This window comes from Tribolium castaneum, chromosome 8 (genome assembly GCF_031307605.1).
Source record: "Tribolium castaneum strain GA2 chromosome 8, icTriCast1.1, whole genome shotgun sequence".
NCBI lineage: Eukaryota > Metazoa > Arthropoda > Insecta > Coleoptera > Tenebrionidae > Tribolium > Tribolium castaneum.
The window spans coordinates 8,229,421-8,354,624 of NC_087401.1; the positions used below are offsets into that span (position 1 = coordinate 8,229,421).

Sequence of the window (125,204 nt, forward strand, 5' to 3'; positions counted from 1 at the left end):
AAAATATTGTTTACGATAAAATTTCTGCATTATGTTTATGTCTTACTATTGAAAATTTAATGTTTTATCTGCTTGTATTTTTTCGTTTGGTACGTGTTAACCGTTATACAAATACAACTGGTTTTCAAATTAATTGCTCTGAAAACTTGGACGGTAATAGATCCGCGTTCTCTGGCGGCATTAAAGGCCCTGTTAGGTCAAAGTACATGTTCATCTCAAAAAAAGTCCAATTTTTTCTAAGAATTTTAGCGAAAACCGCACATTTTTACAATTACAAATAAGCTAGTAATTGAATAGAAACGTAAAGGTGATGACGTCACTCCTGCCGAGCGACGGACTGCATTGTGGCAGTGTATAAACGCTTATTATGACCGAGGTTTGTGGTCGTTTTTAACCGAAGAAAATCCTAGTAATCCACGGGACAATGTGTAATAAATTAATCAATTAATCAATTATTTAAATATAGTTAATCATTGTATTAGTTATTTACTTGTTATCGTATAAAAAATAAATATCTTCGACAAGCCATCTCAAAACATAGTTTTGTTGTAAAGCACTGTAACTTGAAAATTTGAACTGGCATTTTTAGTTTTTGAACTATTAGAAAAAAACGGAAATTTGTAATTTCCGTTTTTATTTTTTCAAGCGAAAACTAAATGCAACGTTTCGATACTTTGAGCAAATATCACAAAATACTATATTTGCTAGTTTCTAATTTATTATTTGTCTGATATAAAATAAATCTTAATGACGACTAAAATTTGCCGAATAACAAACATGGATTCTTATTTCAGTTAGATTAAATTGTCATTGTGAATTAATAAGTAACCATTAGACCGCGAGATCATTTTGCTATCAATTGCCTAAAAAAATTAAATCAAATCAATTATTATTTTTAAAATTTCATTGCTATAAATTATAATCCAATTGTATTTCAGATTTCAAATCAAGACGTCGACGTTTCGACACTTTAAGAACTCAAAAAAAATTTTGGTTTGTTTGCAAATTTAATTTATTACTTGCAAATGCAAATAAGTTTAAAAGTCGGTTTAATTGCAATCAAAATTTAATTCGATGTTAACTTAATATTTATTAACGCATTTTAAATGGCAACTTAAACACTTAAATGGCAACCGGTTTATAGAAAGCTAAATTAAAGTAAATTGCGTTGTTAAAAATTAACAAGCGAATGGATTAACCAAGTTGTTTCAATCTGATCACGTGCATTTAATTGTAAATTAAATTAATGACGCTTCTATAAACCGGTCCTTAAGGTCGAATAAGTCTAATTCGGAATTAAGTTTTAATTAACGTTCTATTATAACAAACAAACAGCAATAATTATTTCGTTGTATTATGTAGAATACTCTTTCCACTTAATAAATTATTTAAGTTCTTAAATTGTTACTGTATTTTGTATCTTTTAATTGAATTACCACAAATTTTTTGTAAATAAAAAATTATACAGACTGATCCAGAAATACTGAGTTTGTTGGCAATACATTTGAAAGTATTTGTGCTCGTAATTTGCCACATTGCAACCAAATTCGCATTTTCTTGACAATTATTTGACGTACAACCCAACAAGAATGTTAAATTGTTGTTAACTAAAAGCGTACTCTATTGGTATCCTTAAAAATTTAAGCCCAGTGTTGCCAACAGATTCAGTATTTCTGGATCAGTCTGTACTTGCCTTAGGGCCACTTTTTTGCTTTGAGATTTTCGTACGCAATCGTATCTTAATTTATTATTACATACCAAGTTTTTTTATTTTTAGAAATAATCAATTATTATTTTTCAACAAAACCTTTTACTTCAAGAACCTTCAATTTTGTTCATTAATTCGCAAAGATAATTTGAAGTAAATTAAAAAGAATTTGTTATTCGGCACATTGCCTCAGCCAATAATAAATTAAAATTGCAAACAAATCAGCAAATTTATTTTATTCTTCGACATTGTCAAAATTTTCAATTTTTCTTACTTTACAAAATTTTAGATTATTTTTCACAAATTTAAAGCAATTTTAGGCCTTGTTGAATCTGATTGGAGGAATAAAATGTTGTATTCAACTCGTTTTTGTGTAAATCGGTTCATTTATTTCACCTAGTTATCACTCGATGTTCAAAAATCCACTCGTGAATTAAAACGTCCGATTTACACTCATATTCGTAGAATAAATAACTATTATAACCGTTTATCAAAGAGTTAAACGATTATGTCGTGGCAAACTTGAAATTCTTTAATTTCATATTTGTCCGAACCACCCAGTTCCAATAAGAAACATTTCAAAAGACGTTAAATGAAATGTATGACTCAAACCTAGTTTATGGATGTCAATAGACACGTCATTTTCTTTTTGAGCGACTGTACCATTTTGGAGCGAACGGAGTGAATCAACTTGGCCCACCCTCCCCTACCTCACCAACCATTTTTCCTAATTTATTCACGAAACACGAAATAAAAACGCTTCACGTTTAAACAATTAAAATAGTGAAGTAATTTAGTTTCTACATTGTTGATTAATTGTTTTATTCAATAATAAAAGGTTTAGTGTGACCTCAAACCGGGTCTTCCCCAACCGTTAGATGCCGCTGTTGTCGCAGAAATGGCCGTTCTGACGTCACGAATCGGGGACTGGAATCGTTACCGCAAGGGCACCGGCGATTCTCGCACCGCACCCAAGTAGGAAAGCGAGAGGAAAATTCGCGTATTAAAAACATTGTAGGTGTGAAATAGGTGCGCGAAAGTGTCGTTAATCGTATGTACGGTAAATAAAATAATCTCACATGTTCATAATTAGTGGACGAGTGAATTTGTATGGGTGTAAGCGGATGTATTCGTGATTTTGTGAGAAGCACCATAGGATAGTATAGTCGATAGTGGATTGGGACAGACAAAGCCGATTGGAAAAGTAAGTCGCCCCCGAGCTACAGCCCCCTTCAAACGGTCCCAGTGTGCCTCGAAACGCAACACAAATGAACATCGAGCAGGTGCAGCGACTGTCATGGCGGCTGTCAATTTATTTTTATTCTCCTGGCGAAAAAAAACGAAAAAGGGGGCACTCTCGCAAGCGTGGCGAGCGTCAAGACACACGCGCCGCCCCCACAGCCCCCAGACGCCCCCGACTCGGCCCGCGACCTAGACTAATGTTTATAAATTTGTTTAAGGGCGTAGGTGTGTCCAAAAAACAAAATTCTAATTTTAAACAATGGCGGGAAATTCGATTTTACAACACACATCTGCAAATAAGTGTGACGTTGACGCGATTTTAATTTATTTATGACGCGGTGCGCGACCGCAAATGATAAAATCGGGACCCCCTTTCCGGTGATGAGCTTCCGGCACCTGACAAAATTTCCCGCGCTTTATAACGAATTGTTTCAGGTTATGGGTTTAAAGAAACCAATTTCGTGGTTGTGTTGGCACCACTGTTCTTTTTTCCCCCGGTTAGTTTTTGGAAATAATGCATAATTGTTGTTTTCAGGCGTTCGTTGTGCCATAGAGAGTGTTGGGCAGTATGAACGAATTGGATTCCTTGAGACAAGAAGCTGAGACACTCAAAAATGCCATCAGAGTGAGTATTAGGCGGGCAATTATTTTACAACTACGAAATTTCTAGCTACCATAAAATTCTAAGTCAACGAGTGCGGTTTAAATTTATTGGATGTTATTCTTATTATGGGGAATCTAATACACAGGGCAAAAAATCTCAGGTTAATAAGAACAAATTTTTGCCTGGTATAACCCACTCAGTAGTATACATTAGTATAGCCACCCAATAGATTTAAACCACAGTTGGGTTGGCTGTGAAAAATCATGGTAGCTAGATTATGCAGAGTGATCCAGGATGAGCGTTTCTGTTGGCAACTCTACTGAGACAATGTTTTTGGATCAGTTGGTGGAAAAAGTGCAGCCTTTGTCCGTGTTGGTTGCATTTTGCGTGCGAGCCACGCAACTGGTCACGCAGGAGGCATTCACGCACGTGCGGTGTCTGTCAGACGGCGGCTCAATTGCCATGTTGTATTGATCCGTTACCCCGCCCTCTCTACGTTACCCTTCGGATGCGGTGTTGCCGTATTGAGTTAAATGAGGAAGGAGTCGCGACGTTTTGCCAACCGGAAAAAATCAAATTTCACCAAATGCGATGTGATTGATTTTATGATCGTTTACTTGTTGCATGGATAGGCGAAGTAAATGGGGAATTTTGATTGGAGTTTGTTTGTTGATACAGTGACTAAAAATAGAGATACTCTCACTTTTTTACTTCGAATTTGGACTTATCTCGATTGGAATCGTTTGTTGTTTTAAATAAGATAAGATATGCTCGTGGAGATTATGTTCTTTAATCTGACAAAATTATTGGTACAATTTAATGGGTCTCATTACGAAGTCAGTACCAAAATTGGCTGTGTTGCCATTCGGAATGCAAGGATGTTTTTGTTGTGTCGCATAAACATTTACGTTTAATAATTAATTATTTGAAGACTACAGGAAAAAGACAAGGAATGTCACATCCTGAGAAAAACAAGTTTTTTAGTTCAACTTTTATACAATGTATGATCGATCTCTTCTTGATCTGAAGAAAAGTAAAGAAAAACATCAGAAACAAGAAACGTAATGATTTTAATAATGTTCTACATTTTTCCTTAAATGGACACGTTTTTAGTTCAAATTTTACTTGCTTGTCAAAAAAGTTTATAGAAAACTGAAACATCTGTTTGTAATCGTAATTAACATCAGGAAGTGGAACGTTTGCCATTGAAGCAAAAAACTGAATTTTGTCTTCATTTTTTTCTATTTTTAATATATCGGGTGTACCAAAAGAGCAGCCAGATAGAGCTATACAGAACGCTATTTTCGATAAAAAAAATTCACAAAACCTTTGATTTGGCTGAAATCAAAAACAGAAAATGGCAACGCCGTAGTACAAGTACACTTATTTTTATACGGTTATTAGCTGTTTCAAAACTATACAAACGCCAATGTCGCATTTTACTTGTTTTTTTAATTGTCAATGAGTAGATCTCTCATTGAAAGTATAAATTACATTACCTTACATTTCATTATTTTATTACATTATTTTTTTGAATTATTTATAACAGCAGATGTTGGGTGAAAATGCGACGTTGGCGTTTTTATAATTTTCAAACAGCTAATAGAAAAGTACTAACCAAAAGTATTACCATATTGACATTACTAAATGTTGCTGCACATTTAAACTGGTGTTTTTAACTCATAAATTAAGTAAACATGAAAATAAAGCATTAAAAATAAAGTTAGCAGATCTGCTTTACCTACAATTCCACATTAAAGTATGTATTTTTTACAACTTTTACGAGCTGCTGCATCTTATATTTTAAGAAGAAATGATTATTTTTTGAACGGTCAATAAGGAGACTAGTATCCACTCTCAAGAGCTTATCCGTGTCTTTTGACACACCCTATACATACAAGGTGTCTATTTTTCTATCATGAGGATCTCAGTTATTATAAGAGATACAAGGTCGGTGAAATTAGGGCAAAGTTGCGCATTTTTATGCTGAATAATTATCTGCAAGAAGATTTGAAGTGTCATTTTTTTGAATTATTGAGAAAATTAAAAAAATGTAGCTTTCGTTTTTATTTTTTTAAGCAAAAACTAGAAGAATTAGACGTTTTTAAGTTGGACATTCTTCAGGGACTATCTAAATCTCTCATCGCCTTTTCCAATGCGTTCTTGATCAGAGTTACGACACTCAACTTTGGTTTTTCTTATGGACGCCATATTTGAAACTTGTATTTTTGAAAAGTCTTTTTGATCCTGATTACAATGATATATCACATTATATGATCGAATCTTACATGCACATTAAAATTAAGAAAAAAGCGTTTTTCTAAGGGGTGCTTTGGAAAACGTAAAAAAAATTATTTAACAAACTAACCACATTAAAAAACCTCATGGAAGACAGAAAGAAATACTTAGTATACATACATATTACAGTGAACATTGGTCTTTCTAAGGGACTGTAAGTAATGCATTGACATGGACTTTTTAAAATTGACCATAGAATTAATAATGTTATGTCATGCTCAGCGAAATAAAATCCTCATATTTTTAAGTAACCTCTCGTCATTTATTCTTTTTTGTAATTTATTTGTTCATTATCTACTTAAGTGATTTTAGATAATGTTGAGTGATTTAGGTTCTTATTTCAAGAATTCTTGCCTAAAAAAAAGATAAAAACGCCAATTTAGCTCTGTTACGTTACTTTAATCAATTTCAGGCAATTTCTTTGTGAATAAAAACAAATACATAATAGAAATGCAAAAAAAAACAGTTTAGACTGCCAACAATGTTGAAATGTTATTTTGTATTAAAATAAGCAAAGATTTTTTAATCACATAACTTTATAATTTCTGATACGCAACAGTTAAATAAAAGGAACTATCCATGGCATTGAGGAATAGTAACCAAGTAAGAATATTGTGTTCTGTTCACATTCTTGATTCGTATTCGACCGGAAAATAAGATTAAAATGATATGGCAACACTGTAAATTGCAAAATTTTACAAAACTACGGAGAACTATAACTTAGGAGACGGAACGAGATAGGATTTTTTTGAACCCAAATAAATAGTACGGCAGAGTAAAAATGAGGGCGCTTCGAGCGATATACCGTCTCGGCGCCAAATTGTTTTAATTTCATTTAAATCTAGCCAGTTCACTAATTACTTGGAAAAAAATGCAGAAATGAAAATTTTCATAATAAAAAAAATTGTGTTTCGTCCTGTATTTTTCAAAACGCTGCGAATACGGTTAAAGATACAAGAAAAATGTTACGAAGAAATTTGTAGAGAATTAAATTATCTTTAAAAAAGTTCGGGTGACCTTATCTTTACCTCCAACGGTTTAGGCCCTAAAGACGCTCAAAGGCGCTGAAGCGACGGATTCATTTCATTTTACCGGCAGTCAAGTAACATAAAGTAAATTTATACTTAAACTGTAGAAGATTGACATATGGTGTGGCGGACTTTTTTATAGGAAATTTAATTCTTTATAACTTTGTTTCTTACAGTTTTTTTTGTATCTTCAACCGTATTCCCAGCGTTTTGATAAATATGCGACGTTGCGCAAAGAATTATCGCTTAAAATAATTAATTTGCGTTCTACCTTATATTTAAGCAAACGCTGTGAATACGGTTGAAGATACAAAAAAAGTGTAAAGAACAAAGTTGTAGAGAATTAAGTTTTCTACAAAAAAGTTCGCGACACCATATTTCTATCTTCAACTGTTTAAATATAAATTTACTTGACCACCGATAGAATGAAGCAAATTCGTCGCTTGACCGTCTTTGAACGACTTTGTGGCCTAAATGGTTGAAGATGGGGATATGGCCTGGCGGACTTTTTTGTAGAAAATTTAATTCTCTACAACTTTCTTCCTTAAATTTTTCCTGCATCTGTACCAGTACTGTACCAGTATCGCAGCGTCTTGAAAAATATAGGGCAAAGTGCAAATTGGTAAAAAATTAAATATAGTTTACGTTAAAATTTGTGCATTATATTTATGTCTTACCATTGAGAATTTAATGCTTGAAATTTTTTGTTTGTTTTGTGACAAATGCAACCATTTTTTTCAAATTAATTGCTCTGAAAACTTGATGATAATGGAACAATTGCGCTCTCTAGCGGCATTAAGAGAACTATCGAGGACAGGAACGTGTTTTTTGTTCGCCGCTTCGTATCCTAACCTTTAGATATCCATACTCAAAAAATAAATACATTGTTTGGCTGTGGCAGTTAAAAGCGACCTTTCGCGTATTTTGATTGGAAAATAATGTTGTTTTTTTCGTTCTAGGATGCCCGTAAAGCGGCTTGCGACACATCCTTGGTCCAGGCAACTGCCAGCCTTGAACCCATTGGAAGGGTGCAAATGCGAACTAGACGCACCCTTCGGGGGCACTTGGCAAAAATCTACGCCATGCATTGGGGTTCCGACAGTCGTAACTTGGTATCGGCCTCTCAGGACGGTAAACTCATCGTCTGGGATTCCCACACCACCAACAAGGTACTTTACCCACCCTTACAACACTGCGTCAAGTCGCTTTGTTTCCATTTAGCAATTCCAGATAATGAAGAGTCGACCTTGTACATGTTAACATAATTAATTACATGTGGCAAAAAAAGTGGAAATTTGTTGTTATTTCAAAGAATGGAAAATGTTAATATCGAGTACAAAGTCTCATCGAAATCACGAAATGATAATCTAATCCATCGAAAAGTTTCATTTCTCACTTTTATACATTTTTTATTACTGATTAGTACATACAGCTGTTTATTGATCTGTAAATTAACACTGGCGTCAGTGAATAAATCTGTTGTTCATGTCCGTTATTATACCAATTTACTACCAGTTTTGACCTAAATTGAAATTAATGTTGCTAACACAAGTGGGATATTTACTCGATTTAAACCAGCTTAGAAATATCGTTCAAATCTTTCGACAAGCCATGATTTTGAAACTTTAAGTTTGCAACACTGAAACACATTTTTCCATTGCCGCCAATACATTTTTAAAACTACAGGCTATTACCCAATTAACAATTGTGTAAAATAACGTTTCAATGAATAAGTATTAAAATTCTAGGTTGCAAGTAAAATAGAAAAATCTTTTTATGTTTTAGTACAGTCGAACAAAATGAAAATGACGCCTCAATAAACCAGCCACTGCTGTGGATGCCTTGTAACTAATTCGAATTAAGTTGACACTTATTTTGCAGTGACAAACGTCCAGTTATTTAAATGAAAATGTTGACTTTTTCAATGAAAAATTCACAAATCAATAGTTAAAGAAAATTATACATTAAAAAACAAATCATTATTAACTTAATATTTTTTCTTAATTTTTTTTTTTTCAAAATATGTTATAATTTTTGTAGGAAGTAGGCTTCTCTATTTTAAAGTTAATTTTATATTTATTTGCGAGAAGAAGGTTTAATTCCACGTGTGCGTTCATCACGAGTGGTTTAGTTGTTTGAGCAGAAAGCGATATTAAAATTTCTTTCGGAATTAAGTTAATTTGAATTAAGTTGCCATTTATTTTGCATTGACAAAAGTCAAGTTAATCGAAAATTGAAAGCTGTTCCTAAGTTTTCTATTAGTCTTGTAATTGTCAACAACGAACTAAAATTATTTATTTAATCTAACCAAAAAAAAATTATTTAAAACTTTGTAGTTTTGCAAAAAAATATTTTTTGATAATTTATTGTAATACTTTCAAATTAAATGAAAATGTTTAGTTTTTTTGAATAGTAAACATTTTAACAAACACTATTTCTTCAGCAAAATATGCATTAATAAGATGAAATTGACAAAACTGAAATTATTAATGTGATAAACTGTTTTCGAAAAGTTAATTAAGTATTATAGTTTTTGTACGAAATAGGCTTTCTTTATTTTAAATTTGATTTTATGTAAAACAAATAATATTTTAAATGATTTATAAAAATTAATAACGTACCTATTTTTCAGAACTAGAACTGGGTCCAGAACTAATTGTTATTAAATAGTTCCGACTTATTTACACTTATGTAGGAACAACTAATTTTTTTTTAGGTTTGACATCGAAACAAATTTTATTTGAATCAGTTTGTCAAACTATTATGTGGAAATTATAATTTTCAAACATGAATAAATATTTCCATTTTCATTAAAAAAATTATATTATCATTTAACTTGAGAATTGTCAATGCAAAATAAAATAGTTTAATTCTGATTTTTTTGCTTTCTGTAAACTGGCTACTAAAGGAATTTCTCTTGAAACTACATCTAGTTTGATAATTTACGACCACGTAGGAACTAAGTTTTTGAAGCGTCATTTTCACATTGTTCGACTGTACACATTATTAAGTATTTTCTATTTTTGGGTCTTCATTTATTGATTTATTAAAATTTGAATTTGAAAGGCAACTAAATTTTTTATTTATTAAATAGCTTATTGCGTTTATTTAAGTTCTCAGGTGTCAGTTTTTCACACTGTTGTAAATTATACTCGGCGCCAATCAATATTTACAGATAATCAACATTTATAAAAGTCTATTCTGTTGAATAGAGTTGGTTTCATCTCTATATTTTACTTAGGAGCCTAAAATTGTTTAATATACTCAATGTCATAAAAATTGCAACACTAAGAATGAATTTGAATTTTTTGCCAAAACTTGGCACAATTGGTCGACTATTAGCGAGTAATAAATGATTAAAATTTGAACGATTTTAAGACTGAAGAAGGTCCAGGACAGCGCGAAAGAGAAAGCATACCTTAAAAAACACAAATGAAGTCCACAATGGCCGTCTTCAGAGTATGGCAATAATTTAATGACAAGACAAATGTTTGCCCAATAGGTGGGTTTAAAGGTCGTTTTTTATCACGTCAGACTCTTTACCATCGAAATTGGTCATTTGGACTGTTTACTGTTGGATTTACTTGGTATGGGAGGTATGGGCAAAAACGCATCTTTAAGTCAGACCCATGAAACCTTTATTTCGAAACACAACGCGTTTCGACCACAATGTGGTCAATGTATACAGTGTATATCTCACCTGAGGATGACCATTTTGTGGTTGAAACACGTTGTCTGTCTAAATAAAAGTTTTGGTGTGTCAGGTTTAAGCTGTGTTTTTGCTCATTACTCCCATACCTAGGAAATCCAATAAAAAGCAGTCCAAATGACCTAATTCGATGGTAAACAGTCAGAAGCGAAGTACGACGACCTTCGAACTCAACCATTGGTCAGAAATTTTACTTTTACTTGAATTATTGCCATAATCCGAAGATGACCGTTTTGGACTTCATTTGTTTTTTTTAAGTCTGCTTTCTTTTCTGCTTTGTCTTGAACCTTTTTAATCAATGACTGATAACATCGCATAATGGTACTTGAATTACTCTTCAAACAAATAGCGATTTCTGTAAATAAAAAAATCTATTCGTTTCCCAAAAATTGTGCTTCTTTAAAGTTTGTTTAGTTGTTGGTAATTTCTTTTTTGTCGTACTCTAGGCATATTTTCATTTTCAAAACACTTAAAACTAAACGAATTAAAAAAATCACTTCAAAAATTAACAGAAAAGCAAAAAATTCGAAGAACGACACTTGATTAAAAACGTTCAAATCATTTAATATCTGGTAAAAGACTAACATTTGTGCCAAGTTTCATTAAAAAATTCCTATTTCTTCTTGGTGTTGCAATTTTTATGACACTGAGTATAATACACGGTGGGGCAAAAGTAATGTCATAGTTTGATTGTGTCATAATTTTTACAAATGGCATCAAATTTCCTTGTTAAAAGTTAGAGAACGCCAATTTACATTGTGACATTACTTTTGCCCCACCCTATACGTGGATTACGTATGTATGCAAAATTACAGCATGTTCGGATAATAACAAAGTGACTGAATGAACTTGGTTACATTGATGGTATGATTAAAAAAAGTATTTGTTTTTACTTCAAGTAAATACTCCACGTTATAGTTTTTACTTCAAGTAAATACTACCTAACGTAGCATTTACTTCACACTATACTTGAAGTAAGTAGTAAAAGTAAATACTTCAGACTTTGCTTTATGTACTTTGGTGTATAGAGGACAATACTATGGAAACTTCCAATTAGTTGTAGTATTTGCTTTATCGTGAAGAATTTAGTGAAGTTTTTGCGAAATTGCTCAAGGAGTAATTTCGATTTCGTGATTTTGTCAAAAAACTGTCAAAAATAGCAATTTTTACCAATTATAATATAAGTAATAGACAAATACGTAAAATATTATGATTAAAATAAAGCAGAATTCTTATAGCTTTAATGCAGAGAACGGTGGTAAATCGATCAGGACCACTATAATCTATAGAAAATGAAATAAAATCAGAAAATGTAATAAAAATGAAAATATTAAAAGAAAATCACGTTTATCCTGTGTTTCAAGAAAAGTGATTTTCTTCTAAACCAGTGCGTAAAACTGAATCCGCAAAAAGGATAGCGCACACCCAGAGACCCAGAGCAATAAGGCTTAAATATTGTACCTACTAATATTAAAATAATAATAAAAAATTAATATTCTTTAACAAAGGATCAATCCTTTGCATTTGCCTCCCAACATTATTTTTACTCTCACTTATGGTCAAAATGATAACTATTAACTATTGTTAGAAAACTTTATTAAAATTAGTTAAATAAAATCAAAAAACTCAAATCAAGATTCATTCACTATGGTAATTAACATGTGTGAACTCTTTCACTGCCTAATTCTCTCAGCTCTGGGGGCTGTTTCAGTCTCTCGTCCTCCTTTGATACTTCATGACCTGGGGAGTCTCTCCCTGGGTCTTTTTGCACTAGACACTTCCCATAAACTTAAGTACTATATGACTAGGGCGAACGAATCCTCACAAGGCTACAAACACCATTCCTAACACTATTTTCACTTTACGAAAAATTAAAAATAAATGTCAGTCAATTGACATTAAGAAAGCCGTAGCATTTACTACGCACCGAAGTTTTTACTTTATGTAAAAGTTTATACTACAGTAAATGCTTCTACTATATTTTCACATGGATAACAACCAGCTGTAGAGTTGTTAGGTTGGTACGCCCGTACCTACAGTTTTTTTAGTGTACCGATTGGCAGTACTAATTCGCTTTCAAAATTTGACACCAGGTACAAGCGCAGTAAAGAACTGAAATAAATTGGTTATTTTTTATTAAAACAAAGTATTAGTCTTAATACCCTGATTTTGAACCATTTTCACAACTTCACAAATTTGATTTAAGTGAATAATTAGCAGACTTTAAAAACTTTTAGAGCTTCTAACCTATTTTTGTGCACTGTCAATTCTGAGAAATTTCTCACTAGAAATTTCGGAAGTAAAGTTTCCTTTGGAGGCGCCACTGAGCTAGGTCGAAAACAGTAACCATAAAAGGCGGGAAAATGTTTATTCGGATATTTTGAGCGTTGTACGAATTTTGTGGCTTCACAATTATTACATAGCCAATGCGGAATGACTATTGTATCTTTGGTGGAAGAAACGAATGTTGACAAACTAGAGATGACGAGGAAAACACGAATAACGATGACTTTTTGGTTCACTTTCTTTATTGGAAAATTATTACAAAGACATTGAAAAGCCTACCTTTTGGCATAATTTACGTTGAAGTGTATTAGCAGTTGTTAATCTTAATTGTAGTTTTGTTGATTTATCGAAGTATTTCATGATTTTATCAGTGGAAAAATTCTAACCTAAAATTCACAAACTTCACTAATTTATTGGTTTCTTGAGCCCAACTTTGTGTTCGCTGTGCTCCATTACTTATAGTTTTTAATTAGATAACTGTTTGATAACATTTTGTAATGAAAATTTAAATCTTTTTCACTTTTTATCCACTTTCAAATTCCAACAATAAACACTTTATACCACGAAAAACCGCAGAACCAAAGTCAAAGCTAGTATTTACCACCACGTACTTTTAAAGTGATTCTCTCTAATGTAAGCAATTAACACTATACACGCAAAATTGTTAAACAATTTATTAGATGTCAAATAAATGTGGAATTACGAAAATTTCGTTACTGTTTTCGACATAGTTCAAAAGTCATCACCAGAGGGCGTCTAGTTAATTTTATTTCCGATTACTAGAAACATTTGCGCTCATTTAGAGACCGACTTACACAGGCAAAATATAAAGAATTTACATTAGGAAGTGGTTTTTATGAATGTGAACCGATAATACTTCAAGTAAAAGCAAATGCTTTTTTTAATCATACCACTCATTGCTTGCCAAATTCAAACAGTGTCGCCAACTTGAAATAAATGTAATATTTGATGATGTTGTTGTTGGTGTAGGTTCACGCGATCCCGTTGCGATCCTCATGGGTGATGACATGCGCGTACGCTCCATCAGGGAGTTACGTAGCATGCGGAGGCCTGGACAACATTTGCTCGATCTACAGCCTAAAAACTCGCGAAGGCAACGTACGAGTGAGCAGAGAACTGCCCGGTCACACCGGGTATTTGTCGTGCTGTCGCTTCCTTGATGATAACCAGATAGTGACCAGTTCGGGCGACATGAGTTGCGCCCTCTGGGACATAGAGACCGGCCAGCAGGTCACCTCATTTCTTGGCCACACCGGCGACGTGATGTCGCTGTCGTTGTCGCCAGACATGCGCACGTTCGTTTCGGGAGCGTGCGATGCATCGGCGAAGTTATGGGATATACGAGAAGGATTATGCAAGCAAACGTTCCCAGGACACGAGTCGGACATTAATGCCGTCACGTTCTTTCCTAATGGTTTTGCGTTTGCGACGGGTAGTGATGACGCCACTTGTAGGCTCTTCGATATCAGGGCCGATCAGGAACTAGCCATGTATAGTCATGATAACATTATATGCGGAATCACCAGTGTCGCATTCAGTAAATCTGGAAGGTTACTGCTTGCAGGATACGACGATTTCAATTGTAATGTCTGGGATTCGATGAAAACAGAACGAGCAGGTAACTACACTAACTACTTTTTTTCCTTCCTAATTTTATGCCTAACAACTTTCCAATGAAGAAATCAGAAAAGTTACCAACTATACTTTTCTAAATGGCCGTGGTTAGCCGTCCGCACATTTGTGTGAACTTATATTATTCTGGCTATTCGTCGTATATTCGGTTCAAGCACTCAAGATTTGTAAGTCCAGAAATAAGGAAGTTTCCATTTTTTTGAAATTAATACCATTAATAGTCTTCATAATTGTAAAACTAATAGTACTTTTCATTTTTTTATATTCGCAAAAATAAAAAAGTTATGAGACCTCAAAATTTAAAATTTGACAGATCGCGCGCTTTACTGGTCTCGCTAGGTGTGACGTCACGCGGCACAATAGTCTCAGCTGCCTACTGACGCGTGTGGAAAATTCGATTCTTTGAGGGGCCGTATCTGGTTAAAATTAACATGTTTCCAAAATTACTTCGCTGTTCCTCAATTTTTTCCATTTAGCTGTTGCACTCATATTTTATGAATGTTTAATAAACTAAATAAAATAAATAAAATTTAGAAATCACACGTTATAAAACCGTTTGATATCAAAAAATGAGAACATTACAACTTTAAACAACAAGAAAATCGTTATTTCGTATCTTTGAAAACTCTAGGTTTATAATTATAAACCACATCTACTTATTCACCGACCATATCTTCAAAAGCTTTGACAAATAAAGAAATTGTATTTCTGTTTATGCAAGAGTCGATACCTTTAATAAGAAGTCGTTTGTAGAACACTCATTTTTTTACATATTTTTTGTACAAATCATTTTGCAAGCATCGCTTGTTCTAGAAATCATAAAAATTTCCATTAGTTAATGTTTTTAATTTTTTTTAATTAAATAATATTTTATTAATATACATATTTCTCATTAATTAATATTTATTATTTATAAGAAATTGTAGAAAAAAATATGAAAAAATTTGAAGGCATACAAAAAGAAATAAAGCCAAATAAATCGCAAACACTAATCTTTGTGTGATTATTAAAATGGATTATTATTAGTTATTAGTGATATATTACAGTATCTACTTAAACAAATTACTTCAATCATCACAAATAACACTTTCTTTCAATATTTATTTGTTTTAAGTCAATAAAATTATCCAGAGATCTTAATACAATGCCGAAAGGAGTAGTAGTGTGTAAATCCCCGCTACCTTGTAAACAGTTTATGCCGCGTGACGTCATCAGGCTTAATGCGGGACTGGTGTCAAACATGCAGACAAAAAAGTTTCTATTTTTGTTATTTTTAAATCTATCGAATTATTTTTTTTTGCATTCAATTTCTTGATTTGAGTACTGTTATGTTGGAAATAAATAATAACATTTTTAAAAATTGAAAACTTCCTCATTGTCTACCATATCATAGGCCTACAAATTTATTTATTATTTAAACTAGTGTTTAATTGTTTTAAGATGAGTTTTAAAAGTGGAGATGAGTTCCTGTTATATGACGAACTCACATAACGTATTGAAATTTTTGAAAAATAAATACAATTAATTTGTATAAAGAGACTGTAAAAATTTCCCAGAAGACGAGATTACCTCAAAAATTGAAGAGAGCAAGGGAGAGATTGGTTTACTACCAAGTTTAATACGAATAATTATTTTTTACAATTTTTACGTTTATATGTAAGTATTATATTACTCCCACATCAGATCTCGCGCTAAAATCTCAAAAGCTAAAATTCTTTTATAACTTTCTAACTCTGCATTTGGGAGAAAGTTACCATTTAAAAGTAGCCAATCATTTGCGGAAGATTGCAAAAACACAACCCGTTACCATACCAAAAGAGAGTGACAATAATTAGAAAGTTAATTGACCTAACCTTTCGAAAATATTTTGTCAGACAATTTTCAGGAGATCCGTAAAACTTAATCGAAATTGATACTGACGACACTATACTTACAGCAAAAATTTATGGTATATGTTAAGTAGAAAATTACCAGTGTAATATTGATTTAATTAGTAAGTATATGGACTATATGAAGAGACAGATATTTTGTTGGTTGTTTATCCACAATATGTAATTTCCATAAATATTCGGACTGCTAACCACGGTCTTTCTAAATCAGCCATTCAGTTTTAAGAGACGGGACACTTTTTCAGTTTTTACAAACAGTTTCAGTATAAGTGAATTTTTATTTAAGGAACTTAGTTCCAATCAAATTGTTTGCAACCTACAATTAGAGCCACATGTTTAAAGTTTGAAATAAGTGCAGGAAAAAGACGGACGGGACACAAAAAAGACCACATTTTTATCGTTAAAATTCTGTTAATTTAAGAGACACTAATTTCAACAACTATTTTTAAAGTAAAAGATGTAACCTGTTGAAACTTTTGAAACCACAAAACGGAAGAATAAGGTAATGTGTAACGACTTCCGACTAATTTACTTTTTGTCGACACATGACGGACGGGACAAAAAAATCTTGTGTGTGTAAGTAGCTCTAAAAACTTTTTTCAGACAGGTTTTAATTATTAAAAATTTTAACAATGTCAGAATTAGACAGTGGAAATTAAAAATCCTTGGTTTTGTTTAACAACGTAAGAAATAAGAACAACATTTTATGTTTGCGATAACGGACTGGACATCAAAAGTTTTACAGACTGTTCCGGCTAGATCCCACATTAAAAGTATTAAAAGTTTGTACTCAGCCATAATTCGTTGAGTTCTGCTCAATGAAAATATTTTCATGATAGCGGTACTTCCGTTTATACCTAAGTTTAACGGCTTTCGAGATACTAATGATTGTTTAAAAATTTTTGGATTTGCACCTTTCACTTAAAAAATCGATAACTCTCTTAGTTTTAGATATTTCGAAATCATATTTGGAGAACTAAAAGAGAAAGCCTGTCTGTTTTCCAGTCTGTTCAAAATTGGAAAAGAAGTTAATAAACCCAAAAATTTTAAGGTTAAGTTTGGGCAATTTAATGTTTCCATAACTTATTTTTTTCAAGTGGTATATCTCAATTTTTATTTTACTAGATTGAGGAGAATATTTTTCTGCATCGATCTGTATTTTCCTATACCTGTCTCTGACAATTTTCAAGTTATGTTGGTTTGTTTGTAGAAAATTTTTTACCAACCACAGCTATTTTTGCATAGTTCGCCATTAAAACATTTTTGATTAAACAAACGACAAATAAAAAAAGAATTATATCTCTACCATTTAGCGAAATAAAACTTGCAGCATTTTATTTGAAGAAATTGAGTTATGGGTGTTTAAAAGTTGTGAAAACTTAACTTTAAACATTTGGGGTTTGTTATTCGTTTTTAGAAATTTGAAAACTCCAAAGGAAAGATCTTGGCTCTCTCTTTCAATTGAGCTAAAATATATTTCCAAATTTTTAAAAATTGTAGAGTTATGGATTTTAGAACTGGATGGTGCAAATCCAAAAAAAAATTATAATTATAAATATTTCGTAAACGGTTAAATTTAGGTAAGGGAATGCTTAAAATAAGGAAGTTGATGGCGACATCCGGTATAACCGGAAATGTCACCATCTTGATTATATTTTCATTGAGCAGGATCTAAGAGATTGTGGTTGTATACAAATTTTCAGATGACTATCATTAATAATAATAGTTTATTAACCAACAGACAAAAGTCCAAATGTGGTTATATAATGAAAACAGATACTATAAAATAATTGAATTATTAGAACTACTAATACTTAAAGAATACAAAAAAAAATAACAGTTGTCAACTTATGTTAACGCCTAAAAGACATATATGAAACTTTTATAATTCAATGTATTAGTTCAGTTTAAGGGATTATCCTCTCTCAAAAACCCTTTTGTCGCAAAATACATTAAATATAAACCGAATCGTGTATTTTGAAAGAAACTTAACATTACTAAAATTATTCTGAAATTCCGAGGTCAAGTTGCATTTTCCTGGAATGGCTGATATATTCTAAAAACGGTAAAATTACTAAAATATACCCATCAGAGGGCTTGATGCTACTTTCAGCGACTTGCTACGAGCTAAATCGCTTGAAATTTTCACGTTCTGTAGCGAATTTTCTTGAAATAGTTAGTTCCTGGCTCAAGGACGAATTAAATTCAGGAAAACTGACATAAGTTAAGTCAGTAGCACCAATAAATAAAAAACAAATGTAAAAATTTTGTAATTTTTGATATGTTTATATTTCCTCATTTTTTTTTCGGTTGTTTTCACGAAATCCTCCTAAATAAGTTAATTTCCTGCTCGAATTTTGTTGTATAACGTAATTCGGTCAACTTATATCGTTGATTTTGCTTGTTTCGACAAAATCTATCAAAGTACGAAGTGAGTTTCTAACTCAAACCAATCTAAATCGCTCGAAATAATCTGAAACAGGGCTTTATTAAATTCTATTAGAAATTAATTGTTATAAGTTATAATGTTTGTTGAGATTGTACTTTATAAAACATTACAAAAATCAATCAACATATTAAATAGAATTGTTTAAGAATTCGTATAAATAATAACTACTAAAAACTTGTTTTTATTATTTCAAATATTGTATTATTTAAACCCTGTCAACGATTACTCCAACAAAAGAGTAAAACATTCTCAAATCCAATAAGATTTGCACCTGTATACTTGTTTTAGATTAATCTAAGATTGATTAAGTTAAGGTAGTAAAAAATTCTACACGAAAGAACTCAAATAATTTGTGTGTGAATAAAATTAAACTCACATAGAATAAAGTAGTCCAGTCTTAAATAATGTTATGTGCATTAATTTTTCAAAAACTTTTAAATTAAGTTTCAAAAAATGTAAAAATATAAAATTGGTGTTCATCTCCGCCTATTTGATTTTTTACCAGGTAACAACATTGGTTATTTCTTTCGTTTAAATTTATGTTTGAACAATTTAAAAGTTGGCAGAATTAGCAGTTTTTTGTATAAAAACCTTTAGTTATAAAAAATACCTAGCAATTAATTTGTAGTTGTATGTAACATGAAAAGTATCAAATTTTTATGTTTTTCTTATTTATTATTTACTACTAATTTTCTCGTACTAAAAGTGAAATCGTGTCAACGATCATTCACATATAACGTAATTAAAGCACATAACAAATACGTATACATCAAAATTTTTAATTCTGGAAATTCACTGTTCACGTTCAGAAATAAAATTAAAAATTTGCTTATTAAAATTATTAATTTTGTTCAACTAAATTAGGTGAGTGGAGACTTCGCCTCTTCATCTCTTCATTATTGCTTAATTTTTATTCAAGGAATTTTTAATTTTTACTAATTTCTTGTTTAATATTCTCCACAAAAAACGTCTTTTAAAATTATTTCTACAAATAAGAACCATAAATAAAGGGGGATTTTTCGTTATATTTTGTTGTAATGTGGCTGTGAAAACATGAAAAAACATGAAGTTATTTATAAAAAAAATTACCACGAGTGGTTTTTGATGCATTTTGTAAAAAAAAATTCCTTATTATAAAAGATACACATTTGAAACAAAAACATTCAACAAGCACTTTTTTACAGAAAATTTAATAATGTTATCAGCAATTTTTTTTAACCTTTCGTTTAGATGTAATAACATAAAGTTGTATTTTTTTAAATAGGAATCATAGTTGGCTATGACATTTTCGAAAAGTTTATTTTTTCTGAACTGAAAGCAATATAAATACAGTTTGATATTTTTATATACTTTTGATAAAAAATATATTGAAAATATTTGAAAGTAGTTGGCCATGGAAAAATTATTTCATATAAAGGGTGTGAATAATCTAGAAATTTTGTGAACGGTTATTAAAATAAAAAAAAATAAATTAAAAAAATAAGCTATGTGAAAGTTATTTTCAATTCAATTCAAATATACGATCGTCGCAGATTTTAATTACATAAAAATGCAAAAAATTGAAAATGATTGTCACTACCATTTGATGACATTTTTTATGGTTTAGTGAAGTGCACTGATAATGTTGATAATGTTATGTATTGTTTTACCGCAGGTGGGATTTGATTTTAGTGTTTGGAATGACATTTTTTTGTAAAATAAAATTTTATTAACAGGCAATCATACAATTAATAAGATACACAAATAGACATATAGTAGCGGTCAGCTCGGTTTGCGTGTGCGTCATCAATTTCATTTTTTCATTACCAACACAAAGCTGTAAAAAAATTATCAAAAACAATGCAATTTTAAACAACTAAGGGGTATCTAAGGGTGGTATCCTTGAACATTAATTTACATATGCACTTCGACAACACCATCAAGTGTCACGAATTTGTCAAACTGACATTGACAGTAAATTATAGACGTCATCGCATGGTTGTCGAAAGTGTTATCGGTGTTAATCGCAAGTATTTTCTGTTCGTTTATTGTGTTTTGTGATTTGCGTTTCGTTAGGTTTTTGATTCTGCGTTTATTAGTTCTTGTTTTGTGAATCTGTATTTTTTATAACAACTCATAATTTAAACACTTCGTAACCTCAAAAAATATTTGATAGTTTGTCACCGCTATGCCCCTGCTATGTAAACGTAGTGACAGAAATGTCAGATGACGCACACGCAAACGGAGCTGAGCGCTACCATATTAAATCAGAAAAAAAAACTTTTTGAAAATGTCATAGCCAACCAATGATTCCTATTTAAAAAAACACAACTTTATGTTATCCAACCCTGTACACAAACTCAAATTGATAATTTAATGTAAATTTTTGGTAACTATCTGAAATCATATTTACGTAATTAATAGTCTTCAGCTTTCATTCCAACACAACTAATAGTGTACAATTGGTTAAAATGTAATTTGTTTACATTCTTACTGACAGTTTTAAAAATTACATAATTGTGGTCGGCTTTATTGAGTGATTTATAGACTTGATTTCGATACTGTTATAATTTTTATCAAACAATAGCGAATGATGGTAGTGTAAACAAACACGTTTCAATTTCACGTCACAACTTTTGCATACTTTTCCAGACCGGATTTCTAACTACTAAATGCACTAATTATGCATTAAGTATTCATACAGAATAAATATCGGACTCGTGACCTCAATTTAGAAAAGAGTTCCCTTGATGGATCATTAGTTGCGTAAAAATCTAGAGTGTAATTTAATTGATTGATTGGTATAGTTATTGACAACGTATATTTATTACAGGTATCCTAGCGGGCCACGACAATCGAGTAAGCTGTCTAGGCGTAACAGAGAACGGAATGGCGGTAGGAACCGGATCTTGGGACAGTTTCCTACGCATTTGGAACTAGACAGCGTTGCCAAAAATTAAATGTAATTATTCGTATCTCACCTGCATCACAGCATTGATTTGTTTTTCAAAAATAACTTCCATGTTTCAACAAGCATTTAAACCGTGTCGAAGTTCCAAGCATTTTAATTATTTTTTGTATTATAGGATTTTATCTGTTCTTGTTCTCTCCGCTTATGTAGTCACCTTGATTTTTATAAGAGTATGTAGCTTGTGATTTGTTTGTTTGTAAGGTATCTGTATTTATTATTACACGTATTTTAAAGAAGAAAAAAATTATAAATAAAGCAGTATTTTTAGTTTTTTCTTTTTTGTTTTTCTCTTTCGTTTTTTTTTTTTTCAAATGTGATGTGGGTGAGATTGAACCGAGTCGAGGAGTGTATTAGTTCCAAAACCTTTGGTTAGAATCAAGTGCAAAACGCAAGACCAATGTTAGGAAATAAAAGTTTTTGCATTTTTACATGAGCGAATTTGGGTTGAGTGCGAGTGGTGGTTCCCAAAACAAACAGAATTTTTTACACGAAATTATTGCCTATTTGTCCATATAAAAATGCAATAATTTTGATTTTACTTCTCATGGCATATGCTACTAGTCGGTTTACCAAAAAAAGCAGAAACCATGTGCCATAACCTGAAACTTTCCGATGATCATAGCCGTCGACATCAATCAGCGTCACAAAGTACCAAATTGATTTTCCGCTGTGACGTCATAACCAAATGCGTTTGTGTAAGAACTGGCAGGTTGTAAAAATCAAACAGTTTTGAGATACTGCCTCAATATTTTAACCTGTTAAAAACAGTGTTCCATTAATTAATTTCACACTTCATAAATAAAGAGGGAAAAACACAAAAAAATCTCATCACGTGATCAAATCACTCAATTGTTTCGGTTACGAATCACCGTTTCGTTTTGTACATATTGAGTTCCTTATTGTATTTGCATTTTTAGGATACAGTCATGTCTTTAAATAAAATAGGTGAAAAAAAAAGAAAAAATTTACGATAATATAATACTAAAACTAGCTTCTGCTTGTCATTGATTGAATGTGAAATAAACAGTGATGTATGTTTACCAACTCTTGACACAAAGAAACTGTTTTATAAGCCAAAAATTTCACTTATTTGACTTTGATTTCATCGCACTGCAGTCGGCGTGGCGCATTCAGACTTCGCGGCGGATGCGCCACGCCGCCTTTTTTTAAATTAAATTATTTATAACGTGTGAGTGCGTGAGTGGCCGGCGCGAGTCGAGGGCGCCTCTCGCGCCTGTGCTCGAACTTTGCGCAATCGCAACCAATTTACAATTAACAAACAAGGGATCCAACAGCTCGTCCGTTGTTCGAAAGGGCTCATGGATTGGTTGTCGTTGTGGAAACCGCTCTGATTGGCCCGACGTTTCGGTTTTTTTATATGTGTATCAGTGTTTGAGCGAAACGTCGCGCGAATCGCTTCGACGCATGCGCGACTCTTTTTTACATAATAATAATATATCATATAGTGCGACCCCTTCCTGGCGCGAAAAGCCGACTCGGCCGGCGCGTGCGACTGTTTTTATATTTATAAGTCATGTCACAATATAAATATTAAAAGAGAAATTCAATTTTATTGTCTCGCTATTATTTCAAATTATGGGCACAAAACTGGGCATTGTAGCAAAAACGCTGGGTTTAGATTTTTCGAGCTACACTTCTTATCCCTCGTCCCGTTTTTACAATGTTTTCGAGTTTGGAAGCGACGCGGACACGTGGTCCGGCACAAATTCTAATGCCGCATTTTTCGGTTCGGTTTTGTTTCGCATAAGCGTAGTCACGGAGAATTTTATACATTCTTGTGGTGGCATGCATTTTTTTTTCAAACTGTAGGTTAGATTGTACTTTTTTATTGTTAATGATTTAAATTAAAAGCGTATGGTGTATGACTACTATAGCAACCTATATGTTATTGTAACGTAATAAATAAATAAACAAACAGTTGGCATACTTTCACTCCCACCCCACGCGCAGCGGACCGCAGACTAAACGACACCAACTACAGGTGGTCCAGCTCAGTTCCAACTGGACTTTTCATTTTTATACAGGGTGTCTCAACTAATACTTTCGAGCCTGATATCTCAGATATTTGTCAACGGATTTTTATGAAAATTATAATGCAGATATTTAAGAAGATAAAGATTAAAATCCAATAAATGCAACAAGTCAAGTCTTAAAAATGTAATTTTTACATGCCTTTTTAAAATGTTAAGCCTTTTTAGACTTACATTAAAAAATTGATCGTCAGTGAAAAATGCTGTTAGAAAAAACTCGTTCGTGGAAGAACGCGAGAAAAATGAGAAACAAACTGATAAACGTGGGTACAGATGCAAAAGCGTAGATCTCTATGAGACAAGTGAGCACTACCATTGAATTTTGGTCAATCCTACTCAGAAACGTAACTGTTACGCAAGGGACATTTCACAAGTATGTCTCATCCATAAACAATATTTTTGACTTATTTTGGTACTGAATGCTTTAATTCTTTCAAAAAGGACTAAAAGACTGAACAACAACTAAAAAATTCTAGACACTTGAACATTCAGGACTTTGGAAATGTTTCATACACTGCTGATTGGATTCTCTTCAAAAGCTTGAATTACAGCCCCAACTATTGCTTCGTTTCCAGTGACGTGTTTTGTCCTCAGTCGATTTAGTTCAGAGACGCTTCCTGTGTGATTCTTTGAACTTTAAATTTCATAAATAACATTTCACAAAAAGTCCAACGACACTTTCCATAGGCGAATATTGATTCCTTTTTCAACAACACAGAAATTTCAGCCACTGTTGTTGGTTTTTAAAGTAATTTCACCAAATTAAAACAATTTTACTTTTCTGACAGCGCTCACACTTTTCACTGTTTTTTTCAGTGGTACACAAAATGCCGCATAAAAATGCTTCATCAAATTACTATCAAAATTTAATTTTTTCTTGAATCAGTCGAGCGATTTGGTTAATTTTTTGTGCGGCTATTTATTTTTCGGGGTGTACTGATCCAACAGTAATTTGGCTTTAATTTAAATAAAAGAAATGTGTTTTAAAATTTCATTTTTTAACTTGAGTTTAATTTTTTGTCCCTAATTGAAAGACCACCTCCTAAAATATGTGCATTCTAAATTTCATAACAATCCGTTGACAAATAACTGAGATATTAAGCTCGAAAGTCTTAGCTGAGACAGCCTGTACTTTAAGACGCATTTTACCAAAATGTTTTTGATATTTTAGCGTTCCCAAAAGTATGACGTCATAGTTGTTTTAAGTGGCATGAGTCGTAATAAAATTTATTGCATTGACTTCTTGCAACAAATTGAAAGTCAAGAAAAAAAATTTTCTATAAGAGACGTTCAAAATACCATTCAAATCATTGTTTTATTAGAGAAATTAGAGAAAAATTACGAAGCACTATTTACTTAGGTATAGTCAGTCCATCCGGACTTAAAATCAATTGTCAGTTGGCAACTCAAAGCTGGACTTAGTCGTCCAGCCTTCATTTCTATAGCAATGTGGCAGGGTTCCAACATAATTTCAAAATTTTTAACACTGACAATTGATTTTAATTCCAGATGGACTTTAGAGGTTGTGCCATATCTGGTGGCGAACTGACATTACATAAAAGACTTTTGAAATGAACCCACTTGGTTAAAATACATGGGCGTACATTTTTTCTCTAATGTTTATTTAGTTGTCATTTCAATATTAATAAAATTTGAGGACGAAGCTACATAAAAATATTACTATTATTATTAATAATTTGTTTATTACTTTTCGTCCTTCGTATCTTACAATTTTCTGAAAACTAACAGTGGGTTTGAAAGACATTTTATTACGACGCCTATGAGCAATTTTTTTTCAATAGTAAATACAGGCTGATTTTTTAGGGCCTACACCAGAAATTTTTTAATTTCTAATATAGCTAGAGCTTTAAGATTTTGTATACAATCTATCTATAAATCGATCATTCTGAGTTCATCTAAATTATTTTCAAAATGTCTGAGTTTCCGAGTAATTGGCGCGAACCTTAAAATATTAAATAATAACCACCTATTTTTATTGTATTTTTGAATTTGCCTTCTTAAACTGAGTAAAATATACCCTAGTTGTTAGTACTGATCTGTCATAGTTTTTGACGTATGTCAATTTTTTATACAAATTTTCATTTGTAGGGGTTCATTTAAAATATCACAGCTTGTGAGCACTTTACAATAAGTGAATAATTCTTTTTTCATTTGATAGCCAAAAGTTTGAAGGGTCTTCTCAAATTTTTAGGATTGTCAACTGTCAAATTGCAAGGCTACTATGATTTTTTCAATGATGGTGAAAAAATGATTATACAACTGTTCTTTTAAATAAAATAATCCTGTTTTTTTAATGTCAATCAAAAGAACATCAATTTTTATGCAGACTTTTATTAACATCTTCTATATCTATGTCTTACAGTTTATGAAATAATTGAAAAAAACTGAATTTTAGCACATTATTTTCATGTTTAATCAAGTAAACTTTCGAAAAATACAACAAAATTGTGCTATTAATTAAAAGAAATGTTCGATTTGTTTATAATTTTCATTCAAGAAGTTCAAAATTCGATGGCAGACTGACTGAGATACTTTACTTAATGCATAATAAAGTTATAATAAACTATAATTAAATATTATTGTTTTAGTGCTTACTCGATACTGAATCCCAGCTAAAAACTAATATTGAAGTTTGACAATTGTTGACCATTTTGCAAGGTCTACTTGATTACCTATGTAAATTACAAAGTAAAATCTGTTTTTTTGTGATTTTTTTGAAAAATTGTAAGAGGTAGGTATAGGATAAAAGTTATCATAAATATCGATGTTCTTTCGATTGCCGTTAAGAAAATAGGGTCGTTCCATTTGAAAAATGTATTGAAATCCATTTTGAAAAAATCACAGTAGCCATGACAATTTTGAAAATTCTAGAAGACTCTTCAAACCTTCGGTTATGGAATGCAAAAAAAAATATTTACTTATCGCATAGCGTTCAAGCGCTGTGATATCTTAGATAAACCTTTGCAAATGAAAATTTTAACAAAAAAATTAACATAATCTGAAACCATGACAGATAAGTACCAACAACTTGGGTAAATTTTACTCAGCTTGAGTAGATGAATTCAAATATGCAATAAAAATGTGGTTACTATTTAAAATTTCAAACTTGGCGCCAATTTTTTGTAGTTCCGGAAGCTCAGCCATTTGAAAACAAATTTAGTTGAACTCAGAATGCTCGATTTGGATCATATACAAAATTTTAAAGCTCTTGCTATATTAGAGGTTGAAAAGTTTCTAATGCAGGTCCTAAAAGAATCACCTGTGTATGTTTTTAATGCCAAAAGTCATTTTTGACAATGTCAGTTCGCCACTAGATTTGGATCAAGCTTCTATTTATTTTATGTAGTGTATTAAGGAATGGTTTAGCAAAAATTTAAAGGTAGGTAGAGAATGGCAAGACAAATCGATTAAGCAAAATGTTATATGTAAATAAAAAATGCATAGATTTCCCAAAAAATCGTCCTGAAATTAAAGTGCCAAATTTTGAGAAACGCTGAACTAGAATTATAAAAATTACTGTAAATTTTAATATTATTGACAGAACTGCAGAGGTAATTTAACTTCTTGGCCTACTGTGTTATTCTTCTATTTCAATTTGTGTTTTGTTATCAAATTTTACGAAACAAATATAATTTTTTTTGCGAAAACGAATAATATTTATTTCTAAAAAATTACATCTCGTTTACAACTTGCATTTCTAGAGTTTGTGTAACCTTGCGTTTCACAATGGGATTGACTTCATTTTCGTCACTTTCATTGACCACTTCTTCACACTCTTCGAATTCATCATTTTCTTCTTCTTCTTCTTCTGCTTCAACTTGCTTCATCAAATTCCCCTTCTTACCACTTGTTTTAGCTAAAAACTCCCCAATACTGTCACAGAACTCCGCCATATCTTTCCTCAAACTAGCTATCGACTGTGCCAACAATCCACACTCGTTCATCGTATCTTCAACAAAATTTGGATTAGATGGAGCTTTGGAATTATCTTCACTCTTGTCTTGTATCTCTTCTTCATCTTTCTTCATTTCTTGAATGAGTTCGTACAACTCGTCTTCTTCATCCACTTCGATTCTTCTTCTACGAATCGGGAGCAAAATTTTTGTGTTTTCTTCTTTGATCTTCAAATTCCAGTCGAGTATCTCCCTGTACTCTTGCCCAGGATTGGCTCTATCCAACTCCTCGACGTAAGGCGGTACAGGAATATCTTCCTTAGTGAGAAATCTCTCAACAGTTTTAAGTTTTGCGTGGCTTCCGTTTCGGTCCAAAAGATGCTCAAAGTCGGTGCTGCTTGAGATGTCTAGCGCTTCATAATAACGTAATTCTTCTTCAGAATCTTCATTTACTTCTTCTGGTTTCGCCTCTTGATTCGTTTCTTTAGCCACTTCGACTAGGTTTCTTCTTGTCTCATTCTTGTCATTGTCCATCTCGGTTGCCATTTTACGAAGAGTTTCAATTAATTTACGCCCCAAATTATTTACTTCTTCGGTTGTCGTTTCCTCGTTCTTCCCAATATCACCGATATTTTCGGGTGCTTCTTCATTTTTTACCAAGTTTTCTTCGTTCGATTCAGTTGTCATGTCTTCGCCAAAACTGACATTGTCACTCATTTTTTCAGAGCAGTCTTCTGTTTCATGTTTTTCCACACTTTCTGACCTTTCTTCAAACTCATTGTTAGTTTCGGACGCTGTTCCATAAGTTTCTTCATCGTTCTTTGCATTTCCTGCTTCCTCCAATTCTTCTTCTCTGGTATCACTTCCATTTTCATCTTTTTCCTCAACAATTTTTGGATTACCATCATCTTTCTCCCTTTCTTCTTGAATAGTATCAAGCCCTTCACTCTTATTATCGTCTTCCTGAGCTTCACTTTCTTCAAACTCTTCAGCGCGCATCATATTCTTCAAACACTCTCCCATATCTTCCCTTCCGACTTCTTCCGTCAGTCTTTCTTGCAGTTTCTCCACGTCCAAGTCATGATTTTCCACTTTCGCCTTATCTTCTTCTTCTATTTCTTCAACTAGCTTCCTTTTCTTCGCAACTTTTGCATCAAAATCAAAGATTCGTTCTCGGTATTCGGAATAATCATCTTCCGTTTCTCTTTCCTCCATAAAATTATTGCCTTGTTCTTCTTCACTATCGCTACTTTCTTCATCACCTTTATCTTCACTCTCGGAGTCTGCAACAGACGTACCCATGCCACTATCCCCATGTGAATTTTGCGCCATTTCGGCTCTTCTTCGATCCCTCATTGCTATCAAGGCTAAAAAAATAAAAAATATATTGAAAAGATGCAATAAAAAGTAAAAAATAATGTTTTTCAATCAAAGGAGAATATTTTTGCTTAAAAATTAGGATTTTAAAATTTACAAAAGCTTTGGGAACAGTGTTTAATTTAAGAAAGTAATTCTGTAATGCCGTTGTTATGACTTACGAAAATATTCTCCTATGATACAAAAATATATTTTTTTCTTAGTGCATCTTTTAAATAAAAGCTTTTTTCTAAAAAACATTTTTTTAATTTTTTTATTTATTGATTTTTAGTCTTTGCTTATTCTAAACGTCTATCTCTCTGAGATTTAGTTTCGCCGTATTATTCTAACACCATTATTTTGCTGATTTGTGCAAATTTGTTTAATGGTATGTGATAAAAAACAGCGTTTAGCATTGAAAGCACATCCTAATCTCTGTTCTGTGTCTATCTCTATCATCCAAGATAAATAAATTAAAAAATTAGCAACATTTGTTTGTAACGAAACGTAATAAAAATGCTTAGGTATTAATATATTTCCCAATGACCAACATACCGTTAATGTTGGTATAAGTTACGGTATGTACACATCGAAAACCCCTTTGTAAACATAACCTAAAACTTCAAAACCCCATTTAGGGTGTATTTAACCACATAGGACTGCATTGTCACGCAGATTACGTAAGTATGCAAAATTTCAATTCATTGGGCCAACGGGAACCCTTTCAAATTTGGCTCCGAAAATATGAAACAGACAGACAGACAACAAAGCAGGTTAAAAATAAAAGTAATTTCCAAAATTTTACACTAGAGTTACCATCGACACTTTCAGTTATTTTGCGATGTTCTCTTTCGATCCAACGCTGTCTTTCCGCATTTTCCTCAGTCACACCGCCACGGCCCCAAGCTTCGGCGCATGCGCGGTCTCGGGGAAACACCGGTCGGTCGTCCAAATATTGCAGATTTTTCTATTAAATCAAAGTGTTTGAACGTTCCAACGAAAATTAGACTTACACAAGCCAAAATCATGGTTTTGCGGTACGCTGGTATTTTCCTAACTGCGGGGTTTCCCATCAAATTTAAAACGCGCAGTTCGGGCATTTTGCCCATTATTTCAACAATCAGAGGGTCATCGAGATGGTTGTTCGACAAGTCGAGGACTGACAATTCGAGGAGCTGGACCAAATGTTCAATATCCCCGATTGTTTCCAAATAATTGTGCGACAAATTCAAGCTATGTAGTGTTTTGATCGTGTCCAAATTCTCGATTTTCTTCACCTGGTTGTGCGACAAGTTTAAATTGTCGAGGATGGCGCAGTGCTCCAAGTTTTCGATTTTTTGGATCAGGTTGTAGTGGAGGAACAAGCTGCGCAGTTCTTTTTGGTTCTCCAAACCACTGATTCTGCGAATTCCGTTGTTCTCCAACCAGAGGCATTTCAGGCCGGTGTACTCCTCCAAATTCTCAATGTACGAGAAGCCCTTAAAGTGCAAATAAAGGACTTCGTTCAAATGCGGGGTGCGGTACAGTTTCAGCTCCTTGCAGTGGTTGAGGAGGTACTCCTTCGTCATCCTGAAACATCGAATACCGACCTGGACTCAAATTTGCGACTTACTTGGGGCTTTTGAACACGTCTTTCAGCCCATATTCGCATTCTTCCTGATTTTGGCTCACCATCGACATTTTTGCAAATTATTGATCAAACAATTTGGTTTTCGCGCCTGGTAACACCAATCAAAATGGCGGATTTCGACCAATCGCGGCGTCCTGTCATTTTCAAAAATTAAGGGCGAATTTAAACTGTCACAAGTGTGTTGATAGCCCCGTTTTGTGTTGCTTGCGACAGGTGGGGCCCCCTTAAGTGTCACAATGCCGTGCGAAATGATAACCCTGCAGCTGGGCCAGTGTGGCAACCAAAGTAAGTGCAGTGTCAGTCGATTGTGTTTGTTTTTTGAGGTTAGGTTTCAGTCGGATTTGAATTCTGGAAGCGCCTCTGTGCCGAGCACGGGATCAGCCCCGAAGGCATCCTCGAGGACTTCGCCACCGAGGGCATCGACCGCAAAGACGTGTTCTTCTACCAGGCGGACGATGAGCATTATATCCCCCGGGCGGTACTCCTTGACTTGGAGCCGAGAGTGATTAACACGATCCTCAATTCGCCCTATTCCAAGCTATACAACCAGGAGAACGTGTTTTTGTCCAAAAATGGGGGCGGTGCGGGCAACAACTGGGCCTCGGGTTTTTCACAAGGGGAGAAATTAAACGAAGAAATTTTCGATATAATTGACCGGGAGGCCGATGGGAGCGACAGTTTGGAGGGGTTTGTCTTGTGCCATTCGATCGCTGGGGGGACCGGCTCGGGGATGGGGTCCAACATTTTGGAGAAGCTGTCCGATCGATTCCCAAAAAAGCTAGTTCAGACGTATAGTGTTTTCCCAAATTTGGACGAAATCAGGTAAAGTCGGTTTCATTTTTTATTTGATTGGTCTACGGAGGGCTATAACTTAGGAGACGAAACGAGGTACAAAATCGCACCCAAAAAGATAGTACGGCAGAGCACAAATGAGGGCGCTTTGATTTAAATTAATTTAATTTAAATCCAACCGAATCACTACATTCCATTTCACTTCATAGTAAAATTTTGCAACAGCGCATTCGAATGAGGAAGTTTCCATTTTATTGAAATTAATAATAGTTTTCATCATGGCCTCCTTGATGTATGGAGACAACTTCGTTGTTCAGGCCTGGCGCATCGTTAAGTTCGGCTGATTCTCCACTGGCGCTGCATTTAGCGGACTGACGTTTATTTGACAAATACCATTTTTGAGGTTAAAGACTAATAAATTTGAAAGATGTAAGTGTGCATTCGTGAAATACGTTGAAAATGTGAGGATAATTCTAAAGTTATGCCCTGAACGAACGTTTGGATAGTGTAACTTTTGCAGGAAATCATTTTACGATCATTAGGATTTTTTATTTTCAGCTTCAGAAGATATACAAATTATTTCAAGGTGAATTGATTGTTCATCGTTTATAAGTATTTTAAGCATAACCTACGGCACTAGTACGCAGACACAGATGCAGAGAAAACGATGTTTCAAAGAACCTTCCATTTATTATGCATACTCTATGGTTTTACCAATGGTTAAGATTGAATGCGTTACAAATCTGTGATTTTTAAGACATGGCTTAAGTTTTCTGAAAGGTATTTGCAACCTTTTAATCAGCAGATATTTACAATACATTGTTTAGGCAAATGAAACTATTTTGCACACACGTATTTTCAAAACCTGCTATTGTTAATTTAGTTTTAGTAAAATGTGCAAAGAAAGTCGTTTTTTTCAAATGAAATGGTTTAAAAAAGCTCGATCCAGCGTTCTTCTGCTGCGTTACTCTCTGCTGGAGTGTCTCTGAACCGTCCGTTCCAAAGTCCCTGTCTGGACCTCTGCTCACTCTCAAGCACCGCTCGTGGATCACCAAACTCCCGAAAAAAATCTACTACTTTATAAATTTTTTTGAGTTTTTGTATTTAGAAATTATCAATTACATTGTGGGCTCTTTTTCACCTTCTCTTCTGCTGATTGTACTTGTTAAATTCAATTTTTTTTTCGGATTTAACCTTACAAATGCTATTTGTCAGATAAACGTCAGTGCGCTAAATAGGGCGCCATCTACGGTTTCGAAAAAACCGTTGAAGCTTATCGATGCGCCAGGCCTGAACAACGAAGTTGTCTCCATACATCAAGGAGGCCATGGTTTTCATAATTAACACTAATGGTACTTTTCATTTTTCATTTTCCATTTATCTATTGCACTCTTTGATCCTTTATGAATGTTTAATGAATTATTAGCCTTAATTAAAATAAATAAAATGTAGAAATCCCACGCTATAAAACCTTTTAATATAGAAGAAAACGAGAACATTATTACTTAAAAAAAAAAAACAAGAAAATCGTAATTGCATATCTTTGTAAACACTATTAACATTAACAAATAAATAAATTGTATTTCTGTTTATACAAGTGTCGATAGTTTTATAGGAAGTCGTTTGTAGAACACTTTTTTTTTACATATTTTTCGCACAAATCATTTTGCAAGCATCGCCTGTATTAGTATGACACTAAAAATCATAAAAATTTCTATTACTTAATATTTTTACTTTTTTAAAATAAAATTACATTTTATTAATAAAAATATTTCTTAATAATTAATATTGATTCCTTATAAGAAATTGTAGTAAAATTCTGAAAAAATTCGAAGGCAAATAAGAGGGAAATAAAGTATCTAATAGCAAACGCTGATTTTTTGTGTGATTATTAAAATGGATTATTATCCGTTATTACTTATTAGTGACTTATAAAGTATCTACTTAAACAAATTACTTCAATCATCACAAACAACACTTTCTTTCAATATTTATTGCATAAAATTATCCAGAGATCTCAACACAATGCTGAAAGGAGCAGTAGTGTGTAAATTACTGTAAATCACCCTTACCGTGTAAACAGTTTACAACAGTAGATGCCGTGTGACGTCATCAGGCTCAAAGCGGGACCGCTATCAAACCAGCAGACAAAAAAAACATATTTTTGTTATTTTTAAAGCTATCGAATTATTTTTTTTGCATTAATTTCTTGATTTGAGTATTAAATAACTTGTTGAATAATTGGAAACTCCCTCATTATTTGGAGTGAAAAAATGAGACTTTCTGTATGAGAAAAAAATTTCGATGTTAAACTAAATCTCAACAACAAATTTTGAGTCAAGAAAATCCACCAGAAACTCCCAATTTGTGCTCCATTTCACAACAAAAAATTCAAATGCACTATTGCAAAATTCTACTATGTAATGAAATGGGACATAATTACTTGGAAAAAATGCAAAAATGTTGAGCTTTGACTGAGAAAAACTGACGACTAAAATTTTCATGAGAAAAGAATTATTTAAAATTTGGACTTCGTCCCGTATTTTTCAAAACACTGCGATTACGATTAAAGATAGAAGAAAAATGTTAAAAATAATAATAATAATAACTCGTCTTTATTTGAACTGGAAAAATAACCCCTTAACAACTAAGAAGTGAATAAATACACAGAAAAATAAATAGATAAATGAATAAATAAACATATGAAATTTCCAAAAATATTCTACCGCCTACTACGATTTTCTAAAAATGACAAATTACAAATGGCAAAACTCGATTTTTTCAAATGCATTTCTTTATACAGGCTGTTCCGTCGAAACCCCACATTAGAAGTATTGGGAGTTCTAATAATGATGGTCATCTGAAAATTTGTGTACAACCATAATCTTTTAGGTCCCACTTAATGAAAATATTTTCAAGATGGCAGCACTTCCGGTTATGCCGGAAGTCGCTATCAACTTCCTTATTTTAAATGGAAAGCTATATTTTTTAATGCGTTTTTGAATTACTAAAGTTATTTTAACGTAGTTTTCATAAGCTTTCCCTATACCTAACTTCAGCCGTTTACGAAATGTTTAGGGTTTTTATTTTTATTTTTTTGAATTCGCACTCTTCAGTTCAAAAATTGATAACTCTGCCATTTTAAGAAATTTTAAAATATTTTTCAGCTTATTTGAAAGAAATGAAACCTAGATTTTTCTTTTTCAAATTTCCAAATTTTTAAAGTTAAGTTTGCAGAACTTTAAGCACCCATAACTCATTTTTTTCGTTTGAAATACCAAAAGTTTTATTTTACTAAATAGTCGAGAATTTAATTCTGCAGCGATCTGTATTAACATTCCATATACTTATGTTTAATAGTTTTCAAGTTACAATAACTTTTTTTTTGGATTGGGAAATTTATTACCCATACGACTTTTCTCATAGGTTGTCATGGAAGCGAGAGAAAAAATGTGAGAAATTAAAGTTTTTTAAACCAACATTTAATGAATTTATTTTGAATAGAGTTTATCGTTTAAATTTAATCAGAAATATTTTTATGACAATTTTTATGAAATTTTCTGAAATGACAAAAACCGATATAACTTGAAAATTATCACACATAGGTATAGGGAAAATTAATACAGATCGATGTAGAACAAAATTCCCCTCTATCTAGTAAGAAAAAATGGGTCATCTCATTAAAAAAAATAAGTTATGGGTACTTGAAATTCTACAAACTTAACCTTAAAATTTTTGGGTTTATGAACTTCATTTTCAGTTTTGAACACACTGAAGAACAAGATATAGGCCTTCTTTTTTAATTCTCCAAATATGATTTCGAAATTTCTAAAATTAAGCGAGTTACCGTTTTTTTAAGTGACAGGTGTAAATCCAAATAATTTCAAAAAATCCTAAATTTCTCAAAAACGGTTAAACTTAGTTATAGGGAAAGCCGATAAAAACTCCCTTAAAATAACTCACCTAATCCAAAAACGCAGTGAAAAACATAGCTTTCCATTTAAAATAAGAAAGTTAATAGTGACTTCTGGTATAACCAGAAGTGCCATCTTGAAAATATTTTCATTGAGCAGAACTCAACGAATTATGACTGAGTACCAACTTTCAGATAAATACAGGGTGTCTCAGCTAAGACTTTCGAGCCTGATATCTCAGATATTTCTCAACGGATTTGTATGAAATTTAAAATGCAGATATTTTAGAAGGAAAAGATTAAAATCCAATTCATGCAACAACTCAAGTTTAAAAAATGTAATTTTTACATGCCTTTTTAAAATGTTAAGCCTTCTAAGACTTATATTAAAAAAATTATCGTCAGTGAAAAATGCTGTCAGAGAAAACTCGTTCGTGGAAGACGTCTGTTTCGCGAGAAAAATGAGAAACAAACTGTTAAACGTGTGTACAGATGCAAAAGCGTAGATCTCTATGAGACAAATGAGCACTACCATTGAATTTTGGTCAATCCTACTCGCAGAAACGTAACTGTTACGGAAGGGACATTTCACAATTATCTCTAACCCATACAAAGTTAAAAAACAATATTTTTGACTTACTTTTGGGACTGGATGCTTTAATTCTTTCAAAAAGGACTAAAAGACTGAACAACAACTGAAAAATCTAGACACTTGAACATTCAGGACTTTGGAAATATTTCGTACACTGTTGATTGGATTCTCTTCAAAAGCTTGAAATACAGCCCCAACTATTGCTTCGTTTCCAGTGACTTATTTTGTCCTCACTCGATTTGGTTCAGGTACGTTTTCTGTGTCTTCAAATTATTGACGATTCTTTGAACTTTAAATTTCATAAATAACATTTCACAAAAAGTCCAACGACACTTTCCATAGGCGATAATTGATTCCTTTTTCAACAACACAGAAATTTCAGCCACTGTTGTTGGTTTTTAAAGTAATTTCACCAAATTAAAACAATTTTACTTTTCTGACAGCGCACACACTTTTCACAGTTTTCTTCAGTGGTACACAAAAAGCCGCATAGAAATGCTTCATTATTGTTTCAAAAGATGACTGCCCAAATTGCTATCAAAATTTGGATTAAGTTTTTAACAACAAAATTTAATTCTTTTCTTGGATCAGCCAGCCGATTTGGTTAATTTTTTGTGTGGCCATTTATTTTTCGGGGTTTAGTGATCCAACGGTAATTTGGCTTAATTTTAAATAAAAGAAATGTGTTTTAAAATTTCATTTTTTAACTTAAGGTCATTTTTTGCCCCTAATTGAAAGACCACCTCCTAAAATATGTGCATTTTAAATTTCATAACAATCGGTTGACAAATAACTGACAACCCGAAAGTCTTAGCTGAGACAGCCTGTATATTTATTAGAACTGTCAATACTTCTATTGTGGGGTTTAGACGGAACACTTTCTACACTGAAAAAAAATTATGTGTCTACGTTAGAAAGTTTGAATTTGATTGTTTGTGATTTTAGTTGAGATGGACTGGAGTCGGTTTTTTCCCCTGTCCCTTTCAGATACAACCATTGCTTTAAAAATTTAGACGATAATGGAACAACTGCGCTCTCTGGCGAAATTAATGGAGCAATCGAAGACGGGAAAGTTTTTTTTGTACGTCGTTTCGTATCCTAACCTTTAGATATCCGTGGTTTGGCTCAAAAATATGTTTTTTTGAAGTAGTGACGTGGTCGTACAACCCTACAACTCACTCCTGACCCTGAAACGCCTGACCGAATCAGCCGATTCTGTTGTTGTTCTGGATAACACAGCCCTTAATCGCATTGCTGCTGACCGTCTCCGTATCCAAAACCCCACGTTCACCCAAATCAACAGTCTCGTCAGCACCATCATGTCAGTCTCGACCACAACGTTGCGCTACCCCTCGTACATGAACAATGATTTCATGGGGTTGCTAGCCCCCTTAATACCAACCCCTCGCCTACATTATCTCATGACAGGGTACACACCCCTGTCAACAGACACTGACGAGGTTAACGTTCGCAAAACTACAGTTTTGGACGTTATGAGACGTCTCCTTCAACCCAAAAATATGATGGTTTCGACGTCGCAAGACCGCAATTCGCAGCATTGTTTCATCTCGATTTTGAATATTATTCAAGGGGAGGTGGACCCGACACAAGTTCATAAGTCTTTACAGAGGATAAGGGAGCGCAAATTGGCTCAGTTTATACCATGGGGGCCTGCAAGTATTCAAGTGGCGCTGTCGAAGAAGTCGCCCTATATTCAGACAGCGCACAGGGTGTCGGGACTCATGCTGGCCAACCACACCAACATCAGTTCGGTAAGAACTTATTTTGTAACTTTATCGTTATTTTATCGAGATCGTTATTTAACGATAATCGCTATGTGAGAATATCGATCAGATAACGATTTTTGAGAAAAGGTGATTTTGTAACTGTGATCGATATTTTTCCATAACGATCTAAAAAATAACGACACAGTCAAAAATTTTTAAAATGGGTAGAACATTTTTAAATAATTTCTCTAGTAATTTATTTTTTACAAAAATGACAAACTCGCCAATGTAGCGTCAAAATGCTCAATTCGTTAAAGAAACGCGACGGAAAAACCACGAGAGCACAGTTTGGTATTTATCTTCTTTTATTATTGGACCAACATGATTACCTCGCACAAACAAATGCGACCCAAATAATTATGTCAAAAGTTAAATATTTCTGGTGGTCCTACCCGAACAAATTTCACAGATTGGAAATGTTTGGTGCAAAAGAAAGGTTGAGTAGCACATTTAATATAATATGAATCAAACAAGAGGTGGCGAAGCTGGGACTGGGATACTCAGTCTAGGCTTATTAAGCTATACAGGCTGCTCAAAAACTGGCGCACCAACTCACTGGTACGTTATTGAGAAGCAAGTGCAGATTACAGGAAAAATGTTGAAAAAATTTCTAGTCATATTTTAAAAAATCTGAAGCTACAAACTTATTGTGTTAACTTTCTTAGTTTTCATTATTTTTTAATGTTTTTATGCTTCACGAAACTAGGTAATCGTTCCCTAACAAAACGATGAATAATTATTTTTAAATTTTCTATCAGACTTTAGCAATTTCTTTAATTTAAAAAATTAAAATTCATCAAAAAAATCACAATATGTAGATGTAGATAAAGGAACTCTAGAACTCATTAGTCTCATTGCTTACGTCACAGTGCAAATTTTTCGGAAATAAAATTAACTGGACGCCCTCTGGTGATGACTTTTGAACTATGTCGAAAACAGTAACGAAATTTTCGTAATTCCACATTTAATTGACATCTAATAAATTGTTTTAACAATTTTGCGTGTGTTGGAGAGAATCACTTTAAAAGTACGTGGTGGTAAATACTAGCTCTGACTTTGGTTCTGCGGTTTTTCATGGTATAAAGTGTTTGTTGTTGGGATTTGAAAGTAGATAAAAAGTGAAAAAGATTTAAATTTTCATTACAAAGTGTTATCAAACAGTTGTCTAATTAAATACTATAAGTAATGGATCACAGCGAACACAAAGTTGGGCTCAAAAAACCACTAAATTAGTGAAGTTTGTGAATTTTAGGTTAGAATTTTATACTGAAAAAATCATGAAATGCTGCGGTAAATCTACAAAACTACAATAAAGATTAACAACTGCTGATACATTTAAACGTAAATTATGCCAAAAGGTAGGCTTTTCAATGTCTTTGTAATAATTTTCCAATAAAGAAAGTGAACCAAACAGTCATTCGTTATTCGTGTTTTCCTCGTCATCTCTCATTTGTCAACATAAGTTTCTTGCATCAAAGATGCAATAATCATTCCGCATAGGCAATGTAATAATTGTGAAGCCCCAAAATTCGTACAACGCTCAAAATATCCGAATAAACATTTTCCCGCTATTTATGGTTACTGTTTTCGACCTAGCTCAGTGGCGCCCCCAACGGTAACTTTACTTCCGAATTGCGATCATGACTGTTAGACAACGTTGCCACATATCATTTATCTAAAATCCGTTATTTATCAATAACTTTAATACAAAGAATTTTTTTACTATTTTTATCTTTATATGTCACCAGTTCTCTACCACACACTATTGAGTTGGTGCATCAGTTTTTGAGCACGCTGTATACGTCGAAAAAGTTGTCAATCCAAAATTTTAAATTTGTAAATAAAACAAATAAAACACAAATTAAATTAATCTGAAAAAGAAGCAAAAATATTGAACATAAAACATGCCTCTTTTATTTCCTGATTATATTATATCTCATCAGCATCACTGATACACTCATATGCAAACTCAGCAAACTAATATTCTGTATAAAATTTATATCAGGTGTTTATCATTAAAAAAAATCGCCCTGACATTTTTACGGATGTCGTGGAATAATTTTTATCATTGTATTGTTGGTTGCCTACTAAACCAACTCACCAGAACTCATAACGTAAGATTGATAAATAATGTTCAAAGGCGATGTGTTATGTGTGTTGAACAACAAGAAAGACATTTTCGACAGTTAATTTTTTAAATAAATATTTTTATGAAAATCTGTTATCTTTTTAATTGTCAAAAAGTAAGGTTGAGAACGAATTATTAATTAAATTAAATGAACACTTGTTAAATGACCGTCCATCAGCGCCCTCTTCAAAACAGGTTTGAGGCCTGAAACTCAACAACGCGACAGGCCGTACAAAAGACGTAAAAGCACAGATTAAGGCACCTCATCTGTGGTAAAAGTCTGTTATCAATCAAGGAGGCCCTGAGTTATATTCAATCAAACAAAAAAACAATGGCGACTATTTAATGGTAACTATGTTTTTGTACCAAATGTGATAATGTGAAAATGAAAATGCATGGAGTTGACGTTATTCTCTTCTGTGTGGAAAAATGAATGGAATGTGTTACAAAATTAAAAATGGTCTTTTATAAGGTCTCATCTTTATCGATGCTATGAAAAAGATGAAATTGGTTTTGATTTGTAATTAATTTCTAATTTTGTCACAGAAAAGGAGTTTACGATTAACAAACAAATATTGTAATAAACGCGTTTGTGAATAGGCGATTAATAAACGAAATTGATTAAAGCACGAACGAGCGACAGCGAGTGAGTGCCTTTAATAGTTTAATTAACAAACTAGTTTATTAAATAACTATTAATGGCATTTTTGATGAAATTTTGAGCGCGGAATTTAAATATAAAATTGTCTTGTAAAAAACCCAATTTCCAGTCAAATTTTTTATTTATTTTTTTTCAGTTGTTTGAGCGGGCTTTGGCCCAGTACGACAAGCTGCGGAAACGCGAAGCGTTTCTGGACCAATTCCGGAAGGAAGAAATGTTCAAAGACAATCTGAATGAGTTGGATTCTAGTCGCGAGGTGGTCCAGGATTTGGTCGACGAGTACATAGCGGCCACTAAGGAGGATTACTGCACTTGGGGCCAAACATAAGCCATAATAAAGCTCTCTTCTTTTGTAAATGAATGTTGTAATTAAGTTTAAGTTATAATTAGATTTTTGCAAACAAGAGTTGTTTGTTTAAAGATAAGCTAACATGACTCATTCAAAATTGTCAGTGTCACATCAACATGGGTTCCACAGTCAGTATTATTTTACGAATTCGGAATCTGAGCAATAGTGACATTAGCTCGTTGTGTGTTTACGATTTTGACAGTTTCGATTTCGGAACGCTTTTAAGACCTGATAAGGTTTTTAATGGAAAGTCTGTTCCGGTCAAAGGTTGTCTCGAACGCACTATTGAACTGTCAACAATTTCCTCCAAATGCCCTTTCACCACTCGGATTCAATACCAAAACGGTCTGGAAGACGTCTTCAGGTTGAATTACAAACACATTTTTGATGATTCGGACCCCAATTTCAACTATTTAAACAAATCACACGATATCACGTGTAATAAAACGGGCCCCCGTGTCGTAGAACTAATAATTCGAAACACGGAAGAACAAATCGAGGACCAAAAGGCCGAAAAGCTCATTTCAGACGGTTGCAAGTTAATGAAATGTGGGAAATACACAGAGGCGTCCGTTAAGTTCCTTGAAGCGTCCCAGAAAGCCAATCAGGAGACGACAATTCTATCGCTACGTAAAAGCACCGAGAAGTTGAAAACAGTGAAGGCAAACAATGATGACGATAAGCGCGCTAAAACCCTGAATAATGAAGGTTTGCAACTTTTGAAAACGTCACACTTTGACCAGGCTTTGCGCAAGTTCGGGGAAGCACTCAAACTGGTCAAAACCCCAGAAACGGCCACTTTAATTGAAGACAATTTCCGCATCGCCAGAGAGGCGAAAGTCAATCAAGACGCCAAGAAGCTCAACCAGGAGGGTTTACAATTACAAGAACAGAACCAAAACGAGACAGCTGTGCTCAAGTTTGATGAAGCATTAAGACTTGCCCTCGACGTAACTCTCCTCAATTCAATCAAATCAAACAAGGCTGAGGCACTCAAACTCGAAGGCGAAAAAACGCTACAAGAAGCCTGGCGTTTGGACAATTCCCCCGAAGCTGTTTACAAATTCGCCAAAGCTAAATATTTGCTCCAAGAAAGCGAAATTTTGAAACCTTCAAATTCCGATAAATTGGAAATAATCGAGTACAAGACTCTTGGTGACCGGTTTTTCAATACGGCCCTTCAGCTGGAGCACGAGGGGGCGCGTCTTGTTGATAAGAGTCTCAAAACGGGGGAGCTGTATTGTAAAAGCGCCAAAGACAAGTACGACTCCGCCTGGAAACACTACAAAAAAGCGAAAGACGCGTATTTGGAGGGCCGCCAAAAAGGTGACGAGAACTTCGACCGGTGGCTCGAACTCACCGAAATTGCACTTTCCGGGATTGGAGAAATCTTAAACGAGTTGGAAAAAACCGAACTTGAAATGGCCCTAACCTAACCTCACTTTTTGATAATTACAATAAACAAATAAAGTTTGAGCCTTTTTATTTATTTGTGCGTCAAGGACACGTTGACAGGGCCCCAAAATTATTATAGGGCTCCACAAAAGACCACATAACCTCAAATGTCAAATTTTATTTTTGCAAAAAGGGGGCCAACACGGATTAATGGTCCGTTACTGTCGATTGTGTACACCTCGAGGTTTAAACAAGCCCCTGGTTCCCACATGTGTGCACAAACCTAACCTCACTTTCGAACATGGATGGCCTTCCTGTTGATTTCTCTCCGAGTGTCGAGCAGTCCTCGAGGGCCAGTTTTACGGGGAAAGTCCTCGTGGGGCTCACTGGCAAGACAATCACCACGTCTCAACCCCTTAATAATTTTTTTTTCAGGAGGGGTTGCATTGGGGCTCAGTGTCGTCTGTGCCTCATTCGTGAGTCCCGCATTTCGCAAATTTTGCTTGCCTTATATTCCCGCCACCAAAACCCAAATCGCGAATGTTTTCGCGGGACTAAAAGGGCGCCAAGGGAGTTTGCTAGATGTGGGCTCAGGGGACGGGAGAATTGTCTTAGGTTGGTTTACTTGTCTCAACTTCGCTTTAATTCAAGTTTTTAGAAGCCGCGAAGAGTGGGTTTGTTGCTCATGGGGTTGAATTAAATTTTTGGCTGGTTTTGTACTCTAGGCTAGATTCTTTGAGAAAAAGTTTAAATAAAAAAACGAAATTTTATCGGAGGGATTTGTGGAAGTTTCATGTTGGGGATTACGACAATATTGTGATTTTTGGGGTCGAACAAATGGTAAAATTCACTTAGGGGTGAATCCCATTGATTTGAAAAATTGTAGATGGCAGCTTTGGAAAATAAATTTGAAATGGAGTGCAAAAACGGGTGCATTGTGATTGCTTGTAGGTTTCCTTTGCCTAACAAAAAGCCTTTTCGGACTTTTGGCCACGGGGTGGACACAGTCTGGGCCTATGAGATGATTAAAACATAAAATAGTTTTTATTTTGGTCATAAAGAGTCCAATTTTAACTTCATGTTACTGAAAACTGTTTAATGTTCAATAAACTGTTGCTTGCAATTGTTATATTATTTATTGACCCCTTATTTCTGATAAAATTCCCATTTAATTTAGTTTCTCATTTCCTCAAAACTTATAAAAACCTCAAAAATATATTTTTCCTCTTATTGTAAACGTGGTACTTTGCATAAAAATGGCCATATTTAGGTTCTACGTTTTGGTCTTGGCTATAATTGGCGTCGCTGTTTCGGTAAAAAAGGTTTTTGTAATTATATGTATTTTAGTTTAATAATTTTTCCTAGATTCAGGGCACTAAAGACAACTCCCAATCGCAAGTAATCAAACCTGCAGTAAACATAATCGCACCTTTGCTGAAGGCAGTCGCTCCTTCATTGGCGCTATTAAAAGATAAATCGAAAACAATTAAACCAAGTAATCCTCCGACAACTAGTCCACTTAAACCTGCAACTCAACCAGCAGCGAACCCAAGTAATCCAATTAAACCTCCAACGAACCCAACTCAACCTGCAACGGACCCAGCTAAGCCTCCAAGAAAGCCGATTCATCCTCTAAGGAAGCCAATTAAAGCTCCTTCAAAGAAAGATAGTTTAAAGGTAACAATTCTAATAATGTATTTTTACTTTTCTAAAAGTATTTATAGTGTATGGGGGATCAGTGGCACTACGCAAACTGGAAATGCCTAGAGAGGGCAGGATGCTACAACCCTGACACCCAATATCTGGATATATTGTGCATGTTTCCTCAAAATTGATTCAAAGTAAAATAAAATTTCAAACGTGTTTTTTTTCAATTCTTTTTCAAATAACCATAAATTCAGTGGCATGTACGTGATTTCAGACTCAAGTTTAAACAATAAGGGAAAAACTCCATTAAAATTTAATGTGTTATTAAAAGTTAATTTCGTGAATGAGAGCATCGGATTGGTGCAAACAGATCACATGATCAATTAATCAGGCATTTCACTGTGGATTAAGGTAATGGCGCTAACTAAAACAAAGTTTAAAAACCCGACACACCAAACGTTTATTTTAAACACAACGCGTTTCAACCCCAAAGTGGTCATCCTCAGGTGAGAATATAAAGTAAACTTTATCTTGCCCATCATTTGGTGGATATGGTTTTTGTTTATCTGCTGTCAAAACTGCACAGCCACCTCCAACTTTTTTTTCAAATACCGGGTGCTCAAAAATCGGCGCACCAACTCAATGGAGTGTGGTGCCTACACATAAAGGTAAAAATAGTAAAAAAATTCTTTGTATTGAAGTTATTGATAAATAACGAATTTTAAATAAATGATATGTGGCAACGTTGCCTAACAGTTGTGATCGCAATAGAATTTGATCAACAAAAAAATAAATTATTTTTGAAACGGTTTCCTAGGAAATAATTCCCAGTGTTGGCACATCTACAAACTGTGATTTTTTTGATGAATTTAATTTTTTTTAAATTAAATAAACTGCTAAGATCTGATAGTAAATTTAAAAATAATTGTTTATCGTATTTTTGGGGAACGATTACTTAGTGCGAAACATAAAAACATTAAAAAATAATAAAAATTGAGGAAGTTAACAAAATAAGTTTGTAGTTCCAGATTTTTTAAAATATAACATTAGGAATTTTTTCAAGATTTTTCCCGTAATCTGCACATGCTTCTCAACAATGTACCAGTGAGTTGGTGCGCCAGTTTTTGAGCACCCTGTATATCAGTATGTTAAGTGTCACCTTATGTGAAAGAGCACTTTGCAAGGAATATAACGCACTCTTTGTTTTCTGAATATTTTCAAAGCCTACGCGATAAAAAAAGTAAAAGCAATTTTTATAAGTTGAAATCAGGCAAATCACACCAGAAATGTTGCAAAATATTAAAAATGCATGCTGCTATCGTTATATTATTTTTCCGGAAAGGAACGGTGCCCATTTTGAACAATTGTTGCATTAAATATTGTTCAACTTATAAAATTGGTTTTTATTTTTTGATCACATAGGCTTTGAAAATCTTCAAAAAACAAATAGTGTACTTCTTGTTGGATTTCCTTGGCGTGGAAACTAAAATAAACATTGTTTAAAAAACCCGACACACCAAACCTTTATTTAAAAACACTACGCGTTTCAACCACAAAGTGGTCATCCTCAGGTGAGAATATAAACTGTTTATATTCTCACCTGAGGATGACCACTTTGTGGTTGAAACGCGTAGTGTTTAAATAAAGGTTTGGTGTGTCGGGTTTTTTAAACTTTGTTTATTTTAACAAATAGTGTGTTGTAATGCTTGCGAAAAGGGCTTCCATACGAGGGGAAAAAGTTAGAGGTGGCTGTGCATTTCTGACAACAGATCAACAAAAACCATATGCACCAAATAGTAGGCAAGGAAAAACAAACATTGACCTCTTTCGGGAATTTTCACAAAAATCGCCTAAATCAAAGTTATGAATTTTATTCCAGCTAGTTTATACTAATTTTGCCGACTTTTACTTTTCCTACCCGCAACTAATGAAGAAAAAGAGATGGGCTGTTGACCGAATTCATAAGTCTATTTCTATTGGTGTCTATGGTCTCTATGTTCTATGGTCTTTTTCAAAAATGTATTGGGCACCCTTGATTTCTCAAATCTGTTGAATCTTAAATGTGCTTTAAATTTAATGTTAATTGATCGACTTGTGCAGACATAGAATTTTCAAAAATCTCAACCTGCAAATTGTTTACAACTCGGGCACTAAGTCTCAAGAGTTTTTTCGGAAATCCAAAAGATAAGGTTGGACTTTTGGAAAAATCAAGGATTTATGAAATTAATTGTAAAGATTGTAAACCATACGAAAAAGCTTCATAACTATTTTTTTGCTGCATGTTTCTAAAATATTGCGGTATATATACAGGCTGTTCCAATATAAAAAAAAACAAAAGTTATGTTTTTTCAAATGGCACACCCTAAATTTTATTGCATTTTTGTAGGTAGCTTTTAATCCTTATGATTTTAATCTGAACTTGTATTGGTCGATTCTGCGTACTTTTTGAAATAACTTCATTTTTTGACAAAAATACACTTTTTTTAAAAATCATTACACAAAAACTAAGAATCTCAGAAAAATAGAATTTTCACCAATTTAAAGAAAAAAGTTCAAACTTAAAAGAGACATTATTTTTATTAGCTTACTGCAATCAAGAAGATAAAAAATGAAGAGGTTTGTTGCAAGTTGAATAACTTCAAAATTTTAAATGGAATACCCAACTTTTTATTTCCGCATCTAAAAACATTAATAGTTGAGTGTCTTTTGCTGATTATTCAAAAGATATTTAATGTAAAACATTAAAAAAATTATTAACATTTGTTTCAGTAGTCGAAAAGTGAAATTTTCTGCTAATAATAACTTTAATGTTACCCTTAGGCGATTATTTGTCATTTATTACAGTGAAATAACTAAAGTTTTAATATTTTTGGCAAATTTTTAAATTCCCGTATAAACTCTAACAAATAGTCTGTGGAATTGCTATGGTTATGGTATGGTTTACTATGGTAACAACAATTTAGTTAGTAACATTTGAAACTTTATGTTTTTAGATAGACAATTTAATAATCTTTGAAAAGCAAGAAAAAAAATAAGGTGTTTCATTTAACTTTTTCAAGTTATCCAACTTTTAACAAACCTCTTAATTTTTCTATGTTTCTAATTGCATTGCGCCAAAAAATTGGAACAAATTTAAGATTGAACTTTTCCTTTTTTTTTGAAATAGAAGAATAACGTAGTGGACCAAGAAGTTAATTTGCCTCTGCTGTTTTGTCAATAATATTAAAATTTACGCTACTTTTTACAATTCTAGTTCAGCGGTTCTCAAAATCTGAGACATTAATTTCAGAACGATTTTTTGGGAAAACTATGCATTTTCTATTTGTTTAATCGATTTGTCTTGCAATTCCCTATCTACTTTTAAATTTTTGCTAAACCATTCCCTAACACGCTGTATAAGGCATAACATTCTAAAAATTAGTTTAGTTTATAATGTCACCTGAGGACGACCACGTTGTGGTTGAAACGTGTTGTATTTCAAAAAAACGTTTGATGTGTCGGATTTTTAAACTTTGTTTTAGTTAATTTCCACGCCAAGAAAATTCAAGTTTAATGGCGCTAAACAAAAAACAGAAAAATACTGCAGTTTATTATTAAATTTAATAAATTATTTGAATTGAGTTAGAGAATTCAGTATAACTTCAAATGACCCGTTATTTTGTCTAGGACGCTTTTAGGGGCGGGCCCTATCGCAATCACAGTCCGTGACCCTGGGGCTACTTGCGTCTGCCCCGCATCACGTATCACACTCGATAAAACTTTTAATTCCTTTGCTTTCTTATCTAAATCCAACAATTCCTGTTCCGAGTCAACCCGAACCGCAATTTTCGTCCCCCCTAAAAATCCAATCTTTTTGAAGAAAAAAACTACAATAAAACGCAAAAACGTACCGTATTTAAGCCACCGTTTTAACGTTTTCGGGGTCTGATTCAATGCTTTGGCATATGCCGCAACAGCAGCATGCCCACATTGCGCCGCTACTTTGCCTTTTTGCATTTTTAGGTCATTTCGGACACCCATTATCAACCGATACTCGTCATTCGGGTCCTCAAACTGTGATAAATGCACGTTTTTTTGAAAATCAATTTCAAAATTCTAACCTCAAAACGCTCCTCCATTCCCGGCTTCCAAAGGTTGTTATTGACAGGCAATTTTCGCAAATATTTGAAGAAAATGTACGTTGAGGTCACCCCAATTAGGGTGCCTGCGCTAAAAGTGGCCAAATAGGCGTTACTTGAGATTATTCCCATTTTTCAGTTCGAAAAAGTGGGGTTAGGCGTGCTTGCACATCACTGAACTGTCAATGGTCAGTGTATGAGCACACTATGAGTGTCACTACTAAATTGTTGGTTGCCTACCCATTTATTTAGTTTTTTTATTTTATTGATAACTGTAAATAATAATAATAAAATAATTACTTTATCAAAGACTAGCAGTTGCCCACGGCTTCGCTCGCATGTTCACAACTATTTTGAAACAGAAAAACAATGCAAAACTGAGTATAATAAAAAGTAGAAACACAATTTTATTGTGAACTTTAGAACCGAGACCCAATGCGAACCGAGTAAATTATTTTCATAATTCCAAACAAACTCATGTAATTTGAAAAATCTTGAAATACATTTTTTTTCATTTTAACGTAAGTCCATATGCCAATTCTGTTGGACATAACTTCAAAAATTTAAGGAGTTTTGCGTTTAACACCACTGGGGGTGGAATTTCTAAAAAAGGCGTATACACGCCTTTTTCTTTTTAACCAAATGTCTAAGATAATTTTTTATAGTATGTATTACTTCAACAATGAGGAATTTTTTTGTTTAACCCTCTTGGAGAAATTTTCAACAAACCTGAAATACGCGTTTTTTATTTTTCGACAAACGCTCAAATACCAATTTTCTTGGTTAAAACTTAGAAAATGACAGATTTTTATATTCAATCCTCTTGGGGGTGAAACTTTCAAAATCCAGAAATATTTTTTCATTTTTTCATTTTTAATCGAAAGATCAAATACCATTTTTTATAAATTAAAAAATTACGATCTTTTAATGTTTAAGTCTTTTTGGGGGTGTAATTTCTAAAAATAATAAAATACTTGTTTCTTTATTTTTCACCGAATGCCCAAATACCAATTTTTATAGATATCAGTTAAAAAATGACGGATTTTTATATTTAACCCTTTTGGGGGTAAAATTTCTGAAAAATCATGAAACAATTTTCATAAATATAAGTTCAAAAATGACGGATTTTTATATTTAACTACTTTATAAGAAGAAATTCCTAATGTTTTTAAACACACGTTTTTCATTTTTAATCGAAAGCTCAACCGAAGTACCAATTACATGGATACAAATTAAAAATGACGGATTTTTATACAAATTCCAACCCCTGTTCAACCCCCTTAAGGTTTGTATTTCCAACTAAAACAGTGTTTCTTCACTTTTCACTGAAAACCCTAATACCAACTTTAATTAATGTAAATTAAAAAGTTACGAGTTTTTATACGAATTTTATTACGCCATTTAACCCTCTTAGGGGTTGATTTGTTAAACATTCTGAAACACGTCTTTTTTCTTTTTTAACCGAAAGCCCAAATGCAAATTTTCAAGAATATAACTTTAAAAATGATGGATTTTTATTCAAACTTTAACACCCCATTTAACCCCCTTAAAAGGTGATTTAAAAAAAATTCTTCCTTAGTACAAGCGTACGTTATAAAAGCTACCTATTGTGAAAATTTCAGGTTTCTGTACTTAGCCGTTTAGGCTGTGCAATTTTATATATAGCGAGACCTAGGGGTGTGTAATCGGTCTACAACTTTTTTGGTATATAAAATATTGCTTTGCTGTTTTTATTATCCGATAGATCGACTTAACATCCACAAACTAAAAATATTTGTATTATGCACAGGGTGTTGTACACAGTATGGTGAACCAAAGTTATATTTTTTTAAATGGCACACCCTATATATTTTTGCATAATTAGAATCTACACAAAAAATAATGTAACTTTATATACACTATTACGGGTTTACCTTTTTTCGTTTTTGGAATTATTCAACTTTTCGTTAAAAAAGACCAGTTTTTAAAAAATCACTGCACAGTCGTCTATGAATATTTTCCGGCAAATTCAGAATATCTTTTAGTTTTTGCAAATAGACGACTTTTAATTAAAGCACGCAGATAATATACAGAGTGTGCCAAAACGCAAAAGTTTAGTAACTAATTTTTTTGAAATGGAACACCCTGTATGAATCAATAGCATTTTTGATAAGCTTTCTAACGGTATGGTGTTAGAAATTTAAAATGTTTTTCGAGATTCTTCAAAAAATGATTTTATTACAAGGAAATTTGTTATTCTAGGACTGATAAGTCAAATGGTAATTTATTTTTTGATATGTCCTAATGTGACTAATTACATTAATAGTTTAATTATTTCTTGATACATATATTTTGCTCATCAATAATTAATAATAACATAAATAAAAAAAGAAAAGAAGTTTTTGAACATTTTAAGAAATATTTAAAATTTGCTACATAAACCGCATATCATCAGAAAACTTATAAAAAATGCTATCGATGGGTATAAAGAAATACATGGTGTTCCATTTTCGACTATTGCTAAAACTGAGTTTTTTTGTTGTAAATTTTTCGGAAAATATTCATAGGCGACATTGCAGTAATTTTTAAAAAATTAGTCTTTTTTAACAAAAAGTTGATTAATTCCGCAACGAAAAGAGATAAGGTTACATTATTTTTTATGTAGAATCCAATTATGCAAAAATATATAGTGTTTCATTTAAAAAAAAATGTTACTTTGGTTCACTACCCTGTATCAACTACCTGTGTACAATAAAAATATTTTTAGTTTGTGGACTTTGAGTAGATCTATCGGATAGTGAAAAAGGCATTGCAATATTTCAAATAATAAAAAAAATTGACCGATTACGCACCCTTGGGTCACCCTGTATATACATACAGAGTCGCTAAAAAGTATGGATACAGTTAAATATTTTCAGAACGATTTAACAGAAAACCTTAAAATTTGGGGAATAGTTAAAAGTGTTTAAATTCTATCATCTGAGGGCATTTTCAAATTTTCATCGTCATTTATTTTGAAAATTCAAGGCTAACTTGATTTTTTTAAATGGCACGAAGGGTCAAATTTAACCATTTTTAAAAGAACATTTTTTTCTGAATTCAATGATGTAAGATGATACCCACCTTTACTTTTATTAAAATGTAAAAAAAATCAAAAATTTTCTGGGATAGTAAAACTAAGTTAGCTTTGAAAATACTGTTATTAACGATATCCGTCACTCGTATATTTGCCAAAAATTAAACTTGGGTGCAATAATTAGTTTAATAATAGTACATTTAAGTAAAACTGAGCGAAAAAAATTCTCATGTTGGTTTATCATGGAGACAGAAAGCCAAGAAGTTAGTGGAAATCAGTTTAAACATCGTTTGTGGCATAAAAATCAAGTATTCCGTGTTAAAAATTTCTTAATTAAAACGTGTTTTTTTAGTTAAAAGTGTTATTTTAACAATTATTTTTAACTATTACTTATTTCTTAGTTAATGAGTTAACGATAGATAAAGACAACATTTCCAAGGCTAATAAAACTTTACATTTTTCAAAAATTTCGATTTTTTTTAAGTTTTGATTAAATCAAGGTATGCATGTGTTATATGTACTATAGAACTCAGAAAAAAATGCTCTTCTCAAAAATATTTAATTTGACCCTTGTTGCTATTTAAAATAATCAAGTTAGCCTTGTATCTGAAGAACAAATGGAGATAGAAATTTAGTAAACATCTGAAACGATACAATTTATATACTCTTAAGCATATACCAAATTTCAATTAGTTTTGATGAATAGTTTTCATAATATTTAACTGTATCCATACTTTTTAGCGACCCTGTATGTAAGATTCAAGAGAAATAAGCAATTTTGTTTCATAAAAATCGATCAATTATCCACTTTGTGTTATTCGGCAACGTTTGAACTCACATAGAACAGGGGGTTCCCCCCCCAATAAATAGAATAAACGCCCACTTGCTTAGCATTGAAATTCCCTATCACTTGCAACACGTGTTGTAATCGAACAACTATTACAACCAATAATCAACATTATCTCCAATACAAAAAATCAGAGACACTAATGGACAACAAAGTAGTTTTCTGGAAAACCCATTCCTGCAATCTCCTGAAAAATGCCTCCAACGTTCGCATTCCGCGCCCAGGAAATCATAGCGCAGGGAAGAGTCCCGCAGGAAGTGTTCAACGAGTTAAAACAGTGGTGCCAATCACAAAAACTTCCACCTTTGGCGGACGAACAACTAGTGCTCTTCCTGCTATCCTGCTACAATGACTTGGAGGCGTCCCAAAACACAATTCATGCACACTTCAAGTGTAAGCTTTCGGCACCCGAGCTGTTTTTCAATCGCGATTTTGGGGCCGAAGACATCCAGAAACCGATGAAAGTTTGGTGAGGGTTTTTAATTTAAGAAAATCGGTTTTTTTTATTTATTTTGTAGCCAAATGTCGATCCTGCCCACAAGGACGGCAAAAAACGAGGCAATTATTTTATGGAGATTGCAGGACACTTCGTACTCGAAGTTTAATTTGGAAAATATCGTTAAGTTGGTTTTTATGGTCGGTGAATTCGTCTGTTATCAAGATCCTCCAGATGGGCTTATCGTTTTGATTGACCTTAAAGGGCTGGGTTTGCTGCATCTGACGAAACTAAGGGTTGGCCCTTTGAGAAAGTTTTTCTATTTCGTTCAAGAGGGGTATTCGTGCAAAATCAGACAAATCCATATTTTCAACACCGTTTATTTCATTGATAAAATTATGGTCATTTTAAAACCATTAATGAGCAAGGAACTGTACAATATGGTACGTAAAAGCGCAATTTTTCCGTTTTTATTGTGACAACTTTAAACGGATGATAGAACATTCAATTTTATGACAAAAATTTACTTTAAACATACAGGGTGTCTCAGCTAGGACTTTCGAGCCTCATATCTCAGATATTTGTCAACGAATTTTTATGAAAAAAATGCAGATATTTTAGAAGATAAAGATTAAAATCCAATTAATGCAAAAACTCAAGTCTTAAAAACGTAATTTTTACATGCATTTTTAAAATGTTAGCCTTTTAAGACTTATATTAAAAAAAATATCGTCAGTGAAAAATGCTGTCAGAAAAAACTCGTTGGTGGAAGACGTCTGTTTCGCGAGAAAAATGAGAAACAAACTGTTAAACGTGGGTACAGATGCCAAAGCGTAGATCTCTATGAGACAAATGAGCACTACCATTAAATTTTGGTCACTCCTACTCGCAGAAACGTAACTGTCACGCAAGAGACATTTCACAATTATCTCTCACCCATACAAAGTTAAAAAACAACATTTTTGACTTACTTTTGGTACTGGATGCTTTAATTCTTTCAAAAAGGACTAAAAGACTGAACAACAACTGAAAAATCTAGACACTTGAACATTCAGGACTTTGGAAATGTTTCGTACACTGCTGATCGAATTCTCTTCAAAAGCTTGAAATACAGCCCCAACTATTGCTTCGTTTCCAGTGAGGTGTTTTGTCCTCACTCGATTTAGTTCAGGCACGCTTCCTGTGTCTTCAAATTATTGACGATTCTTTGAACTTTAAATTTCATAAAAAACATTTCACAAAAAGTCCAACGACACTTTCCATTGGCGAATATTGATTCCTTTTTCAACAACACAGAAATTTCAGCCACTGTTGTTGGTTTTTAAAGTAATTTCACCAAATGAAAACAATTTTACTTTTCTGACAGCGCGCACACTTTTGACAGTTTTTTTCAGTGGTATACAAAATGCCGCATAGAAATGCTTCATCAATTGTTTCAAAAGGTGACTGCCCAATTACTATCAAAATTTGGATTAAGTTTTTAACAACAAAATTTAATTTTTTTTTTGGATCAGCCGAGCGATTTGGTTAATTTTTTGTGCGGCCATTTATTTTTCGGACTTTAATGATCCAACGGTAATTTGGCTTAATTTTAAATAAAAGAAATGTGTTTTAAAATCTCATTTTTTAACTTGAGGTTATTTTTTTGCTCCTAATTGAAAGACCACCTCCTAAAATATGTGCATTTTAAATTTCATAACAATCCGTTGACAAATAACTGAGATATTAAGCTCGAAAGTTTTAGCTGAGACAGCCTGTGTATCGAAAAATACTTCTTAAGGGAGCTACAACCCCTGAAAGGGGTGCTTATTTTAGTGAGTTTTTCTCAATATTTCCGAAACCATTACAGATAAAATTACAAAATTTGGTACAGTTACTAATCTTTATACGCCTAATCGAATTCATGAATCAAATGTGGAAATTTTTAATCAGGGGCGTTCCAAACTGGGGGATGCAGGGTAAAAACTACCCAAGCTACTTTGGCTTTAGCTTTTTGATACTTTCACCGACAAAATCATAAACTCCATGTTTTTTTACACATAAATGGTCTCTTGTGTTGTTTCGATACAACTCACTGTTTTTGAGTAAAATTAATTTGAACGTTGTCTAACAGATCATAAACAGTAGATTAACAGAGACTTTCACAGTCATAACCTCTCCTGAAGATGCCCTTACAAAAACCGGCAAATCGTCAACATTTTCTTACAAATTGATGCGGTCTAACCCCAAAAGACACAGATTTCAATTTGGTTCTGGTCATCCTTTCTGATTTTCTTGCGGTTTATGGTCTGTAACTCAAATTTTAAATCGATTTTACTTAAAAATGGTGAGTTGTACCGAAACAACACAAGAGATGATTTTTGTGTAAAAAAATATGAAATTTACGATTTTGTTGCCGAAAGTGTAAAAAACTGAAGCCAAAAGTGTTAGGATATTTTTACCCTACTCCCCTTCAGTTTCGGACGCCCCTGATTAAAAATTTCTATAGTTCATTTTTTTAAATAATCAACTGTCAATGTCAAAATTCTGATAAAGACCAGACTGCATCACCCTAAAAGTTCATGTCCAACCACTTTTGAAACTGGCTGTATTTTAATTTGTATTTTTAATTTTATCTGTAATAGTTTTGAAAATATTAAGAAAAACTCACTAAAAAAGCACCCCTTTCAGGGGGTATTTTTTCGATAAATGTTTATAGGAAACTTTTAACTCAAAATTGAATGCTCTATTACCTGTTTAAATTTGTATCAGTAAAAACGGAACACTCTGTATCTCAGTGTCATAAAAATTGCAACACCAAGAAGGAACAGGAGTTTTTTGTCGAAACTTGGCACAAATTTTAGACTATTAGGAGGTATTAAATGATTAAAGTTTGAACGTTTTTAATTAAGTGGTAAAGGAGTTTTAACACTTAAACGCTTTTACCAGCAAGTGTTGTTTTTCCAATTTTTTGCGTTCCTGACAATTTTTGAAGAGTTTTTTTTAATTCGTTTAGTTTTAAGTGTTTTGAAAACGAAAATATGCCTAAAGTACGACAAAAAAGAAATTACCAAAAATTAAACAAACTATAAAGAAGCACAATTTTTAGAAAACAATAGGTGTTTTTTTATTTAGAGAAATCGCTATTTGTTTGAAGAGTAATCTAAGTACCATTATGCGATGTTATCAGTCATTGATTAGAGAAGGTTTAGGACAAAGCAGAAGAGAAAGCAGACTTAAAAAAAACAAATGAAGTCCAAAATGGTCATCTTCGGATTATGGCAATAATTCAAGTACAAGAAAAATTTCTGACCAATGGTCGAGTTCAAAGGTCGTCGTACTTCACTTCTGACTGTTTACCACCGAATTAGGTCATTTGGACTGCTTTTTGTTGGATTTCCTAAGTATGGGAGAAATGAGCAAAAACACAGCTTAAACCTGACACACCGAAACTTTTATTTGAAAAGACAACGTGTTTCAACCACAAAGTGGTCATCCTCAGGTGAGAATATACACTGTATACATTGACCACATTATGGTCGAAACGCGTTGTGTTTCGTAATAAAGGCTTCATGGGTCTGACTTAAAGATGCGTTTTTGCCCATACCTCCCATATCAAGTAAATCCAACAGGAAACAATCCAAATGACCAATTTGGATGATAAAAGGTCCAAAGTGATAAAAAACGACCTTTAAACCCACCCATTGGGCAAAAATTTGTCTTGTAATTAAATTATAGCCATACTCCGGAGACGACCATTTTGGACTTTATTTGTTTTTTAGGTATGCTTTCTCTTTCGCGCTGTCCTGGGCCTTCTCCAGTCTATGACTGATAACATCACTTAATGATACTTCGATTTCTATCCAAACGACTAGCAATTTCTGTAAATGAAAAACCCCTATTTGTAGTCCAAAAATCATGCCTCTTTCAAAACTGCTTAAATTGTCGGTAATTTTGGTTTTGTTTCCAGGCCTACTTGCGCTTTTAGAACACTGAAACCTAAACGAATTAAAAAAACACATATAAAAATAGTCAGAAAAGCAAAAAATTGGAAGAATAACACTCGGTAAAAGAACTTAAATGTTAAAAACTCCCTTACCACTTGCTTAAAATCGTTCAAATTTTAATCATTTATTACTCAGTAATAGTCGACCATTTGTGCCAAGTTTTGTCAAATAATTCTAATTCCTTCTCGGTGTTGCAATTTTTATGACATTGAGTATATTATTTTTCAATCATTAGATTAAATTCCACCCAACGAACATAAAAATGGACGAATTTTTCGAACACCATTTACCCAAAGAGTGCATGCCTGCTGATTACGAGGGCAGTTTACCCGATCAAGCCACCCTGAGCTTGCAAACTTACAACGCGTTTCAAGGGATGAAGAAATTTTACAGGGATGAGGAGGAGCAAGTGAAGGCTTACAAAATAATGCAGTAAAATGTACCACAATAAAATACACTTAAATAATCAAAAATTTATTTACGAAAACCCGCAGCCCCAAAACTAATCATTTACAATAACTTCTAAGTTTCTCCTCGGCCTCGAAAAACGGCTTCAACTCCCTAAACTCCTGAATCATTTTCTCGTTCATCTCCTCGACTGTGGCCAACTCGCCCCCATACTCCTTGGGCAGGCAAGAGCTCGGTATGCAATCTTTGTAAAACTGGTTCATATCAGTTTCGGGAGGGTGCGATTTTATCTTAAAAAAATAATAAATAAATCGAACTTGTAATTTCTATAAGTGGGAGCTTACAATCGACATTAAGTCACTCTTAATAAAAAACTTGACGATCGATAGCAACTTATCGAACACGTAGTTGGAATTCAAGATGTGTATCATTTTGATTTTTAGCGGCATCGCTTCCTGGAGGAACTCCAAGAATTTTTTAGCCGCCCCGATTCTCAAACGTGTAATATGCATAAAACCAACCTGAAATGGTAACAAATGACCTAAAAAATTAACAGCTTTGTTCGCGGAAGCGATCCTGAACTAGTTCAAGCATCATTTGCATGCGCAATTCATCTAATAGCGTTCGCGGTGAAAAAAATAGCGAACTTTTAGTAACAGTCTGGCGTTCGCGGTAGAGAATCGGTTCAGAACCAGTCCAAACGATCCTCGGACTAGACGTAGGATTTTTAGTTCTAGACTTGCGCAGTTGACGAAAGCAGTTTTCTTTCTGTTACTGTCGTGTCTTTTTGGAGCTTTTAGAAATGCGTTTGAATCATAATAGAGAAATGGTCTGTTTTAGTTACCGAGATTCATTTAATACCTTGGAAATTATTTAAAAAATAACTTTTTTTTGACGAAGTTATTTCCAGGGAAATTTGTGATGGTGGAATGGATTCAGTTACAGGAACAAGAAATAAACCAAAATTGTTTTGGTTGACTAGTTTTTTTTTAATTCCAACACTATCAGGATTTAAAGAATGTTTTAATCACGTAATTTAAAAAATTTAAAAATTGTCTTGCCTTGCTACCACTATATGTAATTAATACTGCTTTAAGTCCTGATGATGTTCGAATTAGAACGAAACTAGTCGACCAAAGCAATTTTGATTTATTCTTGTCCCTGTAACTCGATTCATCCCGTAACTTTTAGCCAATCAGCAGACGGCGCGCGAATACGTCACGAGATTACACTTTTGAATTTCATATGTATTTATATGCATGTTTGTGTGACTTGGAAAAGATTATAATTACGGAACAATAAAAATTGTAATATATAAGGTTATTCCAAAGATATGGTGCCACACTTTAGGGAAGTTCTTGCTTGAGAAAACGTTTGTATACAACCCTTAGTCTCTCCCCTGGAGCCAGTTTGGTCCAAATACGTATTGCTATTTTGTTCATATTAAAAGACTTCGATATTTATTAGCTAAAATATAGCTTATGGAGAGTTTTTGAGATAGAGGTAATTTTATTTTTAGTCGTAGTATCTAGCAGCCATTGATTTTAAGCCAATTTAATCTAAATAAAGAACATATACAGGGTGTCTCAGCTAAGACTTTCGAGCCTGATATCTCAGGTATTTGTCAACGGATTTTTATGAAATTTCAAATTCACATATTTTAGAAGATAATGATTAAAATCCAATTAATGCAAAAACTCAAGTCCTAAAAACGTAATTTTTATATGCCTTTTTAAAATGTTAAGCCTTTTAAGACTTATATCAGTGAAAAATGCTGTCAAAAAAAACTCGTTCGTGGAAGACCTCTGTTTCGCGAGAAAAATGAGAAACAAACTGTTAAACGTGGATGCAGATGCAAAAGCGTAGATCTCTATGAGACAAATGAGCACTACCATTAAATTTTGGTCAATCCTACTCGCAGAAACGTAACTGTCACGCAAGAGATATTTCACAATTATCTCTCACCCATACAAAGTTAAAAAACAATATTTTTGACTTACTTTTGGTACTGGATGCTTTAATTCTTTTAAAAAGGACTAAAAGACTGAACAACAACTGAAAAATTCTAGACACTTGAACATTCAGGACTTTGGAAATGTTTCGTACACTGCTGATTGGCTTCTCTTCAAAAGCTTGAATTACAGCCCCAACTATTGCTTCGTTTCCAGTGACGTGTTTTGTCCTCACTCGATTTAGTTCAGGTACGCTTCCTGTGTCTTTAAATTATTGACGATTCTTTGAACTTTAAATTTCATAAATAACATTTCACAAAAAGTCCAACGACACTTTCCATAAGCTAATATTGATTAATTTTTCAACAACACAGAAATTTCAGCCATTGTTGTTGGTTTTTAAAGTAATTTCACCAAATTAAAACAATTTTACTTTTCTGACAGCGCGCACACTTTTGACAGTTTTTTTCAGTGGTATACAAAATGCCGCATAGAAATGCTTCATCAATTGTTTCAAAAGGTGACTCCCAAATTAAATTTGGATTAAGTTTTTAATAACAAAATTTAATTCTTGGATCAGCCGAGCGATTTGGTTAATTTTTTGTGTGGCCATTTATTTTTTGGGGTGTAATGATCCAACGGTAATTTGGCTTTATTTTAAATAAAATAAATGTGTTTTAAAATTTGATTTTTTAACTTAAGGTTATTTTTTTGCCCCTAATTGAAAGACCACCTCCTAAAATATGTGCATTCTAAACTTCATAACAATCCGTTGACAAATAACGGAGATATTAAGCTCGAAAGTCTTAAAAAAAGCTGAGACACGTTGTAGATTTGTCTTGGAAGGCGTGAGTTTAAAACTAGCATAATCTTCGTTTTAAACTTACAACTTTAAATTGTACCCCCCCTTTTTAAAACCACCCTTAACTCAAAAACAAATCTACAATTATGTGTTTTCTCTACAATTAGATTAGTTTTTCCCTTCTTTCTAATAATGATTCAAAATGTAGGAGGCGCTACTTAAAATGTTAAAAGAGTGGCTAGCGACTATGATGAAGCCTAAACATAAACATCTTTAATGTTGGTTTTGACCTCTATCTTTGCAAGTTAAATTGAAGTATTGTTTGTTTAAATCAAATGGGCTTAAAATCAAAGGCTCCCAATGACTAGAAATTTCAAAATCCACCCCCAACCCAAAAACAAATCAACAGTTTTTTACGGTTAGACAAGTTTTTTCTTTCTTTACCAAAAATTGAGAGTGTCATTTAAAATTTTAAAACAGGGGTGACTAGCTCTAGAAAAATGGGGGATGTTTTTAAGGGTTAAATCAAAAGAGTTAAAAGTAATAATAAATGATAGCCATTATTAAGTTGTTTATGTGTGTTGAATTTCAAGTTGGTCGGATTATTTTAAAGCCCTGGTATGCAAATAATTATTGGTTCTGTAAAATTGAAATTCCTCTCCTAGTGGTGTTCCTGTTTTTTTTTCACTGCACTGTTATCAAGCTAAACAACACTGTTAACTAAAAAAGTCATCACCACTAGGTTACAATCGTTATTTTTTATTAAAAACCATAAACAACACGTTTGTAATCTTGTGACGTATCAACGTTCTCCCACACCTCCACAGAGTTACGGCGCAACCATGTTTCTACTAACCATAATCCATCCCACCATCTTATAAAATAACGTTTATAAATTTGAAAATGGTTTTTTGTTTTCTACAATTTATAACTTTTTGTATAAAGGTTTTTTGGATAACTCATTTCTAACTTGGGGATAAGTTTAGATGGCTTATTAATTTTTAAACATTTAGTGTGTACTTAATAAATTATCGTTAGCGGTGGATGAAAATCTGTAACTGATTCTGAACCGCACATGCTGGACTAGTTCAGGATTAGTTCTAAAAATCGTCCGCGAACAAAGCTAATAGCTTTGGGTTTTTACTTACACCTTTCATGTCGATAACGACAACTAATTCATTTGGAGGGTTTCGTCTTTGTGTTACATCTAGTAACATGTAACTGAGTTTCATCGAATGAACCCAATCAAAGTTTTGGTAATTTGTGTCGTTGAGTTTGAAAAAATGAATGACAGTGTTGTTGGGCATTCGGACCGGAATGCTAATACAACTCCTGAAAAATGATGTCAAAAATAGAATAAAAATAAAAATACTTTTTATAATTTTCCGTCATTTTGATGCTTTAATACGTCATCAAGTGCGATGTGCGATAATAGTCATTATTTGACGGAACATTTTACGAAAATTTTTAAGTTGGCAAGAAGCAAATTCGGGACCGTATTTTTGCGAATTTCAAAAATTTTAGGAGGCGTTCATGTAAGATTACCTCCACTGCCATCAAAACTCTTGTTTTTTGACAAAACTCTGATAAAACTGAAAATTTAAATTAATTTTTTACTTTCAAAATTGAGATATTACCTACTGTCACAAAAATCTCTAAATCGACTAAAATAACAATTTTTGTTTAAAAGTTTCAAAAAGGGAGCAAATTACAAAAAATAGTATAAAAATTCGTTTCATAAGACCTTAAAGCACTCATTCTTTAAAAAAACTCGTGGTTAACGCCACTCGTTTTTAAAAACTTTTATTTAACTTGCTTTGTTGTCTGTCTGTCTGTTTCATATTTTTGGAGCCAAATTTGAAAGGGTTTCTGTTGCCCTAATGAATTCAAATTTTGCATACTTACTTAATCTGTATGACAGTATGTTGTTAAATACTTCCTAAAAGAGTTAAATGGAGTTTTGAAGTTTTAGGTTATGTTTACAAATGGGTTTTCGATGTGTACATACTGTAACTTATACCAACATTAACGGTATGTTGGTCATTGAGAAATATATTAATACCTAGTCATTTTCATTACGTTTCGTTACAAATAAACGTCGCTATTTTTTTTAAATTCATTTATCTTGGACGATAGAGTGTAGACATAGAACAGAGGTTAGGATGTGCTTTTAATGCTAACAGATGTTTTCTATCACATACCACTAAACAAGTTTGCAGAAATCAGCAAAATAATAGTGTTACAATAATACTGCGAAACTAAATCTCGGAGAAAAAGACGTTTAGAATAAGTAAAGACTAAAAAACAATAGATACACAAATTAAGAAAAATGTTTTTTTAGAAAAAAGCTTTTATTTAAAAGATGCACTAAACAGTAAAAAATGTTTTTCTATCAGAGGAAAATGTTTTTGAATTCGTGCTTTAAGACTGGTCTTATGAAACTTTTTCTTTAATATACTATTATGGCTGATAACAGTTTGTTCATTTTGATAATTAATTAATCGAAACGGTTGGAAAAATTTAATTACCTTTTAGTTTCTCTAAAACAATATTTTCAAGATTGCAAATTCGATTCAGTGATAAATGAGGTCACTTTCACCAAGTTTGTATAACAAGTGGCATGTGGTAGTTCCGTTAATTTCACCCAAACCCATTAATTACTGAATCAAAATTAATTACGTAAAATTAAAATAAAAAACAAAATTTCTTTTAATTAGGTATTATTTAGTTTTAATTTGCTTCACTTACTTCAAACTATACAATCACAATTTTTAAATTTCTTTCAATTGCTATTTACTTTTCCTTTTACTCTCGTGTGGCAACAATTTCCAGGAGCAAAAATGAAAAAAGTCGACCTTGCTTCAGAATAAAATTGCAATTTCAAAATATTCATTAACATTTAATAATTATCTCATTACAAATTAGACTATTGATATTTTGTAGATGTTATTTATACTCTAGGACGTATTTCAAGAAAATATTTTTGATTATATACAGACTGTTCCAAAAAAGCATGACGTCAACATCATATTTTTTTAGGGCATGCTTTATTTTTTGTGCTCATTAGGATTCTTTTTTAGCTTTTTACATGCCTTAAATTTTTTTTCACCTCGGTTCAGGGATTACTTAAAAAAAACAAAAATAAATCGGTTTTACATCTTTGGTTTTAAAAATTAATAAAAAATAAAAGCAACATTTTTTTGATGACATTATTACTAGGTACGTGTTGAACAAGGTCTAAGAGACTTATTAATTAAGTTGGATTTTTTTGAAACACTCTGTATAATCAAAAATATTTTCCTGAAATACAACATAAATAATAACTGAGCTAGAGAAGACGGGAGCTGGGCTGGACCAGCCTGTATAACAAACCCTAATATAATTTTATCAACAACGGTCTTTTGAACCAAAAAAAATCAAACTTACGTTCTGTTAACACAACTATTTGGCTATTTGGTGCATGTGTATTTCCTTTAATTTTTAAAACTCAAGAAAAAAATAATTTGTGAATATTACATACAGGGTGTAACGAAAAGATGGGGACAACAGTGAACTATAGATTAGATTATGTAGCTTAAAATAGAGCGATTTAGGTCAACTTACCTCTATAACAAGTTGCACCGTTTAAAAGTTAGAGGACTCCAAAGTTAAAAAAAATATTTTAGTTTTTTATTAGTAACTTCTAAATAGAATAATCGACTTTGATGAAATTTGGTAACAAGTAATTACACATCTAATTACTACATGTTTTGTCATTTTGTTTCTGTAGTACTTACCGGTCATCAGTTGAACACATTTTTTAGGTCATATTTTTGTTATTCATTATCTGAGTGGTGTAGTTCTTTTTTATTCGAAAGAATTGGTTCTAAACAATTTTTGTATCTTATAAAATTTTTGAATCGGCATTTGTTTTGGAATAAAAAAAATATTTACGTAGAAGTGTCAACATTTCGAACGTTCGTCAATTATAATTTTTGGTTTTAAAAATGCATTTAATTATTTAATTTAATTATTTACTTCACTTATTATAATTGTAATTATTAATTTTTTCATAATAAGAGTGTAGAATTTAATTAGTTGGGTTGGGTAGAAATACGATTTTTGTAAATTCACAGTTTTGTCAAAAAATGCATTTTTTGGTTTAAATTAATAACCAATTACATTTTTGTTGTCTAACATACACGTACATGACGAAACTAAAGCCATAATAAAAAAAATCATAATTTAAAAACCAATAATAATAAATGGGCGAACGTCTGAATTTTGACACGTCGACATAAATTATTTTTTTACTCCAAAACCGAGGCCGACAGAAAAGTTTTATAAGTTAGAAAAATTCTTCAAAAAGGATGGGTCTTTTGAATAAAAAAACTACACCACTCGGATAACGTATTACAAAAGTATGTCTTAAAATGTGTTAAAATGTTGACCGATAAATATTTTACAAACAAGAAAAATCAAAAGTAACATCATCAAAACATGTGATTTTAACGGAAAATTACGTGTGCCAAATTTGTTTAAAATCAATTACTCAATGAAAAAATTTTGAAAAAAATCAAAAATATTTTTTGAACTTTGACGTCCTCTAACTTTTAACGGCGCAACTTGGTATAGAGGTAAGTTGAGCTAAATCGCTTTATTTTGAGCTGAAGAATTTTTTCGTTACACCCTGTATATTGTAAATACATATGATATCCAAAATTCAAAAACACAAACGAAAAAACGAAATAAATCTTTTATTTGAAATTCGTAAAATCTCACAATTCTATTTCCGATTTTAGAATTTTAATTTTGTTGTTGGTCAAAATTAATTTGTTTAATTAATGTGTAATTATTTTCTCAACATTTAGAGCAAACTTTTAATGTTCTTTAGTTTAAAAAAATACTTTTTATTATTTTAATCAGAATAAGACTATAAAATTCAGGGTCAAGAAAGTAACGACCTTAGCTATGCATTTTTTTTTGCAAAAAACTCGCTTTTATAACTTCAGATTCTTATTATTTATCAAGTTTAAATTAGTTATTTTTAAATCTTCAACAATCTGAACTGTAATACTATTTAATCTAAATTTCCTATTAAAAACTATTCGTTACAACTTAAAATTACAAAAATTAATTCTTAATTTGTTCAAATTAATATTTGATAATTCAAGATTTTGAATCTGCATTCTGAAATTTTGTTTTATGAATTCCAAAATTTATTTTTTTTCAGTTAATCCCACATTTCTTTTTTTACACTGTCTTATTTCTAGATTCAAAATTTGTGTTATAATTAATTTAATATTTTTCTAAGTTCTTTCAAAATAAAGATAATACTCTACAATTCAATTTAATCAGTTTTTTGTCCCGTAAATAATTACAAAAAATATTTAAAAACTCTAAAATTATCCAAATAAAAAGCTATACTTACACAACCTTTCTGGCCTTCTTGAGCTCATCACAGTCAATATCCCTCGAATTGAAAATTTCCGGCGCTTCATTTTTGATTTTAAAGTACGCTTGTATTGTATTCCTCACACTGTTTAAATTATTCTGACACGACAACAAAAACAAAACGATCAACTCTTCGGGTAATTGCGGCAATTTCGTGTTTTTCAACCACTCTTTGACATTATCAATTGCCGTTTGAGTGGTCCTCCCTTCATCGACAATACTTTTCGCTTTAAATTGATACTGCAAAGCCATTATCGCACACACAGACACACAGCACTCAATTCAACCGAATGTCTCACTAATAAATAAATTTCCTTTTGAATTAAACATTTATCAAGGTGATAGTTTAAGTTATGAACATAATTTTGAGTGCGCGATATGGAATGGTGAATTATGATGTGGTGGCAATTGTTTTAAGTTATGAAATTCTTAGCCAGCAAGAAAGCGTTTTGCTGTTAAATGATTATAACACCAGCAATTATTTACTAACCGATCGAGGGATTGCATCACTAGAATTTATATGTAACGGAATGATTGGAATTCTTTGCAAACCGGGTTTATTTACTGATAATTGTAAACAATTCGCAAATTACACAATGGAGGAAATTTTTCTGTTATTGGTTATTTTCATATCTAGGGGCGGGCCTTGAACTCGTTCATTATCTGCCGCTGCTTTCAAAGACGTCAAAAATGTTGAACATTGACTTTCAATTAGATTTTTATTACAACTCTGGGAATTGTTTTTTTATTTTAAGTTGATATTTTAGCGACCTTTTTAACTAAAAATTCAAATTTTTGTAATTATAACAGCATTTTAAGACGATTTGTTTTTATGACATTCCTAGAATGACGTTCTATTTTAAAAAAGTGTGTTTTGTTTATGAGTTTTATTTGCTATTGGCTGTGAAACAAAACACCTATAGAACTATTTTATAACGAAAAGTTGAATAATTCCGAAACATTACATTATTTTACATTATTACATTATTTTTTTGCGTAAAATCTAACAATGCAATAATATATAGGGCTGTTCCATTAAAAAAATATAACCTGTATACAACACACCCTGTGTATATTAAACACAGGTTGTTCCGTTTTTATTGTTACAAATTTAAACGAGTGATAGAACGTTCAATTTTAAGACAAAAATTATCTTTAAACATGTATCGAAAAATACTTCTACAGCTCCAGAAAGGGGTGCTTCTTTTAGTGAGTTTTTCTCAATATTTCCGAAACCATTACAGGTAAATTTACAAAATTTGGTACAGTTTGTAATCTTTATACGCCTAATCGAATTCGAGGATCAAATGTAGAAATTTTTAATCAGGGGCGTCCCAAACTGGGAGGTGTAGGGTAAAAACTACCCAAACTATTTTGACTTTAATTGCAACCGTTTTTTTAGAGTCCCCAGGTTGGGTCCAAGTAATCAACTTTGCATTCAAATTTCCCGTACAGTTCTGCAACAACATTGAATACTCGTTTAACTGGTTGCCAATGTATATTGGGTTTAACTTTTCGACCATATATCATATATCATGATCAGTGTGAGGAAATTTTATGGGCGAAGGTTAGTGCATGGGCGCACGCTTGCAGTCAGATAAACCTTTAAATCGAAATGTTGTGGAACAGCTTGCATTGTTGATATAAGTTAGGAAAGAGTATTAAAAAATGTTTAGACAAAGAATTTTTTGCCCCTCGCGAAGGGGCTGAAAAGACGTTTTAGCTAAAAATTTGCAAACACCTAAAATTGAACACATTTTGCGTTTACATACTCATATCTTCCTTCTGGATAAAGCTAGGAACTCCGTTTTTTTTGCAAACAAATTTTCAATAAATGCAGATTTATACGTAGTTTAACAAGGTTGAGTTTTGATAAGGGGAAACCAAAGAAAATTACATTTTCTTGTAACGTTGCATAATTGTGTAGTGAAATTTTCGAGATGCGAGAAAGTTTTTTAATTTAAAAGATAGACTTCCACATAATCGAGACGAAATAAAGCTAATACTTGAAATAAATTTTTGGTGCAAGAATCATTTCGTTATCTGTAAGACTCACCAAGTTATTGCAATTTAAAATTACTGCAAAATGCGCCTGAGGTGAAACCGAACTGTATTTCCCTCTGAAGCGTGTTCATTGCCTTTGATAACATTTCGAGAGATAAAAATCGTAATTTGTAAATAATTACAAAATAATTAATGTCACTTGTCTATTAATATTATACCTTTACTTTTAACCGCCCTAACTCTCTGTTAATTTTAATAATATCTAAAAAGTCAAAAGAACATTTTTATCTCATGTACTTATTTAAAAAGCATAAAAGTGACCCAGTAGAACTAGATTGCGAAATTGTAATTCATTTCAAAGTATTCTTTGGTGTGATATTAATATTTTTTCAATTATTTACCATTTTTAGCCCTTGAAATGTTTTCAACCACACCACGTTTAAACATCTTCATTGGTGTCCATGTAAGATTGAGGAAATGATGAAGTTATTTTTTAACGATTATGTCAAATTAGGTGCCTTGTCAGGGTTTGAACTAACCAATCAGAAGCTGATATTAGCGACTATTTTAAAATTGGTTCAGAAAATAATCTCAACAAATATACCGCAGTCTTAATAAATTAGCGACTATTTTATTGCCACAATTTTTCTTGGGTACTCCGAATCTATAATAAAACAATAATATTTATGTTTTAATTAGATTTTTGTAAGCGACCGGTAACATTAATTGTATAAACCCCAAGTAAACTACGCCAATGCACACGCTGTAGCGGACCATTTCATCGATAAATATGAACATCGCGAGAGCGCTACGACGAGTCGGCTGATCGGTTGTGGCCTCATGGCCACCCCATAAAATTTCCTCACACTGATCATGATATATGGTCGAAGGTTTAACTTGTCTATACAGGGTGTCTCAGCTAAAACTTTCGAGCTTAATATCCCAGTTATTTGGCAACGGATTGTTATGAAATTTAGAATGCACATATTTTAAGTGGTGGTCTTTCAATTAGGGGCAAAAAAATAACCTCAAGTTAAAAAGTGAAATTTTAAAACGCATTTCTTTTATTTAAAATTAAGCCAAATTACCGTTGGATCATTAAACCTCGAAAAATAAATGGCCATACAAAAAATTAACCAAATCGCTCGGCTGATCCAAAAAAATGAAATTTTGTTGTTAAAAACTTAATCCAAATTTTGATAGTCACTTGGGGAGTCACCTTTTAAAACTATTGATGAAGCATTTCTATGCGGCATTTTGTGTACCACTGAAAAAAACTGTGAAAAGTGTGAGCGCTGTCAGAATAGTAAAATTGTTTTAATTTGGCAAAATTACTTTAAAAACCAACAACAGTGAAATTTCTGTGTTGTTGAAAGAGGAATTAATATTCGCCTAAGAGTCGTTGGACTTTTTGTGAAATGTTATTTATGAAATTTAAAGTTCAAAGAATCGTCAATAATTTGAAGACACAGGAAGCGTGCCTGAACTAAATCGAGTGACGACAAAACACCTCACTGGAAACGAAGCAATAGTTGGGGCTGTAATTCAAGCTTTTGAAAAGAATCCAATCAGCAGTGTACGAAACATTTCCAAAGTCCTGAATGTTCAAGTGTCTAGAATTTTTCAGTTGTTGTCCAGTCTTTTAGTCCTTTTTGAAAGAATTAAAGCATCCAGTACCAAAAGTAAGTCAAAAATATTGTTTTTTAACTTTGTATGGTTGAGAGATAATTGTGAAATGTTACGTGACAGTTACGTTTCTGCGAGTAGGAGTGACCAAAATTCAATGGTAGTGCTCATTTGTCTCATAGAGATCTACGCTTTTGCATCTGTACCCACGTTTAACAGTTTGTTTCTCATTTTTCTCGCGAAACAGACGTCTTCCACGAACGAGTTTTTTCTGACAGCATTTTTCACTGACGATAGTTTTTTTAATATAAGTCTTAAAAGGCTTAACATTTTAGAAAGGCATGTAAAAATTACGTTTTTAAGACTTGAGTTGTTGCGTTAATTGGATTTTAATTTTTATCTTCTAAAATATGTGCATTTTAAATTTCATAAAAATCCGTTGGCAAATATCTGAGATATCAGGCTCGAAAGTCTTAGATGAGACACCCTGTATTAGGTGTTGCATACCATCACCAATGGCTCTAATTTAGTGAATAAATATTTTGGCTCGAACTCTTTGCGTTTTCTTTATTAGACATGCATGAAATAACGAATCTCCAATTCAGCACTATAATGTAACAACGGTCCTTCGAATCAATATCTAGACGAACATGTCAAAACTAAACATTTTGACTAGAACGGTTATAGAATTAATCAAATCGTCTTTAAAAAATAATAAATTGATTAACAATTAAAGTATTGAACCAAAGTTAATTAAACTTTGTTTAAGCCGTATTGTGGCCATTTTCTTAACTTTTCACACACAAAACTGTTCACACAGTTATTACTAACAATGGATTCTAAACTAAAGGCTCGCCAACCTGATAAAAACAAACATTTGTTGAAAATTTAATCAATTCAATTGTAAATTTTAAACGTAAAGTTTAATTAAACACAAATTGCCAAAACCTTTGTCTAACAAATAACACAATGTGTCTGAATATTTCTAGTAAGAGGTGCAAAACATTGGATTTTGTATAGTGGGTTGCATAAATCAAAAACGATCGGAATCAACAACAATGGATTTCGAAAGCCTGCCAACCTGACAAAAATAGAGAACTGCTAAAAAATCAATTAATTCAAAATTACTGTAAATTTATCTTCTACTATGTTTCTTCAGATTTTCTCTAACATTTCCCCAAATTCTTGAAACTTCTTTCCTTTGATATACATAGTTATTTAACCCAAATTTCTCTTAATTTTTGTAAAATTTATAAATCCTTTTGCATTTAGATTTTTTAAATTTTCCTACTTATTAATGCTTGACAATAATGAACTCACGTAGTTAAATTCTTGATTTCTTTTATTTTTTCTTTTAATTTTAGTAATTTTAGTAATTTTTACTAATTTCTTTATGATTTCCTTTGATTGCTTCATGATTTCCCCTAAAGTTTGAGAATGAGTTTTCTTGATTTAGTTATTAAAAATGCCTAGATGCCTCTCAATTTCCTCGAGATTTCGACAAACTCGTGAAAGAACTTATCTTACCTGAATTTTGTCATAACTTAACGTATTCGTACATAAATTTTAATTTTAAATTTCTTTATTTTAATTCTATAACATTGTAACAAAAGAAATCTATGTGCTGAATTGAAGAAGTCAGAAAGATTCTTGATGAAATTACGAGACATTATTTTTAAAAATTAGAAAATGTTTTGAAAAAAATCAGAAAAAATTAAAAGAAAACAGAAAAAAATAGAAAAAATAAACATTGAACACACTTTCTATTTGAAACTAATCTACAGAGTGTACCAGAAATACGTGTGTTAATGTTAACACGTAATAAAACTCATCAAATACAACAACTTTTCTGTATAAAATTTTGCAAAATTCTTATTTATTATTTTTCACTGTTTTCCTCCTTTTTTTTGGCAAACGAGCCGGTCAGTGTTTGATAATTAGTTTGTGTATATATCAACAAATTTACAAATTTCATTGTTGTTTTAAATTGTTTAAATTGTCCATTTCTATCACAACAAAAATAGTTCGGCTCTTAATTTTGTACCCATAGTACACGTTTCAATATGTTATATCTTTCCCAATTTTAAGTAAATTTGCAAATTTTTTATTGAAAAATTACAAATAAAAAATGTTTTATTTGTTAAGCTCTATTACTTGCTCTATTACTTAAGACACGTATTTCCGATACACCCTGTATAAATCATTTATAAAACATAGTGCTTACGTTAGAAAATAATTTTATTTTTTAAATTTTATCACCTGTAACGACTGAGCAAATTTTTTTCCAAAATTGTAAAAATTCCCTTTTTAATGTGTACTTAATGAAATTAGAAAATTTCTTGGACTTTCGTAGCGTTTATTTGAATGTAACATCATCTTGTGTAGCAAGAAAACAACGTGGAGGTGGAAGCTAATTTAATTAGCAGAAGTTAATTGATTTCAGTTAAGAAAAGCAGAATAGAAAAATTATATTTTAAAACAAATTTCACTGAAAATTTTAATTGTGTCAATTTTAGAAGAAAACCAAGAAAGCCTTTAGATTTGCGAATTTGCCTTAATTACTCCTCCAACTTAGAAATGAAGGCTTATCCATCAGTAAAGTAAATTACGATAACTTAGGAATTACAGGACCATTATTACAGAAATCTTCCTGCTGAAGATTTTCTGCCAAAAATTAATCTTCTTGCTTAATAAATATATTTGAATTGCTTAAAAAATTCATTACAATATGAATGCGTTAAACATTAATTTTCACCTTTTGAAAATTGAAAAAAAAAAACTTTATTAAATGTTTAGGGCGTTAAAGTATTAAGTCCTTTATTAAATGCATTTTTTTAAATTATAAATCGAATAAAATCATATATCTCTTTGTTAACCTGCTAGATCCACTTACCACAAAAAATTCCATTATAAAATAACCGCTCATGAATGTTGGGTAAAATTGTGCCATTGGTTACTAAATGAGAATTTTTTGTTTTAGATTAGCATTTTAGATTTAAGCTATTTTCGCTCATAGGTACAGATTTAAAATTACCTTTTGTTTTTTTTTTTTATTAATTCTTTCAACTTTTGAACATCATTTCCCTTAATCTAATATTGCAAAAATTTGGTAATTTTTCACGGATTTACAAATTTTATTCTAGCTATAGGTGCGAAAAATCGAAATTTATACAGGGTGCTGCATTTTGGATGTCTGAATAGGGGATCTCCGAAACTAAGAGGTTTAGAGAAAAACATTCTCGGGTCAGTTTTTTGAGAAAATAATTTTGGTCAAAACCGCATCCCGCTACCATCTTTTGTTTTCGACGTATAAACAAAAGTTGACATTTTAGCGACATCTAAAAAAAATCATATCTTCCTTATTATAAAAGATATACATTAAAACAAAGACATTATACAATCATTTTTTTACAGCGAATTTAATATTTTATCAGCGGTTTTTTTAAATCTTTTGTTTAAGCTGTAATAACATAAAGTTGTATTTTTTAAAATAGGATTGATAGTTGCCTATGACATTTTCGAAAAACATATTTTTTACTGAACTGAAAACAATATAAATACAGTGTGATATTTTTATATACTTTTGATAAAAATATATTTAAAATTATGAAATTATAAAAATAAGCTAAGTTAAAGTTATTTTCAATTGAACAAATATACGATTGTTGCAGATTTTAATTACATAAAAAATGTGCAGAAAATTGAAAACTATGTGTCACTACCATTTGATGACACTTTTTTTATGATTTAGTGAAGTGTAATGGAAGTGACGTTATGTATTTTTTACCGCAAATGGAATTTGATTTTAGTGTTTGGATTGACATTTTTTTGTAAAATAATTTTATTGACAGGCAATTATACAATTAATAAATTTTTCTTTTTCCGATATTTCATGTTTAATTAGTAATTAGAATGACAATGTAAGCTTGCCATTTTAAATCTAAAAACAAATAATTTTTGTTAATCACAAAAATTTAATCTAATAATAATTTATTACGCTGTTTCTCTTTTTGAATTAATTAGTGTTTAAAAAATAATTAAATTATAAATACTTGTTGGGTAATACATTTTTTATAGTTTTAATTAAAAGTCCAAAATTTTTTCATGGCCGACTATAAAGAAAAAACGAAATGTTGTGTTTTTTAAATATTTAAAAATAGTGTATTACACAAACAGACATATCAAATCAGAAAAAAAAAACTTTTCAAAAATATCACGGCCGCCTATGATTCCTATTTAAAAAAATCAAACTTTATGTTATTACAGCTAAACAAATAGTTGAAAAAAATCGCTGATAACATTATTAAATTCTCTGTAAATAAAGTGCCTATATGTCTTTGTTTCAAAGATATAGATTTTTTAAAATTTCGCTAAAATGTCAACTTTTGTTGGACCAGTGAATGTGTCACCCTAATCGAACATCCTAAATAAAGGACCCTGTACAGTTAGTTGCATAAAATAAAAAAAATAAAAAATATACGGTGTGTTCAAAAACTCTTTAAATCAACTCTTGCTGTGGAATTTAGATTGACATATTTTTTATTGTCTCTTATAGATTATCGTTTTATTCTGTTGAAATGTCAAACGCGCTACTTGCGATTTTATCCAACGCCAGTATTTTCGTATGTAGTAATCGTACGAAATCAACATAATTTCAAAATTTCACAGCAAGAGTTGACCTAAAGACTTTTTGAACGCACTGTATTATTCTTCAACACTGTCAAAATTTACGTATTTCTCAATACGAAACGTCAGACTATTTTTAACAGATTTAAAGCAATTTTAAGAATAAAATCTTGTATTCAGTTCTTTTCGTTTAAATCGGTTCATTTATTTCTCCTCGTGGAGGATAAACTCCACGTTAAATAAAGCTTCCGATTTTCACTTAAACTCGTTAAGTAAATAACTATTATTTTCTCTTATTTTAATACATGATATAAACTGTCTTAAAAGTATTACTAAGGACAAAAACCTGAAATTATGCAACCCAAAATACCGACGCGCATAAAGAATGACAAACCTTTTTGTCAAAACTTTTTTCAATTTTTTGGAATATAATTTAAGTTTTTTTGACTTATTTTTCTTAAATAATAGGAATGAAATACAATATTAATAAACTGGCGCACTCATTAATCATCCAATTACCCCATAATAACTTAGACTTAATTAGGTAAAAATTCCCAAGGGATTTTCATAATTTGCTATTCTATTCTCCAAGCATCCACACATTATTCATCGTTCCATTACAAAATCGCCTCTAATTAAGTGCCATCTGCTTGGCAAACGCGGTCACCACAAAAGTAAAACCCGTTCGAATCTCCAAATAAGAAAAATCGAACGCGCAAATGTATGCCAAATTTCGAGGTTACTTCTACGACACTGCGAGAGGGAAAAAATCAAAGAATGCCATTTTATGTTAGAATTCCTCGAGGTCAGCCAAGAAATGCGCACAGAGGTGGACGCACTCCACCATAATTTGTGCCCCACACCTTGGCTCCCCCACCCAATCACATTCCTGTCCTAGCCGACTACGTGGATACGCGATCGTTGAAATCACCGACGCAACAGCCACTTGATTGTGAAAAAAACCCATCGAAATCAACCCCTCGGTGTGACAAGTGAATGCGACAAGTGAAAAACAACACGCCGACTTCGATACGGGCGCGAAAAACACTGATGGTGTGTGGCGTTGTGGAATTAAGGTGTGGAAAAGCCATTTATTGAATGATCGGACCGAGAGTAAGTTCAAGATTTCGTATTTTTCTCTTGGGAAAGCAGTTTTTGTCGAAAATTTTTAATTAAATCGAAGTATTTCGAAGACAATGCGAGTGAACGAACTTTGCTCGATTATAATACAATGGGAAGTGGAGGCTTGTTCCTGTGGTGGATACTCGGAGATGATTTTTTACTTAACACGTGACACAAAAATGGCGATCTTCGATCGATCTATAGTGTGATTCAAATAATTATACGGCGACATCTTGGACTTGTTGACAGATGGGAATTAGGTTAGGTTGATACAGTTAACGCTCATTTAAATACTATTAGCAACTGCACTCTGAACTGCGATTAGTTTTCATTGCCAGCTTATTTGGAGTGTTGGAGAAATTAAATAAATAAATACCTAGACAGACGTTCTACAATTCATTGTGTGCTATTGTGTCAAAAAAGTGTGACAAGTTAGTTGACAATAACTTTACTTTTGAACCCGACTGTACCCTACAATTTTTTTGATTTTTTTTAAATACGATGGAATTTGAACTCAAATTTCGAAATGATAACGTGACCAATTTGTTTTACGAGAAAGGTAGTAATGACCAAATTACGTTTTGAAATCTGGTAATTTGGCTGAATTTACTTAACTATTTTAATTATTTCAATAGCCTACTTTAGAGCTTGATAATTATTGAAGAACAGTCGTTTCAAGTTAAAAAATCGAAAATTTTAGCCAATTCATGTTTTCTTTTCAAGTATGCAATTAAATGTAAACAATTCAAGTTCACTGTTGTATTTGACCTTTTGCCAATGTTATTTATAATCTTCTACACTTTTAAATAAATTATTTATGAATGTTTTGTTTAAATTTTATGTATTTATACTTTTTGCAAATTGTTTAACTCTTTTTATAAATGTAAGTCGTCCTGTAGACAATACTTGACACGCATATTTTAGTGTTAGAATGAGCTTCATTCTAAAAAGATTCTTGATTAATTTTTATTTTCGTGAAAAATGAATAATAGGCAGAGGTTTTGGAGTATTTATATTTTTGTACTGATAAAAAATGGCATTTTTTACTATAAATATCTCAAAAATAGAATAGTCTCACTGAAATCAGCGTTTGGTATTAAATTCAGTGCATATGAAATTTTTTTAGCCTTCCTTATAGAATTAAATAATTAATAATATTACACAGGGGGTCCCATCGTGCAGGTGTTTATTATTTACCTTTAAATGTTATAAAAGTAATATTGTTTTTCTTAAGCTATATGAATACTCTGCATCCCCCAAAATTATTTTCAAATATACAAAGTGTTGGGAAGCAATATTTTTTCAGAAATTTTTATTAACCCACCTGTTGAGAACCACTGTGTGGTTAAAGGTAGTTTATTAACAGTTAATTTTTTCATTAAACAAAATGGGGATGGGCGTTTTAAGAATTTTTTAAAATTGTGGCTAACATGTTCATTTGTGTGGGAGGTTTGAATCCCAATCCTGGCAAAAAAGTTTTTGTTTTTTTTCGTAAAATTTAATAACAAAACAAATTGAGATGGAAGAATACCGTAGTAGACTAAGAAGTTAATTCACCTCTGCTGGTTTGTCAATAATATTAAGATTTACGCAAATTTTTATAATTCCAGTTCAGTGGTTCTCAAAATTTGGGACTTTAATTTCACGACGATTTTTTGGGTAAACTATGCATTTTTGATTTACATAAATTTTACTTATCCGATTTGTCTCCTCATTTTTTATCTACTTTTAAATTTTTGCTAAACCATTCCCTAACACGCTGTATAATAAGTTTCCGAAACTAGCTGAAATACAAACTTATGTTTTTTTAAATGGAACACATTAAATTTTTATTGGTCGATTTTTCTTAGTTTTTGAAATGTTTTCATTTTTTTTATTACACTATTTTTAAAAATGTATTTATCAAAATCGAATATTCTTAGAAAAGTGGGACTTTCAAGAATGAAGGAGTGTGTTGCAAGTTGAATAATTTTTAACACCCTATCTTTTATTTTTGCACCTAAAAGACCTTTAAATTGTCTATCTAAAAATAATAACAGTTAAGTGTGTCTTGCTGATTATTCAAAAGATATTTAACTTTAAACATTAAAAAAATCATTAAAAAATTTTAACTATTGTTTCTGCTAATAATAACTTTAATAATAATAATAAATTTATACCATTATTCGTCATTCAGTACAATGAAATACCTAAAATTTTAATATTTATGGCGAATTTTTAAATCTCCATATAAATTCCAACAAATGATCCATACTGGAGTTGCTATGGTTCTGGTATGCCTTACTATGGTAACGACAATATTCATCAATAATCTGCATTGTTGCTGAAATAATTTTTTAATTGTTAGCTTTAGACATTTGAAACTTTTTCTTTTAGATGGACAATTTAAAAGAACGTGTTTTTGTAGAAAAAAATTAAAATATTTCAAAAATTAAGTAAAATCGGCCTATAAAAGTTGAAGCCAAAATCATTAATTAGTTTTAAAATTCAAAAATGCAAAGAAATATAGGGTGTTCCATTAAAAATATGCACACTGTATATTTGTAAATAAGTTTGGGTGAGGCAGGGAGTTAGTACCTACGACTTAGGGAAAAATACTTTTCGAACATTTTATAGGTGGATATTGGACTTTACCTACTCGCTGGGACACCAGGTATAAATAGTACCTATATTAATTAATTAATTTTTATTATAAGGAATTGCACAAAAATTCTAAGAAAAATCACAAGGTGATTCTTTTACGGACTACATTAGAAACTTTCCAACTTCTAATATAGCTAGAGTTTAAAATTGTGTATACAATCCAAATCGACCATTCTGAGTTCAGCTAAATTATTTTCAAAATGACTGAGCTTCTCAATCTGAGTAAAATTTACCTAAGTTGTTGGTACTTATCTGTTATAGTTTTTGACATAAATGCCATTTTTTTTGTTAACATTTTCATTTGCAAATTATGTAAAATATGTAAAGTAACTCAGTCATTTGCCACCAAATTTTAAACTTCATGAATGAAAATTGTGATCAAATATAACACTTCTTTAAATTAATAGCGCAATTTTATCGTATTTTTCAAAAGTTTACTTGATTAAAAATGAAAATAATGAGCTAAAATTCTGTTTTTTGCGATTATTTCAAATACCGTAAGAAATAGATATATACGATGTTAATAAAAATTGATGTTCTTTTGATAGCCATTGAAAAAAACAGGGTCATTCCATTTGAAAAAACTGTTTTATAATCATTTTTTAATCATCATTTTCAAAAATCATAGTAGCCTTGTAATTTGACAATTGACAATCGTAAAGACTTGAGAAGACCCTTTAAACCTTTGGCTATCAAATGCAAAAAGAATTAATTCACTTATTGAAAAGGGTTCACGAGCTGTAATATTTTAAATGAAAATTTGTATAAAAAAAAGTTTCAAATTTATTCCCTAAAAGAATCAGCCTGTATAGAAAAATTATTAACTATCGAACGCTGAATTCTGTGCGGTTATACAATTTTGAGATATAATAAAAATATGCTTTATAACTTATAAGAATCACCCTGTATATTTTTGGACAAATTTAATGCTTCGTGACCCAAAAACATAATTTGTAGACACACATATAGTTCATTTTTTTATATAATCAACTGTCAGTGTCAACATTTTAAAAAAGACCCTAAAATTTCATGTCCAACCACTTTTGAAACTGGCTGTATTCTGTATTTGACATTTTGAACACCAGATTTGACATTTTTGAAAATTGGAGGTTAGTGTTTATCGTTAATTAGTTAGTCTAAAGATGGTCTAAAATAACTAAATGTGTTGTTGTACGTGTTTTAAATTGGAGACAACTTAAAAAATTTGGAAATTGAATTTGCCAGGTAAAAAATTACACCAACCTTAATTCAAAAAAATTACTATTCATGATAATGCCAACCCGACGGCTCTTTGACAGTTGATTATAAAAAATCGACTGTACTTGTGCTTCGAGTGAGTTTATTTGACCCAAAAGTGTTGTCAATCTGAAAACTATACCCAAATTTCCCTGAATGGATTTAATATATAATCATTTTTTTTAATAATACATTACTAGTATTATAATTAGTTTCGCGACTCATAGTTTTCTGAAACTTAAACTTCAGTATAATTTTTCAATGTTACTAACTTATTTTAAAGAACCAAGAAAGCTGAATAATAAATTATTAAAGAATAACAGAAAACCAAAATAATAGAAAGTTGGAAAAAATGTAATTGATTTAACATGGTATATGGACGATAATCCATTTGCGTGCAATTCGTTACACAACAATTTTTTCATCTCACATTTGCCAAGATGCGGAATGACGTAAGCAGCACTCGTAATATTATACAGGTTGTTCCGTAAAAATTGTGCCACTTCAAGAAAATACACTATACCAGGTGCAACTAATCAAGTTAAAATTAAAATTGAGTTAAAATACTCTTTCTTCTATTTGAATGTTTTCAACAATTCCAATTTAATAAATTTAAAATTATTAAAATGAAGCGTTTTACCGGGTACAGTCAAATAGTTTTTTGACAATCAGTGCTACCAACCCATTTCCCACTTTCAAAAGTTTCAAAATTTCTGGCGGTATTTTTGAGTTATTTTGGCTCAGTTTTGGTAAAAAATACATAATTTTCTTGCGTTTTGTTTTAAGGGGCCCTCCGAAATGACGGAATCGACTCCGATCTGTCGATGCCGGGTCCTCTACTTGGGCAGTTCGGTCCCCCAACAGACCAAAGACGGTCTCCAGGGCATCCAAGAGCCCCTTCAGGAGCTCTACCCCGACCAGGGGGCCACCGGGGCTCGAGGCATCGACAGCTGGTTGAGCGTCTGGTCCAACGGCATTCTCCTCGAGAACGTCGACGAAAATCACAAGAAAATCACACGATTCTTCCCCATCGAAAGTCTCCACTATTGTGCAGCTGTAAGGTGAGATAAAAAAAAAGCAAATAATTTCTCTTCAGTTGGCGATAACTGATAATAAAACTAAAATATTGGCGCAACTTTGGCCTTGAATAAATAAATAAATAAACAAAATCAACTTTTAAGTAGAGCAGAAGCGTTTCAAACAATCGAAGTGGCCTGTGACGTAAAGTGGCATTGGCAACATTGCTAACTATTTGTAAAATTAATTCACTAGATCTGGTGATTTTGATGCTAATCTAGTGTGATACAATTTTCTTGCGAAAAGTCACTAATCAAGTCGAAAATGGCATTATTTTTTCATTCTTAAGTATTTTACGCATTTTTCATACAACTATTAGTGAAAATGGGTATAAATAAATATGTATGACAGTTAACCATAAAATGTGATTTTGACGGTGCAGCTGTCATATTAAGATTTCATGGCCTACTTGACGCCAAAAGCAATATTGCCACTCCAGTGTTGCCAACTTAATTTGAAAATCTCACGCAAAAATTGAGCACATGCAATTTAAATTAGTGAAGATGGTACTTTCATTAATTTTTATGCAACATTGTTGCCACTGAAATACAATAGAATTTATTGGCCACATCCTGTAATTGAAAATAGATACAAACTTTCTCTCCTTTGATCCGTCTTCCTTATTAATACTCGAAATTGAGAATAAGCAATTATTTACTTATGGCTAGAAAATTTCAAGATTCCTGGCCAGCGGTGATGTAATTGAGGATGGGTTTGTGATGTCAACGTTTATTATAAATTTAATGCAACGCAGTTTTTATTGCCCATCACTGAAAAACATTAAAATGCAACCTTTAAGTCGTAGTTTTTGCAATTTTAATTAGATTTAGCAAATTTGATGAGTTTCCTTGAGGCAAAAATATTACAGTCAAGCGGAAATAAGAGTCGTCGAGTTCAGGCAATTTTCCTTAATTTGTCATTTTTGTACAAAGCGACCGGAAACTGTTATTACTGCGTTAAAACGCAATTCCCATGTGACTGTGTCTCAAGACGTGTTTTAGTAATAATGTGTAAGTTGAGTTTCCACCCTAGTGTGTGTAAGCCGAATTTTCCGTCCCGGAATGCGCCACGCCTTATCTCCCGTTAATAGGTCGCTTTTCGTGGCGGCGTGTGGCCACCTTTATTGGAAGAATGTTGACTTGTTACCTTGAGAAATACCGCTAATATCGGTTTTGATTTTTTCAAGACGATGAGGTCGACAGGCTTGCCAACAACAACAGGTGAAAAGTTTCGAAGAAAATCGAAAACTTAGATAATGACCTTTGAAGAATTTCAAATGAGCAGTTTTGCAACAATGAGCGATGGTTATTCATTATTCATACGCTGCAACCGATACATTATTATTACGGGAAGGTTGCGTCGTCATTATTTTACAGGAAAAGAGATGAAGTCTCGTTAAAATTCTTCTTTGACTCGACTTTATTTATTTTCTCGGTTTTTATGGTAATTTGGTATTTTTTCAACGGGTTGTCTGCACTACGAGGCGAACAGTTCCAGATTCCACTCTCGGTGAAAGAATTCACTCATTAATCAGAGTTTCATTTCACAACTTTTATGTCGTGTTATACAACCAACAATATTAATGCTTTATCGCGTGGTAAATCCAAAACTTCTGAATCATTTGAGCCAAGAATACGGATAACTAAAGGTTAGGATATGAAACGACGTACAAATAAAACGTTCCCGTTTTTGATAGTTCCGTTAATGTCGCCAGAGAGCGCAGTTGTTCCATTACCGTCTAAATTCAAAATCAGGCAGATAGTGCATTAAATTCGCAATAATAAGACAAATATACAGAGTGTTCGCAAAATTGAGGCGTTTTTTTTAACAGCAATATACAGGATGTCTCAGCTAAGACTTTCGAACTTAATATCTCAGTTATTTGTCAACCGATTGTTATGAAATTTAAAATGCACATATTTTAGGAGGTGGTCAATTAGGGGCAAAAAATGACCTTAAAAAATTGGATTTTAGAACACTTCTTTATTTAAATTTAAGCCAAATTACCGTTGGATCATTAAATCCCGAAAAATAAATGGCTACACAAAAAATTAACCAAATCGCTCGGCTGATCCAAGTAAAAAAATTTTTTCTTGTTAAAAACTTAATCTAAATTTTGATAGTAATTTGGGCAGCCACCTTTTAAAACAATTGATGAAGCATTTCTATGTGGCATTTTTTGTACCACTGAAAAAAACTGTCAAGTGTGCGCGCTGTCAGAAAAGTAAAATTGTTTTAATTTGGTGAAATTACTTTAAAATCAACAACAGTGGCTGAAGTTTCTGTATTGTTGAAAAAGGAATCAATATTTGATTATGGAAAGTGTCGTTGGACTATTTATGAAATGTTATTTGTGAAATTTAAAGTTCAAAGAATCGTCAATAATTTGAAGACCCTGTGTCTTCACGTACCTGAACTAAATCGAGTGAAGACAAAACACGTCACTGGAAACGAAGCAATAGCTGGGGCTGTAATTCAAGCTTTTGAAGAGAATCCAATCAGCCGTGTACGAAACATTTCCAAAGTCTTGAATATTCAAGTGTCTAGAATTTTTCAGTTGATGTTGAGATTTTTAGTCCTTTTTGAAAGAATTAAAGCATCCAGTACTAAAAGTAAGTCAAAAATATTGTTTTTTAACTTTGTATGGGTGAGAGATAATTGTGAAATGTTCCTTGCGTGACCAAAATTGTAGGATTGACCAAAATTCAATGGTAGTGCTCATTTGTCTCATAGAGATCTACGCTTTTGCATCTGTACCCACGTTTAACAGTTTGTTTCTCATTTTTCTCGCGAAACAGACGTCTTCCACGAACGAGTTTTTTCTCACAGCATTTTTCACTGACGATACATTTTTTAATATAAGTCTTAAAAGGCTTAACATTTTAAAAAGGCATGTAAAAATTACGTTTTTACGACTTGAGTTGTTGCATTAATTGGATTTTAATCTTTATCTTCTAAAATATCTTCCTTTTAAATTTCATAAAAATCCGTTGATAAATATATGAGATATCAGGTTCGACAGTTTTAGCTGAGACACCCTGTTTTAAGAGATTTTATATGTTTTTAATGGCAAAGATAATTTTTAGGTTTTCTAAAATTTTGAGTACGGTCCTGTCTAATTGCTGTTTTGAGATGAGCGCTTCAAAATAATCTACCTCATTATTGTGAATACCAGATTTTTAGTAATGTTACTTTTGTTGCTTTGTAATGTTACTTTGCCCATACAATTGCATGAAATCTGTAAGATTGTTATTATTGTAATAGTGAGCCTCTCCGACTAATTAGGTGACAATTGTAACCGTTTTTGTTGATTACGCCAATGGTCCTTTGATTTTTTGATCTGAACAGGGTTGGCTTCCAGAATTTTAAAAAAGAAGTTTGTTATTATCAACATTCAAGGGCGTATCCAGCTCAAAACAAAAGATGGGGCAGTTTTCAAAAATTAATATCTTAACGACGTTAACACAAACTGAGTTAAAAATTATTATGACAAAAATTGTTTGAGCTCTTTTTCACGAGATATAGATCTTCAAAGTTAGATTTTTAGTTTCAGTCTTTGGCACTTCAAATAATCAAGTTTTTTGAATTTATTTAGCGGAAACGACAAATCTTAACAACATTACAGATATCTATAAAAAAATCACCAATTCTCTTCTTATGGTATTTCAAACATTTATTAAATTCGTAAATTAGACAATAAATTAAAACTTGACATCATTAGTAACCGTCCCTTATCCACCATATGAGAATTAAGCCAACATTTTCGAATCACCCTTCTCATCAGTGGCGGTGCTAGGGGTGGGCGCAGGTGGACAAACGGCCAAACGCCCAACCAAAATACTCCTTGCCCAAGCGACTGCCCGTCATGTTTATATTTGTAAAAAATCTCCTTTTATAAAACGATTGCTTCAAGAATTTTACGAATCTAATTGTTAGGTTAGAAAAATCTCATTTATTTACGAAGTCTTATTACACTGTTGGTATCATTTAAGAAGTTCAAATTTGATATTTTTGGTTTTTGTTGATCAATTAAAACAATAAGAGTGCTATGTTGTTAAAGTAAAACAAACTAAAAACGCAAACAAAACACCTAGCTGAGAATTTAGTGAGTAAATAAAGTCTATCCGGAATTAAAATTAATTGTCAAATTGTTGCAACGTTGGTAACTCCACTTAAAATTAGTCGTCCAGGGTTCGTTCCTATGGAAATTTCGCAGGGTTCCAACATAATTTCAAATTTTTTGACATTGGCAATAGATTAAAAAAAAAGAATGAGGTATAAGTGTAGTCCGTCTTTCGTTGAATTTTATGATTTGAACTTACCAATCCATTCAATGAAGGATATAATGAGGGTGGTCATCACCAAAGCGACTAGATAATCGTTGAATTAACCTTGAAATAAATATTAACAATATTGAAACGCGTGCCTCAAGCAGCACTTCAAAAAAAAAATAATAACAAAACTGGATGAGCTAGAGTATAGTGTTTAAAGTTACAAATTTACCAGCAGTGGTGATAACAAAAAGGGTGACTCAGTAGCGAGAATAAGTATATTGTTTTGAAAGATGCTATTATTCTTATTGTCGTTTCTTTACCAAATATAGATCCAGAAGTTTTGTTGCTAAAGGTTACAAAAACTGTAAAAGAGCTTCAGAAACAACTGCTAGATTCAAGCAACCAAACATTTTATGATTGTTTGGCAGTCATATACCTAAAAGTAGCCTACAACAACAGTCAGTAGCCTACATAGTAGGAAATAATGTATTGTACAAAATATGAGTTTTTGGAAACGATAAATAAAAAATTAAAAAAATGTTTTTGACAGTGTTCACCTCGTACATCCTTAAAAAAAATTTGCCGGATTCCGCCCAACCGAAATTATTCAAAGAATAATGGCGCGACAATATCTTTAGTTCTTTTTTTGTTAAAAAATGTTTTTTAGAAATCTGTATATCTTTTTTTATTTTAAATATTTGCAAAAATGAACGGTGGGGCAGCTGCTCCACCGTGCCCCACCCTGGATACGCCCTTGTCAACATTTTACTAAGGTGTTTTAGGCTAAAACTTTTAAGAACAATGTATGCTAGCACCTCTTAAAAGGAATATAAAAAAGTCTAGGACACCAGTTTAGGTATAAATTAACTTTCCGTTACTTGACCATCGATAAAATGAATCAAATCCGTCGCTTGAGCGTCTTTGAACGTTTTTAGGACCTAAACCGATGACGATAGAGATACGGCGAACTTTTTTAAAGAAAATTTAATTCTTTACAACTTTCTTCTTAATATCTTGAAAAATACGGGACGAAGCGCTAATTTTAAATAATTTTTTTACCATGTTTCTTATAAAAATTTTAGTCGTCAGTTTTTTTTAGTCTGTTAAGAGTATAAAGCTCAACATTTCTGAATATTTTCCAAGTAATTAGTGGATTGGTTGGATTTGAATTAATTTAAAATAATTTTACGCCGAGAGGGTATAACACTCGAAATGCCCTCATTTTTATTCTAGCGTATTATTTTTTTGGGTTCAGAAACTCTGAGATTTTGTATTTCGTTTCGTCTCTTAAATAGTCATAGAGCATAAATAATTTATACGAATTTTTAGTTACTAATGTTAAAAGTGGGATATGCAACCAACAATACATTTTTTTCCAGATATGTTCTAGTCCCTGAGAAAAACACGCTGCACAGTCCCAGCCCTCGGTTCCTCCCTCTCGACTCGCCATTCGCCCGTGCCCCTAACCCCACCCACCCCCCTCTCTTCGCCGCCATATTACGAAGAACCACTGGAATCAAAGTACTTGAATGCCACGCCTTTATCTGCAAACGCGAAGTGGCAGCCAATGCGCTCGTCCGTTGCTGTTTCCACGCCTACGCTGACTCCTCCTACGCCAAGCAAGTTGACACGGCTGGTAGTATATACGGTACTCTAGCCTCAGACCGACTGTCCAACAAAGACAAAGTAACTAACCGTAATTAATATACTCAATTAATTAATTGATTAATTGCACAGGTAGAGGAATGGAAGATGACCCGCTCGACATCCGGGTCAACCATGACCATCAACACCATCGGTAACGGCAAAGATGACGTCAGTATTTACAACGGTGACGAAAACCACAAAGTGTGGGCGGGGTCTCAGGACAACCTTGACACAATCTACGACGTTTACGCCTCCTCGACCATCTCCCGCCCCTCACGCCCCCGCCAGATCACCCAACCGGTGGCCGTCCCGCCCCCGCCCATCAAAGAGAAGAAGAAAAAATCGAAAAAGTCCCTCAGTCGTGAAGACCTCTACCCGCCTCTCACCAACGGCAAGGCCAATAGCGTGGCCGGCACGATGATCAAGCCACGCCCACAACCACCGCCCCAACCAGTTTACATCGTCGCCCATCCTCAAACCCTCCCCAATCCGAAATTCTTCAAACACCATGGCAACACATTCTCGCACCGCCCACGAGGCAAAATGCTCATCCCCGCCCGGCCCATCCCCCCACCCCTTGTTCCCGTCGCCCCGGTCATTATCCCCACCACTATTCCTAAAAAACAAAAAAAGGCGAAACATGCCATGGAAGAACCGATTTATATGCCGAGTAACCGGGCGTTATCACCGGTTGCAAGTTACCAACCGGTTAATTTCCCACACGAGGCCTACTTGATGCAGCATTACGCCACGATGGAGTCGCAGGGGAAGCAAAAGAGGAGGGACAAGGGCAAGTTGAATAAAAAATTAGCGCAAAGTATGAACGGATTGGATGATCCGAACTTAATGATGGGCGGGACGGGACCGCCCCCAGGGGCGGCCGCAGGCGATGAGAGTCCGTTCAATACGGGGATTTACAGGAAAAAGGGACATTTGAATGAGAGGGCGTTCTCGTATTCAATCAGGCAGGAGCACAGGAGTCGCAGCTACGGCTCATTGGCCAATCTCAAGTTCGCCACGCCCATTCCCAACGGAGATGTAAGTATTGTCATGTTGGTATATAAATGAATAAATACACATTTTCAATAAAATACCGCCACAATTGAAAAACGTTTTATTTAATAAACGTTTGCCGCATTTTTTTTTGACCTTGAAATAATTACAGAAACAATCAATTCTTATACTTGGTGTAATATTTTCATTAAAGACAAAAAGACCGCGAAATGATCACTTTACTATCTGCTGTTTAAATAGTTAATTACCTAACGAGTTTAGAAAGTACAATTTCCCACATGAGCACTGTGTTTGCGGCACGAGCGCAGCGAGGGTACAAGCTAGGTACAATATTTTTTGTAACGACTCTCTCAAAAAAATTAAAATTAATATTTTTTATAATTTAGTTTTTTTTGCTAATGGGTTGGTAGCAGGTCAAACAATCAAAAAAGTGACATATATCGTAAAAAAATAATCGTTTCCATCTCAACGGTAGCGATACCAACCTATTAAATCTCCCTAACCATTGGTGCAAAGTAAAAAACACCGCAGTACAGGAAAGTAGGGGAAATAGCTATCTAAAAGCTATGAGTACAAAAAAAAATTAAAAGGTTGGTATCGCTACCGTTGGGATGGAAACGATACTTTTTTTATGATAAGTGACAGTTCATGTCAATTTGAGGATTGTTTGACTTGTTACCAACCCATCAGCAAAAAGAACTAAATAATCAAAAAAAAATGTTTCTTTTTGAGATATTCGTTACAAAAAATAGTGTAGCTAACTTTAGTTTAGTTCCTAACTTGTTTCGCACTTTATGCAGCACTCGCTAAGCTCGTACAGCAAACAGAGCGCTCATGTGGGAAATTATACTTTCCATCTTGTTAGATAAATAACTATTAAATAAAAATTATTATTTCTAAAATCTCATTGTTAAAAATTATAATCAAAAATTTGATCGTTTTATATGAAGTTTATTTCTTAACGATATAAAACTTAATGTGACTAAAACAAGTTAAAACAATAATGTAGTAATCCAATTGTATTTCAGATTTCAATTAAAGACGTCTATACTTTTAATCGTTTCAATTATTAATCGTACAATAGATTTTATTATTATAAATGTTTCAAAAAATTACTGGAAATAAAATTCACTGGAAATATTTAACATTTAACACCACCAGAAATAACTTAAGGTCAAGATTTTCCAATTTTTCTTCAAATTGATAAACATTTATTAATTTTCATAAAAGAGAAAGTCGCGACGTTTCGACACTTTAAGAGGTCAAAAAACTGTTAGTATGATTGCAGATTTAATTTATTACTTAGTTCATGAAAAATAAGTTTTAGAGTCGGTTTACAGAACATTTTAATTGCAATCAATTTTTAATTCCAGTTTAACTTGACATTTGTCAATGCATTCAAAATGTCGAATTTATTTAATTCGGAATTAAGTTTCAATTTCGCTTTCTGTAAAGTAAACCGGCCCTTAATGTCCTATTATAACAAACAAACAACAATTCTTATTTCATTTTATTTACAGTACCCTTATGAATTGATAAATTATGTAAGTAGTTACATTGTCACCATGTCACTGTATTTTGTATCTGTCTAACTTTTATAAGTTGTTGAATTTCAAAAAAGCAAACCCACATAAAAATTATAACTTCTTTGCTTTATAATTTTCGAACTAAATCCTTTCTTAGTTATTATTTACCAGCGTTTTTTTATTTCCAAGAATAATCAATTATTTTACAACGACATCTTTTACTTTAAAAAACATATTAAACAGCACTCCCCGCATTTAGTAAAAATTAAATGAATCTTTAAATTTGTTCATTAATTCGCAGTGATAATACTGATAATTTGAATAAATAAAAATCCATGTTGTACTGTTTTTGTTTAGACGCAAAAAAATTAAATTTTTTTTTTTTAACAAGTTAATAAACTTTATTAACAAATTAATTTTGCCTCTTATTTGCTAATAGGTGACTTTAGAAATGTGAAAACCCCATTAAAAGCTTTGAGGCGTTTGTGAGTTATGTCTTATAAACTTTTACATTGTTTTAGCCGTCTCTCTGAATTCTGGCCCTTAAACCTGTTGCAACTTTTCTGACACTTAACATAACAAAAAACCTGTTTTTTGTTAAGGATTTAGGTAATAGTTTAAAAAAAGGACAATATTTTTTATTTGGCAGTCTTTATTTTTGTCAGTTAAGAGCTCGGGTCGATACAGAAGATTTCTGTTTGATTGCAGGTGGAAGACCGCGAAGACATGAAGAAAGAGCGCGAGATCATGCAGATGGTGCAGGACTTGGACCTCTCTGGCGACGAGTTGGAGCGCTCGGAGGTGCCCCGTACCATGTACGAAGCCCGAGGGGGCCCCCCGGGGCCGGTGATTGTGGCGGCGCCCCAAATGAATGGTCGCGGCCACCGCAGATAGGTTTGCTCAATTGTTTAAATAATTCTCTATTTAAATAAGATAACCGGTTAAGGTGGGTTTAAAATAATTCAGTTGTATTCTTTGCATCACAGTTCGCTTAGACTGGCCCTAATTTACCAAATATTTATTGTATAACCTGTAAATATTAGTCGATTTGCAGTATTTAAACGGTCCACAATATCGATGTTCTTAGCAATAAAATACGTATTTAGTTTAGTTAAGTGCCATTTAATGATTCGAGTTTTATCAATTTTACATATTATTATATTTTACATGAAAGAAAGAAAAGGCATTTCTGTAACATAAATTCTCTATTTTACGTAATTTAAGAATGTAAGTGAAAAAAATACATAAGTTGTACACAACGATGGCCTTATTTACCCACGACCTATTCACTTTCAGGCTCTTTCAATTGCGCTAACAACAGCGCCCTCTGTTTCTCTAACTCAGACTCACTCAATTCACCACTCTTGCCGACAATCGCATCGCCTTCTGACGGTCTACGACTAATGTGTTTGTCCACTGATGGTGTCCTCTGTACCAAAAATTACAAAAATGAAATCTCGTAACACTTTAATTGGGACAAATTTACATGCCATTAATCAGTCAACGAAAATTAAATATACTATTACAAAAGAAAAAATTAAAAGACAGTCAGTGAAAACTCACAGAAGGGCTCTTTCTCTTGTGCTTCTTCTTCGACTTCTTCTTCCTGTACTCCTCTTCACTGTCATCCGAGTTCGACTCGCTCCTCGACCGCCGTTTCTTCTTCTTCTCACTCTCAGAATCGCTACTCGAGGACTTGTACTTCTTGCTTTTCTTCTTCTTCGATTTCTTCGACCTGGAGTGGTGGTGGCTGCACGACTCCTCCATCTCGTGTTGGAAGTCCTAAAAATTTTCATTCAAACTACGGAGAACTCTAAGTTAGGAGACGAAACGAGATACACAATCGTGCCCAAAAATGAGGGCGCTTCGAGCGTTAACCGCCTCGGCGCCAAATCGTTTTAAATTAATTCAAATCCAAACCAATGCACTAATTACTTGCAATGCGGAAGTTTCCAATTTTTCAAAATGTTATTATTTATTTTCAACATAATAGTATCCAAATCAAGAAATTGAATGCAAAAAAATTAATTCGGTAGCTTTAAAAATAACAAAAATATAAGCTTTTTTGTCTGCTGGTTTGACAGCCTGATGACGTCACGCGGCATAACTGTTCTCAAGGTAGCGGCGATTTACACACTACTGTTCCTTTCGCCATTGTATAGAGATATCTGGATAATTTTATTGACATAAAAGAAATACATATTGAAAGAAAGTGTTATTTTGATGATTGAAGTGATTTGATTAAGTAGATACTGTAATAAATCACTAATAACTAATAATACTCCATTTTAATAATCACACAAAAATCAGCGTTTGCGGTTTTTTTGTTTTATTTCTTTCTGTATGTCTTCGAATTTTTTCAGATTGTTTCTACAATTTCTTATAAGTAATAAATATTAATTAATGAGAAATGTTTATTATAAATAAAATATTATTTTATTTAAAAAAAATTAAAAATATTAACTATTGGAAATTTTTATGATTTCTAGAACAAGCGATGCTTGCAAAATGTTTTGTACAAAAAATATGTAAAAAAATAAGTGTTCTACAAACGCCTTCTTATTAAAGATATCTACTCTTGCTTAAGCAGAAATACAATTTCTTTATTTGTCAATGCTTTTGAAGATACGTTCGATGAATAAGTAGATGTGGTTTATAATTACAAACCTAGAGTTTTCAAAGATATGAAATTCGATTTTCTTGTTTTTTAAAGTTGTAATGTTCTCATTTTTTGATATCATACGGTTTTATAACGTGTGCTTTCTAAATTTTATTTAATTTATTTAGGGCTAATAGTTCATTGAACACTCACAAAAGATATAGGAGTGCAATAGCTAAATGGAAAAAATTGAGGAACAGTGAAGTAATTTTGGAAACATGTTAATTTTAACCAGATACGGCCCCTCAAAGAATCGAATTTTCCACACACGGCAGTGGGCAGCTGAGACAATTGTGCCGCGTGACGTCACACCTAGCGAGACCAGTAACGTTCGCGATCTGTCAAATTTCGAACTTTGAGGTCTCATAACTTTTTTATTTTTGCGAATATAAAAAAATGAAAAGTTCTATTAGTTTTACAATTATGAAGACTATTAATGGCATTAAATTCAAAAAAATGGAAACTTCCTCAATGCAACAGACTGCGAAAAACTGCCGACTAAAATTTTCATAAGAACCATGAGAAAGAAATTATTTAAAATTTAAATTTCGTCCCGTATTTTTCAAGACGCTGCAAATGATACAAGAAAATTGTTAGAAAGAAATTTGTAGAGAATTCAATTTCCTTTAAAAAAGTGCGCGAGAGCATACAGGGCTGCGTAATCGGCCAATAACTTTTTTGCTATTTAAAATATTGCCATGCCGTTTTCTTTATCCGATAAATCGACTTGAAAGTCCACAAACTAAAAATATCTTTACTATACACAGGGTGTTGTTTACAGGCTGGTGAACCAAAGTTATATTTTTTTTTCAATTGAGCACCCTATATATATTTGCATAATTAGATTCTACACAAAAAAATAACGTATCCTTGTATAAATTATTATAGGTCTATCTCTTTTCGTTTCGGAATTATTCAACTTTTCGTTATAAAAATACCAATTTTTGAAAAATCACTACAAAGTCGCCAATGAAAATTTTCGACAAATTTGCCAAAAAAAACCTCAGAATACCTTACAGTTTTAACAAATAGTCGACTTTTACTTGAAACACGCAGATAATGTACAGGGTGTGCTAAAACGCAAAAAGTTGAATAACTAATTTTTTTCAAATGGAACACCACGAATTTTTACACATATCGATAGCATTTTTGATCACCTTTTTAATGATATGGGGTTTGCATAGAAAATTTAAAATATTTTTCGAGATTTTTCAAAAAAAAAATGTTATTCTAGAATCTGATATGATAAGTCAAATTGTAATTGATTTTTTGATATGGATTAATGTGATTAATTATATTAGTAATTTAAATATTTCTTAATACATAAATGGATTTTACTCATCAAGAGTTAATAAAGAAAAAGATGTTTGAACAATTAAAAAAATATTTCTAATTTGCTATACAAATCGCATATCGTTAGAAGGCTATCGGACTGTGACGTCATGCCGTGCCTTTTATTGAAGTTAACACAAAAAAGCCATTAAACCGCGAAGTTTTTTGTCCAGAATGATGATTTCTTGTCTTTTCCTAAGCATAGATATTTACGATTAGAACGAGGTTTTAGTTGTTGAAATTAACATAGGTATAGTCTTTATTTATTGTTTTAAAATAAATAATAAATAAATAATTACCTTGTGTACACTATTAACCATTCTAACAATAATTAGTAACGGAGCATACAAGCGCTTGTTTTAATGACGAAAAGAAAGGGTTATTTCTCTTCAAATGTTTATGTGTCGATATCTTTTTTTATAATAATTAGATCATCAAAACTTAAAAAAAAATTTATTCGATCTTCATTTTGCATTACAAATTTTTGTTCTTCACCGTTTATTAATTCTTATCTTAAAGAGTAAAGCAGAAAACACCACTACAAAAGCACAGTTATTCTGAGTTTTTCAGTTGCAAATTTATCGGAAAGTATTCATAGACGACTTCACAGCAGTGATTTTTCAAAAATTGGTCTCTTTTATGATGAAAAGTTGAATAATTCCGAAACGAAAAGAGACAGACCCATAATAGTTTATATAAAGTTACGTTATTTTTTTGCGTAGAATCTAATTTTGCAAAAATATATATCGTGTGTTCCATTTAAAAAATATAACTTTGGTTCACCACCCTGTATACAACACCCTGTGTATAACAAAATATTTTTAGTCGGTGAACTTTAAGTCGATCAATTGGATAATGAAAACGGAATGGCACTATTTCAAATAACAAAAAAGTTATAGACTGAATACGCACCCCTAGGCTGGGTCACCCTTTACTAAGTTGGCGCAACCTTATCGCGCACTTAAGAAAATCGCGATTTCTAATTAAATAAAAAAATATTGCATTTTACACGCCTGACTGCACGTTCGAAAGGTATCTTCCGTAATTGTTTGGTAATTTTTCACTTGCAGATAAAAATATTAAAAATTCTAAATTTTATACTAAACCACGCGTATTCTTGCTGTTTATCTCTTAGTATTAAGAATTTAATGTTCTATCTGCCTGTATTTTTTGAATATTTCAGGCGGTAATGGAACAACTGCGCCCCTGGCGACATTAACAGAACTATCAAAAACGGGAACGTTTTTGTTGTACACCGTTTCGTGTCCTAACCTTTAGATATCTCTACTCGCGCCGAATCAACCAATACCAACCTTATAAATTTTAATCCTCTCGCTGTCGCACGAAAACGCCAAATATTCTTCCTCGTTCTCAATCTTCGGCTTCACCTCGTCCCAACTCAACTCAAAATCAATATTCATCTCTCTTAGGAGATTTTTGAAACCCATCTCCAATTTTTTGAGACGTTTCGACTCCTCTTTGAGGCGCTCCTTCTCGCGTGCCTCGGCCTGGGTTTAGTAATTTTAATCAAAAAAGCATAATTAAGTTGGTAACATTGTAACAAACCTTCTCCAACAACGAATTATACGTCAATTTGACGTTTCCGGCGTCCAGTGTTGCACTTTTCTTATCCTCGCAGATGACAGTTGCAAACTGATCAAAACTCGTATCAACTCTAACTTCAAAATTTTTCTCTTTTAAAATTTCCTTGATGATTTTTTTCTCGTCATGAAACCGCGCCTTAAGATCCTCAACGTAAAACTTGAACAAATCCAGTGGCGTAGATCCATGTTGGCCTGGAACAGTACCACGTGACTTACCCCCACCACACCACGTGACTCAATTCAATTACCCAACATGGCGGAAAAGCGAATATCGGCCGAAATGATTGGATACAACTCGACCCAAAGGGACATTGAAGTCAATTTGCCTTCTTCATGCAAGTGGTCCAAAAGGGCCAAAAACTGGTCACGATTTTTGCGACATTGTCGCTTCTGGCGCTTTTTCTCGCGTTCTTTCTCCTCGACGTATTCCTTCTCGAGGACTCGAATATGCTCTTCGAAGACGATAAGAGCGTCCTCTTTGTCCATAGCTAGGAGGTTAACGTCGTTTTTGAACGCATTGTTAGCAAGGAGAAGAACCTGAGCTTCGCTCCATGTCGTATCATAGTTGATTTTTGTCATACTGTCTAAAACTTCAGCGAGTTTTTTCATATTACGCTTCTTTAGAACTTTTCCCTCCTCTTTCTCGCGTTTAGCGAGGGCGAAAACCACATCTTCGTAGATGTCGCGACGGTCGGAGTCGCTCACACTTGTCCACACCTGCGGAGTTTTCGGAGCCAATCGGGTTTACAAATTTTTTACACTCAGCTTATTATTCGAGAATACAATTAACTAGACGCCCTCTTGTGACGACATATCGTACTTGTCGAAAACAGTAACGAAATTTTCGTAATTCCTCATTTAATGAATTATTTAGTAATTCCGCGTGTAACTATTAATTTCTTATACGGGGTGTCTCAGCTAACACTTTCGAGCTTAATATCTCAGTTATTTGTCAACGGATTGTTATGAATTTTAGAATGCAGATATTTTAGAAAGTGGTCTTTCAATTAGGGGCAAAAAATGACCTCAAGTTAAAAAATGAAATTTTAAAACACATTTCTGTTATTTAAAATTAAGCCAGATTACCGTTGGATCATTAAACCCCGAAAAATAAATGGCCACACAAAAAATTAACCAAATCGCTCGGCTGATCCAAGAAAAAAATTAAATTTTGTTGTTAAAAACTTAATACAAATTTTGATAGTAATTTGGGCAGTCGCCTTTTGAAACAATGGATGAAGCATTTCTATGCGGCATTTTTTGTACCACTGAAAAAAACTGTCAAAAGTGTGAGAAAAGTAAAATTGTTTTAATTTGGTGAAATTACTTTAAAAACCAACAACAATGGCTGAAATTTCTGTGTTTTTGAAAAAGGATCAATATTCGCCTATGGAACGTGTCGTTGGACTTTTTGTGAAATGTTATTTATGAAATTTAAAGTTCAAAGAATCGTCAATAATTTGAAGACACAGGAAGCTTAGTGAACTAAATCAAGTGAGAACAAAACACGTCACTGGAAACGAAGCAATAGTTGAGGCTGTAATTCAAGCTTTTGAAGAGAATCCAATCAGCAGTGTACGAAACATTTCCAAAGTCCTGAATGTTCAAGTGTCTAGAATTTTTCAGTTGTTGTTCAGTCTTTTAGTCCTTTTTGAAAGAATTAAAGCATCCAGTACCAAAAGTAAGTCAAAAATATTGTTTTTTAACTTTGTATAGGTGAGAGATAATTGTGAAATGTCCCTTGCGTGACAGTTACGTTTCTGCGAGTAGGAGTGACCAAAAGTCAATGGTAGTGCTCATTTGTCTCATAGAGATCTACGCTTTTGCATCTCTACCCACGTTTAACAGTTTGTTTCTTATTTTTTTCGCGAAACAGACGTCTTCCACGAAGGAATTTTTTCTGACAGCATTTTTCACTGACGATAAATTTTTTAATACAAGTCTTAAAGGGCTTAACATTTTAAAAAGGCATGTAAAAATTACGTGTTTAAGACTTGAGTTGTTGCATTACTTGGATTTTAATCTTTACCTTCTAAAATATCTGCATTTTAAATTCCATAAAAATCCGTTGACAAATATCTGAGATATCAGACTCGAAAGTCTTAGCTGAGACACCCTGTATTAGAGTGACTCAGTTTTAAAGTATGTGGTAGTAAATACTAGTGTTGCCTTGGTTGTGTGCTTTTTCGTAATTACAAAATGTTTTGTGTTGGAATTTGAAAGTGGATAAAAAGTGAAAAAGTTTTTATTTTTGATTACAAAGTGTTATAAAAACAATTGCGTAATCAAAGACTAAGTATTGGATCTAGCGGACAGCGAACACATGTTGTGCTCAAAAAACCAATGAATTAGTGAAATGTATAAATTTTAGGTTAGAATTTTTGTAATAATTTTCCAATAAAGAAAGTGAACCAAACAGTCATTCGTTATTCGTGTTTTCCTCGTCGTCAACATTTGTTTCTTGCACAATATCTGAATACATAAACATTTTCCCGCCATTTATGGTTACTGTTTTCGACCTAGCTCAGTGGCGCCCCCAACGGCAATTTTACTTCCGATTTTCATTTATTTATTTTTTAACTGTATAACTCAAAACCACCGCCGCCTTTATAATCAAAATACATCAAAGAAGCAAAGAGTTTTGCCAAATTCCAATATTATTGTGGAATATTAAATTATCAAATATTTTAATTTCAATGTTAAATTTAGTTCCAACGAAAATAATGCTAATTATGTCATACATCATCCACTCTCATTTGGATTAAAGCAAACTGTACCTATTTAGTAATACCAGAGAAATTTTTTTTCACAAATATTGAGTTTTGTGACAATGATATTAATTTTGATAATGTACTGTCTGACCATTGTGGTGTTTGTTTTACATACCTCACCATAGATAATGAGCCCATTCCCAGTGGATTATTAATTATAATATCAATTTCTGATGTTGGTCATTTGTACAACACTATTGAGTCAAGAGATTGGAGCTTCATTGATGATTTTCATCAAAATTGCGACAATAAATTTAAACGTTTTAATGACCGCCATAAATTTGCTTTCCGTTAAAATGAGTTACAGATTGTTTCACTTGTGAGTTAAAAAAAAGGCCAAGTTTGGTTGTTATTTATAACTTTTGTACAAAAACATCAATCAATCAAAATCGATTTCTAACACAGATGCTAAAAAATATGCCAATGATTGTTTTATTCCCAAGTTAAATAATAAATGTAAAGTCAATAATAATCAAAGGAAGTCAGCAGCTTTCTAAAATTCAAAATACAAATATCGATGCTGACAGTTTCAACAATTATTATACGAACATTGCCAAAAACATAATTAATATACTGGAAAAATCAAACACAACTTTCCCTAGTAATTTGCAGGCAAATAATAACAAAGCCATTTTTTATGTAATTTAAAACTTTTTCAACAAACGATGTCAGAGATAACAAGTATTCAATAATTGTTCTGGTCGTGGTTTGCTGTGGTTTTCTCTTTCTAGCAGGTTGCATGATAAGTTCATGTGGTTTGCTGTCAACTGTTTAAACGTTGTCTCATTTTTACATTTGGGAGTTTTTGATAAAAATTACATTGAAAATCATGATAATTGTATGCAGACGTTCAAGAATTTGCTCTGCAAGCTCAGTTGAACGTGTGAATTTTTGGTCTGACACTGACAGCTGTCATGTGTCATTGTTTTGTAATGTTAACCGAGACATACGTTTTTTGTGACAATTGCCACACATAGGCGATCTGACCAGAACAATTATTGAACACTTGTTACTTTTAATAAGGTTTTTTGTTGGTAACATTTTAAGCCTTCTTTTTGATATCTGAATCCTAGATTATAAACGGTATTTTAAAATACGTTTCCTATATCAACGTGTTTTTACTATTATAAAAACGGGCTTCCCATAGCAACGTGTTTTAAATTCAATTTAAAACACGTTTAAATAATAAAAAAAACAATTAAAATTAAATTATTTAATTTAAAACACGTTTTGTTCCAACAAAAAAAAATTTGAATAACACTCATGCGAAAACGCGGAAAGTTCTCGGATGTCTATGCAATAGACCCAATAACCCTCGAACTTTAACCTTGTGTTTTCGCACTTGTATAATTAATAACTATTACATAAATTTTATAAATCAAACAAATCGTGGGAAAGAAATTGAAGACTTTAGTTCAGTATTATACGAATTATGATTATGATTATTTTGACTCGATACCGTTCGTTTTTTAAAACAAAATTATTTCTTGACCGATAAACGTATCAACTTTATTCTCGAAAATTTAGAGTACAATAATGTATGTACATACATGCGGAGTAGCTTTAAAAAATGATACAAAAAACCAAAAATAAGTTAACTTTCATCATGAGAATGTTTCAGGTGTACCACATAGTTAAACCAACAATAAGAACGTTAAAAAACATTTTCAGAAGCACTGCCAAAAAAATTCTTACCTCCAAATGGGCGAATAGCTCGTCACACTTGTAATACTTGGTCGCTGAGGTGATTTTGTCACAATTTAGCAAAAATTCCTCCAACTGTTCTTTCGATTTCTTCGCCTTAAGCCGACTTTCCTCTTTTTCATCTTTCTGTTTTTGTGTTTTATACGCATTGAAGACCTGTTTCTTCTCATTTAACTTTTTAAAAGTTTCGTATCGTGGATCATTTGATATGATTTTAACGCACTGTTCCCACGTGGCATTCGAGGGAACATTTTTACTTTTTAATAATTCTTTAAACGCCTCCATTGCTTCCTTCTTATCTTTAAAGACTTTCACCGGTTCGGGGGCCGGTTTTGGGGGCTCTTTGGGGGCCTCACTTGGAATAGCCGGAGCTGCGTCCTCTTCTAAATGAATTAATTATTGAAATATTTTTTTAAATAATTTATTAAACCTGTCTTTGTCGGATTTGGGAGACTTATAGCCGCTAGGGTGGCAGCCATGGACGACTCCAACGCACTTTTCCCGCCAGGACTTGACGCAATACTTGGGGAATTTGAGTTTGAGGCAATTGGTGCCACTGGTAGTTGGGCGGGGCTTGAAACATCAGTAGGCGTGGCCGTTGCCGACACACCCTTCCCCCTACAAAATCCCCAAAAATCAAATACATAACCCCACCAGAAACTTACTCCTCAGTTGCGATTTTCTTCTTAATTTCCTCCAATTCAGGGGGCATGACCCACCGCGATTCCTTCGTATTGACATTATGGTAATACACTTTACCATTATCCGCAACGTACTCCTTCCACGGACATTGCGACAACATCAACTGCAACCCCAAATTTAGCGCCCATGTGCAAAAACAACCCACTTACCTCAGCCGGTGTTTTCAACTGGTCGGGTTTTTGCCAGGAACTTTGCTTGGTTATGGAATTGTAGTAGTAAGTGCGCCCGTCGGGGGCTTTGTGTTCCGTCCACTGTTCTAATGGATTAGGGGGCGGAGGGAAAGCCCCAAAACCGGGCGGTGGGACACTGAAAGGCGGGATAAGGGGCTGGAAACCCATCTGGACGGGGGGCATCAATGGTGGGGTACCCATTGCAGGGGGCGGAAACGTGGGGGGAGGAACATTGGGGTCCTGGAAGAGTAAGTAACAAAACGACATAACCTCACTTTTCACACTTACCATTTTTACGCAAAATGTGCGGTTCTGGACACACGAATTAAGACAATTATCACTGATTTGCCCCTAATTGAAAGTTCCAGACACTACATTACACACAAATTAGGTTTTAAACACAAAAAAACGATAAATTGTTAAGCGTTGTTGGACGTTTAAACTACTCTGCTTTCCGTAGTTTAGTTCTAATGGAGTAGGCCGATGTAACAATAACAAGAAATTTTAGACTAGAATATGTTGTACTTTTTTTAATTCAACGAAAACAGTTTTAGCCATCAAATAAATATAGTTAAATTTAATTTGTTGTGATTAAATAATAATTAACAATTTAAAAAAAGAGTGGGTTAATACTTTGTAGGTTGATTGTGCTAGTGGCGCCATGTTTCAAATTTTGAAATTTTGTTTGTAGAAAAAGTTTATTACAATAAATAATACACATAATCAGGTGTCTTGTAGACTTGTCTCTAAATCTAGCGTTTTGTACAAATTAAGACTAACAAAAATGGCACATATGAGCCCTACCAAAAACCCTGCAATAACGTCACTCCAGTGATGGTGATATTCAAAAATTCTGGTACACCCTATGTAGAAAACAAGCCCGAATAAGGCAATCTGAAGCAGACTTGTACCCAGTTTGAATTTTTTGGCCCTTTTGTGTAAATAAATGGCGAGGAAAAGTCCGCAAAACATTGCGTAGCTTGAATGTCCTGAAGGAAAAGACAGTCTGGGCGAAATTTTGAATGAATTGTGTTCGAATTCAAACCTTACCGACTATTTTTCTTGTAATTTTTGTTTGTGCAAGTGAAAATTGTGTGGTAAACGTGGTGGTTTTGTGGCAACGAACAGTTAACATTTGGGAGACAAGAGTTGAAGAAATAGGGTCGGAGACGTCCAATTGAGCCTTTGAAAATCGTCGTGATCAGAATTGTGGCCAAAAGGCCCAAAGTGAAGCAGGTGAGGATTTGGTAAATGTTGTAGCACCACAATCGCCACAATTTAACTTTTTCTTGGCGCTTTATTATCGATAATTCAACTGAAATAATCTACAAAAAAAACAAAATTGGGTTTTTTAAGTGCAAGATTCATTAAATCAAACACTTACAATAAAAATCGTTAGTAGATTCCCCACCAAATGGAAATATTTATTGTTAATTGTTGACACTTCGGGTATCGGATGAGTGATTGTAACATCGTTGCAAAAAAATCCACGCTCATGGATTTTCCCGCTTTTTCGAATCAAGAGTATGGGGAAACCCACTGAAACAAATTTGAAATTTTTTGCTTGTTTTTTACTCACCGATTGCAAGAATAAGAGAATCGGTGCAAATTTGTGTTAGTGATAATGTCGGCGGACTATCCATAATTCTTTTTGTCAACACACTGGTCCAGACTGAAGTTAATCAAAATTCAAACTCTACGAAAACTGTTATTTGACCTGACGACTTACAAAAATACATTCTGAAAATGCTCATCTCGCGACTAGCCAAGCAACTTTCGTTTACCGGTGCCCGAATTTTACGCATTATGCAATAATAACATTATTTGTTCGATAATCATAGGGTAATTAACAAATTGGGAAGTTTTTATAATTGGATCGTGCGGTTAACTCTAATAATGGAAAATCAGATCATGATAAGTATGAGCATAATTAAAATTATTTCTGATCAAACCTAGGATCAAACAGTCCAAAAAAAAGCGAAGTCCAGAAAGATTTTGCTTTATCTTTAATTTATAATAAAATAAAAAATTATCTAGGTATAGTCACACAAAAGTTGTAATCTTCTTTAAATTTTGAAACCCATACAAATTGATTTCGAATAAATCGCGCAGGTTTCCGAGAAATAATTAATATTTTTTTAAATCGTGGTATATCTCTTATTTAATTGTTTATATCTTATATATCTTTTTTTGTATTTTTATATGTTCCTCGCCACCAATGAACATCTCAGAATATTTCATGCTCAATGCTCAATTTTAATTTTACTGAAATTAAATTGGTGCCAGATTGTTTAGCTAGGTATTCCATCTTTTTTTTGTTTGCAGATGACGTAAGAAATTTCTAATTTCTTATTTCGTTTTTTTAAGAAACTAACTATAAACCTCGAAGAATGGACAAAAATATTTGGGCGCAGACGTTCAAAAACGTGTTTTTTGTTCATTTTTACTAAAGTGTATTGGCTCTCCTGATCATTGTTGTCTGCCGTATTTTTCAAAGGTAGCAGCAATGTTTGTTTAAATTCTATCGATTTGGAAGGCTTTGTTTAAGAGGTTGACACTAAATAAACTTTGAGGACATTTTGTATTAGATGTTAATACATATACAGAGTGACCCAGCAGTGTGTAATCGGTCTATAACTTTTTACTATTTGAAATATTACCATTCTGTTTTTATTATCCGATAGATCGACTGAAAGTCCACAAACTGAAAATATTTTTATTATACACAGAGTGTTGTATACAAGGTGGTGAACAAAAGTTACATTTTTTTAAATGGAACACCCTATACATTTTTGCATAATTCAATTCTACGCAAAAATAATGTAACTTTTTTTTAACTATTATGGGTCTATCTCTTTTCGTTTCGGAATTATTCAACTTTTCGTTATAAAAAAAACCAATTTTTGAAAAATCACTGCAAAGTCGCTTATGAATATTTTCCGATAAATTTGTAACAGAAAAACTTAGAATACCTTGTAGTTTGAGGAAATAGACGACGTTTAGTTAAAGCACGCTAATATATAGGGTGTGCCAAAACGTAAAAAATTCAATAACTCATTTTTTTCAAATAGAACACCCTGTATTTTATTAAATGTGTCGATAGCATTTTTGATAAGCTTTCTAACGGTATAGGGCTTGTATAGCAATTTTAAAATACTTTTTGAGATTTTTCAAAAAAACATATTTTATTACAACACAATATGTTAGCCAAGAATCTGTCAACTTACAGTCAACTGGTAATTAATTTTTTGATATGTACTAATGTGACTAATTACACAAGTAATCTAATTATTACCTGATACATAAATAAATTTCACTCATCAAGAATTATTAATAAAATAAATAAAAAATATATTTTTTATTTTTTTGAACACTTTAAAACATATTGTAAATTTGCTATAAAAACCGCATATCAATGGAAAGCTTATGAAAAATGCAATCGACACATGTAAAGAAATACATGGTGTTCCATAAACAAATGAGTTATTCAACTTTTTGCGTTTTGGCACACCCTGTACATTATTTCCGTGTTTCAAGTAAAAGTCGACTATTTCCTAAAACTACAGGATATTCTGAATTTTTCTGTTGCAAATTTACCGGAAAATATTCATAGGCGACTTTGCAGCGATTTTTCAAAAATTGGTCTTTTTGATAACGAAAAGTTGAATAATTCCGAAACGAAAAAAGATAGACCCATAATAGTTTATATAAAGTTACATAATTTTTTGCGTAGAATCTAATCATGCAAAAATATATAGGGTGTTCCATTTAAAAAAAATGTAACTTTGGTTCATCACCCTGTATACAACACCCTGTATATAATAAAAACATTTTGAGTTTGTGGACTTTAAGTCACTTTATCGGATAATAGAAACAGAATCGCAATATTTAAAAAATAAAAAAAAAAGTTATAGACCGATTATGCACCCCTGGGTCACCCTGTAGATACCTACTGCTAAATATTTTTTTAATTAAAATGCCTTTTTCAGTTAAAAGTTAAAAGTGTTATCAACTTTATTAGAAGTTTAAGCGACAAAGAGAAACGTCAGATTTGCAAGACTAACAAAACTTTATTAGTTCGATAACTTTTTTAAAATAATAATGTATGCACGTGTTACATCGCAGAACTCGAAAAAAATGCTCTTATTAAAAATATTAAATTTGACCCTTCTTGCCATTAAAAAAAATCAAGTTAGCCTTGTATACCCAGAACAAGTGGAGGTAAAAATTTGAGGCGATAGAATTTAAATATTTTAAGCATATACCAATATTCAATATGTTTTTATATAATAAGTATTAAACTGCATCGATAATTTTGAGCGACCCAGTATATTAAAAAAAAACAAAATTTATGCGTTTCATTTCCTGAACAACCCCGGTCAAAGATAGGACTAAGTTTTTTTTCATTTTGGTCAAATAGCTCACAAATTTAATTTTTTTGTATAAAAATGCGTAATTTTGTACCAAGGATACTTAGTAACAAAATATGACATCCAATTTTGAATTTAAGTTGGCAGCGTTGTTTCACCCAAATATGCAAATATCACAAGACAATAATGGATACAAAAATACACGTTAAATTATTCATTTTTTGGAAACAAACCATTATGTCTTGTCTTATAAAGAGCTATATTATAACTTATTTTTTAAAAGAATACAATTATCCAGTTCTACCACCAAGAGAAGGATTTAATATGATGATAAACACTTTGCAGTTTTTTAATTCGAGAAGTCTATCCTATTTAAAAAAAATGTAATAGATTTGCATTATACAGGGTGTATCAGAAATACGTGTGATAATTTTAACAGGTAAGAGAACTCAACAAATAAAACATTTTTTCTATTTGTAATTTTTCAATAAAACTTTTGCAAATTTACTTAAAATTTAGAAAAGATTACAAACTGAAACGTGTACCCGCCTATGGGTATAAAAATAAAGAGCCGAACTATTTTCGTTGTGATAGAAACTGACAATTTTAACACTCTATAACAACAGTGAAAATTGTTGCTATGAATGCAAGCTAATTATTATACATTGAGCGGTTCGTTTGGAAAAAAGAAAGGAGGAAAACAGTGAAAATAATAATTAAGAATTTTGCCAAATGTTACACAGAAATGTTGTTGTATTGCATGAGTTTTATTACGTGGTACGTATTTCTGATACACCCTGTATAATTATATACATAATTATTATATACATATTACATATAATTATATACATAATTATACAAGGTGTTCGCAAAGTTGAGGCGTTCCTTTTAACACGAGATACTGGGTGATATTCACAAAAAGTAGAACATGCTTATACTTATATTTTTTTTAATGCTAATACTCATGTAGTATTAGCAAATGCTCCAAAATCATAAAAAAATAAGTATTTACTTATGTGGATATTAAAAAATAGAGAAGATACTAACAAAAATTAGCATGTACTTATGAAATCACTAGTCTGCTATTCGTTAGACTTATGTTTCTGCAAAAAATTAAATATTTCATAAAGTGTTCAAAAAAAATTTTTTTCTTATTATTAATCTTGATGAGCAAAATTTATTTACGTATCAAGTAATAATTAGATTACTAATGTAATTAGTCACATTAGTACATATCAAAAAATAAATTATCATTTGACTTATCAGATTCTAGGTTAACAATTTTTTTTGTAATAAAATCTTTTTTTGAAAAATCCCGAAAAGTAATGTAAATTTGTTATACAAACTCCATTCCGTTAGAAAGCTTATCAAAAATGCTATCGACACATGAAAAAAAATACAGGCTGTACCATTTGAAAAAAATGAGTTATTTAACTTTTTGCGTTTTGGCACACTCTGTATACAGCGTGCTCAAAAACTCGCGCACCAACTCAATAGTGTGTGGTAGAAAAGTGGTTACATATAAAGGTATAAATAGTAAAAAAATTCTTTGTATTAAAGTTATTGATAAATAACGGATTTTAGATAAATGATATGTGGCAACGTTGTCTAACAGTCATGATCGCAATAGAAATTGAGCAGCAATAAAAATAAATTATTTTTGAAAGGGTTTTCTAGGAAATAATTCCCAGTGTTGGCACATCTACACATTGTGATTTTTTTTGATAAATTTTATTTTTTTTAATTAAAAAAACTGCTAAAGTCTGATAGAAAATTTAAAAATAATTAAAACATAAAAAAACATAAAACATAAAAACATTAAAAAATAATGAAAACTAAAGAAGTTAACACAATAAGTTGGTAACTCCAGATTTTTTTAAATATGACTTTATGAATTTTTTCAACATTTTTTCCGTAATCTGCACTTGCTTCTCAATAACGTATCACTGAGTTGGTGCGCCAGTTTTTGAGCACCCTGTATTATCTACGTGCTTTACGTAAAAGTCGTCTATTTGCTAAAACTACAAGGTATTTTGAATTTCTCTGTTGCAAATTTGCCGGAAAATATGCATAGACGATTTTGCAGTGATTTTTCAAAAATTGTTTTTTTTATAACGAAACATTAAATAATTCCAAAACAAAAGAAGATAGACCCAAAAAAGTTTATATAAAGTTACATTATTTTTTTGTGTAGATTTTAATTATATAAAAATATATAAGGTGTTTCATTTAAAAAATACAACTTTGGCTCACCACCCTGTATACAACACACTGTGCATAAAAAATATTTTTAGTTTGCGGATTTTAAGTCGATCTATCGGATAATAAAAACGTCATGGCAATATATCAAGTAATATCATGTTGTATATAATAAAAAATATTTTCCAATTTGAATAATAACAACTCAATTTTTAAGTCACGGGTTGCTCTGAATTGTAGTTTTTGTAATTGACTTAGTAACAATGGAAATGTGCTCTCTATTAACTTATTTCCAGAATGAGAGACCACTCGAAAACTAGATTTAATGTGTCTTCGAGTTATCGAACAGAAAAAAATTGATTCGGTTATATCGAGACTAATAAATAATAAATATAGTAATGATTATAAATAAATGAATAAATAAACAGAGTTGTTTACAATACTTGTTCAATTGTTATTAGAACAGTCTATAAAAAACTGTAATTTAAAAAACCATAACAAATCTTCTACTGGACTTTAACGTAGTTCTGGTATTTTTCCAAATGTGACATAATACAAATAAATGCACATGAATCTAGTTTGAAATTCAAATTTACGACTTTTTTATGCCTCCTTATAAAAGTTGTAAATTTCTCATGGCAAAATAGTCAATTTTCGCAATATGAGTGCAAATCGTGTCACAAAATCACGTCAATTGCATCAGCTGCTGATACCCTTGACAAAACCTTCACCACTTCCCTTCTAAACCAAACTGTCTTCAAACACCTTGACTCAAAAGCCAGTATTGAACCAGTGCTCAAAATGGTGCTATCAATGGACCGCTGGCGCGGCAAAATCGCCGTCGTCACCGGCGCCAGTGCTGGATGTGGTGCCGCCATCGCCGAAGCCCTCGTCCGCGAAGGCCTCCAGGTGGTGGGTCTCGCCCGTCGCAAAGCCCGCGTCCAAACCCTCGCCGAAAAACTCGCACCACATCCCGGCAAACTCTACGCCGTAAAGTGCGACATGACGGTAGAATCTGACATTTTGGAGGCCTTCAAGTGGATCAAAACCACGCTAGGGCCCGTCTCCATCCTTGTAAACAACGCCGGGCTCTCACAACCCAATACTCTAATCGGGGGAAACACCCAAATGTGGAAAACTGTGCTTGACACCAACGTCCTCGGCCTGTCCATAGCCACGCGCGAGGCGCTCGACCAAATGATGCAGAATTCAATCGCCGGACACATCATACACATTAACAGTATTTTGGGGCATTATGTGGCACATGTGCCCAAATTGAACGTGTATTCGGCCTCGAAGTTCGCCGTTACGGCCCTGACCGAGACCTTGCGCCAGGAGTTGGTGGCTTTGGATAGCAAAATTCGGGTTACGGTGAGATTATTTTTTTACTATCTACTTTCTTCATTCTCATTTTCCACATTAATTCTTTTCTTCATATTTAAGCATCATTGTAATTATTTTATTCTCCTTGTATTTTCTTTTTTTTTTGTATTGGATTAAATTGGAGCAGCTTCGGCTAAACTTCGACCATAATAAATACAGGGTGACTTAGAGATGTGTAATCGGTCTATAATATTTTTGCTATTTAAAATATTGCCATACCGTTTTCATTATACAACAGTACACAAATTAAAAATATTTTTATTATGCACAGCACAGGATGTTGTATACAAGGTGGTGAACCAAAGTTATATTTTTTAAATGGAACACCCTATATACAGGGTGTATCAGAAATACGTTTCTTCATTTTAACAGATAACAGAAGTCAACAAAAAAAACATTTTTTCTATTTGTAATTTTTTATTAATAAAAATTCACAAATTTATTTAAAATTTGGAAAAAGGTAAGTTACCGAAATTAGAGTTCCTTTATTGGGAGAGTTGGGACACTGAACGTCAAACCGATCCAATTTTGTATTATGTGGATAAGGTATATATTTCTATCCTTTTTTATTAAAATTTTTGTTAGTATTCGGAAATAAAATTAACTAGACGCCCTCTGGTGATGACTTTTGAACTATGTCGAAAACAGTAAAGAAATTTTCGTAATGCCACATTTAACTGACATTTAATGAATTGTTCAACAATTTTGCGTGTATAGTGTTAACTACTTACAATAGAAAGAATTACTTTAAAAGTACGTGGTGGTAAATACTAGCGTTGACTTTGGTTCTGTAGTTTTTCGTGGTATAAAGTGTTTATTGTTGGAACTTGAAAGTGGATAAAAAGTGAAAAATATTTAAATATTTAAGTAATGGATCACAGCGAACACAAAGTTTGGCTCAAGAAACCAATAAATTAGTGAAGTGGGTGAATTTTAGGTTAGAATTTTCCACTGAAAAAATCATGAAATGCTACGGTAAATCTACAAAACTACAATAAAGATTAACAACTGCTGATACATTTAAACGTAAATTATGCCAAAAGGTAGGCTTTTCAATGTCTTTGTAATAATTTTCCAATAAAGAAAGTGAACCAAACAGCCATTCGTTATTCGTGTTTTCCTCGTCATCTCTCATTTGTCAACATAAGTTTCTTGCATCAAAGATGCAATAATCATTCCGCATAGGCAATGTAATAATTGTGAAGCCCCAAAATTCGTACAACGCTCAAAATATCCGAATAAACATTTTCCCGCCATTTATGGTTACTGTTTTCGACCTAGCTCAGTGGCGCCCCCAACGGTAATTTTACTTCCGAATATAACTTATGTATGTCAGAGGTTAATGTCGAAAATAATTTCAAGGTTCAAATGCATAAAATGACATAATTTTACGTCAAATTTAACCAGGGACGTAGAAAACCTAGAAATTTTGGGATTACTATTTAAAAAAAGAAAATAATTGAATACCTACCAATATTAATGTTCACATTTCTGACATTTTTCGATATTTATTTTAATATTAAATACATAACTTAAAACATACTTCAATGCTAAAAATGCTTTTCTTTGAGTCACAATTTTTAGTTAAACATCTTGTCCCAAAAATTGGTCATCAAGAACCCTTCATATTTCCCGTCGTCTTTTTATATTTTCTAAAAAATGATACTGAAGGTGTTCTCGTTTGAAAAACGTAACAAAATCGTGAATTCCCAATAACTTTATAATTTGAAACATAATCAAAAGTTCACGTAGATGCTAAAGGCGACAGGTTCAACTTTCCTAAAAATTAGGACCAATTTTGGGTTCAAGTACTTACGTATTTTGTAAATGCATAGACAAATTCCCAAAATCTCATAGATTTTGTACATAACATTATTTACACAATCCACTTTTCCAAATGCTTGTTAATAATAAACATAAAGCCTGGTAGGAAAGGTTCAATTTCTCTCTCTTTCATCGATGATTACCATTTCTTAAAGTTAAGGGAAAAAAAACAAAAATGCAATAAAAGCATAGCTTTCCATTTAAAATATGATATACAGCGTGTTAGGAAATGGTTTAGCAAAAATTTAAAGGTAGATAGAGCAAAAACAAATTGATTAAGCAAAATTTATCTAAATCAAAAATGCATGATTTTCTCAACAAATAAAACATCTTTTCTGTTTGTAATTTTTCAATAAAAATTCGCAAAATTACTTAAAATTTGGAAAAAGATAAGATACTGAAATAAAAGACTATTTTCGTTGTGATAGAAGCGGATAATTTAAACAATTTAAAACAACAATGTAAATTGTTGCTATGAATAAAAACTAGCAATAAACACTGACCGGCTCGTTTGCACAAAAGAAAAAAGGAAAATGCAACTAAATTATTACGCTGTACAAAAAAAAAAACACTTTTATTGTAGAAGCATATTTTCGAATTAGAAACTTAATAATGTCATTAATTCTTTAAGGCGGTATTTCTGATTTTACATGGGAAAATCACTAACGACTAGATGAGAATCATTTAAAAACACATTGTATATACAGGGTGTCTCAGCTAAGACTTTCGAGCCTGATATTTCAGACATTTGTCAACGAATTTTTATGAAATTTAAATTTAAAAAAGCTGAGACACCCTGTAGAAAAGTGGTGTTATTTGATGAGTTTTATTACGTGGTAAAATTAACACACGTATTTCTGATACACTCTGTATTTTTGCATAATTAGATTCTAGATAAAAAAATTATGTAACTTTGTATAAATTATTATAGGTCTATCTCTTTTCGTTTCAGAATTATCCAACTTTTCGTTATAAGAAAGACCAATTTTCGAAAAATCACTACAAAGTCGCCAATGAATATTTTCTAACAAATTTGCTCAGAACACTTTGTGGTTCTAGCAAATAGTCGACTTTTACTTGAAATGTACAGGGTGTGCCAAATCGCAAAAAGTTGAATAACTTATTTTTTTCAAACACCATGTATTTTTTACACGTATCGATAGCATTGGGCATAAGCTTGTTAATGGTCTAGAGTTTGCACAGCAAATTGAAAACATTATTCGATTTTCGAAAAAATTATTTTATTACAAGAAAATTTGTTATTCTGGAATCTGGTAAGTCAAATGGTAATTTATTTTTTGATATGTACAATGTATTTTACTCAACAAGAATTAATAAATAATAACATAAATAAAAAAAGAAAAAAAATGTTTCAACACTTTAAGGAAATATTTCTAACTTGCTACACAAACCAATACGTGTAATGAAATACAGGGTGTTCCATAGAAAAAACTGATTTATTAAACTTTTTGCGTTTTGGCACAGCCTGTATATTATCTGCGCACATTAATTAAAAGGCGACTATTTGCTAAAACTTTAAGGTATTCTGAATTTTTCTTCATAAGCGACTTTGCAGTGATTTTTTAAAAATTAGTCATTTTTACAACGAAAAGTTGTATAATTCATTCATTTAAAAAATACAACTTTAGTTCTCCACCCTGTATACAACACCCTGAATATAATATAAATATTTTTAGTTTGTGGTTATTAAGTCGATCTATCGGATAATGAAAACGGCATGGCAATATTTCAAGTAACAAAAAAGTTATAGACCGATTACGTGTCAATGGGTCACCCTGTATATAAATAATATTAATTAATTATTGTTACAGTGTTCCGTCTAGACCCCACATTAAAAGTGTTGAAAGTTCTGATAAAATATTGAACCTTTCAGTTCAAAAATCGGTAATTATGCCATTTTTAGAGTTTTAAAAATTCGTATTTGGATAATCAAAAGAGAAAGTCAATATCTCTTTTTCAGTGAGTCCAAAATGGAAAAAAATTTACAAACTTACAAACCTTTTCGTTATTTTTGAATAACTTCTTCCATGCGATCGAAAATGTACTGAATTAAAGCGTTGAAAAGGACGTTTAACTTTGGGCACATTTTTCTCAAAACTTTTTGTTCCAAATTCCCAACTATTTAGTGAAATAAAAATTGTGGCATTTCATTTGAAAATTTTGAAGTTTTGCAAACTTTATCTGAAAAATTTGGAGTTTGCTAACTTTTTTTTTAGAAATCTGAAAACACTAAAGAGAAGATGTAACACATTCAAATAATAATCCAAAATGGATTTCAAAATTATTAAAAACGGCAGAGTTAACGATTTTTGAAGACAAGGATGCAAACCAAAAATTTTCAAATAACCTTGTTTAAATTTAGGTATAAGGAAAGCTGATAAAGGCTCTCTTAAAATAACTCGAGTAATCCAAAAAATGCAATAAAAAATCAACTTTACCAAAAAAACACAATTTTTTTTGACAGCACCGGGATTCAAATCTACCACACAAATGAACATGTTAGCCACGATTTTGAAAATTTCTCAAAACGCCCATGCACCACCATCTCCATTTTGTATAATGAAAAAATTAACTGCTAATAAACTACCATAGAGCCACACAGTGGCTCTCAACAGGTGGGTAAATAAAAATTTCTGAAGCAAGTACGCACTTGGAAAAATAATACAATATAAAAACATAATATATTATAATATAATAATAATATAACACCCTGTATTATGGATTACGGTTGTATACAAATTTCCAGATGACTATCATTATTAGAACTCCCAATGTAGGGCTTAGACGAAACAGCTTGTTCAAGGTGTCTCAGCTAAGACTTTCAAGCCTGATATCTCATATGTTTATCAATAATTTTTTATAAAATTTAAAATGCAGATATTTTAGAAGATAAAGATTAAAATCCAATTAATGCAATAATTCAAGTCTTAAAAACGTAATTTTGACATGACTTTTTAAAGTGTTAAGCCTTTTAAGACTTATATTAAAAAAATTATCGTCAGTGAAAAATGCTGTCAAAAAAAACTCTTTTGTGGAAGACGTCTGTTCGCGAGAAAAATGAGAAGCAAACCGTTAAACGTGGGTACAGATGCAAAAGCATAGATCTCTATGAGACAAATGAGCACTACCATTGAATTTTGGTCACATCTACTCGCAGAAACATAACTGTCACGCAAGGGACATTTCACAATTATCTCTCACCCATACAAAGTTAAAAAACAATATTTTTGACTTACTTTTGGTACTGGATGCTTTAATTCTTTTAAAAAGGACTAAAAGACTGAACAACAACTGAAAAATTCTAGACGTGCTTTGTCCTCAGGTACGCTTCCTGTGTATTCAAATTATTGACGATTCTTTGAACTTTAAATTTCATAAATAACATTTCACAAAAAGTCACACGACACTTTCAATAGATTCCTTTTTCAACAATACAAAAATTTCAGCCACTGTTGTTGGTTTTTAAAGTAATTTCACCAAATTAAAACAGTTTTACTTTTCTGAGAGCGCACACACTTTTGATAGATTTTTTCAGTGGTACACAAAATGCCTCATAGAAATGCTTCATCAATTGTTTCAAAAGGTGACTGCCCAAATTACTATCAAAATTTGGATTAAGTTTTTAACAACAAAAGTTAATTTTTTTCTTGGATCACCCAAGCGATTTGGTTAATTTTTTGTGTGGCCATTTATTTTTCGGGGTTTAATGATCCAACGGAAATTTGGCTTTATTTTACATAAAAGAAATGTGTTTTGAACTTTCATTTTTTAACTTGAGATCATTTTTTTGCCCCTAATTGAAAGACCACCTCCTAAAATATGTGCATTCTAAATTTCATAACAATCCGTTGACAAATAACTGAGATATTAAGCTCGAAAGTCTTAGCTGAGACACCTTGTATAATGAGTTGGTTATTTATGGGAGTAGAGTGTTAGTCCAGGACCGGTCGATACGGAATTTGGGGTCGCTTTGCACGATAGTGAAGACTGGAAAAAGTTGTACAACTCGATGCCGAAACTACAAAGTGAGGATGTGGCAGATGCGGTGGTTTATGTACTGTCGACCCCACCACATGTACAGGTCGGTAAAAGGGGGAGGGCGTGGCCTGGAGCTAAAACGATGGTTTTACAGGTGCAGGAGATGATGATACGCCCATTGGGAGAGCCGGTCTGATTGGCGGGAAGTTTAAAAATCACATTCTTTCTTTTACATCTTTGTTCGATTTTTTCACATTAAAAATAAATGCGGAAATAATGTTCACTGGAAATAATTTATTTTTAAATAAATGTTTTGTCGGAACTACCACCTTTCTTTAGTTTTTAATGCTGCCAACCTTATAGCTGTTTGGTATGTTAGGGACATGTCCATTCCAAAAAATGATGTTATTCCCACGTATTTATGCGATTTTTAACATTTTTCACTATTGATTTACTGATTAAAAAGAAGAATGTTCCAAAAAAAGCTACATTGTCAGATGTTAACAAACATGTTGCAGTAAAATGAAAGAAAAAATTGGTAAATATGATCAAGTGTTGCCACCCTCTTGAAAATGACTTTTAGGTGATTACAAATCAAAGAGTATACGAAATGTTTTTACAAATCACACAATAGTTTGGTATAAATATGAATTATTCTACTGAGAGCACAGAACATTAACAAATTGAACATTCATGTTATGAAACTGCGCCTCTCAACCGGTTCAGAAGTAGTACAAGTGCATAAAATATAATTATAAAACAAGTGAAAATGTTTCTATTCAGACATTTAAAAACAAAACTCAACTCACTAAAGTTTGGACACTTTTTTCGGTTCTTGATACCAAAATATTCAAAACTTTTTCGAATAATGTTTATTTGTCTATTGTCTAATACATCAAGTAGGTACAACACTATTGAAGAAATTTAAGTCGAATAGCCAAACTTGAATATATTGGCCCAGCTAAATGCGTAGTCATTTTTTTTAATATTTGAGTCAACTTTGTATAAAATCACAACAAAAAATTAAAAACACCGCGTGATCAAGAATGGCACTTTCAGTTGGCAATACTGAATTTTGTCTGAAATTATGTTGGCAACACTGTATGTCGTGGAATGCAAAAAGAACACTGAATCATTATGCGGTACGAGCTCTTGGCATTGACTTTTATATGAGTTGTCATGGTAACACGTTCGTTATTTGCAACACAATGAATTTTTTAATAAAAAACCACTATACAGGTGTCCCAAAATTGGCGAATTCCGAGTCCATAGCACTCCAGAGCATCACTTCGGAGCTTCCCCCGCCCCCACAAAGATACATTGGTGCACTTTGAAATGCGTTTTTTTTTTCAAATGCAGCCTTAAAATTTCAGTAATTGTTGTTATTTATGGTGTAGTACATGATTGTGGAAAGTAATAATGTGAAACAATTTCTTAGAAAATTTGCTTTATTTTGTAATAAATTTTTTTTGAATTTTTAATTTTTTCTTAAAAATGAAACGACAAAGAAAAAAATTTTAATTTTTTTTTACTCCAAAATAATGCTAATTTTTCAAAAAAATTTTTAATTATTTATTCGGAAGTAAAATTACCGTTGGGGGCGCCACTGAGCTAGGTCAAAAACAGTAACCATAAATGGAGGGAAAATGTTTATTCGGATATTTTGAGCGTTGTACGAATTTTGGGGCTTCACAATTATTACATTGCCTATGCGGAATGATTATTACATCTTTGATGCAAGAAACTTATGTTGACAAATGAGAGATGACGAGGAAAACACGAATAACGAATGACTGTTTGGTTCACTTTCTTTATTGGAAAATTATTACAAAGACATTGAAAAGCCTACCTTTTGGCATAATTTACGTTTAAATGTATCAGCAGTTGTTAATCTTTATTGTAGTTTTGCAGATTTACCGCAGCATTTCATGATTTTTTCAGTGGAAAATTCTAACCTAAAATTCATAACACTTCACTAATTTATTGGTTTCTTGAGCCAAACTTTGTGTTCGCTGTGATCCATTACTTAAATATTTAAATATTTTTCACTTTTTATCCACTTTCAAGTTCCAACAATAAACACTTTATACCACGAAAAACTACAGAACCAAAGTCAACGCTAGTATTTACCACCACGTACTTTTAAAGTAATTCTTTCTATTGTAAGTAATTAACACTATACACGCAAAATTGTTGAACAATTCATTAAATGTCAGTTAAATGTGGCATTACGAAAATTTCTTTACTGTTTTCGACATAGTTCAAAAGTCATCACCAGAGGGCGTCTAGTTAATTTTATTTCCGAATAACACTGAAATTTTTAAGTGAAAATTGAGAATTAAAAAAAAATATATAAAACTTTAACTTGAAATTGATCCAAACTAATATTTCATGGCACGCTTAAATTGAAATTAAATTCAACGTTACAGACAACATTGATCACAAATTTGAATAAGTAGTCACAACGTTCTAGAAAAACTATAAAAATTAATAAAAGGATAAATACCTAAAACATCTATTTAATTAGTTATGTTAAATATTTGTCAGCAAAACGATATACAATGCAGTGTTGCAAACAATCGATTTTCTCGGTCAAATGTCATTCTTGATCATGGGGAATAAAACAAATAGGGGAAAATCAGCAAAAGGCACGACCTGAAATAGTACTGAATAGAAATAAACAACTTAATTGCTGCCATATTTGTCAAATACGCTTTAAAATTTTACATTATAAACTGTTCTATATTACTAAACTATTAGCTATTTCAAAACTATAAAAACGCCAACGTCATCCATTCCAAAAAAATAACAGTTAATATAATTTATACTGTCAATGAGAGATCTAATTATTAATAACTATTTTACAATTTTATTAATCTTATTTAAAAAATAAATCGGTAAAATACGACGTTGGCGTTTTTATAGTTTTGAAACAGCTAATGTAACTAAAAAAACGTCAACGTCGCATTTTACCGAAGTATCTAAATGGTGTAATTAGTATTTTAGGAGAGAAATAACCCACTTATAAATTACATTAGCTATTAATTTTACCAAGTGCATGAATAATAATTTACAACAACCAGATAACAACTAACATTCAGAGAAAATGCGACGTTGGCGTTTTCAGAGAAACAGAGAATACGGTTCTATTTTGGTTATGTTTAATTAGTGCCATCTATCGGCTGATTTCTTTATAAGACAAAACAGCCTGCTTGACGGCTAGGGAATTTTTTAATTAATTATTATAGTTTAAAAAAAGATAATACGACAGTAAGCTGTGACGTGGCTGTGACGTTAAATTTGAATTGTCGAAGTGACATTTAGCATGCGTAATTTGTACATGTCATCGCTTATAAGTTGGCAATTATGTTGTTTTTTAATGCCTTAAAGTTCCACGTATAAATCAAACAGTAGATAAAATTAAAAATGACAATTAACTGACACTTGTTCTTAAATCTACCACTTTGCTGATTTCTCCTGATAGATAAAAAAATAGGTCTTTTTACTTTAGCGGCTTTTGAATTTCAAACTGAACACACCGGGTGACACTACAAAGTGATTCAAAAGTGACAGACAAACTCTCGTAGGTGATAAAAGACGTTCAGTTATAAATTTTAAGCACAAAAATGAGGTCAGATTTTTCTTTCAAGCAACTTAATTTTACCTCCGAAACTAAAAGGTTTAGAGAAAAACAGGTCGGTTTTTTGAGAAATAATTTTGGTCAAAACCAATCTTCTGTTTCCAATTTATAAACAAAAGTTGAGATTTTAGCGAAATCTTATCTTCCTTATTATAAAAGATACACATTTGAAACAAAGACATTATAGAGGCACTTTTAGAGAGAATTTAATAATGTTATCAACGATTTTTTTTAATCATTCCTTTAGCTGTAATCACATAAAGTTCGAAAAGATTATTCTTTTTCTGAACTGAAAACAATATAAATACAGTTTGATATTTTTCTATACTTTTGATAAAAAAAATATTTAAAATATTTGGAAGTAGTTGGCCATGGAAAAATTATTTCACATAGAAGGTGTAAATAATCTAGAAATTTTGTGGACGGTTATTATATTAAACTAAAGAATGTTAAATTAAAAAAAATAAGCTATGATAAAGTTATTTTAAATTGAACAAATATACAATCGTTGCAGATTTTAATTACACATAAAAATGTGCGGAAAATTGAAAACGATGTGTTACTACCATTTGATGACACTTTTTTATGATTTAGTAAAGTGCAATGACGTTGATAAGATAATGTTATTTATTTTATGTATTTTTTTACTGCAGATGGGATTTGATTTTGGTGTTTGGATTGACATTTTTTGTAAAATATTTTTTTTTAACAAGCAATCATACAATTAATAAGATTTTCCTTTTTCTGACATTTCATGTTTAATGAGAAAATAGAATAACAATGTAAGATGGCCATTTTAAATCTAAAAACAAATAAATTTTATTAATTGCAAAAATTTTATCTAATAATAATGTATTAAGCTATTTTTGAATTAATTAGTGTTTAAAAAATCATTAAATTATAAATAGTTGTTGGGTATTTTTTCATGGTTTTAATTAAAAATCCAAAAAAATTTCATGGCCTACTATAAAGAAAAATCGAAATGTTATGTTCTTTTTTATTACTTAAAAATAATGTATTACACAAATAGACATATCAAATCAGAAAATGTTTTCCAAAAATATGACATCCGCCTATGAATCCTATTTAAAAAAATAAAACTTTATGTTATTACAGCTAAAGGAAAGGTTAAAAAAACGCTGATAACATTATTAAATTATCTGTAAAAAAGTGCTTGTATATTGTTATTGTTTCAAATGTGTATCTTTTATAATAAAAAGATATGAATTTTTTAAGATTTCGCTTAAATGTCAACACTTGTTTATAAGTCAAAAACAAAAGATGATAACGGAATGCGGTTTTGACCAAAATTATTTTCTCAAAAAACGAACCAGAGAATGTGTCACTCGTTTTTCTCTAAACCTCTTAGTTTCGGAGATCCTCTATACGGACATTCGAAATGCAGCACCTGTACATCGTAAGACATTAATTATGCATTTTTTTCAACAAGTATTTGTTTAGCAAAAGCTGTCGTTTTCGCTAACTAAATTCATAAAAATATGATCTGAAGCACCAAAAATTTTACTTAAAAATTTAACTCTGAAGAGCTCTATCTCGTGAAAAAAGGCTCAAACAAATTTTGCCTTAAGAACTTTTAACTTTTAACCCAGTTTGATGTCCTCTATCAGCACCAGAGAGATTGCCCGGTATTTTTGAATCACCCTGTATAAATATTGTACGGACTGTTTATAAAAGAGTGTAGGATCTCGGGTGGTTCTGGAATTTGAATTTGCCGCATTTAAATATTTTATTTCTATCAAATTTCTGTGAAAATAACTGCTTTATACAGTGTTTTACTTAAAATGGACAGCGTTTTTTTGAAAATATTTGAAGACCTTCTTTTTTTATTAAAAATTTTACACATCGAAAAACTAGATTTATTTTTGAGATTTCTGTGACGATATCAGCGTGTTTTACTTAAAATGGACAGCGTTTTTTTGAAAATATTTGAAGACCATTTTTTATTTTTATTCAAAATTTTACAAACTGAAAAACTAGATTTATTTTTGAAATATCTGTGACGACAATTGCCATTCCTTAAAATTTATTTTACACAGAGTGTTTTACTTAAAATAGACAGTTTTTCTGAAAATATTTGAAGATTATTTTGATTTCTTAATTCAAAATTTTGCAAATAGAAAATTTTAGATTTTTAAAATGTTTGTGAAAATGATTGCCATTACGCAAAATTACTTTTATACAGAGTGTTTCACTTAAAATGGGCAGCTTCTTCGAAAATATTTGGAGACCATTTTCAATTCTTAATTTAATGTACTTATTTTTATCGACTCAGGCAACCAGTAAAACCAAATTTTTCATATACTGACTTTGTTCGTTTTTTTCTGGAAAGAAGCGGCAAACTTTTAATACCTACTACGATCCTACATTCATTTATACACATATTGTATAATTTATACAATGTGTTTTTAAATGATTCTCATCTAGTTAACTAGATCTAGTTTACATGTAAAAAAAATGTGCCACTCTGTGTCAATAAATGTCAAATCTGTCAATTGGGCAATTCAATTAATTTCTTTTAAAAACTTCGTTAAAATGTAACTTAATTGTTACAACGTGCAAGAAAACACTTTCATTATCGAAGCTTATGTTCGAACTGGAGACTCAATAAATGAAGAATTCGATGTCTAAATGCCTTAGTTATATGAAGCGGCATTTTTTGATTTTACATGAGAAATACACAGCCGACTAGATGGGAATCAATTAAAAACACATTGTGTAAAATTGTGACATTTGAATTTGACAAGTCAAGGTTGCCAAAATAAAATTTCAAATTTGTCACCAGCCTGACAAGAATCCCAATCTTTCGTAGTCACCCGGTAGAAAATAAATAAATAAAAATAAAAAAAGCCACAAAAGTAAAAATAAAAAAGATCACAGACAATAACAAAACCAGTCGTAACAGCCTCACACATGGCTCCTCTTGTAGTGCTTTTCCAGCTGGTAGGGACTCACACACTGGTAGCTGCACTTGGTGCACTTCTTCGGCTTGTCTCCGTGCACGTACTGATGCTTCCTAAAGTTGCTCTTGTCTTTAGTTTGGTAGGAACAGATGGTGCACTGATGCATCGGCGGCCCATGTTTAGCCACCTTGTGCCTCTGGAGCGCCACTTGCGACGTGGTCGTGAAATAGCACGTGGAGCACGTCACCACCGCGGTGCCCTCGCGCTCCACGTGCACCACCTTCAGGTGGCGCCGCAGCGAACTCGAATCGGTGGTTTTGTACTCGCATTGTGTGCAGTGGTACCAATTGGTTTTGGTGTGCTTGGCATTGACGTGGTAGCTGAGGCGGTAACGCCGGCTGGTGGAATACTCGCAGTAGGGACACTTGTATTTTTCCGAGCAGGGGGTTGGCAAACATTTGTGGGTGATTAGCTTCGTTTTGTCCATTGTTGCAAACGAGCATTGGTTGCACGTCAACAAGAGGACTTCCTTATCGTCGGGCTGCGCCCGAATAGGCTTGGGGGCCCCGTTTAGCTTGATTATATCAATCTCGGGGCTTGTCTCCAGCTGTGCCAACTTTTTGTTAGTCTCATTGTCGTCCACGTCGTACACGACGCAGCTCAAATTGACTTTGCTCTGGGGGTCCAACTTGTTGCGTTTGAAATAAGAGAGGATTTTGTCCTCTGAAGCCAAACACTTGTTTTTGAAATTGTAGAAAGTCTCAAACATGTTTAGGCAGTCGCTGCAAATGCCAGGCTGTTCCGAAATGTACAAATCCTGGGAATTACACCAATCAAACAGAAATTACCAAAATCAGGGGGTTTACACACCATCTCAGGTACGCACACTTGTAACACATCTTTAGGAACCGTGTTCGATATTTGCGAGTTGTCGAACGTGTCGATGTAATAAAATGTGCTCTTGTCGACAATTTGTAGACATGTCCGGCAAATTATCGACATTTTATTGCCATCAGGGTTAGTCAAGCGGCATAGGAGAAACGGTTTATTAAATCATACTATCAACATGCGGCGCCACGTGCGTTATCTATGCAGATTTCTGTAAATTTGGGGTACGTGGCACGGTCGTTAATAGAAACTACTTATGCCATCTTTTGGTAGTGTGATTTCAAATTAAATTCACGAATTTATCCAAAAATCCAAAATATTAAGCAACCTTTGGCGCGCAATGTCACACTACATTCAACGGTGTCAAAAAGTTTTTTCAATTTTAAATGTTTCAATTTCCAATTTGAATTATTCTGCTACGTGTTGTGTTCGTGGTTTTCTCTTTTTATTCTTATTTGAATTCGTTTGTTGGTGTTATCTACTCCTAAAGTAATCTCAAAAACATTTAAGTTTTGAACTTTCGAAGGCTAAATTTTGGTAAGTCGGGATTTTTTTGCCACCAAAAATACTATGTAATACATATCTCCAGCTCTGGTGTGGACCTATTATACAACCTACAACGTTTATTAAACAACTTCTGGCTGGCTGGAACACATGATTCTGGAAACAGTGCATCTCTTTACTTGTGAGAGCTATCCAGAAACAAATCGACTTGGGCACCAAAAATAACTTCGAGAATTTAAACCAAATTTCATTTTTTGAGTGGACATCTATGATGGACACCGTTTAAGACTTCTACCTTGCACATAGTGTCTTTTATTTAATACACGCGTTCATTCATTCATTTGTACAAAAACCACAAAAACGTATCTTGAACTCCCTCCTTTTTACCGTTAAGTTTCAAGACTGGTGAATCCACCAAAGTGGAGTCCTTACATTAAAATCAGAAAAACCTTTTACTCATAATAAGTTCATATAAGTAAATTTGTTGTAAAGTCATCTATGTGAGTCTACAACCAACACGAAAACATACAAGAAATGTTTGCACAAACTATTAAAAGCACTACTTTTCTGTGGAAATTGAATTGGGCACATGTCTAAAACTCCAATGGTACCTTATTAGAGTCCGTATTTACATATTTAGTTCTTTAATTTTTTTCCAAGTTTCAAAATAATGTTAAATAACCGGTTTTTGAGGGTGAGGAAGTCGCCAAATTAATATGTGGAAGCCAAACACGACATTTATTTCTTATAATTGATGTTTTCATAATTTGTGAAACGTTAATTCATTAATAAATTATTTTCATTCAATGTATTTATTTTTTCTTTATATTTATAATACTAACAAAATTTTGCAATTAAACACATTTAACCGATTTTCAATAAAATCGGTTATGTGTGTTTAAATTGTAAAAAAAATAAAAAAATTAAATTAATTGTATAAATATTAAAATATTTAAATTTGCCGCCAATTTTAGTTCCTCATACTACCAAGATATGGCGCTATTATCGAAATTTTGACGACCAGTGAATTACGTGTTACTTGATTTTCTATAACTACTATATTCTATGATTGCCATATAATTCGAATTGTTTGGCAAGAGTAAGGTTAGGGCTAACGTCAAACTGACAGTGGCGCACAAATGAAAAATTGAAAAAACATTAAAATAATTCCGAAAATATTATTTTAATTAGTTTTGTAATAAAATTCCAATAATTTGGACAATTACATTTTTAACAATAAGCCTCAGAATAATGCCTAAAATACAGGCGCGAATCCAGAATTTTATTTTGGGGTGGCTTTTTTATTTTTATTGTCGGTATGTTAAACTATTTAAAAATTTTAGTAAAAGAAAACTTTTTATGCAAAAACTGTTTTGTGCATTTTTGGATGTATTAGCTGTTTCAAAACTATACAAACGCCAACGTCGCATTTTACCGAATTATTTTTAAGCAAGATTAAAAAATTTTAAAATAGTTATTAATGATTAGATCTTTCATTGAAAGTATAAATTATAATTGTTGGTGCATGAATAATTTATAACAGCTAATTTTAAGAGAAAATACGATGTTGGCGTTCTTATAGTTTTGAAACAGCTACTACAATTGTTTAAGTAAGTTTAAGTAATAAACATTAGTGGACGTAAAAAGAACTTTCAAGCAATAACACTCCCGTGTTTTAATTTTCCAGAATCTTCCTATAGATCATAATTTATATTCAGTACCTATATGGAAAGTTATTTAGTGCTTTTTGAACTATCACTCAAAAAAATACAATTTTCCGGCAACGTTTCGATTTTACTTTAATCTTTTTTTGGCCGTCAATTGTTTTTTATGAACGGGTGGAAGAAGATTAAGTTACAACCGAAACGTTGCTAGAAAATTGTATTTTTTTAGTAATAACCTAAAAAAACACCTTAATGTTATTTAATTTTTTGTATTTCACTTATTAAGTTTTTTAGCTTTTCAGTCTCTTAGTGTGTGTATTAGTTTTTTTATTAAAAATCTAATGTTTCAATTTCTCCTCTTAGTTCTATGGTTTTTTCAGTTTCGTAGTTTTTTATTCGCTTAGATCTTCAGAATTTCAGTATCAATATTTTTTAATTTTTCTGTTGTTAGTTTCCTAGCGTTAAAGTTCTTATTTTTTGAAAATATACATACTTTAATTCTACATTAAATTATATTAAATTTTTTTTATTTTAAAAGATTTTTGTAACTTATAACATTTTTGTTCAGCTTTGATTTGGAAAAAAAATATATACATAGAAGCGTCAAAATTGCAGTATTCGTGAATTGCTAATTTTGATTCTAAAAATTTATTTATCTTAATTATTATAATTGTAATTATTATTTTTTCCAAACCGACAGTGTAGATTTTAATTAATTGTGTGTGAAAGTTTTACTTTTTTGGGATTCTTAGTTTTTGTGTAGTAAATTTAAAAGAAGTTTGTTTTTGTCAAAAAAATCAAATTAATTCAAAAACTAAGCAGAATTGACCATTTTATTCGCACCTAAGGCGAAATTCCGTTTTATGAAAGACCGGCCCTAAAACCTATTTGCTAGTGTTTTATTTATTCCTGAAGTGAGTAATTTGACCAATAAAAATAAAAAAATCACCTCCCAAAAAAATTGCAAGACGATGGAAGCCTTTGTCAGTGGATATCGGAGAGATATTGCACTTCCAACTGTAAAAGAGACCAATCATAAGGCGATTTAAACTGAGCAAAAATTGTTGTTTGATTATTTTCGAAATATCGGCCAAACCATCTGTAATTCCGCAGTTTTCTAAGAAATTTTCAAGTTTTCTATGAGACTTGGATAATCGTGGTTAAATTGTGGATCGACTTATCTTTGATAAGGATTGATTCTCACAATCAGTTCGTGTTCAAATTCAAACATTTCACAAGTTTTTCACAAAACTCAAAAATGTACCAAATTAGGTCAAAGTTTTCTAGATGTTTTTAATTATTAACTTGGGCATTTGAAATATGAGTTAGGTTTTCATATAGAAAATTTAATAATCTTTGAGAAGTAGAAAAAATTGGGGATTCATTTAACTTTTTAAAATATTCTTAATGCAGAGGTGCCTGATTTTAGTACTAGTATGAGGTGATAAAATATAAACTATACTACACGGTATTAATGTGAAGGTGTAGTTCCTATAAAAATTACAATTTTTGATAAAAATTAATTTTTGTCTTTAAAAACAATTTTTTTCCAAATATTTTTTTCAACTTGTATTGTACGTTAAAAAGCAACAAAATATTATTTGTTTCTAAATCGTTTAAGAAAATCACCCGTGTTGCAATAATTTTTGTGCGCAGTGTATTATGATGGTTCTTTCCATATTAACTAGAATTTTTAGATTCTATTCCAGTTCTCTCTTTGTAACTTCTTCTAAACTGTGTTTGAGTCTACATGTAATAAGCTACTGTTTTATTGTTTTTTTTTCTTTTGTTTCTTCAGTCATTTATGGTTTTGAATGGAGTTATACTAAAAAATGAAAATTTTTATATGGATAGCCAACAACAAAATAGGCGACCCATATTTTTTTATTTTAACTAAAGCTCTACCGTCTTTGAGAAAAATAATTGAAAAGGTGAAAATTCCTGGCCTGACGTCAGCAATGTTCATTTTTGAATCAGCCAGTCACAGAACTTGAGATAGAAAACTTGCCAACAAAGACAGCTTGAAAAACGTACGTTTTTTCTTAATTTCTGCTTCTATTGTTTTACATACGACTTCAGATGTGCTGTAAGAGCAGTCATTTTACCAAAACACAAACTCCTGCAAAATATTAGCACACAACACAGTCACAAACGAGAACTCACAGTTTTGACATTTGTATTTGACGTTTACTAGCCCAAACGTAGGTCGTAGCGTTAGTTGTATGTAGCGAAAGACTCACGACGAATCATTAGTCGAGACATTGCTTACGTCACAGAGCAAATTTTCTATTATTACTAAAAAAGTACCGATTTAAAAAAACTCAGACCGTTATTACTAGACATCATTTTGTGTCTACTTTCAGAATCTGCAATTTCCAAAAACTTTTACTTTCTAGTATAACACTCCATTGTTGCCCTATAATTGGATACTTCTGTTGGGCATCCTATGTGTATTATTATTATTATTATTATTATTATTAAAAATTTAAATTAACAGTGCCACCAACCGAAGATGCGAAATTTCCTAGATTATTGAATCAAGCGCGCCATGTTGCAAATCACAAAATGACAGCCAGGTCAATTTTGCAAGTTTTCGACCAATACCAAAAAGCGCGCCTTAACTTTGTTAAATCAATCGCTGAATTAGCGCTACGCCCCGCCAACATCCCAATCCTCGACGAGCAGAACATCCTAGGTAAACCATCCTTTACTAACTCACCCCCAAACCCCCAATTCCAGAACTCCTGCAGCCCCTTCTAAGCGATGTGTGCAAACAAATCCAAAACTGCGCCACGATCGCCCTCGGCCGAATCATCCAAAACGACCACACCATGGCGAAAAAATTCACCCAAACCCACCTGATCACCCTCCTGTTGGCAGCCCTGCCCAAAGAAAACGTCGGTAAACCCCCGCTTAACTGAAAACTGAACCAAAACTTGCAGAAGCACCAGAAAAACTCGATTCTTTTCGTCTTGCGATCGGTTTGTAAATATGACCCGCAATTGGC

General features: G+C 32.3%; 13 protein-coding genes and 2 long non-coding RNA genes across 17 annotated transcripts in view; 9 read left to right on the top strand and 6 right to left on the bottom strand.

Annotated features, from left to right (window-relative positions):
* The first annotated feature begins 2,638 nt into the window (after positions 1 to 2,638).
* Positions 2,639 to 22,090, top strand: Gbeta13F (G protein beta subunit 13F). The gene is made up of 5 exons (XM_965038.5): positions 2,639 to 2,912; positions 3,486 to 3,575; positions 7,840 to 8,049; positions 13,866 to 14,514; positions 21,679 to 22,090. The coding sequence occupies exons 2-5, from the start codon at positions 3,519 to 3,521 to the stop codon at positions 21,783 to 21,785; spliced, it is 1,023 nt and encodes a 340-aa protein (XP_970131.1). The 5' UTR covers positions 2,639 to 2,912; positions 3,486 to 3,518; the 3' UTR covers positions 21,786 to 22,090.
* Positions 22,091 to 27,534: 5,444 nt separating this feature from the next.
* dtr (defective transmitter release) lies at positions 27,535 to 30,884 on the bottom strand. Its single transcript, XM_008196753.3, has 4 exons — positions 30,750 to 30,884; positions 30,151 to 30,706; positions 29,954 to 30,104; positions 27,535 to 29,148 (listed from the first exon to the last, which is right to left on the bottom strand). The coding sequence occupies exons 1-4, from the start codon at positions 30,815 to 30,817 to the stop codon at positions 27,560 to 27,562; spliced, it is 2,364 nt and encodes a 787-aa protein (XP_008194975.1). The 5' UTR covers positions 30,818 to 30,884; the 3' UTR covers positions 27,535 to 27,559.
* Positions 30,876 to 41,044, top strand: LOC100142364 (tubulin gamma-1 chain). 2 transcript variants are annotated; one of them, XM_001811152.4, is made up of 4 exons: positions 30,876 to 31,052; positions 31,103 to 31,589; positions 37,215 to 37,836; positions 40,777 to 41,044. In XM_001811152.4, the coding sequence occupies exons 1-4, from the start codon at positions 31,004 to 31,006 to the stop codon at positions 40,966 to 40,968; spliced, it is 1,350 nt and encodes a 449-aa protein (XP_001811204.1). In that variant the 5' UTR covers positions 30,876 to 31,003; the 3' UTR covers positions 40,969 to 41,044. The 2 variants fall into 2 exon arrangements, with proteins under 2 accessions (XP_001811204.1, XP_008195032.1); XM_008196810.3 differs by having other exon boundaries at positions 30,878 to 31,052; positions 37,212 to 37,836.
* On the top strand, positions 31,608 to 32,699 carry LOC107398118 (uncharacterized). Its single transcript, XR_001575064.2, has 2 exons — positions 31,608 to 32,339; positions 32,443 to 32,699. It is a non-coding gene; the product is annotated as an uncharacterized LOC107398118 (long non-coding RNA).
* Positions 41,045 to 42,613: 1,569 nt separating the features above from the next.
* On the top strand, positions 42,614 to 44,247 carry LOC100141539 (uncharacterized protein). The gene is made up of 6 exons (XM_001810303.4): positions 42,614 to 42,773; positions 42,820 to 42,999; positions 43,043 to 43,224; positions 43,271 to 43,697; positions 43,750 to 44,061; positions 44,109 to 44,247. The coding sequence occupies exons 1-4, from the start codon at positions 42,686 to 42,688 to the stop codon at positions 43,418 to 43,420; spliced, it is 600 nt and encodes a 199-aa protein (XP_001810355.1). The 5' UTR covers positions 42,614 to 42,685; the 3' UTR covers positions 43,421 to 43,697; positions 43,750 to 44,061; positions 44,109 to 44,247.
* Positions 44,248 to 47,612: 3,365 nt separating this feature from the next.
* LOC657619 (peptidyl-tRNA hydrolase 2, mitochondrial) lies at positions 47,613 to 48,353 on the bottom strand. The gene is made up of 3 exons (XM_961330.4): positions 48,132 to 48,353; positions 47,922 to 48,084; positions 47,613 to 47,867 (listed from the first exon to the last, which is right to left on the bottom strand). The coding sequence occupies exons 1-3, from the start codon at positions 48,279 to 48,281 to the stop codon at positions 47,662 to 47,664; spliced, it is 519 nt and encodes a 172-aa protein (XP_966423.1). The 5' UTR covers positions 48,282 to 48,353; the 3' UTR covers positions 47,613 to 47,661.
* A 3,752-nt stretch (positions 48,354 to 52,105) lies between these two features.
* LOC100141747 (uncharacterized) lies at positions 52,106 to 56,946 on the top strand. Its single transcript, XM_001810238.4, has 3 exons — positions 52,106 to 52,520; positions 52,570 to 52,930; positions 56,709 to 56,946. Exons 1-3 carry the CDS (start codon positions 52,246 to 52,248, stop codon positions 56,907 to 56,909), a joined length of 837 nt encoding a protein of 278 aa, XP_001810290.1. The 5' UTR covers positions 52,106 to 52,245; the 3' UTR covers positions 56,910 to 56,946.
* Positions 56,932 to 65,610, bottom strand: LOC100141963 (alpha-tocopherol transfer protein-like). Its single transcript, XM_001810177.3, has 4 exons — positions 65,046 to 65,610; positions 60,784 to 60,967; positions 57,226 to 57,402; positions 56,932 to 57,171 (listed from the first exon to the last, which is right to left on the bottom strand). The coding sequence occupies exons 1-4, from the start codon at positions 65,318 to 65,320 to the stop codon at positions 56,980 to 56,982; spliced, it is 828 nt and encodes a 275-aa protein (XP_001810229.1). The 5' UTR covers positions 65,321 to 65,610; the 3' UTR covers positions 56,932 to 56,979.
* Positions 65,611 to 74,191: 8,581 nt separating this feature from the next.
* Positions 74,192 to 89,122, top strand: LOC100142170 (uncharacterized protein). The gene is made up of 5 exons (XM_001810117.4): positions 74,192 to 74,437; positions 79,112 to 79,386; positions 85,056 to 85,362; positions 85,414 to 86,361; positions 88,572 to 89,122. Exons 1-5 carry the CDS (start codon positions 74,423 to 74,425, stop codon positions 88,755 to 88,757), a joined length of 1,731 nt encoding a protein of 576 aa, XP_001810169.2. The 5' UTR covers positions 74,192 to 74,422; the 3' UTR covers positions 88,758 to 89,122.
* On the bottom strand, positions 88,965 to 99,266 carry Prp40 (pre-mRNA processing factor 40). The gene is made up of 10 exons (XM_008196806.3): positions 99,094 to 99,266; positions 98,785 to 99,045; positions 98,599 to 98,738; positions 98,364 to 98,551; positions 97,925 to 98,316; positions 93,707 to 94,175; positions 93,421 to 93,650; positions 93,168 to 93,362; positions 89,427 to 89,645; positions 88,965 to 89,292 (listed from the first exon to the last, which is right to left on the bottom strand). The coding sequence occupies exons 1-10, from the start codon at positions 99,094 to 99,096 to the stop codon at positions 89,146 to 89,148; spliced, it is 2,244 nt and encodes a 747-aa protein (XP_008195028.1). The 5' UTR covers positions 99,097 to 99,266; the 3' UTR covers positions 88,965 to 89,145.
* Positions 99,267 to 99,484: 218 nt separating this feature from the next.
* LOC103313471 (putative phosphatidate phosphatase) lies at positions 99,485 to 101,549 on the bottom strand. 2 transcript variants are annotated; one of them, XM_008196804.3, is made up of 4 exons: positions 100,385 to 101,545; positions 100,190 to 100,344; positions 99,856 to 100,130; positions 99,485 to 99,811 (listed from the first exon to the last, which is right to left on the bottom strand). In XM_008196804.3, exons 1-4 carry the CDS (start codon positions 100,446 to 100,448, stop codon positions 99,529 to 99,531), a joined length of 777 nt encoding a protein of 258 aa, XP_008195026.1. In that variant the 5' UTR covers positions 100,449 to 101,545; the 3' UTR covers positions 99,485 to 99,528. The 2 variants fall into 2 exon arrangements, with proteins under 2 accessions (XP_008195026.1, XP_015836547.1); XM_015981061.2 differs by having other exon boundaries at positions 99,505 to 99,794; positions 100,385 to 101,549.
* A 4,470-nt stretch (positions 101,550 to 106,019) lies between these two features.
* Positions 106,020 to 112,906, top strand: LOC658438 (farnesol dehydrogenase). The gene is made up of 3 exons (XM_008196803.3): positions 106,020 to 106,745; positions 112,531 to 112,683; positions 112,735 to 112,906. The coding sequence occupies exons 1-3, from the start codon at positions 106,176 to 106,178 to the stop codon at positions 112,774 to 112,776; spliced, it is 765 nt and encodes a 254-aa protein (XP_008195025.1). The 5' UTR covers positions 106,020 to 106,175; the 3' UTR covers positions 112,777 to 112,906.
* Positions 112,907 to 113,434: 528 nt separating this feature from the next.
* On the bottom strand, positions 113,435 to 121,688 carry LOC103313469 (zinc finger protein 64). Its single transcript, XM_064358295.1, has 3 exons — positions 121,602 to 121,688; positions 120,012 to 120,146; positions 113,435 to 119,958 (listed from the first exon to the last, which is right to left on the bottom strand). Exons 2-3 carry the CDS (start codon positions 120,141 to 120,143, stop codon positions 119,146 to 119,148), a joined length of 945 nt encoding a protein of 314 aa, XP_064214365.1. The 5' UTR covers positions 120,144 to 120,146; positions 121,602 to 121,688; the 3' UTR covers positions 113,435 to 119,145.
* LOC107398965 (uncharacterized) lies at positions 120,160 to 121,340 on the top strand. Its single transcript, XR_001575679.1, has 2 exons — positions 120,160 to 120,566; positions 120,619 to 121,340. It is a non-coding gene; the product is annotated as an uncharacterized LOC107398965 (long non-coding RNA).
* Positions 121,689 to 124,698: 3,010 nt separating the features above from the next.
* LOC658133 (sperm-associated antigen 6) overlaps positions 124,699 to 125,204 on the top strand; it is a 21,675-nt gene continuing 21,169 nt past the window's right edge. Inside the window, exons 1-3 of the mRNA XM_964543.4 lie at positions 124,699 to 124,892; positions 124,937 to 125,094; positions 125,140 to 125,204. The exon at positions 125,140 to 125,204 is cut by the window's right edge and continues 347 nt beyond it. Coding sequence (XP_969636.1) covers positions 124,763 to 124,892; positions 124,937 to 125,094; positions 125,140 to 125,204 — 353 coding nt within the window. The 5' untranslated portion in view covers positions 124,699 to 124,762. The remainder of the gene's footprint in view (positions 124,893 to 124,936; positions 125,095 to 125,139) is intronic.

Bases quoted from the DNA above. Each gene is read 5' to 3' on its own strand.
- Gbeta13F (XM_965038.5), top strand. From the start codon at position 3,519: ATGAACGAATTGGATTCCTTGAGACAAGAAGCTGAGACACTCAAAAAT. The intron at 3,576-7,839 runs GTGAGTATTAGG...TTTTCGTTCTAG, and splicing joins CACTCAAAAATGCCATCAGA to GATGCCCGTAAAGCGGCTTG. The intron at 14,515-21,678 runs GTAACTACACTA...TATTTATTACAG, and splicing joins GATGAAAACAGAACGAGCAG to GTATCCTAGCGGGCCACGAC.
- dtr (XM_008196753.3), bottom strand. From the start codon at position 30,817: ATGTCGATGGTGAGCCAAAATCAGGAAGAATGCGAATATGGGCTGAAA. The intron at 30,105-30,150 runs GTAAGTCTAATT...TTGATTTAATAG, and splicing joins AAACCATGATTTTGGCTTGT to AAAAATCTGCAATATTTGGA. The intron at 29,149-29,953 runs GTAACTCTAGTG...TTATTTTTTTAG, and splicing joins AATAACTGAAAGTGTCGATG to CCTTGATAGCAATGAGGGAT.
- LOC100142364 (XM_008196810.3), top strand. From the start codon at position 31,004: ATGCCGTGCGAAATGATAACCCTGCAGCTGGGCCAGTGTGGCAACCAA. The intron at 31,053-31,102 runs GTAAGTGCAGTG...GTTAGGTTTCAG, and splicing joins GGGCCAGTGTGGCAACCAAA to TCGGATTTGAATTCTGGAAG. The intron at 31,590-37,211 runs GTAAAGTCGGTT...GTTTTTTTGAAG, and splicing joins CCAAATTTGGACGAAATCAG to TAGTGACGTGGTCGTACAAC.
- LOC100141539 (XM_001810303.4), top strand. From the start codon at position 42,686: ATGGATGGCCTTCCTGTTGATTTCTCTCCGAGTGTCGAGCAGTCCTCG. The intron at 43,000-43,042 runs GTTGGTTTACTT...TCAAGTTTTTAG, and splicing joins GGACGGGAGAATTGTCTTAG to AAGCCGCGAAGAGTGGGTTT. The intron at 43,225-43,270 runs GTAAAATTCACT...GAAAAATTGTAG, and splicing joins TTTTTGGGGTCGAACAAATG to ATGGCAGCTTTGGAAAATAA.
- LOC657619 (XM_961330.4), bottom strand. From the start codon at position 48,281: ATGGGAATAATCTCAAGTAACGCCTATTTGGCCACTTTTAGCGCAGGC. The intron at 48,085-48,131 runs GTTAGAATTTTG...CATTTATCACAG, and splicing joins GAATGGAGGAGCGTTTTGAG to TTTGAGGACCCGAATGACGA. The intron at 47,868-47,921 runs GTACGTTTTTGC...TTGGATTTTTAG, and splicing joins AAAACGGTGGCTTAAATACG to GGGGGACGAAAATTGCGGTT.
- LOC100141747 (XM_001810238.4), top strand. From the start codon at position 52,246: ATGCCTCCAACGTTCGCATTCCGCGCCCAGGAAATCATAGCGCAGGGA. The intron at 52,521-52,569 runs GTGAGGGTTTTT...TTTATTTTGTAG, and splicing joins CAGAAACCGATGAAAGTTTG to CCAAATGTCGATCCTGCCCA. The intron at 52,931-56,708 runs GTACGTAAAAGC...TTCAATCATTAG, and splicing joins GCAAGGAACTGTACAATATG to ATTAAATTCCACCCAACGAA.
- LOC100141963 (XM_001810177.3), bottom strand. From the start codon at position 65,320: ATGGCTTTGCAGTATCAATTTAAAGCGAAAAGTATTGTCGATGAAGGG. The intron at 60,968-65,045 runs GTAAGTATAGCT...ATCATTTTTCAG, and splicing joins AAGAAGGCCAGAAAGGTTGT to GAGTTGTATTAGCATTCCGG. The intron at 57,403-60,783 runs GTAAGTAAAAAC...TTACCATTTCAG, and splicing joins TCGTTATCGACATGAAAGGT to GTTGGTTTTATGCATATTAC.
- LOC100142170 (XM_001810117.4), top strand. The intron at 79,387-85,055 runs GTGAGATAAAAA...ATTTTTTTCCAG, and splicing joins CACTATTGTGCAGCTGTAAG to ATATGTTCTAGTCCCTGAGA. The intron at 85,363-85,413 runs GTAACTAACCGT...TTAATTGCACAG, and splicing joins GACTGTCCAACAAAGACAAA to GTAGAGGAATGGAAGATGAC.
- Prp40 (XM_008196806.3), bottom strand. The intron at 98,739-98,784 runs GTAAGTGGGTTG...TTGGGGTTGCAG, and splicing joins AGTTGAAAACACCGGCTGAG to TTGATGTTGTCGCAATGTCC. The intron at 93,363-93,420 runs GTTTGTTACAAT...TACTAAACCCAG, and splicing joins ATAATTCGTTGTTGGAGAAG to GCCGAGGCACGCGAGAAGGA.
- LOC103313471 (XM_008196804.3), bottom strand. From the start codon at position 100,448: ATGGATAGTCCGCCGACATTATCACTAACACAAATTTGCACCGATTCT. The intron at 100,345-100,384 runs GTGAGTAAAAAA...AATTTGTTTCAG, and splicing joins TTCTCTTATTCTTGCAATCG to TGGGTTTCCCCATACTCTTG. The intron at 99,812-99,855 runs GTAAGGTTTGAA...AATTTCGCCCAG, and splicing joins AATTACAAGAAAAATAGTCG to ACTGTCTTTTCCTTCAGGAC.
- LOC658438 (XM_008196803.3), top strand. From the start codon at position 106,176: ATGGTGCTATCAATGGACCGCTGGCGCGGCAAAATCGCCGTCGTCACC. The intron at 106,746-112,530 runs GTGAGATTATTT...TTATGGGAGTAG, and splicing joins ATAGCAAAATTCGGGTTACG to AGTGTTAGTCCAGGACCGGT. The intron at 112,684-112,734 runs GTCGGTAAAAGG...ATGGTTTTACAG, and splicing joins CGACCCCACCACATGTACAG to GTGCAGGAGATGATGATACG.
- LOC103313469 (XM_064358295.1), bottom strand. From the start codon at position 120,143: ATGTCGATAATTTGCCGGACATGTCTACAAATTGTCGACAAGAGCACA. The intron at 119,959-120,011 runs GTGTGTAAACCC...TGTAATTCCCAG, and splicing joins AAGTGTGCGTACCTGAGATG to GATTTGTACATTTCGGAACA.